A 136,925-nucleotide genomic window follows, 5' to 3' on the forward strand; every position below is an offset into this window, starting at 1 on the left:
CTCTGCCTCCCACGGCCTCAATGATGGGGAGGATGTTACCCCAGCAGCGTGAGCTGGGAGCAGAACTGAGAGGATGGGGGGTTTTCTCTGTGGGTAGCTCTGGGTTCCAGGGTGGAGCCCTCTTAACCTGACCCCTCCCCTGTGACTCTCCTTGGCCCCAGGCAAAGAAAGCAGCTTGCCCGAGGTCACCTGTCAGGTAGGGAAAGAGTGGGACCTGGGTTCTTTCTCACCCAGCTGCAGCTCCCCCTCCCCCCTGCCCCTTCCCCCAGGTGATAGAGAACCTGGCAGGCTGTGCCCCATAGAAGAGTTCACTTTCCTTCTGGCGAGGGATGGGAACCATCTCGGGGCGGGAAGGATGAGGGGTCCGGGGGCTCTTCCAGCCCGGCCTCACATTTGAAAGATAGCACCTGGGCAGCAGCATGGTTTAGGCTAGACAGGGTGGCCCCTAGGTTTATAGCCTGGCCTCGGGCAGCCGCCATACCACCTTCTCTTCTGCACGTGCTGACCTGGCACCCTACCTAAAGGTCCTCAGGTCTCCTGCCCCCTGGGCATTGCCCCCACTCCCTGCCCAGACACAGCTCTGCTTGTCCTGGACTAATCTTCAGAGATTCTTGTCCAGCCCACAGCTTTGCTGGACATCGCAGGCTGGGCCAGTCCCCCTGCCCAGCACTAACATCTCTTTGTGAGTCTCAACCAGACCAAGCTGCAGCTTCAGGGTCAGGGTAGGCACTGACTTAATTGATGTGACCCAGGACAAGGGGGTTTATTGATGGTGTCACATATGCTTAAGCTTTTGGCCTCTATGGTTTCTTTGGGGCATGATACCCCTCTGCCCCATGCTTAGGTGCCCACATGTGACCACAAGTGCCTTTCCTACCACCATCCCTACTTGAGGCCGGTGTCCAGGCACTTGTGGCTCCAGAAGGCTGAGTGCAGAGCCAGGCCTGGGCGGATGTTCTGCAGTGGCTGCAGGAGCTGACAGTCCTGGCCACCCAGCCCGTGGCCATCCATTCCCCTTCACTGTGGCTGGCCCTTCATCCACCATCCTTCCAGGGGCCAGGCCTGAACCCAGACTGACTTTTACCTGCCCCTGGTCCCCCTCGTGCCTGTCAGGTTCTTGGCTGAGTGTGATGGTCTTGCCCATTTCCTTGATTATCCTCAAGAGGTTTATAGAGCCACTTGGGGACATCACATCTCCTGTCTACAAGGTCCTCACCAGAGACATGACTGCCTTGGGCTGGGCCTGGGATAGTCAGGGGTCACACTCGCCTGTTGGGACCTGGCTTCAGCGGCTTCAATGTGGGCAATGGCCTGATGGGCGGCTGCCCCTTCCCCTCTGCTTGGGGGAGGCAGGAGAGGAAGGTCAGGCAGGAGATCTGCTTACTGCCCACCTGACGCTGGTTGGAAGCAGGGCACCCACATGTGCCTCTCACCTTGCTGCAGGTGCATCGGAGGCCAAACCCCGCTCCTGATCTCCTGCAGGTGAGGATTCCAGGTTTCCAATGGGTGTTGGGATGGGCTCCAGTGCTCTCCTGGCCCTAGGGAACCCTGGGCTCCATGAGGCCTTGGCCTAGCCGGATTGTTTCCCACACTGTCACCTCCCCAGACATGGGGCTGCATGCTCTGTGCCCTGGGTGGGACATTGGAAGGAGTTCCACCTTCGAGGCTTGGATCACAGTAAAGCCTCTGCCATGGGGATGTGCTGGCCAAGACAGATGGGGTTGAACCAGCCATGATATGTTGGCCTTGGGCAAGTCATTTGTGCCTTGCTTCCCTTTCCCCAGCAGCCGGACGGGGATAATAGCACCTATTTCACCCATACTCAGGTGCTCACTTATTAGCAGGAACTGAGTCCCGGAGGAGGTGCAGGTGGAGCCATCGAGGCAGCACTGCAGCTGGACCTGGGTCTGAGTCCCAGCTCCTGGCTGTGATATGCATCACTCTGTCCATTTATTTATCTGAAGGACAGGGCTGTGCTGTTCTGGGGTCACTGTGACAATGCAACTGGCCTGTGTGAGTTGGTGGTGGCCTCCTGAGATGGTTTGAGGTGGGCTGGAGGTGTCTTGAATGCCCCCTCGCCCCCACGGGGAAGACCCACTTGGGGAAGACTCATGTGTCTGTATGGAGGAACCCACGTTCCCTGCCCCTCAGCTATCCTCTGTCCCTTCCCAGCCCCCTGTGCTGTCCTGCAGGCTCTGGCAGTGGCCATCCAGCTTGGTGGCCATCTGGCTGGTCCACTCTTCCAGGTGGACCCTCTGTCCTCATGTGGTGCAGGTCGCATTGCGCCACCTCCAGACAGGCCATGCTAGCCCCAGGGCCTCCGTCCCGTGTTACCCAGCCCCCACCCCCAGGTATGTGCCCCTCCCTAAAGCCCACCGTGTCCACCAGCTGTGTTTGAACTCTGTCTCTGTGCAAGGCCTAACGCAAAGCCTGAAACAGCCTGGCTTGTAGAGGGCCAGGAGACCAAAGCTTGAAGATAGAGTGATGGTCTCCCAGAGCCCACTTAGCCTCAGCCCCAGGGCTGTGTCCATGCTGGTCCTGGCTCCAGTGAGCCAATTCTCTCCCCTGACACCTGTAAGGGCTCCAGTGGTGATGGAGGTAGCTGGAGAGAACAAGGCTGTCTGAACCCTCCCTCCCTCCCTGAGAAGGCCCAACGGGGAACGTTTTAGGCATCAGGGCATTCTAGGGGGCATCTTCCAGGGACCCCTCCTATACCCTGTCCTGCCCTGGCTCTCGAGTGAGAAATTGCAGTTGCTTGGACAGTGGGGCTGACCCAGGACAAATGCATATATTAGGCTGGTCTTCGGGGTGCTGGGGTGGGGGCACAGGCGCTTCAGGGATAGGAAGGACAGGCCTGTGTGTTCCAGAAGTACAGAGGAACCTGGTGCCGGCCGCAGTCAACCCCGACGTGATGATCTTCCTACCCACCCTCTTTGGCGTCTTGTTGCTGGCTGCTGTCTTTGGCCAGGTAAGCTCATGGTCTGGGCTCCTGGGGTCTGCTCACTGGGCCTCCCCACTGCCTGCAGATAGGGGAGCCTTTGGGCCAGGACTATCCTTGGCTCCCCTTCCAGATGGTGGGTTCAAAGACCATTCCTGGGTTCCACCACCGCCAAGCCTCAATGGTGTCTTGATGGGCCCAGGAATTGCTGGGGCTTTCTAGGTTAAGACCCTTGCCTATCTGGTGTGCCCCCCTGCAGTAGGGGGATGCAGGGGTCAGCCTCAGTCTCTGCCTTGGGAGCCTGCCTTACCTTGCCTGAACTCAGGCGATCTGCCTGCCTTGGACTCCCAAAGTGCTGCGATTATAGGTGTGAGCCACTGCACCCAGCCCAGCCTTGACTTTGAAATATATGTTGTACATCCAGACAGCAGCGAACTCTGGGGGAACACTAAAGATGAGGAGAATGAGAGAAGAGATACCTCCAATTAAAGGTGTTAAGAAGAGATGCTTGAACTTATATTTTAAAAAGTCACTGCAGGTTGGGCACAGTGGCTCACACCTGTAGACACCGCACTTTGGGAGGCTGAAGTGGGTGAACAGCTTGAGCCTAGAAGTTTGAGACCACCCTGGGCAACATGGCAAAACTCCATCTGTACACAAAATACAATAATTAGCCAGGCACGGTGGTGCCTGTGGTCCCAGCTACTTGGGAGACTGAGGTGGGAGGTCGAGGCTACAGTGAGCTGAGATCCACCACTCCACTGCAGCCTGGGCGACAGAGTGACACCTGTCTTAAAAAAAAAAAAGTCACTGTTTTGGGGTTTTCTGGGTGAAACCTCTGTTTCCATAAGAAAAAAAAGGGTCGAGACAGTATGTATTACTGATTCAAAATCATAACCAGATGCTTAGAGTAACTCATTGTATCTATTGTTTCAAAAACCAACCTCAGGATTATTAAAAGTTAATTTTATTGGGTTTTTCTTTAAGCTTGGCTGATTCACTCAGGTCTGTCACTTCCAAGCCCATGTTTTGCTACTTTGTAACCCTATTTGGAAGGAAAACTGCAGCTCACATTATGATCCATCCTGAGATGAAAAGTTTCACACATATACACCACATATACCCCCCACCACAGTATGATGACACGGCAACCCAACCTTGGGCAAATGGTACCACTGCCAGCAAATGCATTTTTTTCTTTAAATTTTTTTTCTGTATTTCTTCTAACAGCAGCAAATGCATTTAACATTTTATTGAGATTCTCAACAGCTGCCTTTGGTTTGTATAGCAAATTGTTTACAAAGTAACTTGTTTCCGTTTTTGATATTTTAATGAAAATTATGTTCTTCAGCTTTAAAGCTCTGTCTCCCTCCCAAAGAAAGATTAATAACTAACTACCAAGTAATGATTATTTAGGAAAATAACAAAAGCAAAAACAGCTTGTAAACACTTCTGGAACATGGGTAAGCGTCCAAAGTCAAGACCTTCTGGGCCCAATGGAGGTGCTAGGCTTGCCTCGGGACACCATCAGCACTTCCCCATCCACAACATCCTCAACAGCTGGGAGCCATGTGCAGACCCCGGGGGGCTTCCTGTTCCACAAGCTCCCCTCTCTTTTTCCTCTCCACCCTTGCTCTTGGGCCTCCCTTCCAAATCTGCCTAACAAAGGCAGCAGGATCTTTAATACTGTTCAGCTTTGTCAATGGAGAGAGGATACTCTAGAAAGTTGAGAGATTCCCTGGTCCAGTCTGGGGGAGGAAAAAATATGCAGTGTAGCATAGATGGTTTTACTTGTCCACTCAGACACATGCTCGTACTTATTAGATGGATGTATCAGATGCTTCAGAAGTCCTGATGTGTATGTAGTAGCACAAAAGTTGCTTGTAAAAAGGAAGTTGCAAAATGGTAAAAATTTCTGCAGCAGTTCAGGCTCCTGATGACAAAGCTGGTTCTGTTAAGTAGTTATTTTGACATGCACAGCAGCTTTCGCTGTAAGTCCTGTGTTCCAAGCATTTCATTTAGACCATAGGAAGTTGAAATCAAAGTTTAAATGTTCTCTGCTGACAAAATGTGGTATATATCCATCAATGGACTTCTATTTAGTAATGAAAGGAGCAAACTACCAAAACCTGTTATATGTCACAGACCAACCTCAAAAACATTAGCTAAGACACGAGACCACATATTGTATAATTCCATTGATTTGAAATGTCCAAAAAAGGCAAGTTGATAGAGACAGAAATGGTCTGATTTACCTCAAGAGGTAGGGATTCAAGCTCTCTAGGGTACATGTGATACATACGTGAGAAAAAATAAGGAAAAGAAAAGAAATTTATATGTAAATAAATGAAAATAATACTTCTCCCTGATTATAGCATTCTTTTTGTAATAATTTGGAAGATAAAATATGAAGAAAAGTCTTTAATTTTGCCACTGAAAACATTCTGGTTTGTTGCTTTTTATACTTTTTTATGCATATGAACATTTTAAAAAATAGAATCGTAATATATAGTCTTTTGTCACTATGCTTTGGGCATATTTCTATGGCAGTAAATATATCCTTGGCATCATCTTTTTAAAAGCTCGATGTATATTAAGTTAATCATTGCCACCCCAGAAGTAAATTTTCTTATATATATATTTTAATGGACGCAAGCAAGCATTTTGGGGCTGAATTCATAGAAGTAGAATTTCTGGAGAAAAATAACATAAAATAGTTTTAAGATTTTTAATAGAAATTTTCAATTTATCCTGCAGAAAAATTGGTTCAGTTTATACTCCCAACAGGGGCAGAGCTCCAGTGTCCCCCTTCTATTTGTCCTTTGCTGATATTTAAGGAGAAAATCTCATTGTTTTCATTACATTTCTTTGGTTTCTAGTGCTTTTGAAACTTTTTTTTTTTTTTTTTTTTTGAGATGGAGTCTTGCTCTATGGCCCAGGCTGGTGTGCAACAGTGCAATATCGGATAACTGCAACCTCTACCTCCTGGGTTCAAGTGATTCTCCTGCCTCAGCTTCCCGAGTAGCTGGGATTACGGGTGCCCACCACCATGCCTGGCTAATTTTTGTATTTTTTAGTAGAGATGGGATTTCACCATGTTGGTCAGGCCCATCTCAAACTCCTGACCTCAGGTGATCCACCCGCCTCGGCCTCCTAAAGTGCTGGGATTACAGGCGTGAGCCATGGCCCTGGCCTTGAATCTTTTTTATATGCTTGTTGGCCATTTTTATTCTTGTGGGAAGTGCCTGTTTCTCCATTGCCTATTTTCTGGCCAAGCTCCCAAGTCACGTTTCACTTAATTTTTATCCTGCTGATTGAAAGCATTTTAACATAAACAGGAGCAGGACAGACTGTAATTATCTAGATCTTGCTCTGTCACCCAGGCTGGAGTGCAGTGGCTTGATCATAGGTACCACAGCGTCATACTCCTGAGCTGAAGCAATTTTCGTACCTCAGCCTCCCAAGTAGCTAGGACTACAGGTGTGTGCCACCACGCCCAGCTAATTTTTAAAATTTTTTGTAGAGATGCGAATTCACTATGTTGCCCAGGCTGGTCTTGAACTCCTGACTTAAAGTGATCCTCCCACCTTGGCTTGCCAAAGTGTTGGGCTTACAGGCATGAACTACTGCTCCTGGCTGAGAGCTCATTTTGTTTGCTAGTGGTGATCTTGGTATCTTTTTATATTTGAGGCTTTGCTGCTAGTGCTGAAGTATTACACTCACCATCTGAGGTTTGCAGGACTTTTGTTTTAATATTGAATAGATGGAACTGTTTAGTTCTGCATCTTTGCAGGCATACAAAATGTGCCTACCAGGACTGTGCTTTATATCCATTGAAAGCAAGAAGTAATACAGTAAAACTTTGCCTGGCTAGAGGCTTTGGAAGAATGGTGTATTCTGATTTAATGCTATTAACTCGGAAGTGTGAAGGTGAAAAGAATTCAAAACTTACATTTCCTGTTGAATGCAATTTGAAAATACAGCCAGTGATTCCACTTTTCTTCTCTAGTAAGTTTGGACATTCTGATCTACTTGGTGTTTTATTATAGAACTGCTAGTGTGCCTGAGACTTACATTGTGAAGACACTTTTTAAAAAACTTGAGAGGTAAGAGGGTGTAAATGGTATTGTATGAGATCAGACTGGATGAGAACTGATACTTGTAAATATACTTTTTAGGCTGAATCTCTGATTGCCATTTGTTTTCTTATTTAACTCCTAAAAATAAAACACATTGGGTGGAGGGTGGGAGTAGGAAGGAGATTTATGTCTTTTAATTGCATGCCATTGTTTCATATCAAGACAGAACATATGGCATCCCTGGCTTTGGACCTACAGAAGGAAACACGTTTTTCTACCTGCTGTATGCCAGAGGTTCTTGAACACTTGGAGGGATCATTGCAGCACAGATTGCTGAGCCCTACTCCAGAGTTTCTGAGTCATCAGGTCCAGGGTGGGGCCTGAGAATTTGCACTTATAAAAAGTTCTCAGGTTCTGCTGGTGCTGCTAGTCCAGAGACTACATTTTTGAGAACCACTCTTGTCTACTAACTGTAAATTGTAGAACTCTAGAACAAAGCTTAGTCTGGTGTAGGAAAAGAAGCTCACAGGTTATGGAGCAAATCATGAAAGATTGAACCCTTGATCCCAGCCTAGTGTGGAATTCAGGTAACAGGCAATACACAGTGACATAACACAATTCTTGGTTTTCATGATTGCAAGTCATAGCCAAGTATCAAGTGAGAAATTCAGTTTCATTTGCAAGGCTTAGAGAGACCAGGTGATTCTAGAAAAATAGGCCTTGCATATGCTTTAAACCAGTAAAAAGCTTTGAGTGCTTATTAAATGGAAAGCTTTGTGTTTTTATTTATTATTGACTATTTTTTTTTGAGATGGAGTCTCAGTCTGTCACCCAGGCTGGAGTGCAGTGGCGTGACCTTGGCTCACTGCAACTTCCGCCTCCCGGGTTCAAGTGATTCTCCTGCCTCAGCCTCCCGAGTAGCTGGGATTACAGGTACCCACCACCACACCTGGCTAGTTTTTGTATTTCGAGTAGAGACGGAGTTTCACCATGTTGGCCAGGCTGGTCTTGAACTTCTGACCTAAGGTGATCCACCCACCTAGGCCTCCCAAAGTGCTGGGATTACAGGTGTGAGCCACGACACCCGGCCCAAAAGCTTTGTGTTTTTAAAGATATTAGACATGTTTCTTGTTTTTTTAAAAATCTTAATAATGTAGGAGAATCAGGGAAATGTTTTTTTCCAAAATAGAGAAATCATTGTGATTATTTTACCTTATTGGAATGTTGGATAATGTAGTCCACTTCATTCATTAATCATCAAACATGCTATGGATTTTCCATTTTTATAGGATTTGTGTCTTAACTGGGGTAATACTGGTAATTCTTATACTCCATCTGAAGATGAAAAACGTAGGCCAAAATCATAGACCATGCATAGAAGCTGGATAATGAAGACAGCTCTGGAGGAACATGTGGACACACACATACTGACACATATATATATAAGGTATAAACACATATATATTTTAAAGTTTATTTTTAACATTTTAAAGCAAAAGCCGGCCCTCCCCTCTCCCGGAGTAGGCAGGCCCCACCCCTCTCCCCAAGTGGGCGGGGACAGCAGTTGCATGGGCAGCATTCCTTGTGATGTCACAGGTTCCTCTGGACACACTGCTGCCTGGCCACGCCTCCTTTCCCTTTCATCTTTCTCATTGACCAATGGGATTGGAGCATTAAGGCCACACCCCTATTCTGCGTTCTAGTGTGGCCCTGGTTACGCCTCCTCTGGCTCAGTCACACAGCTGCCTGGTAGGTGACTGGAGGTGTTTGCTGATGTGGCCCCAACCCTACCTCCCTTCCCACCCCATGACGTTAGAAGAAACTCGACAGAAAAAATTGGCAGCAGCCAAGAAAAAGGTAAAAAGCCAAGAAAAAGGTCATGGCCCCCGCAACCTAGCCAGAGATTCCCTCCGATGACAAGACCACTCCCAGAGTCCATACCACTCCTGAGGCACACCGGGCTCGCACCCCCACCCCGGTGCCTCTGGGCTCCCCCAACCAAAGTCTTGTCAGTCAGCCCCGCCCCTTCAGCAAGCAGCCCAGCCTCTGCCCTCGCCAGTCACCCTGCGGTGACTTTGGGTGGGTGACTGCTGGGGCTCCCTGCTCCTTATTCAGCCCTCACGTCCTGCCACCCCAAGCCCAACCTCCCTGGGTTCTTTGGGCTCACCTCTGCAAGGACCTGGGCCCCCCAGCCCCAACTCCCCAGCATCGCCAGTCATCCCTGGGTGACTTTGGGCTGGTGACTCCTGGGGTTCCCTGAGCAGACTCTGTTCTCCCCTCCTGCTGACCCAAGCCCGACCTCCCTGGGCTCTCTCGACTGGCATCTCCAAGGACCTGGGTCCCCGCCCTAAGCCCCCCTCCCCCATCGTGGATTGGCAACTCAGCCATTGCACTGGTGTGGTTCCCCCCACCCCCAGGAAGAGTGGAATGTAGTGATGTCACAATCCCCCTAGGAACTGTCATTACTGCTGCAAGACCGGCCTTTGATTTTACAACCCAGTCCCCTAAGCATTCTCACCCCATTTCTGGTTCCTCTGGTCACAGCACAAATTTCCAGCTAGAAGGGAAATGGGGACTACGGGACCTAGAGCAAGAGGTTTCAGGCTGCCTTACTCCCTTCACATAGACATGGACAGTGTGAAAAGCCTCCACTTCCCCTGTGAGCTCAAAACGTTGACAGTATCTCTGGGTGGTGATGGGAGAATGGGTTTGGTTTGTTTTTCTCCCAGGCTTCTACTCTCCAGAGAGACTTTAACATTTTTTTCTGAGTTCTCCACCTCATATTCTAATTCTCTACAGTTCTGGGACCAGACTGCCCTTCAGTCAGTGGTCTCTGAAATGAGATTTGCTCATCTTCTGTGGAATAGATCTTGGGAAACTGAACTTGACAGCTTGAATCTTCCTCATATCATCTCAACTTGGGGTACATTGAGTGCCACAGGATAAATGTGGGAGATCTTTGTGAAGCATCAGTTTCCCTTGATTCTCTTGAGAGAGAAAAAACATTAATGTACTTAGGGATGACCCTCACATAGGTTTCTAAGAGTATACCAGACTTCTCTCTGAAAAGAGACTTGGGTTGTCCTCTTTCTGATAAATTCCCAGATTTAACAAAAAAGCTGCCTTCTGCCATGAGGACACATTGATATAAAAGTTTGGGAGATACTGGTGCACTTCTTCCCACTAACAGACATGTGAGGATGTGTGACTCTAAACCACACAGCGTGTAGTTCCTGCCTATGTAATGTTTACTTTTCTACCTCTGCCTCTGGTTTTGGTCCCTGGCAGCGGCTGATTCGTGGCAAAACCCCAGAGCTTGGAGTCAGAAGACTGAGTTTAAGTTCCATTATTCCCCCCCCACTTTTTTTTTAGCCATAATATCCATCCCGCTCAATCACTAAGTGATTGTGACAACACCTTGTACAGTTGTTGGTGGCATTAAATCAGACGGTGTATAAGAGTATTTTGCAAAAACTGTAAGGAGGGTGTGGCTGTAGAGGCCGGTAGTTCTCATGAGTATTACTGCTCTTCTTTCCCACAGCTAAAAGAATATCAGCAGAGGAACAGCCCTGCTGTTCCAGCAGGAGCGAAGACAAAAAAGAAAAAAACTGGCAGTAGCCCTGAGACAACCACTTCTAGTGGTTGCCACTCACCTGGGGATGTGAGTCTTGGCTGGCCTGGCTCCTGGTGACGGGGGGCCCAAGGGGCAGTAGAGGGTGATTGTTGAGATTGCTGGGTACTGGTTAAGAATTCTGGGTTTGAATCCTGCTTCTCCATCTTCTAGGGATCTGATTTATGGCAAGTTGCTTGAGCTCTTTGGGCCTCTTTTTTCACATCTGTAAAATAAGGGTAGTATTGTTTGACTCCCATTTGTGAAGTTTAAATGAGATTCCAGATACCCAGGAAATGGTCATTGCTGTTTGATTTTCCTGATCCCCACTCTCAAGGGGAAGCTAGGCTAATGAGTACAGCCGCTTGCCATAAGGCTGTCCTTTTAGGAGTCACTGAAGGAGGCCCAGGGTGTGGTGAGGAGAGCCCCAGGCTCTCGGAGCAAGAGAAGGTCTAACTTGCCACCAGCTTGCTCAGTGACCACAGAAAAATCACTTCTTCCGCTGGGCCTCAGTTTCCTCCTCTATAAGATGATACTGGATAAGATCAGTGTCTTTCAAACTTGTTTTTTAGCTGGAGCCCCCTTAGTTCAAGTGAACTCTTACCCAGGAGTCTGTTTTTTTAATGGAGGTGGAGGTCTGGCGCTCTACCAGATTCATCACCCATGTCCTGGGCCTGAGGAGAGGGGTCCAGTGAGCGTATTAAGAGCTGCATTGGTCAGCTGACTGCACTCTGTGACTGCATCACTCAGGGGACTTTTCTATCTATTTGTTCCTGTCCCTGGAAAGGCAGCAGGTGGCCATTTGGAAGAATGGCACAGGCCATGGTTTTAATCTCCTCTGCTCTTCTTCAGCGTTCCCTTTTCCTGAACCCACATCTTCCTCCTACCCTGACTTTCTTGCTTCTCTCTAAGCCACTTCTGTCTTTCACTCCCTGTCCTTGTTTTTCCCTTGTCACCTCCTGTAGATTCAGGACATTCTGAAGGTGCTGGTGTCCAACCTTAACCACTCCAATGGGGTAGCGCTCCCCCATTGGACAAGTGGAAGGTGAGGCAGTGCCAAGACCCCTCTCTGGCTTGCTGTCTGCAGCTGTGCATGGCCCTGAGGCTTCTCTGGTTTGGGGGATACTTGGCCTCTGCCTTGTTTTATGTTGCTGCCATTAACCTTCAGCCTGTTTCTGTCTGCTTCTTCACCCGCTTGATTGATTGGGTTTTTTCCTTCCCTGCATCTTTTATCATCTTGGAAATGGTGAGACCTTAAAGTTTAAAAGTAATTTGGGAATAATGTACAGAGCAGGCATGTGGGATTTGGGCCTTTTTTTTTTTTTTTTTTTGAGACAGAGTCTCACTCTGTTTCCCAGACTGGAGTTGAGTGATGCGATCTCGGCTCACTACAACTTCTGCCTCCCGGGTTCAAGCGATTCTCTTGCCTTAGCCTCCTGAGTAGCTGGGATTACAGGCACCTGCCACCACGCCTGGCTAATCTTTGTATTTTTAGTAGAGATTAGGTTTCACCATGTCGGCCAGGCTGGTCTTGAACTCCTGACCTCAAGTGATCCACTAGCCTCAGCCTCCCGAAGTGCTGGGATTACATGTGTGAACCACTGTGCCCAGCTCCTTGCTGTTTTTATACTTTCTCTATATACATAACTGTTTCCCATGTAAGTTTTTTTTTTAAATTTCTCATTTTTATTACTCCTGCATCATCTGTTACCCTGAAAGATCTGGAAGTAAGAGGCCCTAGGCTGAGGTGCAGTGACTCTGCAGGCCAGCCTTCCAACCTCCTCTCACAGTGGGGGCTGGGTGACCCTCTGCCAGCTGAGACAGCCCACACACACCCCAGCCCTAATGATTGTTCTCTCTACCTCTCCCCACAATCCTCTTCCAACTCCTCCTCTCTGCATGTGCCTCAGAGCCAGTACCAAGAACTAGCAACAGCCCTGCAGTCAAGCTCCGTGACAATCAACTCAATGAAAACATAGAATCATTGATAAGAGTCCAGTGGGGTCCCCTGATTCCACGCTGCCAATCCTGGCCTTTAGTTTCCCCTTGGGGCCCTGAAGAAAGGGGCTGGGGGCCCCTGGTGCCAACGGCAAATGGGGAGCTGGAGCATCCAGGCCTCATCTGGAGGGACCCCAGAGCACGGAGCATGCAGCATGGCTCTTCTGTTGCTGCCGTCTTTGCCGACTCTCTCTTCTCCAGACACCCCTGCTCCAGTCCTTGCCACACACGCCCTGGGGTTGTCACCTCTCAGGGAAGTGCTAGCCTGACTGGTTGTCAGGGGCCCTGTATTTCTGCCCTGACTCAGTCCCTAATTTGCTTTGAGTCTGGACAAGCCACCTGTCCTCCTTGGGCTCGTGTTTCTGGAGGAGGTAGAGCATCAAAGGTCTCTGTTAGCTCTGAGAGTCTGAGATTTAAAGGCCCCTAGAATGGAAAGCTCAGGGTCAAGGGCTCCTGTCTGTCCTTTTCCATCCTATATCTGCTGTGAAGAACCATACCTGGCCCGTATGTGCTCAGTAAATGTTTGTTGAATGAAGGAACCTTTCTACACTTGATCTTAGCCAAAAGGCCGAGAAGCGATGAATGAAGGAACCTTTCTAAATCACAAGCTGGCAGAAGGGTGGGTCTTCCTGAGACTCCCTCTCTAGAGGTTTATGTTACTGTCCTTTCAAGAGAATCCAGATTCAGACTTTGAGTTCTGTGGCTGTGGGCAAAAACCAACAAAGACCCAATTGCTCTGTCCTTGGGAGCTTGAGGAGAGTTGACCAGTTCGTGTTGCCATTGGGTCTGAGAATGTTGCCTTTAAAATCCATTGCTGGCCCCTGCCTACCGCTTCCTGGTCTGGGGAATAGAGTTGAGGGGGCCACTCTCAGTCACCTGAATTTGACTCTCCCCACAGAAACAGCAGAAGGAACAACTGGAACATCAGCTGGAAGAAGTAATGTGATTTCTTTGTTTGCTCACAACATGACTGCTGGGTTTGAGGGGCACTCAGATGTAGAGGCGCCAGTCTCATCTTGCCCACTCCCAGCCTGGGGAAGAAGGCTCACCCCTCAGATTTCACCCCATCCCCACAGGGTCCCTGATAACCTGGTCCCATGGGTGGGCCTGTCCTGGGGCATTGGTGGCATTCTGGAGGCATGTCTCTTGCTGTGCCATCTCTGCCTCCCTGTGGTAAGAGCTCTGTCTTCCTCTTCCTATAGGCAAAGAAAGCAAACAATGAAATACACAAAGCACAAATGGAGCAGTTAGAGGTGAGTGGCGGGTGGGGATCTTTCTCCTGTCCTCTGGAGAATGTTTCTTTCCTTTCAGCACTTGCTTGGCTTTTCTCCCAAACATTCAATTCCAGGCAATCAACATCCTCACGTTGGAAAAGGAAGACTTGAAGACCGCCCTTTACCATACTAAACGTGCTGCCCAACACTTCGAAGGTGGGAATCTGGGCATCCCATCATCCTTCAACCTGGCACTTTGACAGGTCTTTAGGGGGAGTCTTTTGGGCCCCATATCAACCTCTCTCATTACAGAAGAGTCCAAGGATCTGGCTGGCCGCCTGCAATGCTCCTTACAGCGTATTCAAGAATTGGAGCGGGCTCTCTGTGCTGTGTCTACACAGCAGCAGGAAGAGGACAGGATGAGTCCAACCGGCTGCCCCATCCCCTGGCAGCCTGGCTTCCCAGATGGAGGAGTGAGCCTAAAATTCCCTTCTGCAGGATGGAGTGTCCTGCCCAGAAGGCAGCATGCTCGTTTCTCACTACTTTTATGTATGGTTGTTAGAGGCAGCCTGGGGCTGAGTCAGCTGCTGTGGGTGAGTTGGGGGGCACTGTGGGGAGTGAGCACTGGATGCAGAGCTCAGAGGCCAAGTGCCTGCCCTGCCCTTTCCTGGCTGTGGCCTTGGCCAAGTCCTAGGTGGGTATTGGGTAGTTGTTCTGTGAAGGTACAGAAGAGTACTTTTAGTATGTTACCGTTTCTGTAGAGAGAGGAAAGGTGTGTGTGTACTATGATAATATACAAAAACATGTCTGCAAGCATTCATAAAAAACTCAGGAGAGAGTAACAGGGTGCCTGGGAGACACCTCCCTTCTATACCTTCTGAGTTTGGGACTATATGAATGTATCATCCTTTCAAAAAGCAAACAAAAGATTAATTTCCCCCTTCCTATCTGTGCCCCCACCCCCAGCAAGAAAAATGGGCTTAGAGAATAGGATAGACCTGGGTGTTCAAATCCCAGCTCTGTCTAAGTGATCTTAGGCAAGCACTTAACCTCAAACACTCGAAGTTTTTCATCTACAGAATAGAGGTAATCCTAGTAACTCTCATATGGTGGTTGTGAGGATTAAATGGGATTGCTAGCATGGAACCTGGTGAAGCACTCCATAACGGTGCAAACAGTGGTAGTAATAACAGCAATAACAATAGCAATATTATCTGATCTCTCTGGGCCTCTGTTAGCCAGCTGTAAATTCGATCTCTTTCCCTGTCCCTTCCAACTTTACTGAGTTCTTTTAATAACCAGGCCATGGGCTTGGAAATGCCTTGATCTTTCCTAACCGAGTTGTATATTGAGCCTAGCCCTAGCCCTTTTAAGGGGCACTGCCTGGGCTCCCCAGATCGAAACTTCTCACTCTTCACCATCCAGTCCTTGAGCTGCAGTGAAGCGATCCTCCAGCGGCAGTTACAGCAGACCATAAAGGAGCGGGCGCTGCTGAATGCCCATGTAACACAGGTGAGGCTTTGCAGAGGGAGGGATGTGGAAGGAAGATGACCCCAGGTGGCCAGGAGCAGGTGAGGACCAGTGACAGCCCTTCCTAACTTCTGTGCCCATTTCTTGCAGGTGACAGAGTCACTTAAACAAGTCCATCTACAAAGAGAGGAGTATGCTCATTGTATAAAAGCAGAGAGGGCCCGGTGGCAGGAGAGGATGAGAAAAGTGTCGGTGGAGGTGAGACCTGACCCTTCAGCCCCCCACCTTAGATAGGTCACTGGATCTTTCTGGGCATCTGTAAAATGGGAATAGTACAGCCAGAGGTGGTCATGGGTCTGGGCTTTGTGGAGATGGGAGCAGAGAGGGAGATGGTAGCCTGTCCAGCCACCAGCCCCTCTCTCCAGGGCCCTTTCCCCTGTGCTTTGGGCAGACTCTCCTATTGAAGGAGGAGAAGAAGCGTGACATACATGGGATACAGGAGCTGGAGAGGAGCTTGTCCGGCCTCCAAAATCAGATGGGTAAGATGGTGCTGGTGTGACCTGGGAGCAGGACTGGCATCAGAGGTCTGTGGGGGTGGCTTAGAATGCCCCAGGGAGGTGAATGGATGGAAGGGCTTTGAGGCAGAGGGAAAGAGGTCTGTGCCAGGAGATGGCAAGTTTTGTCATCTCCATAAGCCTCAGGGTCCCCATCAGCAAAGAGGAAGGAGTGCCCGTTGTCAGCCACCCACAGTGCTCTCTATGTGAAAGTGGCTTGGAAATTGGCTACCATCGGGTGCGAGGAATCATTAGCAGTGAGGCCAAGTTTGGGAACCCTGAGAGGAGCTGTGCATCAAGAGGAGGGCTTTTTTTTTGAGGGGTGGGTGGGTAGGGGGGGTGGGGAATCCAGAGGCCCTTATTGTCTGCTTCGTTTCTCAGCTGAGCCCCCATCCCTGGCGCCCCCAGCAGTGACCTCTGTGGTGGAGCAGCTACAAGATGAGGCCAAACAGCTGAGGAAGGAGGTGGAGGGTCTGGAGGGAAAGCTGCAATCCCAGGTGCAAAACAATCAGGCCTTGAGTCTCCTGAGCAAGGAACAAAAGCAGAGGCTCCAGGAGCAGGAGCAGAGGCTCCGAGAGCAGGAGGAGCAGAGGGCGCGGGAGCAGGAGAGACTGTGTCAACAAAAGGAAATGCTACGGGAGCAGGGCGAGAGGCTGCGAAAGCAGGAGCAGAGGCTGCGAAAGGAGGAGGAGAGGCTGCGAAAGGAGGAGGAGAGGCTGCGAAAGCAGGAGGAGAGGCTGCGAAAGGAGGAGAGGCTGCGAAAGGAGGAGGAGAGGCTGCGAAAGGAGGAGGAGAGGCTGCGAAAGCAGGAGGAAAGGCTGTGGGTCCAGGAAGAGAGGCTGTGGGAGAAGGACGAGAGGCTACAGAAGCAGGAGGAGAGGCTGCGAAAGCGGGAGGAGAGACTCGCGCTCTCCCAGAACTGCAAGCTCGACAATCAGCTGGCCGAGCCACAGCGCGGCTTCGAGGATCTGGTGGGTTGCCCCACCTGGGGAGCCTGCCCTCATCCCTGTCCCTCGAGGCCTTTGTTTCCCCACCTGTAAAATGGGGCAGTGTAGCCCTCACATGAAATGGTACTTCTAAAGGCACCTGTGAGCTACAGCTCATCAGGCCCTGCTCTGATGGCTGTGGGGGAGAAGGGATGATTTTTCGAACCTGTCTCCACCCTTCCCGGTGACATGGGAGGCAGACACCAAGTTCTGGTGTCTCCAGCTGCAGTGGGTCGCCACTGATTACTTCTCTCTGCAGAACAACGAGAACAAGAGCGCACTGCATTCGGAGCAGGGAGTAAAGGAGCTGCAGGAGAAGCTAGACAAGGTGAAGGAGATGGTAACCTCCACCCCATCCAAGAAGGGCTGGGAGGCGGGCACCAGCCTCTGGGGAGGGGAGGTGCCAGGCCAAAGGCAGCTCTAGCTGGGGGGCAGGTGACCCCAGCACCCTCCAGGGCAGCCCTATGACTGTTTCTTGCTTCCTGCCCTCTGACTTTTAGAGGTGGGTAGCCCTGGGCTCCTCCCAGATCTGGACATCATCATCCCAGTTAGAGGCATGGAGCCCCCCAATCATAGGGGAAGAGACAGTGGTACAAGAGGCTCCTTATCTGGGCATGGTGGCTCGCACCTGTAATCCCAGCACTTTGGGAGGCTGAGGCAGGAGAATCACTTGAGGTCAGGAGTTTGAGACCAGCCTGGCCAACATAGCGAAACCTCACCTCTACTAAAATTACAACAACAACAAAAAATTAGCCAGGCATGGTGGCGCATGCCTGTAATCCCAGCTACTCAGGAGGCTGAGGTATAAGAATCGCTTGAGCCCAGGTGGTGGAGGTTGCAGTGAGCTGAGATTGCACCACTGCACTCCAGCCTGGGACACAGAGTGACACTGTCTCAAAACAAAACAAAAAAGCCTCCTTAGATTCAAACTGGATTCTGGCCTGGGTTCCGCTGGTCACCGTTCAACTACTGTTCATCTCTTAGTCTCTGTTTCTGTAACTTCAAAAGGAAGTTAGCATTTTCCTTGCAGAGGTGCTGAGGATTGAATGAGAGAATACATGGAAAGCATTAGGCATGTAGCACACTTAGCAGATGGTGGTTGGCTCCCTCTGCTTTTCCACCAGTCTGTGGCCTACAGTTTAAACGGTGGGAAGAAGGACATGAGATTTGAGGCTGGGGAAGGAGGTATGGGGTTCTAGGCAAGGGAGGAAGCCTCTTAGGCCTGGAGCAAGGGACCAGGGTCCTGGGCAGGTGACAGAGCCCCACAGTGCCCTTGCTACCCTATTAATGGTCCCAGAATCTGGAAGCCAGCCACCACGTGCCCTCATGCCCAGGGTCTTCCTGCAGGTGGAGCTGAAGAGCCAAGAGTCTCAGAGTCTGCAGCAGCAGCAGCGAGACTAGTACCTGGGTCACCTGCAGCAGTACGTGGCCACCTATCAGCAGCTGACCTCTGAGAAGGAGGCGCTGCACAGGCAGTTACTGCTGCAGACCCAGCTTGTGGACCAGCTGCAGCAGCAGGAAGCTTGGGGCAAAGCAGTGGCTGAGATGGCCCGCCAAAAGTTATAGGAGACCCAGGGGAGGGAGTTGCTGAGGACGGGGCCCCGAGGGGGATGACCTGGCAACCTCTGTGCCTTCTCACTCTGCTTCCTGTCCCCTTAGGAGCACCTAGAAGCTGCCAGCCAGCGGAACCAACTGCTGGAGACCCAGTTGAGCCTCATGGCTCTCCCTGGAGAAGGTACAGGAGACCACTCAGAGGAAGAGGAGAGAGCCCAGGAGGAATGGGGGACTGTTAGCAGCATAGGATTGAAGGGTTGGAAGAGACCTTTAGAACAGCTGGTATTTATGCCAACCGGGTGTCTGCACTAAGTTCGGCATCAATATGGTGACCTCCTGGGAGCAGGGGGCCACCAGGTTGCCTAAGGATGAATGAACTGGCCCAGATCAGAAAGGGAGCAGGTCAGGACTCCCGCACCGACTGGTAGTGGGACTGTGCCTGGGCAATATAGCAAGATCTTGGTTCTTAAAAGGAAAAATAACAGCAGCTCATTCCCCTTTGGGGAGGGTCTGGCTCAGGGTTACACAGTGAGGGTGGGGACAGAGGTGGGCCCACAGTACCACCTTTGTTGGGTTGTCTGAGGACCCCTCTGGCCACCTCCCTACAGGAGATGGAGAACATCTGGACAGTGAGGAGGAGGAGGCGCCTCGGCCCACGCCAAACATCCCGGAGGACCTGGAGAGCCGGGAGGCCACGGTGAGCCTGACTTTCCCTGCCCCACTTTGCCACCTTCCTCTGTGGTCCCTCCCAGACCCCCTTATGCTCTTGGTTTTCCCGCCTTCGGATTTCTCTGGCCCCTCACCCCTTCTGGGAGCCAGTGGTCAGACACCTTGTCACCTGTGACCAACAGGTGCACTCTCTGAGGCCCCAAGGGAAGGGGCTGTGCTTCACCTCCCTGCCTCATTTGTTCTGTCTATGCCCCTACAAGAATACTCACCTCTTGCCTTCAAGTGGCATTTTTCAACTCCGCTGGAGCCAGTTCCCAGGAGGAGCAGGCACGGCTATATGGGCAGTGGAAGGTGCGAAGGCTGTGCTGCCTGCACCTGGCTCATCTGGTGGCCTTGGCCTGGAAGGAGCCAGAGGCAGAGGCCCCGGCCCCAGGGAGGACTGGGGGTGAGTTTGTGTGTGGGGAGAGCTACCGGGCCCTGAAGGAGGCCATGGAGAAGGTGAAGGTGAGTGAGTCCTGGCATGGGCCTAGAAAAGTGGGGGCAGGGCACAACAGGTCACTCCCAAGATGTGACCCCATTATTTTGGCTCCAGAGCAGCTTTATGGACCTCCTGAAGGAGAAGGCGGACGGGAAGGAGCAGGTGGAGAAACTAGAGCTTGAAGTCATCCAGCCCTCTGGAGCGACAGATGGCATGAGTGAGTGGGAGGCCAGGGCACGGGCACGGGGAGCTGCAGGGCCATCGGAGGGACCCTAGTGTCTGAGCCGTGTCCTCTCGCAGGAGAGTCCTTCACCATATATGAAAGCCAGGGGGCAGTGCCAAACACGCGGCACCAGCAGATGGAGGATGTCATCAGGCTGGCCCGGAACAAGGAGATCAAGGTAGGGCGTGCAACATCTCTGCGGGGGTGGGGGTCGGCATGGGTGCTGGCGCAGGCTCCAGGGTGGGAGCTGAGCACCCCTCCCTTCAGGTGAAGCTGCTGGAGCTGCTGGAGCTGCAAGATCTGGTGTTGCCCCTTGTGGGCAACCACGAGAGTCATGGCAAATTCCTCACCGCTGCCCAGAACCCTGCTGATGAGCCCGCTCCAGGGGCCCCAGCCCCCCAGGAACTTGGGGCTGCCGGTGAGCAGGATGGTAAGTGGAGCCCACGGGCGGGGTGGGAAAGCAGGAGCAGGGGAGGTTTGCATTGTGCTCAGACACCCGCCTCCTTCTCTCCAAAGATTTTTATGAGGTGAGCCTGGACGACAGCGTGGAGCCTGCACCAGGAGCGGCCAGGGAGGGTTCTCCCCATGACAACCCCACTGCACAGCAGATCGTGAAGCTGCTTCCTGTAATGCAGGACACCCAGGAGCACCCAGGCTTGCCTAGCAAACCCTGCGTGCCATTCTTTTACCGGGCAGCCAAGAACAGGGAGATAAACATCATCAACATCTAAGAGCTGGTCAAGAAATTTAAAACAACAACAAAAAGTGATGGGGTTAATCTCCCACACAATTCATTTACTCCATTTGAATGTTAGAGCCACTCACATTTATTTGTGTTTCTAATTTACCGTTTAAATTTATTTGTAAAAAGTTAAGGGAGAGTTGGTCTTTCCCTGATGTTCACTCTGGCATCCTTTAGCATTTTTGTTTTTAATTTGATAATTGTAGGTCATTAGCACGCAGATCGAGTTTGCCCTTAGGTGGTGAGAATTCAAACACACAAAGACCCACTATTTGCACAAAACTATTCTTACTGGTTTGGAACAGGCTGCCATGCTTTTTTAATGTTATTGCAGCATGTATGTTCATTACAGAATTCAGATAAAATTTGCTTATATTCTGCTATTATGTTTGATTGGATCCTAACCACAGTGAGCTCTTCATTAGCTCAATATGTGGCTTGCCCTCAAGTGCGCGTCGTTTATTACTTTGTAATATGCCACTGTGAGTACTGACCTTTAGAGTTGTTTAAAGGCTGAGAACTGGAAACAGCCTTTCTCCTATTTTCTGTGTATTGGGGATGGGAATAATAACATTTTGGGGAGCTTTTTAAATCTCACGGAAGAGGAAAGTGGCCTGCTCTGGCAGGTGTGTGCAGGATAGAGTGTTTCATTTGTTCTGGTGCCAAGAATGAGTGCTGTACTATGGTAGTTCCCTTAGGATTTGTATGTGCTCTGGGCTCATGAGGATATTGCATCATGAGCTGCAGCAGTTGTACCCTTTCTTGATGACCTGAAAAGGGATTATTTCTGAGGAATGAAAGGCTCCCATCATTGACTGTGGATGTGGAAAACCTTTTCTAGCTTAGAGCATTTATATCTACAATACATTTTAAAGTCAGAGTTCATGTTACCTGTTTTAGTCACATGAGTAGATGTCCCAGTCCACAAAAGGGCACTGGTTGGCATTCTTCTTAATGTATTTAGTAAAGATCCTAAGAAATCCTTTAAGAGCTTAAATGTCCCTGGAAGAGGCATACAGGCTCTAGTCAAGAATGAATTCGAGTGAAGGAAAGCTGTGTGACACTTGGCTTTCCTCTATGTTCATGGAGCTTCTTTGAGGCTAGAAGATTGGTTTTTACCATCTAGACCTCTCTGGCTCATACCTATTCGTCAGCCACATTGGTTACTCTGACATAGGAATTTACTTCTTTTCTTTGAATGGAAAACACTTTAAAAATAATAACAACCATTATTATAAACCAATATATGTGAGAGTACTTAGTTGAAACAAAAAGGAGTTTTAGTAGACAGTACTATACTACATATGAAAATCAAGGCGAAGTTTATGCAACTTAAAATGTTTACAAGCCGCAATGCAATCTAATGTTTGTGAATGTCAAAGTATTATGAGGAAAAGTGTCTATACAATCACAGAGTTATGTTTCCTCACAAAGTTCTTCACAAAGAGTGAAATATGTTTTTATACCTCTTGGTTTCAGTTAGAGGCATATTTTGTGCCATATTTATGTTAGTGTGCCTATACATGATGAATGAATTATTTCAGTCATACATTGCCTAAATCATGACTTTAAGATGCTTGGGAAAGAATCAACAGCTAAAACCTCATGAAGTTCTAATGTCTGTGTTCCAAAATACATCACATTATTAGGATGCAGGGAGAGATGTATGTGCGCTCCCTGGGGTGGGCATTTCTAGTTACTAGACCATCTCCATTTTTAGCATTTGGCATCCTCATGATGCTTTTATAAATATGACATTAATAGGAGAGCAATAGTACAGTTTTACAGATGGAATAACAGATGTGCCTGCATTCACTGAAAGAGTACAAATATTAAGTCCTTGTGACTTCAACTGACTCTTCCAAATTGTATGAATTTATCAATATATTAGATAAACTCAGTTTCAGAATGATAAAGAAAAACTGTTAGACCAAATAATGTGGCTACTTAACAGTGGCAGGATTTCCAGCCCGAGGGTTTAAAATGGACTTAAGGTCCTGCTCTTGCCTTTTATTTTCTGAACTTGCCGCTTTTGCATTCTTTGAGTTCAGTTTAAAGACAGTTACTTTAAGTCCATTTTAAACCCTTGGGCTAGAAATCCTACCACTGTTAATTAGCCACATTATTTGGTCTAACAGTTTTTCTTTATCATTCTGAAACTGGGTTTACCTAATACATTGATAAATTATTTCAAAGGTATTGTTATAGTTCCAATCACTTCACTTTTACCTGGACACATATAAATGACTAGGAATGACCGTCAGATAGAGTTCAGCATCTGTAACCAATCTGACAATAATGTGTTCATCAGGTACCTATGGATTAAATCACATACAGGCATATTTAAGCTGAATGTCAGTCTGGAAAATAAATGTACTATATTAACTGAAATACCACTCTTTGTGTAGGTATTTTGTCATATATTTAACAAAAAACTAAAAAGAATGGAAATCATGTGACAATAACTTAAGTCTTTCTTCAAAGTGCATGCAGTTTTTTGCAATACCTCATTCAGCCAAGTATTTGTTCTCTTCCTCATTCAGTATAAGGCAGCTTTCAATTTGCTTGGAAGGCAACATTAGAAGGTTAGAGATCATCAGAAACAGAATTTTAAAATGTGAGTTTAACTGAATAAATGTGAATTTCTGTAGGAAGTAAAGAATCAAAATACCTATCTAAAGACTGCAATATATGATAATTATTTTTAAAGTATTTGATTAAACCTGATAGGTTTTCTCGAAATGAAAAAAATCAGTTCTAAAACCAAAGCTAATTTTTTGAAAATGTGAAAATGTAAATCAGCCCTATCCATAATATAATTTCTCTAAAACTTTATCTTAGTCATTTTAAAATAATATAACTATTCAAAAATGTAACTGCTATCTTAATGTTTTGAAATAAGTTAAAACATTTAAAATATGAATACTGTAGTTTAAAAGAAAGAAACCAGGGGAAGGAAAAGTAAAGAAAGAAATGCCAATTCCAGTCCAAAGCTTTATTTGCCAAGTTTTCTTAGAATGACTTTTACCTATTTATGAATTCTTACAAACAGAATGTATAATGGAAATACTGACTTTTGCCTAAAGTGGCATTGTTGACTGCTGTGATGTTACTGTAATGTAATTATTAAATTGTTGCAAAGTGCTGTTTTTGCCTTAAAATTTTGTGTGTCTTGAAAACTAAAGTATTAAATACTATAGCGTGCAAATAATGGGCACGCTTGGCATGAGATAATGTTTTTATTTTTACAAAATTGTAACTATATAAGTGTGTTTATTAAAAGAATAAACAGTTATGGGATGAAAGAGTTATGGGATAAAAAATGTGGAAAAGTGTGTCAAAAAAAGTAGAAAAAAGTTGTATGAAAAGTTATTTTAAAAGTTATGAAAAAGAAGTTACGGGATTAAAAAAAAAGTCACGGGATATAAATAAAAATAAATAAAAGCAGGCCCCTGTCAGCATAAGCCTGGAGAAGTGGGTCTGGAGTCTCCTCCCCCACCATGTCCCTACTACCCCTTCCCAGTCACCCCTTTACCATTAGGGTAGCAAGACAAGACCCCTGTCTAATGGGGGAGAAAAACAGACCCTTTGCCACCTTGACCGGGGCTGAGTCCTTCAATTTCTGGATGATGCTGATTGTTACTGAAGAGCCAGAGGCTGGTGGAACTGGTTTGTTTGGAGGAGGCCTGATGGCCTCCCTACTCTCACCAAAGCAACTTTTCCCTCAGGGGGCTCCCATCTTCTTATTCAGAGAGGCAGCTGAGGCGGGACAGTGGGGCTAACTGTAGAGCAGGCGAGGGCACGGGCTGCTGGGGTGGACCCCCTTCCCCAGTGTACATATAGTATCTGTGTAACATTTTGTATATTCCGGGAGGTAGGGCCGCCCCCTGTATCGTACCTAGTGGAGGTTGGAGCTGGCATATGGGGAGGAGGTTCTAATCATTATTTGTGGCTGGGAAGCTTATTTATTGATAGCATAGGACAGAGGAAGGAGGCGGGGATGGGGTTGTGGCTCCCTGGTGATGTGACTCCCCTTTATTTTGCTTTTCATTTTGGAGTAAATGGATTTAGCCATACTGCTCAGCCTGGTGGGTTCCCGTTTCCCTCACTGGGTTCTGGAGTTTGTGCCACTGAACGAGGAGCCCCAGAGTGTCTGAGCATGTCCAGCTGGGCTGTTGGGGATCTTCCAGGCCTGTTACCTGTATGCTGCCTGGTGACACCTGGTGGATTTCACAGGGACTGCCGTGGCGCCTGTAGGGCACAGTCCGGCCCTGACAGCCAACAGGCTCAGAAGCCTGATGTAGCGGTGGCTGGGAAGACAGATACCGGCACCCAAGGGCACCGACTTCCATCCACCCCAGCCATTTTCTGTTCCATCCCCCTGCCTCCCTCGCCTGTCTGCACCCGGTGGCCTGTTCTGTCTGTCCCTCCAGTGCACCTGGTGGCCTGTTAGCGCTGGCTGCCCTGCAGGCTCCTCCAGGCTGAGTTCATGGCCCTGCCCCCTAGTGGCCAGAGCCAGCTTCACAGGATAAGAGCCAGCTAAGCTCCAGGGACTTTCCAGGAAAAGTGTCCCTTGGAAAGGATGTGGCCTTTTCACTCCTCCCAACAGCACCCTAGAAATGGCTTGGCCTTTCCCCTCCCCTGAGCTCCACAGAGAACACAGCCAGCAGAGGACACATTCCCCGTCATCCAGAAATGGGTTTGATTTTCAGCCGAGGGACAGCAGGACTGGTAGAGACTGTCAGGCCACACGGCTGCCTGCACAGCACCCCCATGCTTGGTGGGGGGTGGGAGGGATGGCGGGGGCTGGCTGTCCACAGGCCGGGCATGACAGGGAGGCTCACTGGAGGTGGCACACTTTGGAGGGGGAGTGTCAGGGGAGACCTTCCTCTTGTTGGGCCACAAGACTCCACAAGGACAGCACGGTGACTGATTCCCAGTGCTAGAGGCGAGGCGGTCGGCCATGTGTAGGTGTGCATATATCTATATATATATGAGTATTTATAGATATTTGTAGAACAGGGCAGGGGCATACCACAGGGGGCACAAGTTTTCAGCAACGGTCACACCTGGTTGTGTCAGCTCACCACTATGACAGGCTAAGTCACAGATGAAGGAGGCTGGCTTTGGGCTGGGGAGCCACTGTCAAGTCCAGGACACCCGCCCAGGCAGGCTTGGAAAGAGAGGCCTCCGAGAAGAGGAGGATCTGTTTAGAGGTCAAAGTGGGGCCTGGTGCTCTCAGGATGGGATGGATTTGCCTGACTGGATCAGCTGGCAGTTGGAGAGAAAGCAGAGAGAAAACAGGAGAGAGAAAAGTGAGCAGAGAGCTGGTGAGGCAAGCACAGAGTGTGGGCATGCTGCAGCAGCTGTCGGAGGGCCGCAGAGGGGCGGGCACATGTTCAGGTGTGGCAAGGTTCCTGGCAAAGAGGGGCTGGAAGGAAAAGGGGATGAAGATGGAGGGAGGAGCCAGAGCTTCACAGGTAGTGCCTGGGGGCTGCGGCGGCCCTCCCCAGCCCACACACACTGGCCTCTCCCACGGCACCCAGGCAGTGCACCCACAGTTCAAACCAATGCTCAGCCCCCTTGGACTTCCCTCTTCTCTGGTCACCCTCCCTTCCAACCCACTGGCCCAGGGCCACCTCTCACCTTGGGAAGCCCCACCCAACAGCCACCAGGCCTGATAGAGAAGGAACACTGTTTTACCCAGGATGGTGAAGCTAAAAGGGATGGATGGCTGGAGTGAGTGCCAGAGGCTCCTCTGGGTGGTCAGAAAGCCCAGGACCCTCTGAAAGGACCCTGGGGAAGGCAGGGAGGGCATATGCCACTGGCCATAGGCTTAGGTCTAAGAGGGGATCCTCAGCTGGTTGCGAGGGGCTGCAGGTCACATAGGTGAGGCTGGGCCCTTCCTGCTGAGAAAAGCAGAAGAGGGAGAGTCTGTGGCAGAGGAGGTGGGAGGGCTCGCTAGGTAGAGCTTGGCTGGGCCAGCAGGCACTGTGGTCCCCTTGGCTGAATAGCACAGGTGACTCCTAGGAGCAACAGGCCAAGGTGCGTGAGCCCGCTGGCCAACGGTAGTGCTTCAGCAGGATCCAGAGACCCTGCCTTCAGTCACATGCTAGCAGCTCTGATGGTGTTTGGGAGGGAGGGAAGGGGGCTGTGTGTTCCTGCCTGGCCTGTGAGGTGTGTTGTGAGATGACCATGTGTATGGGACTCTAAATATTTTACGCTAGATCACCACTGGATTGCCAACAGATAGAGGAGGTGGGATCCTGACTATCACCCCTGCTCTGCAGTGGATTTGGCTCTCGGCACTCCCAGGCTGGGAGCCGGATACCCTGCCCTGGCAGCATGACTCAGCCTGCACGACAGTTATGTTGTGCCCAGGATGACGTTCCTAGGCCTCTGGCCGCCTCAGAGTCCAGCCCCACACACAACGCCCTCCAAGTTCCCAGCCCCTACACCATAAACCACGAGCTCTCTGCCCTCTGTGACGACTTCAGAGCACACCATGTCTGCCTGCTTGGGCATGGAGCCTGTTCCAAGAGCCCACAGGCTCAGCCATGGTGGCTGGGCAGCTTTGGGGCCATGGGGGCCAGCCCTGGTACCTGCGTCCGGCTGGGACCCTCTGCACTTGCAGCCAGGAGTAGTCCATGGGCCCCCATGAGCGTGCTGATGGTGGTCGTGTTGATGTCGCCGATGATGCTGGGGTGCCTTCCCTCAGCACGTGGTGCATGCGCCGCATCTCGTTGCACCTGCTGTGCCTGCTCTGCTGACTCCTCCCTCAGCATCTTCTTGTCCCCACGCAAGGACATGTTGGCCAGCAGCTCCGAGAAGATGAACTCCTTGGTCTGAGAGTGGGCAAAGAGAGAAGGAGGTTGGGACCTGATGCCTGTGCCAACCTGGCCACCCTGCCAGGCCCTGCTGGGACTGTGAGCTGGACTTGGAGCCCCAAGTATGGCTTTTCATACATGGTTTCTACACTTAGACTCGAAGACCCGCCTCCCCATCACCTTTTCTCACTCAGATAGGGACACTGAGATCCAGAGGAAAAGTCACCTGTCCAAGGTCACAGATCTGGGAGGGGACCCAGGACCTATCATGCCACCAGGGCACCTGTCTACTCAGTTTTTAATTTTTGGAGATAGGATCTCGCTGTGTCACTAGGCTGGAGTACAGTTGGCAAGATCACTGCTCACTGCAGCCTCAACCTCCTGGACTCAAAGTGATCCTCCAAGGTTAGCCTGTCGAGTAGCTAGGACTACAAGCACATATCACCACCAGGCCCAGCTATTTTTAAAATTTTTTTGTAGAGACCAGGTCTCGCTATGTTGCCCAGGCTGGTCTCAAACTCCTGGGCTCAAGCGATCCTTCCACCTTGGCCTCCCAAAGTGCTGGGATTACAGGCATGGGCCACTGTGCCCAGTCCCACCTTATAGTTCTATGGGACAGCTCTGGTCTGGACCGTGCCTCTCTCTCTAGACCTGGTCTCATAGGGCTGGTTGGCATCTCCCCCAGGCCAACATGGCCATCGGTGTACCCTGTGCCACAGGAGCCGCCTGCACTCATGAGGCAGTGCATGCACATTGTTGATCATGAGGTGCATGGTGGTCTTGGGCATGAGACCAACCATGAGGTCCCCCACGGTCTTGTTGACAATGGCAACATAGGAGTCCACCAGGTCTCCATTTGCTGCTCCATCTGTGGGTCCATGGAGTGCGTGAAACTGTTCGAGCCATTCTCTTCGGCCTTGCTGGCCTGCCATGGAGAACACAAGGGCATCAGGGTGGCCAGACCATGTGGCCAGGCCATGCAGCCAGGCTCCCGGCACCCCCAGGATCTCAGCCCCTCCAAGCTTACCTGGAACATCGAGGCACAGGGAGAAGCAAATGGCCAGAACACACACCCAGCTCCCCACACAATCTAGAGGGTTTCAGGTCTCTGCCTCTCAGGACCCCAGACTCCCCCGATTCAGCCTTGTCTTAGTTCTGACTCTAGTACCCAGAATTTGCCTCTATTTCCCAATCCAGAAATTGGAAAAGAACATCTCCAGGTCCCTTGCTTGAAGACCTGGCCAGAGCTGGTGCCAGGCTACAGACACCTGGCAGGAGGCAAGAGAAGGGCACACTCACTTTCCCCTTGTCCTGGGAGGCCCACACACCAAAATTGCCACCACTGCTGCCACCAGGGAGCACAAAGTAGACACACACAGGAAAAGGGGAAGGGTTGAGTGAACCTGGGACACTGCACCCCAACTTTAATGTGTTGATGAATTCAATTTGCTAATATTTTGTGGAGGATTTTTGCATCAATATTCATCAGTGATATTGGCCTGTAGTTCTCTGTTTTGGATGTATCTTTGGTTTTGGTATCAGGGTAATACTAGCCTTGTAGAATGAGTTTGGAATAGTTGGGTAAGCCTCTAGTTTTGGAATAGTTTGGGTAAGTATGGTATTAGTTCTTCTTTAAATGTTTGGTAGAATTCAGCAGTGAAGCATCAGGTCCCAGGCTTGTCTTTGCTGGGAGACTTTTTATTACCACTTCGATCTCATTATTTCTTATTGGTCTGTTCAGGTTTTGGATTTCATCATGGTTCATTCTTGGGAGGCTGGACGTGTCTACAAATTTATCCATTTTTAGTAGGATAAATTTATCCATTTTTAGTAGGTTTTTATATTTCTTTGCATATAGTTGCTTATAATAGACCATAGTGATCCTGTGAATTTTTGCGGTATCAGTTGTAATGTTTCCTTTTTCATCTTTGATTTTATTCACTTGGGTCTTCTTTTTGTCTTAGTCTTAGTTAGGCTAAAAGTTTGTTAATGTTGTTTCTCTTTTCCAAAAACCAACTTTTCTTTTCATTGATGCTTTGTTTTCTTCATTTCAATTCCATTTATTTCTGCTCTGATCTTTATTATTTCTTTTCTTCTTCTAATTTTGGGTTTGCTTTGCTCTTGCTTTTCTATTTCTTTAAGGTGCATTGTTAGGTTGTTTATTTGATGCTTTTCTACTTTTTAAAAATAGGTGTTTACAGCCATAAAGTTCCCTCTTAGTACTGCTTTTGTCGTATCCCATAGGTTCTGGCATGTTGTGTTTCCATTATCATTTAAGAAATGTTTCAATTTCCTTCTTAATTTCTTCATTGACCCACTGGTCATTCCAGAGCATATTATTTGATCTCCATGTGTTTGTATAGTTTCCAACATTTCTCTTGTTACTAACTTCTAGTTTTATTCCATTGTGATCACAGAAGATGTTTGATATTATTTCATTTTTTTCTAATGTTTTAAGACATGTCGTGTGACCTAAGACATGGTCTGTCCTTGAGAATGATCCATGTGCTGAGAAAAAAAAATGTGTATTCTGTAGCCCAAGGGAGAAGACACCCACCCCCACTCTGCTGCAACACACAGTGCTCTGCTCAGGGATGGGGCAGTGGTGTGCTGTTGTTACACAAGGGGCTGTCTGTCGGGGAGGGAACAGAAGTCTGTTCTGTAGTGTTTGCCATTTTCCATGGTGCAAATCTTCCATGGCTGATTTCAAGCTGCCAACATCTTCTCAGCCTGGGCTTGTTTATACCCACCCTTGGGAAGGCTTTCCAGGTATTTGAAAGGATATGGGTGTTGTGATCTAAACTTTACCTTTATTAGGGGACACCCCAAGCCCAGTTATGCTAAGGTTCTTGCAGACTCAGAGGAACTGCCCTGATGGTCTCGGATAAGAACTGGAAGAATTCTCATTGTTCAATTCCCACCTATGAGTGAGAACATGCGGTGTTTGGTTTTTTGTCCTTGCGATAGTTTACTGAGAATGATGTTTTCCAGTTTCATCCATGTCCCTACAAAGGACACGAACTCATCATTTTTTATGGCTGCATAGTATTCCATGGTGTGTATGTGCCACATTTTCTTAATCCAGTCTATCATTGTTGGACATTTGGGTTGGTTCCAACTCTTTGCTATTGTGAATAGTGCCGCAATAAACATACGTGTGCATGTGTCTTTATAGCAGCCTGATTTATAGTCCTTTGGGTATATACCCAGTAATGGGATGGCTGGGTCAAATGGTATTTCTAGTTCTAGATCCCTGAGGAATCGCCACTCATGGACACAGGAAGGGGAACATCACGCTCCGGGGACTGTTGTGGGGTGGGGGGAGGGGGGAGGGACAGCATTAGGAGATACACCTAATGCTAAATGACGAGTTAATGGGTGCAGGAAATCAACATGGCACATGGATACATATGTAACAAACCTGCACATTGTGCACATGTACCCTAAAACCCTAAAGTATAATAAAAAAAAAAAAAAAAAAAAAAAGAACTGGAAGAATTCTCTGGGCTACCAGGCAGTAGAGACTCTTATTCTCTACCTGTAATTTCTCTCCAAAAAACAGTCTCTCTCTCTCTATCTCTGTCTGTCTTCCTTCCTCCCTCCTTCCCTTTCTCTCTCTCTGCTGAGCCACTTGAAGCTGGGGGTGAGCTGACACAACATCCCTATGGCCACCACCACTGGGACTGCACTGGGTCAGACCTAAAGCCAGCAAAGCACTGGGTCTCACTCAGGGCCCACTGTCAACACTACCTGGCTATCGTCTATGTTCACTCAAGGCCCTGGGGCTCCACCATCAGCAGGTGGCAAAGCCAGCCAGGCTTGTCTTTCCCTTCAGGGCAATGAGTTTCCTCAGGCCCTGGCGGGTCCAGAGATGCTGTCTGGGGTCAAAAACCTTAGAAATTTACCGGTGCTTTATTCTAAAGTGGCTGAGCTGACATTGAAACCACGAGACAAAGTCCTTCCCACTCTGCCTTTCCCTTTCCACAGGCAGAGGAGCCCCACCCTGTGGCCACCACCACAGGCCCACAGGGAGTGCTGCCAGGCTACTGTGGATGTTCACTTAGGGCCCAAGGGCTCTTAAGTCACTTGTGGTGAATGCTTCCAGGCCTGGGACTCACCCTTCAGGGCAGTGGGCTCCCGTCTGGCTTAGGACAGGCCCAGAAATGCTGTCAAGGCATTTTAGCCAAGGCCTAAAATCAGTGACCACAAGAGCCCATTTGGTGCTCTACCCCATTGTGGCCAGGCAGGTACCTAAGCTGCAAAACAAAGTCCCTTTTACTTTTCCTTCTGCTTTTCTCAAGCAGAAGAAATCTCTCACCACAGCCACCACAGCTGGGAATGTGCTGGGTCTCACCTGAAGCCAGCCACCTCGCAGGGGGAACGATTGGTAGAGACTACTATTCAGTCATCTTGCTCTGCCCCTCCTCCCTCACTTAACTTTACCTCCTAAAAGCCTGTTTCCAAATACAATCACATACAGGGTTAGGGCTCCAAGTATGAATTTTCAGGAGACACAATTCAGTCTATAGCATTTGGACTTGAGAAGAGGGAGGAAAAGAACATGCACAGGAAGGTCACAGTGTAAGCAACAGTATGGAGGTGGGAAAGTTCAGCTCATGGATAGGAAAAATTGATCCAAGTTGGCAGGGCCCACAGGGAGATGTGGTGGGGTGGTGAGAGGTGGCCACATCAAAAGAACCTTGAATCCCAGGCTGAGGTGGGAGGCATTTCCTGTTGTATACAAGGTGCCATGAGGTGGTGGGGAGGGTAACATGATGAACGGACATTTGGGAGGATGGATCTGGCATCAGCGATGGGTGGGGGTAAGGAGTGAACAAAGCCGGAGGCCAGGAAACTGGACACATGGCCCAGAGTTCAGGCTTAGGCTGTTCAAATGTAGTTTCCACACTGAGTTCCCATGTGGATTTAAGCATGCAGGGGGTAGATGATTTGGAAAAGCAAAACCATTCTCTTCCCATTACCACACAGTTTCCCAGCTGAGTTCATCACCAGAGTCCTACACATCAAACAGTCGACCTTCCCCAAACTCTGTCCCTAGAAGCTGTGACCCAGAGGGAGCCCTTGTCCAGCTGTAGCCCAGGGACACTGCAGCCTGAGCAGGACTGTACCTGTTCCCTCCCAGGAGCCTCATCTCTGTCTGGCCTGGCTTTGGCTTCAAATGCCCTCAGCTTTGGCTTCAAAACCTGCTGGGTCAGATTCATGAGAGCTCTGGCCTTCTTTGGTTTAGGGATTTTTAAATAGCTTTTTCAAGCAGGCAGTAGATCAACTCTGCTTGGTTACCTCTAAGAACTGGCTACAACTCACAGAAATCTATTATACTCATAGCTGTGGTTTGATTACATGGAAAGGAAACAGATTAAAATCAGCCAGGGGAAGAAAGGCGTAGGGCTGAGTCCAGGAGGGCACCAGGCATGGAGTGTCCATTATCCCTTCCCCATGCAGTCAGAACGCATTCCCCTCCCAGCTTTGCTATGTGCCAATACACATGGAGTATTCCCAGCCAGTGAGGCTCCCTCAAGCCTCAGTGTTCAGGGTTTTTACTGGAACTTCATCACAGAGGCATGCATGATTGTCCACGTGGATCCTCTCAGTTTCCAGTCTCCAGTCCTTCCAGGAGTGACCTAAAGCCTGGACTCTAAATCACACAGCCGCTTTTCCTGGCCTGGCTAGTCCCCACCCTAAATATTATTATTAGACCAGCCATCATGAGTCAAGATCCCCAGGCAAAGATATTCCTATCAGGTATTACATGTTAACGGTTACCTCCCAGGAGTCTAGGACAAAGGCCAGACCTCTTTTTGGTCAAGGATAACTTTTATTTGAAACTATACAACATGCCATCACTCTGTTATCCTATTCTTCAAAATAACCCTAATTGGTGGGTAAGGATGTTTATTATTATAAACAAGATCTCAAGAGTTAAGACGCTTGGGCAAGGTTGCACAGTCGATCCTGGACTCATGGTACAAGACTCCTTCCACTCCCTGAGAGCCCTGAGTCCTGAGAAGATGGAAACAAGGTGTGTATATGTGTGTGTGTGTGCACGTGTGTGTGCACGTGTGTTTGTGTGTAAATGTACATCTAATGAGTATGTGTGGATATGTGTATGTCTCTGTGTATACATTTGGATGTCTGTGTGTCTATATGCATGTTTGTGTGTGTGTGTGTGTGTTTGTGTGTGTGTGTACAGTGGTGCACTCCTGTAATGCCAGCTACTCAGGAGGCAGACAGGGGAAGATCACTTGAACCCAGGAGTTTGAGACAGAGAGAATATTTCAATGATCTTTTTCTTGCAGTTAGAAGGAAAAACCTGGGGCTGAGCATAAAGAGACAAAGCACAGCGTACAGAGGCAGAGAAATATCTAATAAAAACAAGTGACCAAGAATTCATTAGTTCATCTATAAAGAAATATAGCACTTTAGCAGCAGATTAAAACTGGAAGATAATTTCCTCTAGAACCCTGATAATCTTTGTGAGAAAACTGTTGGCCACATATGTTAATTGCCAAAACTCACAAGGCCCTGTGCAACAGAATTGGAGAGTAAAACCATCTTTTTAAACTCACTATGCTACAAGTGGCATTCAACTCTTTCTCAATTAAGATTTCACAAACCTACCTCCAGCTTCCAGATGGTGAGGGAAAGTGTGATGAGATTTTACGATAAATTGTGCCTGTCTCTGAGTCCATCCCCTCCCATTGAAGAGAAGGAAAATGAGGTGAGCACATTACAGCCCTGCCTGACAAAAGTCACAAGGGAAGCAAATGATTATTATTTAAAACCAGAGAGTCCTATAATTTATTCACGAATGCCACACATTCTATAACAGATCTTCCATTTCAATTTACTTGTATTCTTTGAAGCAAATTTATAAGATTCAAATTATTCAGAAAATGCTCCCAAGTAAATAGAAGAAAATACTTTAACCACATGAAGTATCATGCTACACAATATGGTGTGGTGATGAATGGTGCAGGCTCTAAAACCAGAAAACATGGGTTCAAGTCCTGGCCCTACCACCTTGGGAAAGTTACATGGTCTCTCTGTGCCTCCATTTCCCCATCTAAAATGTGGGGATGACAATAATAGTGTCTATTTCACAGAGTTGTTTTGATGAAAATAATATATATAAAGCACTGTGAACACCAGTTAGTGTTATATAAGTGTTTGCTATAGTTATTTTAACATTTCAGATTATAAATATCTACCCTGTTATTCAGATGACAAGCGTCCCTAAGCTGATGACATGATGAAGAGCTTTTGGGTTTCTTAATTTCCATCAGTTTTCTGAGGGAAAAAATACCACATGAAGAGGAGCAACTGAAGCAGGCGTGAGAAGGAAACTTGGCTTAAGATTGGGGGGCTAGGGTTTATTAGGCTTTTGTCTTCTAAAAATGTCCTAAGCTCCATTGATAAGAAGATGCTTAATATCAATCTAGCTAAAAAGGACCAATAGACCCCACAAGACACTGAGTTACAGACAAAAATAGAAGGGTAATAAATGAAATCTGGAAAACTACACAACCAGAAAAGTAAACAACTACCAGTACCCAAAACATGGCTAAATCTCACAGGATTATGTTGAATGAAAGAAGCCAGCCACAAACGTGCACACACTGAATGATCCCACTTATATGAAGCTCAAGAACAGGAGAAACTAATCCATGGTGACAGAGGTCAGGATCCTGGTTAACTTTGAGGGGACAGCAACTGAGAAGGGGCAAGAGGGAGCCCTCTGTGCTGATGGGAACATTCTATATCTTGAGCTGAGTGGTGGTTACATGAGTGTGCACATATGTAAAGACTATGGAGTTGACCGGGCGCGGTGACTCACAACTGTAATCCCAGCACTTTGGGAGGCCTGGGCAGGTGGAACACTTGAGGTCAGGAGTTCAAGACCAGCCTGGTCAACATGGTGAAACCCCATCTCTACTACCATACAAAAATTAGCCAGGCGTGGTGGCAGACGCCTATATGCCCAGCTACTCAGGAGGCTGAGGCTGGAGAATCGCTTGAACCCGGGAGGCAGAGGTTGCAGTGAGCCAAGATCTTTCCACTGCACTCCAGTCTGGGTAACAGAGCAAGACTCCATCTCAAAAACAAAAAAACAAACCAAAAAACGATAGTACAAAGTTGTAACTTAAGGTATATGAACCTCACTGTATGTAAGATACTGTCTTAGTCCATTTGTGGTGTTATAACAAAATATCTGAGACTGGGTAATGGGTAAAGAATAAAAATGTGTTTCTCACAGTTCTGATGTCTGGGAAGTCCAATATCAACGGGTCAGTGGGTTTGTAGTCTAGAAAGGGCTGCTCCTGCTTCCAAGATGGCACCTTGGTGGAAAGGATAGAAAAGCAAAAGAAGAAAACTGAGCTAGGTAGCTCCCTCAAGCCATTTCGTAAGGTCACTAATCCCATTCATGAGGGGGCTCCTCCCTTACAGCTTAGTCATCTCCTAAAGACTCCACCTCTTAATACTATCACATTGGGGTTTAAGTTCCAATATGAATTTTAAAGGAGACACGATCATTCCAACCATAGCAAATATGCTTTACTAAAAAGAAAAAGGAAAATCTTGTCTCTAAACATAGTATTTTAAGAGTTTATACCTACAACCCAATTTTCCACTTGCTTGATGACCATGAGTGTCATTCTTAGCTGAGAAAAGTTTCAGTAAATTATTTTTCTCACATCATCTATTAATATCTTATTAGGATAAAACCAAATTTCTAACCTGGATTTTAGGTTAAGATAGAAACCCATAGTCATTTGTTGCAATGTGAGAATGACAGAGATATTAACTAACAGAATCCAACTATAAAACTAAATTTAAGGGCACAATTCTCTACTAATGACTCCCCTAGACAAATCATTACTTGGATGTCAATTAATCAACTAAAAATGGGAGTGAGAACAGTTCGAGTCCTTTTTGCAATGGATGGATGTTTACAAGACTATTAAGTGAAGAGGGTTTCAGAAACAAAGGGATAAACGGCATGCTAATTTGGGGTTGGAGTAATGAGATGATCTTGGAAATATAAATGGGACTTGTCTACTTGCAATTCAATAAACCAATATACGTAAATTCAAAGAGACAAACGAAATGAGCACTCAGAACAAAATTACAGGAATAGTTCCGGACGCAGTGGCTCACTCCTGTAATCCCAGCACTTTGGGAAGCTGAGGCGGGCAAATCACCTGAGGTCAGGAGTTTCTGACCAGCCTGGCCAACGTGGTGAAACCCTGTCTCTACTAAAAATGCAAAAATTAACCAGGCATGGTGGCACGCGCCTATAGTACCGGCTACTTGGGAGACTGACGCAGGAGAATGGCGTGAACCCTGCAGGCGGAACTTGCAGTGAGCCGAGATTGCACCACTGCACTCCAGCCTGGGCCACAGAGCGAGACTCTGTCTCAAAAAAAAAAAAAAAAAAAAAAAAAAAAAAAAAAATTACAGGAATATATTTAGCAAAGAGGCACCAAAGTTAAGGGCCACTGTCCCACCTCTGACATCTTCTGACATCTTTAATTCTGGAGTAATGGGGATTGAAAGCCAGGGAACACAGTCTTCTGACTGGAAGCTAAAACCAGGTTTTGGGGTAGGTTGAGAGAGACTGTTCAGACTCAAGATGCATGTTGCCAGGTCGAAAATATCCCGATTGCAAGAGCATTTGCAAAGACAATGGTGCTCAGGGAAAGAGAATGCTGTGTGTTTAACAGGAAAAAAAATTAAAAGAATGGAAACAAGGAAGAAAAAGTGACCGGCAGGTACGGTGACCATACGTTATGGTTTGCAAGGTACAGCTAAGGTTATGTCTGCTGTGCCGGTGCAATTATTATAGTGCCCCTTTCACTCTCTGAAGCGTCTGGGTTTGGATGATAAAGCATAGATCACCCTACCAAAGACAGGAAATTAGCCAGAAGACCCATGTGCCCATTTTAAATGGTGTTGACTAATCTGCAGTCGCGCTCGTGCTACTGCCCAGCTGAGCGCTGGGCACCACCTCTCTCGCCCTACCCCGCCCTGCCTGGGTCTCCTGGAAGGCTGGAGCGGAACCCTCGGCTCCCGCGCTGCTCTGGTGCCACCTGCAGGTTATAGGGGGGAACTGCTTCTCCACCCCCACCCCGCTCTCCTCCACCCGGCCTCCCCACCCCAATCCTGTACAGCCTTGCCCAACCCTGGACAGCCTTGGACTTGGCCAAGACATTCAGAGCAAGTGAAGCCCTGGCTGGGGAGTGGGTTGGACCCGACAGTGAAGCCCGCATTACAATCAGACCGGCCCAGTTTAAACTAACGAAGCCAAGCTCCTCTTCTTCCTAACCACCCCTGTCGTCTCACTTTGTAGACGGGAAACTGAAGTCTAATTCAGAATTTTCGTTGGTAGTGTATCTGGAATTGGTGGGTTCTTGGTCTGACTTCAAGAATGAAGCCACAGACCCTCGCGGTGAGTGTTAGAGTTCTTAAACTCCGCGTGTCCGGAGTTTCTTCTTTCTGGTGGGTTCATGGTCTTGCTGGCTCAGGAGTGAAGCTGCAGACCTTTGCCATTGAGTGCTACGGCCCTTAAGGTCGCGCTTCTGGAGTTGTTCGCTCCTCCCAGTGGGTTCGTGGTCTCCCTGGCTTCAGATGTGAAGCTGCAGCACTTCGCGGTGAGTTTTATAGCTCATAAATCAGTGTGTACTTAGAGTGAGTAGTATCAAGATTTATCATAAAGAGCCACAAAACAAGAAAACGCTCCCCAACCCAGAACAGGACCGCAGCACTCTTACCACTGCTGGCTCGGGCAGCCTGCTTTTATTCTCTTATCCGGCCCCACCCACATCCCGCTGATTGGTCCATTTTACAGAGAGCCGATTGGTCTGTTTTACAGAGAGCTGATTGGTCCATTTTGACAGGGGGCTGATTGGTGCGTTTGCAATCCCTGAGCTGGACACAAAAGTTCTCCACCTCCCCACTAGATTAGCTAGATAGAGAGTGTGGATTGGTGTATTTACAAACCCTAAGCTAGACACAGAGTGCTGATTGGTGCATTTACAAACCTTGAGCTAGATACAGAGTGCCGATTGGTGCATTTACAATCCCTTAGCTAGACATAAAGGTTCTCCAAGTCCCCACCAGAGTAACTAGATACAGAGTGCTGACTGGTGCATTCACAAACCCTGAGCTAGACACAGGGTGCTGATTGGTGTGTTTACAAACCTTGAGCTAGAGACAGAGTGCTGACTGGTGTATTTACAATCCCTTAGCTAGACATAAAGATTCTCCAAGTCCTCACCAGACTCAGGAGCCCAGCTGGCTTCACCCAGTGGATCCCGCACCGGGGTGGCAGGTGGAGCTGCCCGTCAGTCCCGTGCGCTGGCACTCCTCAGCCCTTGGGTGGTCGATGGGACTGGGCGCCATGGAGCAGGGGACAGCGCTGGTCCTGGAGGCTCGGGCCGCACAGAAGCCCACGGCAGGGAGGAGGCTCAGGCATGGAGGGCTGCAGGTCCCGATCCCTGCCCCGCGGGGAGGCAGCTAAGGCCTGGCGAGAAGTCGAGCACAGCAGCTGCTGGCCCAGGTGCTAAGCCCCTCACTACCTGGGGCTTGCGGGCCGGCGGGCCGGCCGCTGCGGGTGCAGGGCCCGCTGAGCCTACGCCCACCCGGAACTCGCACTGGCCCGCAAGCGCCGCGCGCAGCCCAGGTTCCCGCCCCCCGGCTCTCCCTCCACACCTCCCCGCAAGCTGAGGGAGCCGGCTCCGGCCTCCGCCAGCCCAGGAAGGGACTCCCACCGTGCAGCGGCGGGCTGAAGGGCTCCTCAAGTGCCGCCAAAGTGGGGGCCTAGGCAGAGGAGGCCCGAAAGCTATTGAGGGCTGCCAGCACGCTGTCACCTCTCAGTGGGATTGTGAAGCATACAGCTGGAGCCTCCCAGGTGGCATTCCCCACATCCGTCTTTCCGCTAACACTTTAAGGGTAGTGGGGAAGTAAGAAAGCTTAAGCTTACTGAGCTCGTACTGTGTACTAGCCAGAGTGGGCACTTTTCTCTTCAGCCTCGCAATTGATGGGAAATAGTGATTGTACAACTAGCATACAGGATCAGAGTGGGCTAGCGATGTGCTCACAGTCTCTCAGCTGAAACTGGAATCCAGGGGTCTTTGACTCTAAAGCTAGTGCTCATTTTAGGTCTCCAGCTTGAGCAATAGTTGCAAAATGCAAAGAGCACCATGAAAATCTAATATTGATCCATTTAAGACTGTATTGCAAACAGAAACATAGAGTGTCTTCGTGGGGAGTGACGGTGAGGTGGGGAGATTATCTCAGTTCTATGTAACCTGGGAACTCTCCAAGGAAAATGAATGCAGCATGACTGAGTGCAATTTGTCTGATAAAATCTGTCAGAACGTGGGGCCTTGTGGGTCCTGAGTGAAGGTAAGAACCCATAGTGCTGGATATTTGCTAAGGTGTTCTTTATAAAATTACTCAGGGCCTCAGGGCCTCCACCTTCTTCATGACCCTAGGTCCACTTGCCTCACCCTCCCAAAGTGCTGGGATTACAGGCATGAGCCACTGCGCCCAGCTGGTTGGTCTGACTTACTGTGCAATCTATCCACCCTGGGGTCAGCCAGGGCTTTAAGGCTCTAGAACTGTAGGAGATAGTGCTCCTAAATTCCACCCCCAGGCCCTCTGCACTCAGTCTGAGATGAATGATTTCAGGAAATCAGACAAGCAACACAGGATTTCACAATATCTCATACTTGTCTGACTGGCTAGCGTTTTGGAAAATTTCTGTGGTTAGCTAGCTAGCTTTTGTAATCTGCTTGGCAATCAAGTTTGGGATATTTATAATATTTATAAACTGAATTTAGCACAGTCCAGGCAGCTGGTCTTAGTTTAAGGAAGTTCCTTGAGCCAAGAATGAAGGAATTTTCCTCTCACTTGACAGCAAATGCATTTTGTAAGGGTGAATAGAGACTTCCAAACTTCCTGTTTTTTGTTTTTGTTTGTTTGGTTGTTTCATTTTGTTTTTGTTTGTTTGCTTTTAGTATGGGGAGAATCTGTTGAAATTCTAGACTCTTCTCTCAACAGAGTCTCCACAGGTATTTGCTTTATTCAGGTCCAGTGGGTCTGGAGCTGACATCTGGATTCAGAGACAAAAATAAATGATGGTACTGGCCCCATTCCTCCCCCAGCCCCAGGCTCAGCCTGTGCCCGTGCCTGGGACCAGGACCAAGGCCACTACAGGCGAGCGTGTCCTCAGAAACCTGGATCTCCATTCCCTTCCGTCTCCCTCCACCTGGCCCACCTAGTCTCCACCCACATAGAGATGCAGCCCACATCCCACCCACTCCTTCCCGTGACCACTTCTTACCTACATTATAACGGGGTGGGGCCTTACCCTAAATCATGCATTCTCAACAGAGGCATTATTACCCCACAGAGGATGAAAAGGCAGGGGAGGAAGGGCAGTTGACCATTTTAGCTATTACTATGGTTTCTGACCCTCCAAAGGCTCACCGTCCATACATATGTCCATGTAAGGAAGAAGTAAAACCATCTCTATTTGCAGATGATGCGATCTTGTATCTAGAAAATCCTATGGAATGTACAGTGTATCTATGGTATTAAAATTTCATAGAGTGAGGCACAATTGGGAAAAAATGCTAAAAATGCTCCTTAAGAGGACAATAATAATAATTATAAAAAGGTCCAGAAACACTGCCCTAAACGAAAAAATTAAAAGCACAGGGACAAGAAGGTGGGGGTAGCTTCCAGGGACCTGCTTTCTGCATCACCTGAGACTGACAGCTCAGGAGAGCATGGAAAGGAGAGAAGGACAGACCAGGCAGCCTGCCCCCAACACATGGCCATGCGCTCCATGATGTGGGCCACAGATGGTGCCAGTCTAGACACAGGCTCCCTGCAGGCAAATCCCAGCTCTGCCACATGCAAGTTTAATGACCCTGACAAGGTACTCAGCCTTGCTGCCCTGCTGTGCTCCTCTGTAGGAGGAAGATGGGCTGTAACCACATAGGACAGTTGGGAAGATTAAAGAAGGTTACTTGTGCTAAATGGTGAAATGGTGTCTGGTACCCAGTTATCTTACCTGGTTGTCCCATGCTCTCTCTCCTGGGCAGGATTGCCCACTCCTCGGTCCCTCCAATCCGATTGGTGTACATTGACCTTGTTGGAGTTGTGAGCTCAGGCAGATCCCCTGCCAGGTGCTTCTAGAAGAGGATTTGGGGGAAAAGGCAGATTGAACTTGGGGTGCCTATTAGGGGGTTGAGAAGCTCCTGCCCATCTGTTCACAGTTCCATGGACTTTTCAGTTGCTAAAGTCACAAAGACTTGTGGCCTGAAGAGTGACTTTAACTCCATTTCTAACTAAATTCCTAACTCACCCCAATTCTAACTCAATTCCTAATTCCTAAGGTTTATTCTCAACCTTAAGCACCAAATGTGCCCCTCCATCTGATCTAATCCCAAATCCTAACCTGGGGCCTCCCCTGAACTTTAGCTGTAACCCTCACCCCGATTCTAAGCCCACCCCATCCTTACCCCGGTTCTAACTTGGGGCCTATCCTTAGCTGTAGAGCTCACCCTAAGTCCACTGGTAACCCAGTATTTCCCCAAATTAACAGGTCATTCACTTCCACAGTCATAAGTGTTGCTCTACTTGCATCCCTTCCGAGTGTGGGGTTACTTACTATTTGTCCTAAGTGGATCTTTAAAGAATTCCACTTCAGCATCATTTTGAGCAACTAGATCGCAGAAATCACATTTTTTTTTTTTTTTTTTTGAGATGGAGTCTCGCTCTATTGCCCAGGCTGGAGTGCAGTGGTGCGATCTCAGCTCACTGCAGCCTCTGCCTCCCAGGTTCAAACGATTCTCCTGCCTCAGCCTCCGGAGTAGCTGGAACTACAGGTACGCGCAACCACGCCCAGCTAATTTTTTGTATTTTTAGTAGAGACAGTGTTTCACCGTGTTAGCCAGGATTATCTTGATTCCCCAACCTCATGATCCACCTGCCTCGGCCTCCCAAAGTGCTGGGATTACAGGCTTGAGCCATCACACCCAGCCAGAAATCACACTTTTGATGAGCTGGTTGTATTGTTTCTTTTTTTTCTTTTTTCTTTTTCTTTTTTTTTTTTTCTTTTTGAGATGGAATTTCACTCTTGTCACCTAGGCTGGAGTGCAGTGGCACAATCTCGGCTCACTGCAACCTCCTCTTCCCAGGTTCAAGCAATTCTCCTGCTTCAGAGCCTCCCAAATAGCTGGGATTGCAGGCACGGGCCACCACACCCAGCAAATTTTTGTATTTTTTGTACAGACAGGTTTCACCATGTTGGCCAGGCTGGTCTCGAACTCCTGACCTCAAGTGACCCACCCTCCTCGGCCTCCACAAAATGAGCGTTGTGATTACAGGTGTGAACCACCGCGCATGGCCTGGTTGTATTGTTTCTAACAGATGTTAAAATAAATATAAAAGGTTTAGCATTTAAAAAAAAAAAAGTTTCTTCACGTGCCTCATATCTACAGTTATCTACCAGACCACGGGAAGCGCGCATAGCACTTTAGAAAGGACTGAGCTGCCTGAGCCTAAGCCGCCAGCACCGCCAGCAACGCCAGCATCACCAGCACCACCGTGGCCCACGCCCGTTGCCAGGCACCTTGCGGGGGCTGCAGCGCCCTCTGCTGGCGGAGTCCGGGAGCAGCCCTAGCTCAGCTCCCCTTCTCCCCAGGCAGGGTCCCCAGTGTCCTACCCCCTTTGGCTTGACATTTGGTGCATCCCAGCCCGAGTGGGATGCACACTAGCCATGGAGTTTCCTTAATTGTGAGGAGTGAAGAAAGATGAGATGGGAGCCCCTTACTCTAGGCTTAGGTGCTGGAAGCACCTGGGGTGTGAGGCAGAGACAAGGCTGAGGTCAGAGAAGGAGAGGGGGCCTGCTGGCAGGGCTGGGCTGAGGGTGAGACTCTGAGGCATGGAGAGTGGTCAGGGTTGGGGCCAGCAGTCAGAGTGAGGCTGGGATAGGGAGAAGGGTGGACATGGGCAGGGAGAAGGGTGGACATGGGCCAGGACAAGGGGAGGTGGAGGGTGGGAGAACAGCCTGGCCAGGCTCTGTGACAGCAGCTGGTGCTAAGAGCCAGGTTGGGGTTGGGGGCAAAGCAGATTTTTAAATGACTTCAGGCCTCAGAAGGAGACCCTGGAGCAGGGCTTCGCTGAGCTCCCACACAGAAAGCTTGTTCTCTACTCCAGGCCCCAGTGACTGAAATGTCCCATCTGGGTGTGCTGGGAGCACAGTGCCACCTCCTGCCCAGCCCCTCCATGGTTGGCCCCTTGATCTTGGCTCCCTCAGACCCTAGGACCCCCACAATTGTTTGTTCATCCCAGATCTTGTTCTTTACTACCCTGAAGACAAGCCCATGTTTGTTTCTTTCTAAGATCTAAAATGTGTTTATTTTCCTATAATTCATAAAGCACTTTATAAAGCAGTAAGGTCTTAAATTTGTGTACTTTTAAAATATACCAAAAAGCTATCTTCACACACATTTTCTCATTGTTTCCCACAAAGATCCCTTGAAGTCAAAAGGAGCCACATTCTCCCGTTTGACAGAGGCGCAGCCTGAGGATCAAAGAGGGAGGTAAATGTGCCAAAGAGGGCCACAGACTACCAAGTGAGTATTGAAACTCAGTGTCCTGACTTCTAACCCAGTAAGCTCCCATTAGTTGACGTGTAAACACCTGAGATATGGTCCAAAGATGAAGCACAGGTGACATATTGGGACTGGATCTTCTTGGTCAAAGGATCAAGCCGAGAGAATAAAACTCCAGGACTGGAATCTGGGCATCTGGGATGGTAGTTGGGGTCAAGGGTGGTGGCACTGATCAATTCCCATTACCTGGCTGCTCACCCACACCAGTGGTGGACTAATTCCTATAATGCTTGTGCCATGGGAATCCCTTGGGTACTAACTGAAGTTCCATCTGTGATGGTCAAGACAACACATTCATCACCTGTTACCAAAGTCCTGGGCCTCCCACACCTCCCTTTTTAAGGGTTTTACCACCTGTCACTCAAGGAACACAGAGAGAAGTACAGGATTAGCCAGTGAGGGGCAGTGGCAAAGTTCCTGCAGACTCTGGTCTCTAGTTCCCGACTTTCTCTAGGAAGTAATTCTTGAAATCTGTGCTTCTTTCCCTCCATGTGGCACTCCCATTTGGAGATGATCCAAAGGCAAGCCTACCCTGGGTCTCCCCACTTGTCATGGGGGGGTTCACATGCTTAAGGCTCACAGCACTGAGCAACAAAGGGCTGTTAACTCTGCTAAGTCCTAAAAGACGCCCCACAAAACACAGTTGTGCTGGGCAAGTGGCCATAAGCCTGTGCCTGGGAGAGCCCCCTCCTATCCAGGCAAAAGGCTTCTCAGTGATTCTTCTGGGGGTGCTGAGCAGAGTCTGTGATTGGAGCATCAGGCTTTCAAGATTCACATCTTTATTAAAGGCTGTGACAGTGGAGGCAGGGCAGAACACCCCCCAATCACATCTGAAAACAGCACACATGGTGGGGCTGGAAATCAGTGGGCCCAGTCTCCCTTCCTCCTTCCATCTGCATCAATCTGTTTCCATCGGTGCTTCAGAACCAGCGCCTGCTTTAACAGTTTGGCATCAGAATCTTATTTTAAATGCATCAAAGTTCACTGTGAGAGCCAGCACTCCGGTCGTGGGAACAAGACCCTACGGAATTCCTCAGTGGGTCTTCAGGGCCCCCATGGGATGGGGCTGCAGTATGGGTACACAGATTTCACCGACGTGAAAGCTGAGGTCATCAGCCATGGAGGCTAGAGGCCGGGGCTGCTTGGGAAGCATCCCAGGAGCAGGGAGCCAATGAGAAGGGATGGGAAGGAGGGAGGAGGAGGAAGGGTCCGTTGTTCTGCTAATCAGAGCGGACAACCCTGACCTGCCTCTGTTCTGCTGTTGACCTCTGATGTGACCACAAGGTTGGGGACTAACAGTTTGGAATAGGAGCTAGAATTCAAGGATGAGAAATCTTCCTGTCCACTGCCTCAGAGGCCTGCTTTCCATTCCTAAAAATGCAGGATGGCACAGCCAGATGGCAGCTCTGACCATGGAGGCCAATCAGCCCATTTTGCAGATGGGGACACTAGAGCTTAGGAAGGGGCCTATTCCTAGGCCACACTCACTGCACAGTCAGAGATAGGGACAGGACTTTCTCTGCTGTTCCACACTGCTTCCCCTTGGAGGAGCAGTCTATGAGAGCAGCGGTTCTCAAACTTGAGCATGCACCAGCATCACCGGGAGAACCTGTTAAAACACAGACTGCTGGGCCCCACCCTGAAGATTCTGATTCCAGAGGCCTGCGGTAGAGCCCACGGGTCTGCATTTCTAAGAAGCTCCCAGGGGATGCTGATGCCACAGGTCCTGGACTACACGCTGAGTAGTGCTGGGCACTCCTTGGGATGGCTGAGGGTGAGGGCAGTGCAGGAAGAGCCAAGGGCCATGCTGTGAGGGGTCTGGTGGCCTGAGGACCGAAGAGCAAAGCTGTGGCCAAGCAGAGGTGTCTGTGCAGCCAGGAGGAAGGAAGCAAGCTTTGCAAGGTCAGGCTTTGGAAGCAGGGACATGCGTGGAACATCAGTTTCTGTCTTTGCTGATGAGGCCCCTCTGGGATGAAAGGAGAAGGGAACAGAGTTGACCTCTGGGCAGGTGGAGGGTGGAGGACCCTAACCTCATGAGGGGCAGTTTGGTTTGGAAGGCACTTTGAGTCGCCATGGGCTGCCAGCGCTGTAGCCAGCATCCCCTCAGACTGTTCTCTGTGGGAGCTGTCAGCAGGTGTCCTGGGGCAGGGGCTGGGGTCAGTGCAGAGCTGTAAGGGCACCCAAGGTAGTGGCAGGTGGGATGGATGGGGAAAGACCAGGGCCACCTAGAGAGCCCAGAGGTCATGCCTTCCTCACTCAGGACCTCCCTGGTTCTAGCTCCTGGAAGGAGAGGCTAATAGGAGTCTGGTGCACACCTGGGGTGGTGGGTGCTCAGCTTTGGACCCTTCTCTGTAGGATGTTTAGAGAAGGGAAATTTGGTCCCAGAGAAAGGGAACTGATTCTGAACCAAATGACAACTGAGGGCTGGGTACCAGGACCTGGGAATGCTGTGATGGGTGGGGCCTGGCTCAGGGACCCCATCCCTCTCTGCCCACCAGAGACTCCAAGCCAGTCACCCCCTCCTCTCAGCTCTGCTGGGAGGCCCTCTCTGCCAAGCCATGGCCAACAGGAGGGGTGGAGACTCCTTCTGCCCGTGCCAGCGCCGGACCCTCCAACAGGCCTTCGAAGTAGTTGCCCAGAGCCTGCAGGTTGAGAGCAGGCTGGGCAGGGGGCAACGCAGTGGTCTGCAGGCTCAGATAGCGGCTGTACTTCTTCAGGCCCCCCTGCCGGTCACGGCGGTGTGCACTCAGCAGCTCCATGAAGCTCACGTTATGTAGTGCCAGGAGGCGGGCCTCGGCCCGGGGCAGCACAGCCGCCTGCACCAGGGGCTGCAGGGAGGCAAAGCACTGCAGGCTACTGAAGGGGTAGACATGCTGGGCCAGCTGGGGGCCCGGGGAGACCTCGAGGAGGCGGCACAGGTCACGCATGGCCAGCACGGCAGCCATGGCGCTGCGCTCGCTCATGTTTCTCGCCAGGTAGGTCTGGGCCAGGTTCTTGAGTTTGAAGCTGCTGGCCCCGGGCACACGCTCCCGGATGAGGGGCAGGGCAGCCAGGAAGCCCGAGATGGCCTCCTGGAATTCCCACAGCCTGTTAATGTCCTCCAGGGCCCGGAAGAAGTTCGGGAGGCCAGGCCCCCACAGCTTGTAGCAGGCCAAGATAGGGCGGCGCATGGAGCTCAGAAAGCTGAGGAAGTGCTGCAGCCCCACCTCCAGGGACACGGCCTTGGAGTAGATGCTGAAGAAGGCTTCAGGCTGGATGACCACTCGGAACTTGCTTTCCCGGTTCACCGCAGCCAGCTGGCTAATCTTCTGGGCTGGGCAGGAGAGAAGATCAGGGTGAGGACCCAGGGGCACAGAGAGCTCTGGGGTGGGAGCAGGGGGTCCTCTAGGGCTGCTGACCCACCATCTAGAGAACCTCACCTTGGGGCCTGCTGGCAGTAGCCACACATCAGCCCCCAGATGCAGCTCTGACCCTGGTTCTGACGGGATAGCAGTCAGAAGGGGAGGCTCGGCTGCCCTCCAAACACTTTGCTCACCAGCTGGGGATCCAGCTCTCCCCTCCTCCACTACCAGCCCCAGAGTTGGCCAAACCCCATGGATACAGGTCCCTCCTGTCTTCTGTCAGCCTCAGCCACCTGCACTAGAGATCCCAGGCTGTTTGAACTTAGCTCTCCATCCCACGCTCCTTCCTCCAATCCCCTCAAGGACCCCAGCGCAGTCAGAGCCCTGGGACATAGACAGCACTCCACTCAGAGCAAGGCCAAGAGCCTCCCACTGAGGTCTGCAAATGACTTTCCTGTACCATGAAAACACTTGCTGGTTCTGTCTGGCTGGGCTAGCCCCAATGTTGAGTCCATGCCACAGGGTACAGCCTGGGGCTCTGGCTCAAGGAGGGGCATTTGCAGAGCCAGGGCAAGCAGTGGAGGAAGTCGAGGGGCTTCCAGGATAAGGGGTCTGATCCCTCTGTGACCTTGGATCTGTGGGCAGCCCTGTGCAGCCACCTGTGGGATTGGCCCTCTACTCAGAAACGTGTAGCACAGCCAGAGGCCTTACTTGGATGACAGGGCTCACGGCAATGAGCATACGCACTGTGTTTCTGTCTAGGAGTGTGTTCCCCAGGCTCTCTGTCTAAGAGAAGAACTGGTCAGAGGTGCACTTGTGGAGGCATCTGCCTCCCTCGCACACTCAGGCACTGGATAAGGCGGACGTCTTTATTCAAGCCAGCAAATGACATGCCAGGAGCCCAGGTGAGCCTGAGTGCTCTGCCCAGCCTGGCTGTAGCTGTTGGCCAGGGCTCAGAGCTCTCCCGGGCCTGGCAGATGGCTCTGCCTGCACTTCTTTTTGGGACTCAGAGACTAAGTTAGAAAGGGGTGGGGGTAGCCCCAGGAGAACCCACTTTCATTGTCAATCTTGAGGTCAAAGAAAACCAGAGGTCTGTCTTCTGCTCGGGGGTCAGCAAGGTTCTCGTCCAGGACCCTGAGGGTGCTGGGGCCTTCCAGCTGGAGGTCGCTGGACTCACTGCTGCTGTCATCCAGCTCTCGGGAGGACTGCAACACAGAAAAACCAAGCGTCAGGGATTCAGAGGGCCAAGGCAAGCACCTGTGCAGAACACTAGCAAGCTGGTATAGCTGGGGGCATCTGTGTGCACATGAAGGAGGGTGTACCACTGGGAATGGGGACATGTGTGCACAAGAGAAGGTACGTGTGCATGAATGGGTGTGAACTGGGTGTGTCACATGTGAGGGTTACATGTGTGAACCAGGGCATACACCCTCATGAGTAGGGGAGGGAGGGTGACACACACAGGTTGTGAACGTGCATGTGTGGGAATGAATCCAAGTGCTAAGTCTGTGTGTACATGCACAGTTAAGTGTGAGCTGTGAACCTGCGTTGACACAAGCATATGGAAGTGTGAGAGAAAATGCCAGTGGGTGTGTGCATGAGTGTGTTGTGTTGCTTATGGAGGCTCAGGGAAGGAGCCATCTGCTGTGGCAGGCAGGACCTGAGATGTCTGCTCCTAATTTCATCTTTCTGAGCAGACTCAGAAGGAACACCAAAAACTTGGGACGGGAGAAAGAAGCCTCATCTTGAACCCCAGATGATTCTTTGGAAGGGGTTGGGAGCCTGCCTTTTCTTGTCCCCGAAGTCAGCCGAGGTGCCAGTGTCCTACACAAAGGCGAGGGGAAGGACTGCTTGGTCTCCTGAAGGCCATATCTAGGTGGACACCCAGGTCCTTGCCAGTGAGAGAGCAGTGGAGGCTCTTGGCATCTGCCCCAGTGGCTTAGACAAACCTGAGTTTTGGGAGTCCTTCAGGTGAGGCGTTCTCTCCTGCCCCAAGGTCCTGGTGGGAACACAGTTCGAGGAGCCATGGGGTGGGGAGCCAGAGGATGAGGGAAGGGCTCCAGCTCTGAGATTTTCCCAAGGGACTGGGACTACAGAGGGAGGTGGAGCCTCTGATGGTAATACAAAGTTAATTGCTTATCATCTGCTCAGCTGCCAAGTCCAGATGTTTAGTCTTTGGTGACCAACTTGGAACCTCCCATGAATGCCACCTGTGGACATTAGCCAGAGACCAGCAAGAAAGAGACACGGCCAGGATCACAGGGCCAGTTGGGAGCATGGCTGGGACAGAGTCCAGGGCAGGCCTTGGGTTTTTCCTCTTTATGGACTGCCTCTGGCTTCTCAATGAAGTTGGTGTCACCTGGTGCTAAAGCCTCAGTTAATTCTGGCCTCTGGCTAATGTCCCTGGCCTAGGAGACAGCACATTTCCCCAGACCTTTCCAACGCCTAAGTGAAACATCTGTTTCCAACCAAGCTTCAACTGAGAGAAAAAGCATTACCACCCACAAGTAACCTAAGATGTGGTGGGTTTTCCTAGGAGTGGCTGGATTTCACTTGATTTGCATTTCACAGCCCTGCTCCAGGCTTGTCAGCTTTCTGCCAGTTATTGTCAGAAGCACACACACACTATGAATCCATCTAGAGCTGGCTTTGCCTCTTCATATCCAAGGATCTAGTCAGAGAGTCTGCCCAGCGCCTCGCATCTCCAGATCCCCATTCAGCCATGCTGTCAAAGGCTGATTTCACACGTCTTGCTCCGGGTGAGCCCACACTGCTGTCTCGCCTTTCCGACTCGGTTTCCTCCCTGTAAGGAGCCTTCTGCAAGGCATCTTCCTAGCTTGTAGCTGGGTGGCTGAAGACTCCACCTTCTCCCGCTTTGGGAGAATCCAGTTGTTTCCTCTCTCCAGGCTTCACCGGGCAGCAGCGCTCTCCCACAAGCTGGCGGAGGGGCTGGGCTCCCCTTCTGGGTCCTCCCTGGTTCAGATCCCTGGTGCCAATAGCTGAGGCTGCGTCCATGCTGCCACCCACTGACACGGCACACAGGACTTTCTCCTTTTCGTTCTTCTTCCTGCTCCAAAGGCAACTGCAAATGCCCCTTTGTGTTCCTGAGTGCCTCCACAAAGCTCGGGGCAATGTCCTTGGCCTTAGAACCAGTCTTCTCACCTTCAGATCTGCTCTTCCAAGAGGAGAGCTCCCTGGAGAGCCACAGTGCTGTCTCTTTAGGCGACCTCTCCCATTGTTACAGCAGGGTCATTTATGGCAGCCACTAGAACCTCATTTTTAGAGCCTTCCATTGTCCCGGGGCCAGGGAAATGTCCTTTGTCCTAAACTTACTCGAGCTGCCTTCTCTAAGAAACCTCTACTGGCTCCCTTAATAAAAGGACACCCCCTTTCCACCCAGCTTGTTAATGGAGGAGAGGCTGGATCTTTCAGCCCTGACTCATTTCCTCCAAAATTCCTCTTGCCCTTGGGGAGTTCCATAAATTACGGCCACCCATGGAGCTGGTCTCACTGGAACTCCAGCCAGCTGTAAACTCAGAATTCTCTCCTGCCCCGCCTTAAACTCCAGCATCACGGCTGGGGAGTGCTGACGTATTTAAACAAGACTTTCCGAAAGACTCAGGTTTGCCAGCAGGGCCATCAGACATAGTGGCCTGGTGCAGGACATACTCCCCTCCCTGCTCACTAGGGGAGACTCTCCCATTCCGCCCCCAGGCCCCACACCTTGGCCTTATTCCGCAAATTAGGATAACTGGGTGTCAGGGGAGCATAGAGAGGGACAGTCACTGGAAAAGGCTTAGATTTGCTTGGGAGAGAAAAGGGGGACAGAAGAAAGAAGATGGGAAACAGAGCCTTGAGCCTGCGTGTGAGGACTGGGAATGAAGGGGGAAAGCTTTGCTACGCAGTGAGAGATGCCAGGCGCCAAAGAAAAGGGGAAGAAGGACTGAAGAAGAGCTGCTGGGGTTATGCGCTGGATTCCCTATTTAATGTTCTTTCAAAAGATGCAAGTAAATACTTTATTTCTTTATTATACTTGGTTAATAGACATTGTTTCTTTGAATGCAAAACTGTGTTCAGGCTGAGCCTCGTGAGAGCCAGGATTTTTTCAGGATATACGTGCAACTTGGATACACCTGCAATCTGGCTCATGAGCTACATCCATCTCACTCCCCTTCCTCATAGATCTCACGGCCTGAGCAGGTCAACTGCATTCTAATTCAACACAGCAGGTCGAACAGTCGTCCCAAGCATGCTCAGAGGAAGTGGCTGGATTGGCATTGTAATCACATTCCAAAAGTCCAGGAGGTGCATCAGGGAAGATCCAGCCTCTCCCCTCCTCTGCTGTATTACACCCCGCTATGAAAATGTCACCTGCATTCAAGACTGCCACATCTATAAACAAATGAGCAGCATTCCTCTACCGCAGACATGCAATGAATCCCCTGATTCAGTGGTTCTTGACTTTGGCTAGGCATTCATAGCTTTAAGAAAAAACTCTTGAGGCCCAGGCTGCACCCAAGACTGATTCAATTAGAATCTCTGGGCATGGGACCTAGGAATCTGTAGTTGGGAAAACTCCCCAATGTACAGCCAGCTTGAGAACAATTGTCCTTATCACTGATTCATTCCAGGTTTGCTCATCAGCCAAACACAAGCCAAACTCAGCATCCAGCCTCTGGAAGATACAGAGCATCTGACATTCATACTTATCAAGTGCCCTCAAGCTCCTGAAGAACTTTCTGAGCACTTAAGCATCAGCTACAGCTGGGATCAGTTTGGCAAGACACATGCATTCCTATCTTTCTGCAGACACAAAACCCCAGCTCTTGCAAAGCCTCAAAGACCCCAGGAATACTGCACATGTTGTCAGTGAACTGGACCATAAACTCGGCCAGCCTGTGGCCTCTGCTGCCCTTCTGCCCAGCTCCAGCCTCTTGGCCAGCACCTCTGTTTCATTTTCTCAGACACACACTCATCAGTGCCACAGCCCCTCCCCTGGATCAGCCATTCCCCACAGGCCTCCCTTCCTCCGCCGTCACCACTGCCACTTCTGCCACAGGCTGCCCCCTCGCCTTGGCCCCCTCCTGTTGCTGCTGCCACCGAGGCACCGGAGCCAGTAATCTGTCATAAGAGTGGGTGAGAACACCTATCTTTTCCACTTTGGATCCTAAAGCAGGGGCCCCAAGGCCGGCACATTGCTGACCCACTCTGGCAGTTTTTAAGCAAAGTCCTCACCCCAGGTACTCCACAACTAGGCCTGGGGGACTCACTGCTCCACTCCATGACTATGCCCTGCTGCCTCTCGCTCCTCCTTGCACAAGCAGTCTCTCACTGAATCCCTAGGACACAGCTGAAGCTCAAGGGAGGGGTCCCTAAATGCCCTGATACGCTTGGAAAGTATAATATTGTAGCAGACCAGTATTCTGCAACTTTCCTCACTGCAAGGCTGGATACAAGCTGCAGAGCTGGGGAGGATGGGTTAGGTGGGAGCCGGGATCACCTTGGGAATATCACCCCACCCCCTCCAAGCTGGGGAGTAGGAATTTGCAGTGGGGGTGCTGGACATACTCTAGGGGCACCAGGAGCTGGAAAGGGCCCAGAAGTTGGGTGAGAAATGCATAGGGGGGACCTAATTTGTTGGGGTTTTAAAATATATATTTTCTAAAGTTTGGAACTCCTGTAACAATTTTTAAAACCTGTGTCTTAAAGCTATATACACAAAAGCAGTGGTCCTCTGGCTCTCTCCCCACATCTCCAGGCCTGCTCTCTAATGTGAGCTCCTAGGTATTTAATTCATCATCACCCGAAATGTGCTTTTACCCTCTCCCTTAATTCACTGGATAGCCCCTAATGACTCCTTGCTGATAGCTGAGCATTACATACTCCCCGCCCCACCCCCAATATTGCTGGGGTCTCTACTTGATTCTCCATGACATCTGGGGAGACTGTTGGCATTCCAAACCCATTCTCCACCTTTCCTTCCCAGGCTTCTGCCTCTACCCAGGGTCAGTGGTATCTTTAATTTTACCAAGATTATGGGATGGAAAGAAGTGCCCAGATTTCAGAGGAATTTACACCCTAGAAAGACAAGACTCAATAACTGGTTGCATGTGATGAATAATCAAAAGGGGGGTGCCCTGGGGTCTTGGCTTGTGCAACCAGGCAGAGAGTGGGGCGAGCCAGTGAGACAGGAGGAGGAGGTGCTGAGTTTGAGGTACCTATGGGCATCCATGCGGAGCTGTTGGAAGGTCACTGGCCATGCTGGTCTGGCAGGCAGGTGCAAGTGTTGGGTATCAGCTACCCCTGGGCAGTAACTGAAGTCAGGGGCGTGGCTGAGAGCACCTGAGAGAATACACAGACTGAAAAGAGGAAAGGGCCCAGCAGCAAAGCTGCAGGAGCACCACACCCAAGACAAAACAGAGCCTGCAGAGGAGAGGGAGGAGTGCCCAGAGCTGCATCCGAGCAGGCGATCTTTCCAGGAAAGACCGGGCCCGGCGCCGGCCAAGAATAAGGACTAAACGCGACACTGCACCTAGAGGCACGGAGGCCACCCTGGTACCGGCGGGGAAGCGCCGGAGGTGGGGTGAAGAAGGAGCAAGGAGGGAGCTGAAGTGTAGACAAGGAGAGCAGAGGAAGGGGAGCTGACAGCTGGAGAGAGAAGTGGGTGGAGTTTTCTGAGATGAGAAAGACCTCATTCAGGGTGTTTAGTTCAGAAGGCAGTGGACACATTAGAAGATGCAAGAGAGAGGAGGAGGAGGAGTGAGGCTCCCAGGGGGTCAAGGTCTGGGGCCAGGGCACAGGGTGAGTCCTGGAGGCAGGCGGACATCCCTTCCACCCTAACGAGGACAGGGAAGGGGCACGATGCGGATCTGTAAATAGAGAGCAAGATGTCAACTGTCCCTATGCCACTGGAGAGCTCCTTTCTTCTCCCTGGAGCAGAAGGTGCCGCCATCAGCTGAGGGTGAGGATGGGACAAGGGCCCAGTGAGGAAAGGCAGGCGGGGGCTGCCCTGCAGAGCGAAAGGACATGCTGGGCGGAGCACCAAGGAGCCCTTAGCAGTCACAGGCAACTACTCATTGTTTTCCCAGGCCTTTCTCCTGCAGATCTCGGTCTCCAGGTGGCAGCACAGAGGCGACAAGCTCCTGAGTCCTTCCAGGATTTTCTGCTGGGCAGGGAGCTGCAATTCTGATGAAAGATGGGATGAAATGGGGAGTGCGAGGGGCTGGAGGGAGGCGAAGGTAGGACTGAGAGCTCAAGGAACAGGAGGCTGCGGTCAGAGTCTGAGAGGACTGGCTGAGGGACCGACAGTGCTTGGTGATGGTGAGGTGCAGGGCACGGCCACGGGGCAGGCAGCTGTCTGGGGGAATGGGGTGACGACCCGAGAGGTTAAGGAGTGGCGGGCAGGAGGAAGGCAGGACCTGAGCAGGGAGAAGAAATCTGAGAGGTGAATGCTCACGTCTGCCCTCAGTGAGGGTGGGCAGGTGGGTGTCTGAGATGAGGTGGGGAGCATGGGGCCCACCCTGAGAGGGACAGAGGATCTTACCAGACGGCCAGGAGGGGGCTGGAACAGTCCAGGAAGCAGGGGGCCTTGACCCTACCTCCCACCTCTGATGCCCATGAGTGTGGGAGGAAGAGGGGACATGGTATCCCCAGAGGAGAACCGAGTTCCAGCGTAGGGAAGAGAGAACAGCCTGCAGGGAGGAGCTGGATCCATCGGAGAACGTGATGGTCGTGGAATAAGGGTTCGCAAGGGTGATGGTTCAACAAGTGTTTATTGAGCAGCCACATCTGCCAGGTCTTGGGATAGCCAGTCCCTGTGCTCATGGGCTTAGATCCTGGCAGAGGCCTGGTGGAGAGGCTTGGGGTGGGGGTTGGGGCATGGAAGGCTGTGCTATTGGCCAGGGACTCAGAACACAGGAGGGTGCAAGGGTGACACAAGTTTCTTTCTTGGGCAAAGAGGCCTGGAATGGTGGCTTGAATCTCAGCCATGCCTTAGCCTTCCCCTCTCAGCCAGAGAAGACCCAGGTCTCCCTGCCCAGAGGTCATGCATAGCCATTCATTCATTGATTCATTCCTTAACCAAGAATTAATGAGTGCCTACTCTGTGCAGGGCCTGTAAGAGCATGGGCTGGAGGAGGCAGCTCAGGGGCTGGGCAGGGGTGTTGGCTGCAAGATTACAAGAGAAGGGTAGCACTCTCAGAGTCCTGCTTGATGGGGGCCTGGGACTGGGCTGATGGGGGGCCTTTCTGCGGGACAGGGTGGTGGGAATGTAATTGGAGAGGCTTCCAGAGGCACTTGAGAGGCCTCCATGGAGCCTCTGAGAGAATCCCCAGGGGGAACACCTGCTCCAAGAGTCTGGGCTCTGCCTTCCCCTGCCCCCACCATGGAAGAGATGTCAAGCTGGGAAGCCATGGAGGAGAGGGGGAGGGCAAAAAAGTGGTGGAGCCACTGGGATAAATGGGAGGAGCCCCGGAGGGAGCGGCTGCGGGATCGCACAGCCCCTCGTATCCGGCGGGGTGGGCTGATGCCCCTTTGCAGCTGGGCAGGATGTTCCTGGGCATTGGCAGGATGGTTGAGGGGCCCTGTGGTGGCAGGAGTGCTGGCTTGGACCACGTGGGGAGACCAAGTCCGAATAGGGGCCCGATGCAATTGAGGGTACAAGCGGAGGGCATGGCGAAGGCGGATGGCTCTCTGTGCTCTGTACAACAGGTAGCGGATCCCACGGTGGACGGCAGGGCGCTCCTGGTGATCAGGAGGCTGGCTGTGAGGCTCAGCATCGGGGATGGCAGCCTGCTCAGCGGGCTGGTGGGGAGGCCAAGCTGGGGAGTGGTATGTGCCACGGGGCAGGCTGGAGGCTCCTTGTGCTCTCAGCAGAGACTGGGCTGGCGAGGAGTGGGCTGGCGAGGAGTGGGCTGGCGAGGACGGTGGCTCGGCGGTCTCCATGGGCTCCATGCACTTTCCAATACAGAACCTCAGACTGAGGGCTGGAAGAGACCTCAGGGGCCACCCAGTCCAACCTTTCACTCTATTCAGATCCCCTTTTCCCCTGGACAGGTGATAGCCCAGCCTCTAGTAATAAACCTCTAGGGACAGAAGGGTCACTACCCATGAGGCCACCTGTTTCACTGTGGAATGGATTTATAGTTCTTTCTACATGGATGGAGTCAAACCTCACTTGTTTGGCCCCTATATAGCTGCCCCGTGGCCTCACACCCCTTCACTGGCCCCCACTGGCTGCGATAAACCAAGGAATAGATTCTTGTCCAGCCCTCCTCACTGAGGACTTAGAGTACAGAAAATGCATAAGGAAGCTCCAGACAAAGGCCTTGGACATTCCAGAAAAGAGACAGGGCTCTGGACACATGCTATCAGCATTTCAGAAGAGTACAGATGGCTACTGAAGGCTCCTGCCCTGGTGTAGTGGGAGAGCTGGGGTGGTCCAGGCATGCAGCTGGCATTTAGAGACTGTCCTCAGCACAGCTTGGGACTCAATGCCTCACTGGAAAATTCCCCAGGCGCAAGGCAAGTCGGAGAGTCACCTGCTGTGGCTGTGCCCACTGGGACCTGAAATGGGGGGAGGCAGGAGTCCTGGGCTGAACTTCTGGGCCACTCACCGAGTTTTCAGCATCTGAGTCTTCCGAGCTGCTGATCACCACAATGCGTTCCTCTGAAACGGGGAAGGGGAGATGCATTATGAACTGCCTAGGACGCATGCTGGGAGGGGTGTGGGTGTGCACCTATGGGAATCCTTGCAGGCCGGTGGGCTGCGGGCAACGGATGCCCTGCAGGGGGACAGGAACAGCGACTGTGTGTGCCAATGTGACTCTGCTTTGCATTTGGATTTGAGTAATTCACAAATGGGTTTCCATAATTTCTTGCTGTGCCTTATCTATGAATATTCAATTAAGTTATTTGCCCAGAATTCAGAATTTGCCCCCTGTACAGGAGGCCTGACAACCACTACCTGGTCTGGAACCTTCTGCAATCCTAAAGAAGCACACTGTTTGTCCCCATTCTCAGCTCCATGAGCTGGGATGTCTAGAGTTAAAAGATGCTTCATTTAGTTAATTAAAACCCATCGATTACCAAGAGCATTTGTGGGTAAGGAATATCAGTCAGTGCTCAGTGTGTGACCAGGGCTAGGGCTCAGTCAGAATGAAGAACAAAGCTGTACTCTGGGTGAAGCAGATCCAAGAAGAACTCTCTTGTTCCAGATTTCTCTGGGTTGACCTCAACTCCTGCCCAACTGACTACCTGCCTAGCAGTGTTAATAGAAGATAACTTTGACAACTGAGATACTTAGGTAGGTGGCCTTTGCAGAAACACTTGGGGAAATGATGGGTGTAGACTGAGAGAGCAGAGTTAAGGTCATGAGGAGTCCAGTTTCCTGTGATGGTATGCCCAAGCCCTCTCTGGGAGTATGCTAGGCATCAGCCAACAAACTTCCTGTGGAGACCTGCCCTGTGCAAAGGCACAGTAGTGTTTGGGAGAAAGGACTCATAGAACTGTGCATTTTAGCCTGTCAGGCTCCCCACACCTTAATCATGGCAAAACACATGGTAAACTGTGCCCATTCTCACCCCCAGGCACACTGTGAACTTTCCCTATCTTATTCAGTGGGAATAAGGGACTCCTGTTGGCTTTGGGCTTTCTGGATGGGGCCAAAATACAGAAGAGGGGCCCCGCCCAGACCCTGGCGGGCAGCACCCAGGCCACTGCCCTACCCACCTCCCTACCTGCCTCCCCGGCGCCACTGGCCACATGGTTGCTGTTGGGCAGGAAGACCTCACTTCCTTTGACGGGGCTCCTGGGGCTAGGCGGCCCATCCAGGTGGGGTGGTGAGACTGCCTTGGAGGTGCTGGGCCTGGGCTGCTCCGGGGAGCTCCGAGCCAACCTTGCCTCCTTCCCCTCCTCAGATTCCATCTTGATGACCTTCCTGGGGCACTGGGTCTGGCTGCACTTCCTCTTCTGGGCTGTGGTTGTATTGGAGACATCCTGCATAGAGGGATTCACAGAGCCAGGTCAGGTGCCTCCAGGGGTGGGTGGGCAGAGCCTGCCCTGAGTGCCAGGGACTTGGGGCCACCCTTTTGCTCCTGCTGTCCCCTCTCCTCTGCTCTCAACCACACAGATCACGTCTCTCTTCAGACAGGAAGCCTTCCCAAGCTGGTACTGTCTGCTGTCCACCAGTCTCCGCTGGCCTCTGACAGCCCTGGGTGTCTCAGCACCCCCGCTGGGCTGGGAGCGCGCCATGCTTATGGGGAGCTCCCTGACCATGCAGCCAAGAACAGGAGAGAGCACAGAGAAGGCGTCGAGCAAACACTTTCCCACAAGGAGCTGAACTGATGAAGGCCTGGATTCCCACCCTAGTGCCAGCTCACTTTCCTGGTGGAACCCAGGCCTTCAGGAGGGGAGGCTGGGGCTGGGGAGAACCTTACCTCTCCATAGGAAGGGCCTTTGATGGAGAAGGCGTACACTGGCACAGGGTGTGCCCCGGGCACTGACTGTACCACAGCCATAGGCTGGGCTTCAGCCAGTCCCAGGGCCTGAGCCTGGGCCTTCACTCTCTCTGCCTCCTCGGGCTGCAAAGTTGGGAAAATCGAGTCAGAAATGACTAGGCAGCAGCCCCAGGGCCAGGTACCCCAGACCTGTGGTTGGCCCAATCCCTGGGGCCTCACCAAGTCACAGGTCCAGGCTCCCTGACTCAAAGATCTGAGCTCACTGGGGACAAGAAGTCCTCTTAACTCTCCATCACATCTCCTTTTCTTAAAAAAAAAAAACTTTTGTAGAGACAGGGTCTCACTATGTTGCCCAGGCTGGTCTTGAACTCCTGGGCTTGAGCAATTCTCCTGTTTTGGTCTCCCAGAGTGCTGGGATTACAGGCATGAGCCACCGAACCTGGCATCACCTCCTTCTGACTCTGAGTTACTGGGCCCAGGGACCACTTTGGTTCTTGTGTGTCCTAACAGGGCTCGAAGATACCCCAGGAATCACGCTGCCCGACTCAGGACATGCTCAATAATTAGCCCAACTTATACACACACCTCCAGGGACAAAGTGCTCACTACTGGCAAAAGCAGCGCCTTTAACAGTGAGAAAATCCTCTCACTGAGCTGAAACTGGCCTCCCTGGGGCCTTGCCTCTGCCCTCTCAGCCTTAACTCTACCTGGGTCAGCTACTACACAAATTGGATGAATTGCTTAAAACTCCTCAGGCCTCAGTCCCCCTCCATAAAATGGGAATAATAACATCTACCTCATATGGTAATGTGGATGAAATGTGTTAATACAAGTAAAATATAAAATAGTTGGCACTTAGAAAATGTCATTGATGATGATAAATATTGTTCTCATTACTACTCTGTGCCAGGCACAGTGCTAAGTGCTTCATGTACCTATCTCAAAATGAAATAGAGGCAGTTTCTTAAAAAATTAAATGTAGAATTACCATATGACCTAGCAATTCTACCCCAGGTGTGCACCCAAAAGAAGGGAAAACAGATGGTTAAACAAAAGCTTGCATGTGAATGTTCAGAGCAGCACTATTCACAATAGCCAAAAGGTAAAACAAACTAAATGTGCATTAACTGATGAGTGAATAAACAAAATGTGGTATAGCCACATGATGGAATATTATTCAGCCATAAAAAGGAATGAGGACTGAGATGTACAACATGGATGAGCCTTGAATGTATTACATTAAATGAAAGAAGCCAGCCGGACGTGGTGGTGCACACCTGTAGTCCCAGCTACTTGGGAGGCTGAGGCACAAGAATCGCTTGAGCCCCAAGGCAGACATTGCAGTGAGCCGAGACTGTGTCACTGCACTCCAGCCTGGGGCACAGAGTGAGACTCTGTCTCAAACACTAATAATAATAATTAATTTTTTTAAAAAAAGAAACCAGACACAAAATACACATTGTATGAACCTATTTACATGCAATGCCCAGAATGGCTAAACCCATAGACACAGAAAGCAGATTGGTGGTTGCCAGGAGATGGGGGAGGGGGAAATGGGACTGACTGCTTCATAGGTAAGAGGTTTCTTTTGGGGGGATAAAAATATTCTGGGGCTAGATAAGTGGCAATGGCTGTACAAGATTATGAAAGTACAGGAGGCTGAGGTGGGAGAATCGCCTGAGCCTCCCACCTAGGCAACATAGCGAGACCTCATCTCTGAAAATTAAAAAGAAAAAAATTTAATCATTTGAGCTGGAGCTGCAAAGAAAAAAAAATAAAAAAATTTAAAAAATATTATGAATGTAATAAATACCACTAAATTGTACACTTCAAGAGTTAAAATGGTGAATTTTATATGAATTTTATTGGCATAAAAATTACAGTTAAAAAAAAAAAGTAGGTACCATACTATGATTATTGCCAATCTTCAAAGAAGGAAATGGAGGCAGAGAGAGGTGAAGTGATTTCCCAAGATCACATATCTCGGGACCCCTGGCCTGACTTGAATCTAGTGTTTTTTGTTCGTTTGTTTGTTTGTTTTGAGACAGAGTCTTGCTCTGTTGCCCAGGATGGAGTGCAGTGGCACTATCTCAGCTCACTGCAACCTCCGCTTTCTGGGTTCAAGCGATTCTCCTGCCTCAGCCTCCCAAGTAGCTAGGATTACAGGCGCACACCCCCACGCCCAGCTAATGTTTGTATTTTTAGTAGAGATGTGGTTTCACTATGTTGGCCAGGCTGGTCTCAAACTCCTGACCTCAGGTGATCCACCCGCCTCGGCCTCCCAAAGTGCTGGGATTACAGGCATGAGGCACCACACCTGGCCAAATCCAGTGTCTTGAAATGGAGGCCTCTTCCTGCCCCGGTGTGCTCTTCATTTTCTTTACTTGATGAGTCTTTCACGTCCCTCCCCACCATCTTTCTCTCTTATGTGAACTTGAAGCGTCCACTGGACCGATTGTTGAAAATGAGTGAGTGGCAGGGATACACTTTCCTCACAGGGACAAGCTCTGTCCCTCCTCTGTGGGCCTTCTGAGAACCACCCGGCAAGCTGGGGCTGGGCAAGGAGGCTCCCCACAGAGGTTGCTGGGCATGTGAGTTAAGGCAGGGATGGCCCCAGCACAGTGCTGGCTCCTGGGTGTGCCAGGTACCAGAACCCCGCAGTGGGTCCTTCTCATGGGCTCCACACCATTGGCCATGATGGATTGACCTCCTTCCCTCCTCCCTTCCTTCCTTTTCTTTTTCTCCACATCTTTAAAAAGAAGGAGGATGACCTCTCTGGATTAGAGAGTGTAAGCCCGTCTAGGGAAGGAGAGAGAACAGATGATCTCCCAGGATCTGTCTCTGCCAGGCCTCTAGGAAGGTCTAGTCACTCTTAAGGCCAGTGGTTTTCAAACTGCAGCTTGTGACCCATTAGTGGATCCAACCATGAACGCAATTTAGTGGGGTCATGACCAGCATTTTTATATCAAAAATAAAAGTATAGAATAGAAATTATCAGAGTACATCCCATGTAACAATCATAATTTATTTTGTAAAACATTTTCTTTCCTTTTTTTTTTTTTGAGGCAGAGTCTCGCTCTTGTTGCCCAGGCTGGAGCGTAGTGTCATAATCTTGGCTCACTGCAACCTCTGCCTCCCAGGTTCAAGTGATTCTCCTGCCTCAGCCTCCTGAGTAGCTGGGATTACAGGTGCCCACCACCATGCCCAGCTAATGTTTGTATTTTTAGAAGAGATGAGGTTTCACCATGTTGGCCAGCCTGGTCTTGAACTCCTGACCTCAGGTGATCCACTAGCCTCCGCCTCCCAAAGTGCTGGGATTACAGGCGTGAGCCACTGTGCCCAGCCTATTTTATAAAACTCCTTTAGCTACAGTATGTGTGTGCATATGTATATACTATAAGTTAAGATATATATATATTTTTAATAGAGGATAGTGGTCAAAAAAGAGTTTAACCCACCTCACACACATTAGAATGACTATTATTTAAGAAAAAAAGAGAGAGAGAGACAATATAACAAATGTTGGTGAGGCTGTAGAGAAGTCGAAACTTTTACACAGTGCTGGTGGAAATGTCAAATGGTGCAATAAAAAATGGAAAACAGCATGGTGATTCCTCAAAAAAAAATTAAAAATGGAGGCCGGGCGCAGTGGCTCACGCTTGTAATCCCAGCACTTTGGGAGGCCGAGGCGGGCGGATCACGAGGTCAGGAGATTGAGACCACGGTGAAACCCCGTCTCTACTAAAAATACAAAAAATTAGCCGGGCGTGGTGGCGGGCGCCTGTAGTCCCAGCTACTCGGAGAGGCTGAGGCAGGAGAATGGCGTGAACCCAGGAGGCGGAGCTTGCAGTGAGCCAAGATCACGCCACTGCACTCCAGCCTGGGTGACAGAGCGAGACTCCGTCTCAAAAAAAAAAAAAAAAAAATTAAAATGGAATTACCATATGATCCAGCGATTCTACTTCCGAGTAAACATGCAAAATAATTGAAAGCAAGGTCTCAGGGAGATATCTGTACACCCGTGTTCATAGTAGCATATTCGCAATAGCCAAAAAATGGAAACAAGCCAGTGTCCATCAACAGATGAATGGATCAACAAAATGTGGCATATACACATAATGGGATATTATTATTCAGCTTTAAAAAGAAAGGAAATTCTGACACATGCTACATGGATGAACCTTGAGAACATTGTGCTAAGTGAAATTGGCCAGTCACAAAAGGACAAATACTGTGTGATTCCACTTATAGGAGGTACCTAGAGTAGTGAAAATCATAGAGACAGAAAGTAGACAAGGGTCATCAGGGCTGAGGGGAGGCAGCATGGGGTGTCACTGTTTTACAGGGACAGAGTTCCAGCTTGAGAAGATGAAAATCCTTCTGGAACGGGTGGTGGTGATGGCTGCACAGCAGTGTGAATGTACTCAATGCTACAGAACTATACACTCAGTGTACACTGAACTGAACATTTTGAAATGGTTAAGATGATGTATTTTATGTTATGTGTATTTTACCAAAATTAAACATTTTTTTTTTTTTTTGAAAAAGGAGTTTAAAAGGTCCTGCTCTATCGTTCTGTGTCTGGCTCTGCAAACTACTGGTATGTAAGAGACCCTCTTTCCAGACAGGCCACAAACTCCCCGAAGGCCAGGCTGGCCTCCTCTCTGCCTCTGTCCCAACCTCCCTGACACACCCTCCATCCATGTTAATAAAACAGGGAACACACCAGAGGGCTCAGTAGAGAAAAACACATCATACTGACTGATTTATAATTTTTATAGCTTTAAAATAATAAATTTATTTTTTTCCATTAAAGTATTATAACACGATTACAAAAAGCCTATGAGAAACAGAGAAGGGAAAATATCTGAGCTGCTGCCACCCCACCCAAACAATCCTAGTGAAGCCTGTTGAGCTTTCTCTTCATCTCTTCCAGGCATACAGTTGCAATGAAAGTAAACAAACCAGCAGTTTCAAGAGGGATGAACGCTGGAGCTAGATGCCCAACTCCTGCCTTCTAAGGCAGAAACACGGACCCAAGAGCTGCTTCTCTCCTGGCACAGCTGATGGAGCACTTTCCCTTGGGACAGCCATCTGTGCCTGCCTCACCTGTCCTTGCACTCACACTGTGTTCCCCACTTCCTTCCCTCAGCTCCACTGCCATCCCCAGGCAAGGACTGAAGCCAGAGGCTTTGCAAAAAGAGCAACCCTCTGATACTCCAAGTTCAAACTGCTTCCTAGCTGCTAGTGAGAGGCCACGTCTATTCTGATTTTAACAAGACAAAGACCCAAAATACCTAGACCTTCACACAAGACAGTGCAGGCTCTCTTGTTGTTCATTCACCAATGACTAGCACCTGGAAGACAGCTGAGTCTGTGGACCAAGGGCATTTCCCTATTATTATTTTGATTTTATTTGTTTGTTTGTTTTTTGAGACAGGGTCTCACTCTGTCACTCAGGCTAAAATCCAGTGGTGTGATCACAGCTCACTGCAACCTCAAACTCCCTGGGCTCAGGTGATCCTCCCACCTCAGCCTCCTGAGTACCTGGGATTATAGGCACGTGCCACCACACTTGGCTGATTTTTACATTTTTTGTAGAAACAGGGTCTCACCATGTTGGCAAGGCTGGTCTCAAATTCCTGGGCTCAAGCCCGCCTCAGTGTCCCAAGGTCCTGGGTTTACAGGTGTGAGCCACCACACCTGGCCTTATTATTTTACATTATTTATTTGCAAACATTATCCATTGTAGCATTGTTTGTAATAGCAAAACAACCTAAATATGCAGCAACAAGGAACTGGCTAAATAAAGCCTTCCATATCCATTTAACGGTCCATGATGCAGCTGCAAAAAGGTATCAGGAAGCTCTCTACCTATTGATAGGATAAGAATTCTGATATGATACCATCTGTATCTAGTATTATGCTACCTTTGTGAAACACAGAATGCAAAAGGCAAATATCTATAATAATATTTCCTTGTAATTACATAAATAAATTCTGGAAGGATATATAAGAAATTTAAAAAGAGGAGGGGCACGGTGGCTTATGCCTGTAATCCCAGCACTTTTGGGAGGCTGAGGTGGATGGATGACTTGAGGCCAGGAGTTTGAGACTATCCTGGCTAACACAGCAAAACCCCATCTCTCCTAAAAATGCAAAAAATTAGCTGGCTGTGGTAGTGCGTACCTATAATCCCAGCTACTCAGGAGGCTGAGGTATGAGAATCGCTTGAACCCAGGAGGCAGAAGTTGCAGTGAGCCGAGATTGTGTCACTGTACTCCAGCCTGGGTGACAGAGCAAGTCTCAAAATAAATTTTTAAAAGATAGTTATATGGGCATAAGAACTGGGGGCTGAAGTGGGAGTAAGACACTATTGATCACTTTCTATGTTTTTATTTCTGACTATGTGATTGTATTATGTACACATATATTAAAAAATTCCTCTTTTTACTTGAGGTTGTGTATATAGGAATGCAGTACCCAAGGCAGTTAAGAGTCAGCTTTTAGGCTGGGCACAGTGGCTCACGCCTGTAATCCCAGCACTTTGGGAGGCCGAGGCAGGCAGATCATGAGGTCAGGAGTTCAAGACCAGCCTGGCCAATATGATGAAACCCTGTCTCTACTAAAAAATACAAAAATTAGCCAGGCGTAGTGGTGCGCGCCTGTAGTCCCAGCTACTCGGGAGGCTGAGGCAGGAGAATGGATTGAACCCCAGAAGCGGAGGGTGCACTGAGCCGAGATCGCTCCACTACACTCCAGCCTGAACAACAGAGTGAGACTTCGTCTAAAAAACAAACAAACAAACAAAAAACAGAGTCAGCTTTTAATCTTGCCCCTAATTTGCTGTGTGTAGCCTTGGGTAAGTCACATCCTTTAATGGGTCTTAGCTTTATCCTCTGTAAAAAAAAAGGGGGTTAGACTCCATGCTCTTGCCTGGCTCTAAAACTCTGAGACTCTTAAATCCTATCTCTTCCAGGAAGCCTCTCCTGATTGCCTCAAGCTACAGCACTCTCTCTCTCCTATGAGTCATGCCATGGCAAAAGCTAGGCCCCTACCCACCACCAGAAGACCTGCTGTCCATGAAGGACTGGCCAGTCCTGGGCCAGATCCTTGATAGGCTAGGCGCATGCGAACCTGAGTGACTAGGCTGGGGAAGAGGCCAGATGCCAGGTCCAGGAAGAAACCGAGGATGCTTATTCTGGTGGAAAGGAGCCATACTTGTGAGTGCCAAAGGGGGCAAGTCAAAGGGACACCACTGCATTTCCACTCAGAAAAGCACTTTCTAAGTCAGAGCAGTCCAGAGTTGGGAGCAGCTGCCTCTAGAATGAGCAAGCTTCCTGTCCCTGGAGATGTGTACATGAAAGCTGGACAGCCACAGGTCAGGGGTGCTGCAGAAGGAATGCCAGCATTAGATGGGACATGGATACCTTCCAACTCTGTGACACTCCGGTTTGTTACATGTATGGTGGCCCTGGAATCACACCAGCAGAACCTGGGCAACTGGGATCGAAATCTGACTCCTGGCACCAATCCCCATTCCTTTCCAAGAACCATCAACGGGGAAAGAGCAGGGGAAGGCCCACCTATGCTGACTCCAAGAGAAGGCTCAGACATTGGGGGTAGGGTGTAGGAGGGGACAGGACATCTGCCACATCCCTCAGGGCTGCTGACCCTGTATCTAACCATACATCTGACAACCATAGTTTCTCATGGCTGGAAGGCACTCATATGCCATCTAATGCTGGAATTCCCTCTGCAGCAGCCCTGATCTGTGGCCGACTGTCTACCCCGCATCTAACCCCCACTGAACCTGGCTCGTGCCCATCAAGAGCAACTTTGGCATTTAGGAGCCTAGCGTCAGCCAGCTAGCCAGCCAACCCTTCCTAAATGTTTTCCTTTACTTCTTCTCACTGAAATTTCCAGTCCAGCCACTTGCTGTCCCTCACTCAGACACTCTCCCTACACACACAGGGACAGCAAGACTCACAACCTGCCTGACCTGCCGGGCCCCACCACCTCCCCTTCAGACCTCAAACCCATCTCACCAGGTCAACGTCAGTAGGGTCCCTGGGAGTGCTGGCAGCCTCTGGGCTGGCTTTCTTGGATACAGCTGCATCTGCAGAACACAAAGAAGGTCACAGGCAGGTCAAGGACATGCTGGTAAGGGACATCCTGACCTGGGACAGTGATAGAGAGGAGGTCCCTGTTGCTTTTCCGGGATACCTATTTTCCAGGGCATCCCACAGCACTGGACAACTCCCTGGAGGGCAGCTGGAAGGAGAGCTCTCTCGAATGCAGTGGGCAGGAACCCAGCCAGAAGGGAAAGAGAGGTGGCATTAGAGTGCTTGCTTTTGGCTCGAAACCCCAAGTGCACCTCTCTCCATCTCTGAGCCACCAGCAAGGCTAAGTGTGCACAATCATAAAGCCATCACTACCAGCTCACTGACTCTCTGCGTATAGTGAGAGCTCCATGATCTTCCTTATCTGCAGGCTGGTTTTTATTAAATCTAAATCTCTTACGCTTCAGAATAAAATAACCCTTCTCTCTGCTATTGCCCAGTTATAACACCCAAGGCAAGCTGTGTAAACTCTGTGGGGTCATTTCCTTAATATGGGTGACATTCACTGCCTAGATGGGGAAGGCACAGGTCCAGGCCCTCTAAGATTATCCCTCATGACCCATGTCCAGCTCCAGGAGAAGTAAATAAGCTCTTTGGCACTGGCACCCTACCCAGGTGCCTTCAGATTCCGTAGCCTCCCTCCCCTTTCCCAGTAAGGGCATCCTATACTAGCTGCTCAGAGCTCACATTCCAGCTTGGAGATTTAGTCAAAGAGTCCTGGAGACTCTCTGGCGCACTCCCCCTACCCCTTATTTTGAAAGCCCCCCGTTCCAGCTAATACACAGCTGCTACATCTCCCGCATTTGGATTGCAGAGCTGAGCACTGTCTCATTCTCCAGCTCTGTGAAGTGGCTCTGGCTCCTTGAGATCAGAAACTACCTTACCACTCAAGTGTATCAGAAACTTCCTCACCACTCAAGTGTCCAACACTAGGCAGGGCACACAAAGGTTAGCAGACAGCAGGTCATCCTGCAGACAAGGGATCTCCTCCACTGAGCCACTGTATGGTTTTGGGTAAGCATCAACCATCCCCAGGAGGTTTTCTTAGCCCCCTTCTACCATAACCCCAGGTCCCAATTGACTTCTCTGTTCCGAGACACTGGTGGCTTAAGAGAACCTCCTGAAGTGGTTGGTCCCTCTGGCGCCAGAATGATACTGGGTCTGATTCTCATCTTTGCAGTTTTTCAACTTTCACATGTTCCCCATGAGTCATTGCTAGGTCAATCCATAGAGTCTTGTAAATTAGTAAAACGTGAGCCCTCTGGGTGGCCGCAGCCCTTTGTCAGGGCCTCATCTCCCCCTTATCCTGTGCCCTGGAACCTAAGACCTTACCAACCCCCAAAGACTGAATAAACACCCAGTTTTCTTTTCTGTCAAATGGAGATGATCTCTTCTGACTCGCCTTCCCTAGGGTGCAGCAGAGGCACCGGCCGCCCAGGAAGGTGGCGTGCGTGCTTACCTGTTCCCTGGGTGATGCAAGAGCTGAGGTCGTGCAGGCGCACTTTGAACTCGTCGAAGCCGTCCGTGCGCACGGCGGCTTGCAGGCTCTGGGGCTCCTCCTGGCGCAGGCGGCAGAGCGCCTGGCGCAGGAAACCGTGCATGTCCAGCACCTCCTGGTCCGAGGCGTAGCACTTCATCCTCTGCACCAGCGCGCTGCCCGTGCGGATGCGCTGCAGCACAGCATCCAGGCGGCCCAGCCGACTGGCCATCTCCTCGTAGTCGCGCTGGTACCGCGCGTCCACCGCCTCCAGCAGCTCGCGCTCCTGAGCCCGCACATGAGCTACCACCTGGCGCACGCGCTCCCGGATCAGCTCCTCGGTCTCGGCACGCGCGCGGCCCAGCTGGCCGACGGCCGCGTGCATCTGCTCGTGGACCGCGCCAAAGGCATTATCCTGCTCCTGCAGCGCCTGCGTCATGGCGTCCAGCTCCTCCTGTCGCTGCTGGATCTCTGCGCTGATGTCGCACTTGAGCTCACTGTGGCTGCTGCTGTCAAGGAGCGCGCACGAGCAGCACAGCGGCTTGGAACAGCCTCGGCAGTAGATGCTGTGGACACACAAGGTTGGCCTGGGTTAGGACTCTCCTGACTTTTCCTCTTAAAACGTTCGTTATTAAATTCCTCTTCCAAAAATACCAGACTTTGAATCATGGCATGTTTCTAAGTTTCTGCTTTTCCTAATTCAGTGTTTGTGGTTATGTTGATAGTATCCAAACTACCAATAACATATGAGTGTAAAAAGTTACTACAGTAACAATTTCAACATCCGGGAAATAATACAAAGATATATGAAACGACAATCATCTCTTTCCACCACTTCTGAATTTCCCTTCCCCACCGAGGAAGCACCAGGTGAGCATCGTGGGGTGCACGCTTCCACACCTCTCTCCACTGAAACTGCCTTATACAAATGCCAGACTGGGCTGCTGCTTGCAGGATGGTACAGACTTGACACATGTCAGCCATGCCACTTAACCTTTGCAAGAGCCCCTTGGGTGAGAATTATCGTTATACATATTTCCCAGAGGAAGAAACAGAGCATGTTAAATGATTGACCTAGATATCTACAACAATTTTGGGGGCTGATGTTTGTTCAAAAAAAAAAAAGAAAGAAAGAAATTGGCCGGGCGTGGTGGCTCATGCCTGTAATCCCAGCACTTTGGGAGGCCGAGGCGGCTGGATCACCAGAGGTCGGGAGTTCAAGACCTGTCTGACCAATATGGAGAAACCCTGTCTCTACTAAAAATACAAAATTAGCCGGGTGTGGTGCCGCATGCCTGTAATCCCAGCTACTCAGGAGGCTGAGGCAGGAGAATTGCTTGAACCCAGGAGGCGGAGGTTGCGGTGAGCCCAGATGGTGCCATTGCACTCCAGCCTGGGCAACAAGAGCGAAACTCCGTCTCAAAAAAAAGAAAGAAATAAATCAAGTCATATAATTACTTTGTAACTTCCTCCTCTCAACGAACTTTCACTCAGAGCATTCCTCTAGGTGCATAGGCACAGATCAGATGTATTCTGTTTAATAGCTCTGGTATATCCCAGATGGGCCACAATTGATTGAATCACTCTCGTTTTGCTGGCATTCAAGTAATTTCCTGTTTGTGCATTTTCTTTCTTTCCTTTTCCTTTCCTTTTTTTTTCTCTTGGTGCCAATATGGACAACACTTTAGTAATATCCAAGTTATATAGCCTAATTATGGAAGCTTTTGTTCCTATGAAATAGATTATAAATATAGGCTTGCTAGATCAAAGTGTTTGTATTTTAATATTTTTATTTTTTATTTATTTATTTTTTTTGAGATGGAGTTTCGCTCTTGTTGCCCAGGCTGGAGTGCAATGGCACCATCTCAGCTCACCGCAACCTCTGCCTCCCAGGTTCAAGCAATTCTCCTGCCTCGGCCTCCCGAGTAGCTGGGATTACAAGCATGCACCACCACCCCGGCTAATTTTGTATTTTTAGTAGAGATGAGGTTTCTACATGTTGGTCAGACTGGTCTTGAACTCCCGACCTCAGGTGATCCACCCGCCTCAGCCTCCCAAAGTGCTGGGATTACAGGCGTGAGCCACCGTGCCTGGACTGGTTAATATATTTTAGCTAGTAGATACTTCCATAGCATTTATTGTGTGTCAGACACTATTATAAGCATTGGCAAATATTAACTTATTCAATCCTCCTGACAATCCAATGGAATAGATACCATTATTATCCCCATTTTAAGGATGAGAAAACTGGTGCAAGAGGCAAAATAATTTGTTCAAGGTCACATGATTAGTAAGTGGTAGAGTCTAGATGCAAACTGTAGTAGGCAGAATAGTGGCCTCTAAAGGTGTCCACGTACAAATTCCTGAGACCTGTGAATATGTCACCTTACTATGGCAAAAGGGTCTTTGCAGGTGTTATTCAATAAAGGACCTCTAGATAAAGAGGTTATTCTGGATTATCTGGGTGGGTTCAATGTAATCACGTGAATCCTTACAAAGGAAAGGGCAGGGAGGCAGGAGAATGAGAGGAGATGTGATGAATGCAGAGGTGGGAGTGTTGTGATGTTGCTGGCTTTGAAGACAGAAAGGCGCCATGCACCAAGGAATGTGGGCAGCCTCTAGAAGCTGGGAAAGGCAAGAAAACTTTCTCCCTGAGAGCCTCCCAAAGGAGCAAAGCCTGCTGACACCTTTATACACCTCAGTGAGACCTGTTTCAGACTTCTTACCTCCAGAACCATAAGAGAACACATTTACATTGTTTTAAGCCCCTAAATTTGTGGTAATTTGTTACAGCAGCAAAAGAAAATATAAAAACCCAGGCAGTCCAGCTCAGAGTCCATGTTCTTAACCATTACAAGGCTGCTTCTTCAAATATTACCAGGGAAAATACTGTTACTTCCCCAGAAATATTGCTGTAATTTACCCTCACCGGCAGTGATAAGTCTTGGTGGTATGCGCCTGTAATCCCAGCTACTGGGGAGGCTGAGGTGGGAGAACTGCTTGAGCCCAGGAGGCGGAGGTTACAGTAAGCCAAAATTGCACCACTGTACTCCAGCCTGGCCAACAGAGCAAGACTCCATCTCAAAAAAAAAAAAAAAAAAAAAAACAGGAATAAGTCAGCCCACCTGAGGCCAGAAGAAAGGGTCTCATCTGGGACCATGTTGAGATCAACTTGTTCTGGAACCACCAACAGAGAGCCTACTAGCCAGCCAGACTGATACATAGTGCTCATCAATGCTGCGATTAATTAGAAATACTAACCAATTATGAAAAGAACTAATAACTCTGCAGAAGGCAATTTGGCAATACCCATCAGAATTACAAATGCATTTAACCCAGCAATCCTCTTTCTATGGATCGGCTCTGCAGCTCTATCTCCACATATAACAAGATGATATCCGTACAATATATTCACTGCAGCACAGTCCACAATAGCAAAGAGTTAGAAGCCACCCACGTGTCCCTCACAAGGCAATTAGTTACATAAATTATGATCCACCCATACAACGGAATACTATGTAGGTGTAAGCCATTGAGGAAGCTCTTTATATACTGATAAGGAAAATTCTCCATGGAGAAATGAGGTTAATAATAGGAGTACTAGAAGGATTAAATGAGTTAATATATGGATAAAAGTTTGAAAAATGACTGGCATAAAATGAGTGTTCAATAAATGCTAACTATTTGTATTATTATGATATATATTTTAAGTTAGAAATCAAGGTGCAGAAATGTGTGTATCAGATGCTACCTTTTGTGTAAGAATGGGGAAAAATAAGAATATCTTCATATTTGATTGTATTTGAATAAATAAATCTTAAAAGGACATGCAAATTAATAAAAGTGGCTGTGGGATGGGTGGAATGAGGGTAGAGTAAGACATTCACTGTATACCTTTTTAGATTATGTTTGAGCCTGGTGAATGTATGAATGTATTCCTTTTTTTGAAATTAAAAAACAGAATACTAATAAATGTGGGCAATTCTATAGGGTATAGGAATAAAGGGAGGAGAATAAGAAACAGTTGTGATTTTCCCACTTTGGATCTTGGACCCTTGGGGAGAGGGGCTGCGTCTGATGCTGGATCCCCTTCCTTGGAGACAGGGCTCCAAGCCTGGAAGGGAACGCCTCAGGCAGCCTGGCTGGATAGAGAGCAAGACCTTCTGGATGGCCATAGCCTCTGCTGGGTCCTTTTTCTAAGCTTCTTTTGTTCTGAATGGGGTCTCCCTAGGGTGAGTGGCCCCTGCTCCCCCTCCAGATGGAAATGGGCAGCAAGTGTCTGTGAGGTGGCTAGCCCGAATCAGACACCTGGGTCTAAAAGCCCCCAGCCCTCTGGTAAGACTGAGGTGCAGACCCTGAATCAAAGGGCTGCCAGCCAGGGCCAGGAATGACCTTCTTAGCCAAGCGGTTCCTTTACCTTCATTGAAAGGACACTCACTGAGTACCTGCTGCGTGCTTGGCGCTTCGGAGGAGGCAGAGGTGAAGTGGGAAACTGCCCAGAAGGGCTCCATGACAAGAACCCAGACTTAATTGTATCTTCAGAAAGGCAAAATAACATCTATTTGCTTCTGGAATACTCAAAACAATGAGCAAAAACACCACTAACTTAATAAGAAATTGCTCACCAAAGTGGCTAGATTACATAATAATTAAGAAAGAAAAATAGCATAATTCTGTCTTAGCAAAGCAAACGAAAAGAAATATGGGGAAAAATCCATCTTCCTATTCACAGCAGCTATTTAAAAAATTCTACAAAGCCATGATTGTGTGCCTATAGTCCCAGCTACTAGGGAGGCTGTGGTGAGAGGATTGCTTACACCCAGGAGTTCCAGGCCAGCCTGGGCAACTTAGCAAGAACTCCATCTCTAAAAAAATTTTTTTTAATTAAGAAAAATGGTACAAAATACCTAGAAAATGACAAAAACCTACTAAGAGATAAAGTCTAAAAAACAGAAGACTGTATTAAGGTCCCAAAAACAGAGACTAACTATTATAAGATTATTAATTCTCCTCGAGTTAATAAACAGGTTTAAGGCAATTTAAATTATTTTTGAAACTTAACCAAAGTATTCTAAATTTCTTTTTTCTTTTTTTTTTTGAGACTGAGTCTCACTCTGTTGCCCAGGCTGGAGTGCAGTGGCACAATCTTGGCTCACTGCAATCTCTGCCTCCCGGGTTCAAGTGATTCTTGTGCCTCAGCGTCCCAAGTAGCTGGGACTACAGGTGTGAGCCACCATGCCTGGCTAATGTTTTTTTGTATTTTTAGTAGAGATGGGGTTTCACCATGTTGGCAAGGCTGGTCTCGAACTCCTGAGCTCAGGTGATCCACCCACCTCAGCCTCCCAAAGTGCTGGGATTACAGGCGTGAGCCACCACGCCTGGCTAGCTTTCTAAATTTCATATGAAGGAACAAACAGATAAAATAGCTAAGAAAAAAAAATTTTTAATTTTATAGAGACAGAGTCTCAACATTTTGCCCAGGCTGGTCTCAAACTCCTGGGCTCAAGTGATCCTTCCACTTTAACCCCCAAAGTGCTGGTATTTCAGGCCTAAGCCACTATGACCAGCTGCTAAGAAATGTTTGAGGAATCAGTGTAAGGAAAGGATAACACATTATAGAAATGCCATTATTAAGAGAATATGGTACTAGTTCAAGAGTCAACAGAAGGATCAGTAGAACAGGCCAGATAGGCCTGATGTAGTCCCTGGCATCTATAGAAATGTATTATTTTATATAACAAAGAAAGCAACCCTTCTTTTTCTCTTTTTTTCTTTTTGAGAAAGTCTCACTGTGTCACCCAGGCTGGAGTGCAGTGGCGCGATCTCAACTCATTGCAACTTCCACCTCCTGGGTTCAAGCGATTCTCCTGCCTCAGCCTCCCAAGCAGCCAGGACTACAGGTGTACGCCACCACACCTGGTTAATTCTTTTGTATTTTCAGTAGAGACAGGGTTTCACCATGCTTACCAGGCTGGTCTCGATCTCCTGACCCCAGGTGATCTGCCAGCCCCTGCCTCCCAAAGTGCTGGGATCACAGGTGTGAGCCACTGCGCCCAGCCAGAAGCCCAAACTAATGGACATTAAAGGGGTTTTCAACAATTGGAATCAGAGAAATTGGCTAGGGAGGAGGGTAGGGGGCAGGAATGAAGTTAGAGCCTTGCTTCTTATTTCATACCCAGATACGCTTCCAATGAATCACAAAGTTAAATGTGTAAAATTACATCTCGAAGGAGAAAACATAGTGGACTATTTACTCTCACCATAGTAAAGACATTATAATTACTGAAGAAATGAAAGAAACCATACAATCAATAGATGCCACTGCCCGGCCAGGCGCGGTGGCTCACGCCTGTAATCCCAGCACTTTGGGAGGCCGAGGCAGGTGGATCACCAGAGGTCGGGAGTTCAAGACCATCCTGGCTAACATGGTGAAACCCTGTCTCTACTAAAAAATACAAAAAATTAGCCGGGCGTGGTGGCGGGCGCCTGTAGTCCCAGCTACTCAGGAGGCTGAGGCAGGAGAATGGCATGAACCCGGGAGGCGGAGCTTGCAGTGAGCCGAGATCACACCACTGCACTCCAGCCTGGGCGACAAAGTGAGACTCCATCTCAAAAAAAAAAAAAAAAAAATAGATGCCACTGCCTAAACAATTCAAAACTATTTATTTTTTGAAAGATATTCATGACTATTCATAAGAAAAGCAAGTTATACAACACTAAATGTTGTTTATTTTGTTTTCGATGATCACAGAGGATCATCTGTGACCCTCTAAAGGAAAAGGAAAAAGGAAAGGAAAAGGTCTAGAGTGATAGTAGTTTCCTCTTTCTCTCGTCCCTCCTTTTCACCTATTTAGATTTTCCAAAAGTTTCTATAATCAATTCTAAGTAAAGGAGTTTGGACTTTAAATAGGAAGCAATGGGGAACAGTCAAAGAACATCCCATCTAGGTATTACAACAAAGCTCTTTCTCTTCTCTGAGATATATTGTTTCATTTATCCCTTTATGACTCTTCAGTGAAATAACCACACTGTTAATTTTTTTTTCAGAGACAGGGTCTTGCTATGTTGCCCAGGCTGGACTTGAATTCCTGGGCTTATGTGATTTTCTCACCTCGGCCTCCTGAGTAGTGTGTTTTATTTTATTTATTTATTTTTATTATTTATTTATTTATTTATTTATTTTGAGATGGAGTCTTGCTCTGTTGCCAGGCTGGAGTGCAGTGGGGCAATCTCGACTCACTGCAACCTCTGCCTCCCGGGCTCAAGAGATTCTCCTGCCTCAGCCTCCCGAGTAGCTGGGACTATAGGCGTGCACCACCACACCCGGCTAATTTTTTGTATTTTTAGTAGAGACAGGGTTTCACCATGTTGGCCAGGATGGTCTCAATCTCTTGACCTCATGATCTGCCCACCTCGGCCTCCCAAAGTGCTGGGATTACAGGCGTAAGCCAGCTCGCCTGGCCGAGTAGTGTATTTTAATAGAAGCCTCAACATGTTTCCTGGGTTCTCAGTCTCCCCATTCTAAAGCTGTCCATGTCTAAACTGCCATGCCAAGAGCGGTATGGGTTAGCCCTTCCAATTTCTAGCTACAAGGCCTTGAGCAGATTACCTTTTCTCTCTGAGTCTTAATTTTCCCACCTGTAGAATGGGAGTAATAATGCTTCCCTCATAGACTGTTACAAGTGCAAAGACAGGCTGGTGTATGTGAAGGGCTCAGCACAGTGCTATGCAGTCATTGGACATTCTGGAGCCATGAAAGAAGAGGGGATATTACACATAGCATGGGACATCCCTGCTGTTGGATGAACCTGTCAATATCAGATCTGGGGTGTCCCCTCCCCAGTACAGATAGGCCACTATAGCCACACCTCTTGGTTGGGCCAGGGGAGCATGCTACTTCTGCTGTTCTAGGGAACTGGTAGCTCTAAAATGCAAGAAGCAAAAATGTTATGAAATAGGACCAGTGAAGGAGAGCTGGCACCACCTGGCTTGGCTGAATGGTGACCAAAAACTCTCCTCTACCTTTCCCATTTCCATGCAGCAACTTGGCACTTTCACTTTGGTAGAGTGGTAAAAGAGCAGCTCTTTTGGAAATTCAAGTAACTACAGTTAAAAGGATCCATCAATCATTTATACAGTAGTATGAATGCATTTCACCAGATCAGTTTCCTGCTATCTCACCGTTGAAAAAACAAGATTTCTGTAACGAGGAGAGGAGATGGGTAATTCTAGAGCCTGGGATATTTGAAGAGAGTGAATGCATTATTCCTATTGACCTCCCCTCCCGTGATTTATTGGTTGAGAAGGTGGTGTTGGAGAGGGGAAAGCCTGAGGTCTTGGAGAAGAAGATACCAGAATAGAAAAGCAGCAAGGAAAGTGGTGAAAGGAAGCACTGTTTCACACTCCTGTCTGATGGTGGTGCCACACCCAGGAATGGGGAGGGGAAAGTTTGTGCTTTTTCTTCTCCACTCTTTTCTACACAGGTACCTGCTCCCAAGGCATATGGCTGGTGTATCTATGGTGGGCAGTGTTCCCCTGGATCATGTCACTCATTCAACAGGCAGCGGGTACACTGCCACATGGGTTCCCTGTTTCTCCTGCCATCTTTATGGTGGGGAATGGCACCACCATTCAATGGCCACTCCTGGATGCCTCCCTGTCCTCTATGGCTTCAATGATTTTTATTATTATTATTTTTTTTTTTTGAGAAAGAGTCTTGCTCTGCCACCCAGGCTAGAGTGCAGTGGCATGATCTCAGCTCAGTGCAACCTCTGCCTTCCAGGTTCAAGCGATTCTCCTGCCTCAGCCTACTGAGTAGCTGGGCCTATAGGTACCCGCCACCACGCCCAGCTAATTTTTGTATTTTTAGTAGAGACGGGTTTTCACCATATTGGTCAGGCTGGTCTCGAACTCCTGACCTTGTGATCCACCCGCCTGGGTCTCCCATCTCTAATAAAGATACAAAAATTAGCTGAGTCCACTTGGTGGCAGGCACCTGTAATCCCAGCTACTCGGGAGGCTGAGGGTAAGAGAATCACTTGAACCCAGGAGGCAGAGGTTGCAGTGAGCTGAGATCACACCACTGCGCTCCCGCCTGGGAGACAGAGCGAGCCTCCATCTCAAAAAAACCCAAAAAAACTTACTAAGTACCAACTAGGTCTAGGCATGTGGCAAGAGTGTAAAGATGATTAAGGCAGAATGCTGGCTCCTAAACCTGTCCCAGCAGTTCCCACTACTACTGCCTCTGTTCTTGCCTCAATTATTGCTTATCTCCTTGAGCACGATGTCCTAAGAGGCCTCCCTGCCTCTGGTCCCTTCAGCTCCAATCAGCTCTCCCCAGTGCCACCAGCACAGTATTTCTAAAATATGGTTATCCTCATATGCTGAGGTGATGGCCAGTATGCCTGTCATATGTACAATCCAAATAGTGTCAGCGGTGAGAAATTTTTTAAGCATCATGTGTGTTATATGTTATTAAAGGAGATTCAAATTTTGGAACAAAGTACATCATGGGGGGAAATTCACTGACTTTCATAACAATCCACTATAATTATATAGTATTGAATATTGCTGAACATTAACCAATATTCAATTTGGATTTACATGCCAGTAAATGTTGCAAGAAATAAGACAAAGTTATCACATAAATACCGATTATCAAGCTATTTTATTTAAATCTGATCTATTTTCAGTACATGAAATGTCAAGAGATGGAAATACCTAAAATAATCAATTAATTAAAGCCATGTACAAGAAAAAAGATTTGATGAGTAAGGTAAAAATAACATAGCAATATATGAGTTGAGTAACATTACAGTGAGAATGGGCAGCTCTTCTATTCAGTCATGCCAAATTTGAAACAACTCACCTACTCTTACAGCTTTGGCAGAACATAACCAAATTGCAAAATATGCCACAACAGGAATTTGTTACAAAATTCAAAGAGTAAAGTTAATCATTAAATGTTAATAGAATCTGGTGACACAGAAAACAGGCAGTAACTCCTTATGTGACATAAATAATTCTGATATTCTCAAGCACTTTTATAAAAATATGTATCAGGTGAATGTATATGGTGGTTCTAATCTTTGTTACTCATTCATTAAGTCATTAAGTAAATAAGTTCTCCCACCCTAAATAGTAGTAGTACTATTATATTACTAAACTGAACACACCAAAAGTTAATAAATTACAAATTGCGATACTATTGGTAATAGGGCAAGAAAAAGAAGAAAATGAGAAGGAAGAAAAAGGAAGATGGAGGAGAAGTAATTTAAGCAATTGAAATAAAGATAATTTTTAGACTGAAGGAGCATGCTAGGTTCCAGAATAATTTGATACAAAATGTTCAACACCAAGACAGCTTGGTTAAATTAATAAATTTCAAGAATAAAAAATATCTTTGGGCATAAAAACAGAAAAATCAAGTCAGTTTGGCCCCAGAGCTGTCCTAATGCACATTTGATGCTGGAAGATAATGCAGCAGCGTCTACAAAATTTTGAAAGTGATTGTGACCTAAGAATATTATACCCACTCGAGATATTATTCAAGTATCAGAGTAACCCAAAGACATTCTCAACACCAAGAGACTCAAGGAATTCAGAACAAAAAAGTCCTTCTTGAAAAAAAAATTGCTTATTGATAACATCTATCCAATTAAGAGCTCAATCAAAATACAAAACTTGGGAAAAGTGACGCTAAAGTAAAAAGACCAATGGTGAACCTTATAGTCCTATTGACACAGAACCAAAAGTAGAAGAATGGAAGCCAACCATCTTGATCTTTCATTGCAGAGACTCAGTTACTACCATGTAAAATAGAAGCATTTCATTAAAAACAAACGATATGAGGCTGGGCATGGTGGCTCCTGCCTGTAATCCCAGCACTTTGGGAGGCCGAGGTGGGTGGATTACCTGAAATCAGGAGTTCGAGACCAGCCTGGCCAACATGGCGAAACCCCCATCTCTACTAAAAATACAAAAAAATGGCCAGGCACGGTGGCTCACGCCTGTAATCCCAGCACTTTGGGAGTCTAAGGTGGGTGGATCACGAGGTCAGCAGTTCAAGACCAGCCTGGCCAAGATGGTGAAACACTGTCTCTACTAAAAATAAAAAAATTAGCCTGGAGTGGTGGCAGGCGCCTGTAATCCCAGCTACTCGGGATGCTGAGGCAGGAGAATTGCTTGAACCCGGGAGGCGGAGGTTGCAGTGAGCCAAGATTGCACTATTGCACTCCAGCCTGGGCAACACAGCGAGACTCTGTTTCAAAAACCAAAATGACTCCAACCTCTTAATATCTTGGGTTTTTTTTTCTTAATCTTAGAGGGATCTTTTAGGAAAATATTTTAAGATGAAGAATTATTTCTTTGAAGTTCAGCAAGTCTAATTTCACTTTAATTTCTTTATCTTCTGTAAAAGTCAGGGAAAATTAAGTTCAACATTGCTTAAATCGCATGCTTACTTAAGATACACTCTAAATTCTTAAGAAACAACTTTTAGAATTCTTTTTACAACTCATTGCAGTCGTTACCTGTGGGCTGCCTGAATGTAGAGTCCAGCAGGAGTAGGAAAGGCGCACCCATTCTGCAATCAGGAAACCCTGCATCCTGTTCTGGCCCTGGCTCTGGCAAGCTCTCCCTTTTGGGAAGCTCCTGTTAACTCTCTGGCCTCTCGCCTTGTTTGTACAAAGGGAACAGTTCTCTCTTCCTAATAATCTTACAGGAGAGTGTGGCAATTATGAGAATAGCACAGGAAAAACATCTCAGATGGCAGGATAGTGCTCTACTTTGTTAACAGGAAAGGTTGAATGCAGCCCGAACAGCCCATTCCCTAACCTGGTTGGAAAAGGATGGCTTTCTATTGAAAAGAGTTTACCCAGGCACCAAGGGGTCAGGGTGTTTCACTTGAGTCTGGCTTCAAACCTGTCCCCTGCACTTCAGTTTCTGTTCCACTGCCTTCCATACACCTGGAGTGTTTTTTTCTTCTTTGCTTTCATTTACAGTGGCTATTAGACATTTTTTCTAAGATGTATTAAAGGCACTTTCTTCTTTCTTCTTGTACCAATATGAAACTGGACTTTGCCTTTAGGTAGCCACACATTCCTGTTCTCAGTCCATGAGCTTTGGGGGAGCATATGACTCAGGCTTAAGCTAATCTGAGAACCCCCCTAGCCTGAGCCACCCTTGCAGGGAAAGGAACCTGACCCAATCAAAGACACACTGAGATTTAGCTTGGAATGCTGGGAGAGATTCACACTCTCTTCCCCTTGAATTTGGGGCTGAGGGTGTAACCTCTGGAGCTGTTGCAATCATCTGGCACCCATGAGGAGTAAACCCTTCTGTGAATGGACCAGTCTTGGAAGAAAGCCAGGTCACAAGAAATACCGAGAAAGTACCTCCTGGTGACACAATCTAAATATCTAATTGATCAGGTCAGAGGCCAGCTTGACCCCTATTCACTTACTTCAGCCATCAATCCAGCTTTTACTTAAGCTACTAACTAAAAAAAGTCACTAATTTATACAGGTTGTTTTAGATGCAACTTATAGAGACAAATAAACCCTTCAAGGTGTAGCCCAAATGCTAAAATATCAGGGTTTCCCTGACCCTCCCACATAAATACAAGTTTTCCCTTCTTAAAACTGCCACAGCACTTGATCTGAATGGGTCTTCTGGGACCTCTGGGTTCTTGCCATAGAGTACAAGGCTGCACACACATGCAACTTATCCATAGGCTGAAACTCTCCACAAATTCAAGCTTCAAAGGCAGGCATTCTTTTTCATCTGCCAATAGCTATCATAACACCAGTCATGAAATAAATGCTCAATAAGTGATTGCTCAATGGCTGTCTGGATGGCTGGCCGTGGTTCTATTAATAGTTTTTAATTTTATCAGTTAGCAATCAATGAGAAAAGCTTGTTAATTTCTTTTCTTTTTTTTAGAGACAAAGCCTCGCTCTGTTGCCCAGGCTGGAGTGCAATGGCATGATTATGGCTTACTGCAGCCTCAACCTCTGAGGCTCAAGTGATCTTCCCATCTCAGTCTCCCTAGTAGCTGGGACTACAGGCGTGCACCACTATGCCAAAAGCTTGTTAATTTCAAGTCTTGTTAAAAATTGTTCTAAAGGCTGGGCACAGTGGTTCACGCCTGTAATCCCAGCAATTTGGGAGGCCCAGGCAGGTGGATTGCCTGAGCTCAGTAGTTTGAGACCAGCCTAGGGAACATAGTGAAAGCCCATCTCTACAAAAAAAAAAAAAAAAAAAATTAGCCGGGCATGGTGGTGCATGTCTGTAGTCCCAGCTATTATACTTGGGGGTCTGAGGTGGGAGGATAACTGGGCCTGGGAGGTCAAGGCTTCAGTAAGCTGTAATCGCACCACTGCACTCCAGCCTGGGTGACAGAGCAAGCCCCTGTCTCAAAAAAACAAAACTAAAAAACCCCAAATTGTTCTAAAATGTCCCGGGCCTCCACCGTGAATAGCAAAGCCCACTCCCACAGCTGCAGAAAGTGGAGGAGACTGGCCTTCAGGAGAAGTGAGACCGGAGCACCAGCCCTAATCCTGATCTTGGCTTGCGCTGCTTTAAATTCCCTGCTTCTGGCTGGGTGTGGTTCAAGCCTGTAATCCCAGCACTTTGAGTAGATGAGGTGGGTGGAGCCCAGGAGTTCCAGACCAACCTGGGCAACATGGTGAAAACTCGTCTCTACAAACTAGGAAGGCCAAGGTGGGAGGATCACTTGAACCTGGGAGGTTGAGGCTGCCGCAAGCCATGACTGTGCCACTGCACTCCAGCCTGGGTGTCAGATCAAGACGCTGTCTCAAAAATAAACAAATAAATAAATAAACTCCTTGCTTCTTTCTCCAAAACATCAAAGGAGACCAGGAGGAAAACCCCTTTTATCCACATATTATTCTACAAATCTACCTTCAAGGTAAGTTCATAGAAAAACTAGGAAATGGGTCATTTATTGTCCACATCTTTCATCATGTTGCCCAACTCCTGGCAGCAGCCTTTCTTCTGCCCATGTAATGCTCCTTGCAGGCCAGGAAGCAATCTCAATAATATCAATCCCCAGTAAAATGCAATTTACCACTAACTTCACAGAGGGCACCAAGAGAGCACCAAGCAGGGATAGGTGCCAATCCTTCAATCACACCTCTTAAACTTGATTAATAGGCCTTTTGTTTCCTGCATTCAATGATAATTCAAGCTCTTTCGGCTGCAGGCCTTGATGGCCCTGGATGAATTCCCCCACTCCATCCAGCAAATTTTAGGATCTGACATCCAGACACAGACAGGACTTAGCTCCACCTGCAGCCCTAGACCCACACCATGCTTGGGTGGAAGCACACCTGAGAATGTCTGGTCAGGCAAGTGCTGGCAGTGTGGGACCACAGCCGTCTCCACACCCCTCCATCTCTGCATTCTTGCAGGCCTCACCCCCACCTGGACCTAAAACCTAGTGTACTCATGAGGCTCCCTTTCCCTTGTCCAGATTCTTTGCTTCAGTTTCTATTGGATAAGTATCCCACATCTGGTGACAAATCCCCTCAAATTCTCCATGGAATGGGGTGAAATATAAATAAGTATGCAGCCAAAGAAATACTGATCTCCCTGTTCCCAAACCTGCCCACTTTTGTCAAAGTACCAGAGTGCAGAGAGAGGCTCTGATCATCCCACCACTCCTCAATGCCCATCAATGGGTTTTCTTTTCTTTTTTTTTTTTTTTTTTTTGAGACAGAGTCTCGCTCTGTCACCCAGGCTGGAGTGCAGAGGCGCAATCTTGGCTCACTGCAAGCTCCGCCTCCTGGGTTCACACAATTCTCCCGCCTCAGCCTCCTGAGTAGCTGGGACTACAGGCACCTGCTACCACGCCCGGCTAATTTTTTTGTATTTTTAGTAGAGGTGGGGTTTCACCATGTTAGCCAGGATGATCTCGATCTCCTGACCTTGTGATCTGCCTGCCTCAGCCTCCCAAAGTGCTGGGATTACAGGCGTGAGCCACCATGCCTGGCCCCATCAATGGGTTTTCAACAGAGCCCTCCACAGGGTCCCATTCCCATTGTCTTCCAGAGGATAGTCACTGGTGAGAAGATTAGGTGGTATGAAGGCATGACAAAGCTGAGAACACTGAGTGTTCTAGAAATTGTAGCATAGAGTCCTGACTCCTTCTAAGCCTGCCACATCTGACCCCAACTCACCCTTCCAGTGCCTGCCCTCACATCAACCTTCTATTGCAGTTCCTGAGATGCTGCAGACTCACTAGTGCCCCTTCCTTGCATGTGCAGTCCCTCCTGTCTGTGGCCTTTCTCTTTCCTTATGCATCACACTAAGTGTGATGGCCTCTTGGAAGCCACCTTCCCCAGCCGATCCCAGCAGGGTAAGTGGCCTTTTCTGAGCTCAGCCACCTTTGTGTCTGCCTGACTTCTTCCTTCCACAACTGACTGAGCACAAACAGGATGTCAGCCCTGTGCCAGATAGGAAATGTTGCTGAGGGCAAACATAATACAGAAGACAGTGTGACAAAGGCAACTATCGAAACACAGTCACAATAGACAGCAAAGTCATGCAGGCTTCTGCACGGAACCCTGCTGCCTCAATTGTTGATGGCTGATCTGTTTACCAGGCTGTGATCTCAAGGAGGGGCTGTGTCCATTAATATTTCTACCCCACCCCCTAGTAAAGAACATGCAACACAGGAGGTGTGACATGAACATGAAAAAATGGACTCCACAGGCATGTGGAGCAAATGCCAATGGCCCCAGGGCAGACACCCCAGGGCAGACACCCCGAGTCCAAGGTTTAAAGCCACCTCTGGGGCTGCTCCCCAGTGTGAGCTCTAAATCAGCTCAGTGTCAAAGAGCGAGGTGGCTGCTAACTGACTTGTGACCAGAGCAAAGTTGTGAGCTCTTATTTATGGCATTGAGGTTTTGTGCAGAAAAAATAAGTTGAGTTTGTCCAGTAACCACTGGTAAATTGCGAAACAATGTGAAATGGGAGTGGCAGCACATGATTTTTCAGGTTTGTTAAGGCCATGCACTATGCTCAAGGAACAGGAATCCTGCCCTCTTGCTGGCTGAACCTTCCCTGCCCATTGTACCTGACATAAGGGATAAAAATATGCCACTCCAAAATATGCCACTTTGGCATATGATTGTTTTGAGCTGCAGGCAAATGAAAACCAACAGATGCAGAAAGGAGCCTTCTAAGAGCTTCTCTCATGACTAAACACAGAAACTCTTTTGACTCTTAACGCTCTTTGCTCTTATGACTAAAAACAGAAACTTCTGAGAAACAAGAACTACCACAAATCTCTCTCAGGGAAGTTTTACAGCCGCGAAGATGGAAAGCTGGCACCAAGCAGGCCCGCACAAACAAACCTTACTCCATTAGAGTTCCCATATATTTACCAAATCTCACGTTGAAATGTGACCTCCAATGTTGCAGGTGGGGTCTAGTGGGAGGTGTTTGGGTCATGAGGGTGGATCCCTTACGAATGGCTTGGGGCCATCCCATGGTAAAGAGTAAATTCTCTCTCTGGTAGTTCAAGGGAGAGCTGGTTATTTAAAGGCACCTCGCACCTCTTTCTCTCTCGCTTTCTCCTTCTCTCTCTCTCTTGCTCCCTCTCTTGCCATGCGACATGCCTATTCCCCCTTCACCTTCCGCCATGAATAAAACCTACCTGCAGCCTCCCCTGAGGCCAAGCAGGTTTCTGGTGCCATGATTGTACAGCATGCAGAACATGAGCCAAATAAACCTCTTTTCTTTATAAATTACCCAGCCTCAGGTATTCCTTCTAGCAATGCAAAACAGAAACACAACTTCCAACAGTTTGCCACCTTTGCAAGCCTAAAACCCCTTTCTTTTACTCTGCCACTTCTCTAAACATTTCTTTTTCTTTCATGAAGATGCTATGTAAGCTGAAGTTCTAACCAATGCTTTGAGTTACTCATCTCTGCATACTCCCAGGTATATGCACGATTCCCATGCTAGATGTGATACCCATGCTAGATGCACATGCTAAAAAGCTCCTGTTTTTCTCTTTTTTCTTTTTTTTTTTTGAGACAGAGGCTCGCTCTGTCACCCAGGCTGGAGTGCAGTGGTGTGATCTCGGCTCACTGCAGCCTCCACCTCCAGGTTTCATGCAATTCTCCTGCCTCAGCCTCCTGAGTAGCTGGGATTACAGGTGTGTGACACCATGCCTGGCTAATTTTTGTATTTTTGGTAGAGATGGGGTTTCACCATGTTGGCCAGGCTGGTCTCGAACTCCTGACCTCAGGTGATCCACCCCCCCCTCGGCCTCCCAAAGCGCTGGGACTACAGGCGTGAGCCGCCGTGCCCAGCCTGCTTTTCTCGTGTTAATCTATATCTTGTTAGTCTAATTTATAGGGACCTAGCTGGACATCTAAAATGGGTACAGACAAAAGGTTTTTTCCATCCCTAATGGAGAGAAATACACCTCTGACCCCTACAGTAGAGGTGGGACTACTTACAAGCTGACACCATCTGGGGCTCGTGGGGAGCGGCCCTGTTCCACTGCAGGGATTGAATGTGGGGTATAAATTGTGCTTTACACAATTGCTGCTAGCCCACGCTAGCTACAAACACTGAACAATCTGGATGTCAACCTTTACATGGGAGCAGATAGCGCAGACCGCAGGACCTGTGAAGAGAATCAGCAGCCAAACTGAGCAAGTCCCCACTGAAAAGGGGATCATGTAGGAAACATACACCTCTGTAAATGCCAAGTGTGTTTTTCAGGGAGACTTAAGAACATACTACAATGAGAAAACAAGAACAGGCTGCCAAGAAAAAGCATCCTGAGAGCATTAAGCTCTTTTGGCAATTAAAAAAAAAAAAAGATTGCTGGGGGGAAAACAACCCACAACAACTCAACAGTGGTAGCAGATAGAAGAATGGAGTCAGCAGCGAAATGACGAGCTGGCGAGTTAGAAAAACAATTCGAGGAGCTCTCTGAGAATCTCGGGGAAAAAAGCAAAGCAACAGAATTAATGGGGAAAAAATTTAAAAGATGTAAAATATGTTCTTGGAGTTCCAATATCCATATAACAACAGTAGTAAAAATTTTAAAAATAAACAAATGGGCCGGGTGCAGTGGCTCACACCTGTAATCCCAGCACTTTGGGAGGCTGAGGCAGGTGGATCACGAGGTCAGGAGTTCAAGACCAGCCTGGCCAATATGGTGAAACCCCGTCTCTACTAATAATACAAAAATTAGCTGGGCATGGTGGTGCGCACCTGTAGTCCCAGCTACTTGGAAGGCTAAGGCAGGAGAATCACTTGAACCCGGGAGGCGGAGGTTGCAGTGAGCCGAGATCGTGCCATTGCACTCCAGCCTGGGTGAGAGTGAGACCCTGTCTCAAAAATAAAATAAAATAAACAAATGAAGGGCTATCAGTACATTAAAAAGTATGGCCAGGCACAGTGGCTCACACCTGTAATCCCAGCACTTTGGGAGGCCAAGGTGGGCAGATCACTTGAGGCCAGGAATTCAAGACCAGCCTGGCCAATATGGCAAAACCTTGTCTCTACTAAAAAGAAAATGCAAAAATTAGCCAGGTGTAGTGGCGCATTCCTGTAGTCCCAGCTACTTGGAAGGCTGAGGCATGAGAACTGCTTGAGCCTGGGAGGCAAAGGTTGCAATGAGCCAAGATCATGCCACTATATTCCAAGAGCAAGACTCTATCTCAAAAAATAAAAAAATAAAAAAAAAATAAAAAGCAGAATACAATTTCCCTGAGATGAAAAGCTGAAGAAAGACTTGAGTTTTTCAGATCAATAATAGTGATAGAAGATTATTGAAAAAAGAAAAAATTATATAAAGATCTTTAGCAGGCTGAGCATGGGCTCAAGCCTGTAATCCCAGTGCTTTGGGCAGCTAAGGCAGGAGGATCACTTGAAGCCAGGAGTTTAGACCAGCCTGGGCAATATAGTGAGACCCTATCTCTACACAAAATTTTAAAAATTAGCCAGGCATGGTGGCAGGCACCTATAGTCCTAGCTACTCAGAGACTAAGGCTAGCAGACCTCTTGAGTCTAGGAGTTCGAGGTTACAGTGAGCTATGATCACACCACTGCACACCAGCCTGGGCAACAGAGCAAGACCCTATCTCTAAACAAACAAATAAACAAATGAAAACCATCCAACTATACTTATTAGCCAGGTGCAATGGCAGGTGCCTGTAGTCCTGGCTACTTGGGAGGCCAAGGTGGGAGGATTGCTTGAGCCCAGGAGTTTGAGGCTGCAGTGAACTCTGATTGCACCACTGCATTCCAGCCTGGGTGACAGAGTGAGACCCCATCTCTAAAAAGTAAAATAAATAAAAATAAATAAAGATCCTTAGCAAACAAAAACAGATTACTCACAGAGAAAAAATAGACCATTAGTGGACTTCTCATCTACAACACCAGAGACTAGAAATTTATGAAGCAAGGTTTATATATTCTGAGGTGAAAGCACTGTGATTGTGACCTCAGAATTTTACACCTAGCTAAATTTTCCCTCATATGTGACAGCAAAAGAAGGACATACAAGTAAAGACACTTAAGGTCTCAGAAAGTAAACTCTGGAATAATTTTTTTAATTACTTGATGGAGTATTCCTGCCAAATGGAAAATTAATCACCTTAAATAATTCAAGAAAGGAGAAGAAAAGCTATAGGAAAAATTATCATGAGCAATGGAACCAATTAAAGTATAAGGTATGGCTAACAAGTGTGTTGTAATATGACCATGAAGCTTAATACCTGTTCAGAAAGGATGTTTACAATAGAAAAAAAAAAATTAACAATTTGGTAGTAATCTGGAACTAAAAGTTCACATTATTTCAACTAAATCTGAAAGTGAGAGGGAAGAGGGAAGAAGAAAAACTATAAAAGTGTGCTAAATGTTTTATTTTCTCTGGAAGAATAGTTATATTCTACTCTTTGTGGTGACAGATGTGATAGGTTCTAGAGTGTGCATGTGTGTGTGTGTGTGGGTGTGTGTATACACTTTTTTTTTTGATACGGTTTCGCTCTTGTTGCCTAGGCTGGAGTGCAGTGGCACAATCTCGGCTCACTGCAACCTCTGCCTTCCAGTTTCAAGCAATTCTCCTGCCTCGGCCTCCCGAGTAGCTGGGATTACAGGCGCCCGCCACCACGCCCGGCTAATTTTTGTATTTTTAATAGAGACGGGGTTTCACCACATTGGTCAGGCTGGTTTTGATCTCCTGACCTCATGATCCGCCCACCTCAGCCTCCCAAAGTGCTGGGATTACAGGCGTGAGCCACTGTGCCTGGCCCATTTTTTTTTTCTTTTTTTAAGACAGAGTCTCATTCTGTCACCCAGGCTGGAGTGCGGTGATCATGGCTCACTGCATCCTTAACTGTCAGGCTCAGGTGATCCTCTCTGAGGAATACTTCCACCTCCCGAATAGCTGGGACAAGAGGCATGTGCCACCGTGTCCAGCTAATTTTTGTATTTTTTTGTAGAGACGGGGTTTCGCCATATTGCCCAGGCTGGCCTCAAACTCCTGGGCTCAAAAGATCCACCGGCCTTGGCCTCCCAAAGTGTTGGGATTACAGGTGGAAGCCACCACGTCTGGCCTATATATATGTTTTAATGGGGAAGTTACCACTCTGTAATTATCATTTAGAGAACTGGTGAAACAGAATGGAAGGAAAGGTAGAAAGTTTCGGCCAGACATGTTGGCTCATGCCTGTAATCCCAGCACTTTGGGAGGCTGAGGTGGGTGGATCACAAGGTCAGGAGATCGAGACCATCCTGGCCAACATAGTGAAATCCCATCTCTACTAAAAATACAAAAAAAAAAAAAAAACTTAGCCAGGCATGGTGGCACGCACCTGTAATCCCAGCTACTCAGGAGGCTGAGGCAGGAGAATCACTTGAACCCGGGAGGAGGAGGTTGCAGTGAGCCAAGATCACGCCACTGCACTCCAACCTGGGCGATAGAGCAAGACTCCGTCAAAAAAAAAAAAAAAAAAAGAAAAGAAAGAAAGGTAGAAAGTTTCAATAGCGTGGAGATACACACACACACACAAGCACTAGAACTTACATATATATGGATATATACATATAGATATATGCATATATACATTATATATACATATATATCATATACATATATTTGTGTATGTATATATATGTGTGTACTGTACAACAAATACAACTTTTCAACTGTAAGGATTATTGCTAGGAATATGTGAGTCCAAGGAATATCCTAGGCCACTAAGAAAATCTCAATATAGTCTTAGATGTAGAACTCATACAAACTGTATGAACTGGCCATAGTGCAGAAATTAACAAGTATGAAATCGCACCATCACATTCCATCCTGGGCGACAGAGCAAGAAACCAAACATCACAAACCACTTGAAAATTTTAGAAAACACTCTTCTCTAAGGCTTTCCAAGAGAAAATTTTTTCTTTTTTTTTTTTTTCGAGTCAGGGTCTGGTTCTGATGCCCCAGTTGGAATGAAGTGGCACCATCACAGCTCACTGCAGGCTCAAATTCTTAGGTTCAAGCAACCCTCCTGCCTCAACCTCTCAAATAACTGGGACTACAAGCATGTACCACTGACCATGCCTGGCTAATTTTTTTTTATTTTTTGTAAAGATGAGGTCTTGCTATGTTGCCCAGGCTGATCTCGAACTCTTGACCTTAAGCAAGAGAACCTTTTTAAGAAAAGACTGAAACGATATTTGAGAAATGATTGACTATGAGAACACTAATAAAGTTATCAAAGTTATGGCATACAGCCAAAGCCATATACAGAGAACTTATGCCTTAAAAGAGTTATTATTAGGCAGGGCATTGTAGCTCACGCCTGTAATCCCAGAACTTTGGGAGACTGAGGCGGGTGGATCACTTGAGGCCAGGAGTTCGAGACCAGCCTGGTCAACATGGGGAAACCCCGTCTCTACTAAAAATAAAAAAATTAGCCAGGCGTGGTGGTGGGCACCTGTAGTCTCAGCTACTGGCGAGGCTGAGGCAGGAGAATCACTTGAATCCAGGAGGCATAGGTTGCAGTGAGCCAAGATCTACCACTGCACTTCAGCCTGGGTGACAGAAGGAGACTCTGTCTCAAAAAAAAGTTATTATTATTAAACAATAAAGATTGCAAATAAATGAATTATAAGTTCAAGAAGCTAGAAAATGAATAATGACAAAAGTTAGAAGGAAGAAAATGACAAAAATAAAATGATCAAACAGAAAGAAGGAAAATACTAAAATCAGTAAGCAATCTAAGGAAAGACTAAAAGTACAGTACTTTGAAAAGACCACTAAACCACAAATATACAACATCAGAAATAGCAAAAAGGGGTATAGTTACAGGAATAGAGGAGATTTTTAAATAATGAAAGATAACTCCGGACGAACTGGAAAATCTTCCAAAAATCTGACACAAGAGCCAAAACAGATTAATGCCATGGCAAAAATGGGAAAAGTTCTCAAAAATCTACTATAAAAAAAGCACCAGTTCCAAGATGGGTTTTCAAAAAACTTTTATAAGCCTAAATTTCTTATATTCTTCAAACTGTTCTAGAGCAGAGAAATTATAATAGAATTTTAACATTCACTGAGTATTTAATATGTGCCAGGCACTATGCTAAACAATTTATATGTACAGTTGGCCCTCAGTATCTGCAGGTTACGTACCCATGGATTCAACAAATCTTGGATCAAACATATTCAGGGGAAAAAAATCAATTAAAAAAGTACCACAATAAAAAAATACAAATTCAAAAATATAGTAAAACAACTCTTTACATAGCATTTACATTGTATTAGGCATTATAAGTAATCTAGAGATGATTTAAAGTATACAGGAGAAGATGAGTACAGTGGCTCACACCTGTAATCCCAGCACTTTGAGAGGCCTAGGGAGGGTTGTTGCTTGAGCCCAAGAGTTCTCAAGAGCAGTCTGGGCAATGTGGCGAAACCCTGTCTCAACAAAAAATTTACAAATTAGCTGAGCGTGGTGGTGCACACCTGCAGTCCCGTATAATCTGGAGGCTGAGGTGGGAGGATTGTTTGAACCCAAGAGATTGAGGCTGCAGTGAGCCACGAGTGCAGCACTGCACTCCAGCCTGGGCGACAGAGCAAGACCCTGTCTCAAAAAATAAAAATAAAATAAAAAGTAAAGTATACAGGAGGATGTGTAGAGGTTATATACAAATACTATGCCATTTTATATCAGAGACTTGAGCATCTATGAATTTGAACCAATCTCCCATGGATCCCGTGGGATGGCTGCATTGTCATGTTCAAAACATGAAAGCTTACAAATTCATTAAGAAATTAGTATAAGGCTGGGCACGGTGGCTCACACCTGTAATCCCAGAATTTTGGGAGGCTGAGGCAGGTGGATCACCTGAGGTCAGGAGACCAGCCTGACCATTATAGTGAAACCCTGTCTCTACTAAAAATGCCAAAAAATTAGCCAGGCATGATGGCGTGCACCTGTAATCACAGCTACTTGGGAGACTGAGGCAGGAAAATGGCGTGAACCTGGGAGGTGGAGGTTGCAGTGAGCCGAGATCGCGCCACTGCAATCTAGCCTGGGTGACACAGCGAGACTCCATCTCAAAAAAAAAAAAAAAAAAAAAGAAATTAAAAAAAATTTTTTAAATCCAAAAGATATAACCAGAGATATAGCCAATTTTTCCTAATTTATTGCAGTTTCAATCAAAATCCAATAAATATGTAAATTTTAAAACTGCATAAATTGTAAGAGCAAAAGAAACGCATAAATTTTTCTCCTTCGAGGAATCTGTTCCTGAATTCTTTAATTAGTCCCTTAATTCCTAAAAGGAAACAACAACAACAACAGGCAAAGGACCTAAACAGGCCATTCACAAACGAAGAAACACAATGGCCAATAAACAAGTGGAAAGCCACTCAACCTTTACAACAAGCTAAGAAACGTGGTGATACCAGCTGTTGAGGAGTCGGAGGGGGAAGCTTATTCTGATAGTGTGGGAAGTTTATCCTAAAGCAGGAAACAAATCACACTCAGTTTAGCAGATATGTAGTTTAGCAGGTATGTGGTTTAGCCATATATAGTTCTGAGTTGTCAAAAACCAGCGAAAAATGCTTTCATTTTGCAAGTGGATCCCTAAGAACCAAGAAGCACCTTCTATAAACAATCTATTTCTGATGGTCAAAAGTTCACATAGTTATACTACCTTTTTGGCTAAAAGAGGGAAAATAGGACCTGATAAGACTGCTCCTACCTGCATATATATTCATAAAGAAACTCTCAGAAGAAACATTCAAAACTAGTAACAATGGCTACCTGTGGATGGGAAGAGGGAGAAGTGGTGGGAATTAGTTGGGGATGGACAGAAGATTGCACTCTTTCTCTCCACTTTACAAATTTTGTTCGTGAACTGTACGAATGTATTACCTATTAAAAAACTGAATTAAAATCTGTTTAATAAAAATAATTACAACTGGATGTGATTTTTTTTCCCCATACAGACATTCTCAGATAGCGCTGCCTGGTGTTAATGGTTTCAACTTTTCAGACAGAAACTAACTACCTGTCTCTGATCCTAGCATCCAGCCTTACTGAGATTCCGTGTCAGTGCTCTCGGAAAATTCCACTAAATTCTAAAGGGCAGTTTGGTAACATGTATCAAATGTAGAATTTCCGTCCCCCTACACCCAGCAGTGGCACTTCTAAAAATTTATCCTAAAGAAGTTACTGGATAAAGATGCAAAGATGATTCTGCAGCATTATTTATTACAGGAGGAAATTGGAAACTTACTATCCACCTGCGTGGGGACTGGCAGCATAAATTGTGGTCATCACCACGGACGCTGCGTATCTGCAGACCACATTTAGAGTTGCAAGGCCCCAGAAGCTCCTCGTCCTCAGCTGTGTGACTCTGGATCTTTGCTCCTCTCGCCCTCTACCTGGTTCTTGGATGCACCACCCCACCCTGTGCCGGCCTACTCACCTGGTCAGCGTAGGGGTGCGGTGGTTGGGGTTGGAGCAGAAGATGTTGTTGGTCTTGCGGGTGCCGTCCAGGAACTCACGCACCGACTGGTTGCGCAGCTCTGCTAGGGGCCGGGCCTCGTGCTTGAGGAACCACTGGTGTGCCTCGAAGCACTTGGCGCAGAGGAGCTGCTCGCACTCAAAGCACCAGAAGTCCGCAGACTCTTTGCAGCGGGTGCACACAGCCTGCGCGTCCACAATCTGCCGATACACCGACAGGCGCCGCTGCAGACTCTCGAAAAAGACGTTATCCAGGGCAGGTGTGTCTGCACCTAGGGGCCAGGGTGCCTGGCAGATGGGGCACTGCATGCCCGACGCCTCCAGGCATCCTGAGCACAGCGTGTGCAGACAAGGCAGCAGCTTCGGGCACTTGGCTTCGGCCTGGCATTGCTGGCAGCGCAGAAACTGGAACTCCTCCTCCGAAGGGGGGGCTTGCTGGGGGACCAGAGAGGCAGGTGAGGCCTGGAGAAGTCCCAAGAGCCCCCACCTACCGGCCAACCACCCTTACAGCTGGAGCCTGGAGTAGGACCTCATATTCCATTCCAGCCAGTCATTGGATGATGCAAAACCCTGGCTTATCAGCACCCCAATACTCCCATTTATTCAGGCCCTCCAGCTCTCACTGCACCATTTATTGAGCATCTACTTCTCATCACACACAGTACTAGGCCCTGAGATATAAGAGGTGTAGGATACATTCTGCCTTCAAGGAACTCAGTTTGGAAGGTAGATACACTAAGTACCAACCTCATATAAAGTGCTTAATGCAGTTTGGGGGTTCATCAATGAGGTAAGCATGGAACAACAGTATGACCCAGCAATTCCACTCTTAGATATATAACCAAAAGATCTAAAAACAAGGCCCAAACAGATACTTGTACAACAATGTCCACAGCAACAGTATTCACAATAGACAAAATGTAGAAACAATCCAAGTATCCATCAACAGATGAATAGATGAACAAAATGTGGTCTACACATATAATGGAATATTACTCAGCATTAGAAAGAAATGAAATTCTGATACATGCTACAACATAGATGGACCTCAATGACATTATGCTAAGTGAAATATGCCAGACACAAAAGGTCAAATACTGTGATTCTGAGGCAGGAGAATAGGGTCTGGAGGCAGAGAACCTAAGGCCGATTCCCTCTGACTTCCTAGAACTAAATCGAAAGGAAAACTGCAACTCTCCATGCCTAAGTAACAAAAGGACGAGAGGCTACTCTCTTTGCAAACCACCCCATTTCCTGCGGGGCAAATGGAAAATTGAAAGTACCTCTGATTGGTTGCTTTCTGCCACCAATGGGGTGAACACCAAGTGGCCAATGGGAAACCTCTAGGGGGTATTTGGAACCCAGAAGATTCTGTAACTGGGGTCCTTGAGCCCTGCTCCAGCCACTCCCACCCTGTGGGGTGTACTTTCATTTTCAATAAATCTCTGCTTTCATTGCTTCATTCTTTCCTTGCTTTGCTGTGCATTTTGTCCAATTCTTTGTTCAAAATGCCAAGAACCTGAACAATTTGGAGTCAAGACCCTCTACTGGTAACAATTCCACTTATATGAAATATCTAGAATAAGTAAGTTCATAGGGACAGAAGGTAGATTAGAAGTTACCAAGGGCTAGGGGAAGGAGAAAATGAGGAGCTATTGCATTACTGGGGCTCAGGACACACCACTTCAAAGTATGACTGCAGGAGGCTCTTGAAATATACTTCGTTGGCATATTTTAAGCTGGTTATTCTGAGAAACTGCTGATACAGGAATAGCTCTGAAAAGCTCTCCTTTTGTAAAAAAGAAAGGCATTTATATCTTAAAAGAAAATCTACATTAGTAAAATGATCTATATTAAAAGAGGGCTGCTGTAGACAACTTTTATTATCTAAGAACTTTTTATCTACATAGCAAGACAACCTCTATTCACCAAACAGCTCCTCTCCTCACCCTCCCATAACTTGTGTTATCACCATCACCCAGAAACTCCAAGCTCTTTTCTGTAGCTCAGGATGTTATACAGGCTTCAATCATCTGACCTTTCTTTGAGTCTCATACTTTGTGGGACTCTTGAGTATAAATATGTAATTAAATATGGGTTTTCCACTGTTAAGCTATTTTATGACTATTTAATTCATAGGCTATTTAATTCATAGCCCAGCCAAGGAAACTAGAAGGGTGGAGGGAAGCCATCTTTCCCTCCCCTATGGTTTAAAGAGTACAGAGTTTCTGGAGTAATGAAAAAGTTCTGGAAATAGATGGTGGTGATGGTTACACAATATTGTGAATCTACTTAATGCTACTGAATGGTACACTTAGAAATGGTTAACATAGGAGCTTATCCGTTAGGTATATTTTACCACAATTCTTAAAATACAAAAACAGGCCGGGCATGGTGGCTCATGCCTGTAATCCCAGCACTTTGGGAGGCCGAGGTGGGCGGATCACGAGGTCAGGAGTTAGAGACCAATCTGGTCAACATAGTGAAACCTCATCTCTACTAAAAATATAAAAATTAGCCAGGTATGGTGGCGTGGCCTGTAATCTCAGCTACTCAGGAGGCTGAGGCAGGAGAATGGCGTGAACCCGGAAGGAGGAGGTTGCAGTGAGCCGAGATCGCACCATTGCACTCCAGCCTGGGCAACAGTGTGAGACTCCATCTCAAAAACAAACAGATAAACAAACTAACAAAAAAGCAAAACAAACAAACAAACAACAAAAAAAAACACAAAGTGCTTAATACAGTACCTGGCACATTTGAAGTGCTCATAAATGTTACCTAGTATTGTTAAGTAATGTTATTCTTAGTTGTAATAATGCTTATAAAAGTAACTGTAATACGGTGTCCTCTGTACTTTCATGAAGGGGAGCAAAAGGACCTGAAAGGCAGCAGAGCAAGAAACCCAAGTAGTTCCTTTAGGGGTGGAGGTGGGAGGTGGGCAGGAAAGGTGTGGCAAGAGAAGGGTTCGTTGGGGAGGCTTCCTTAAGCAGAAACCACATGAGCTGGGAGGCCTTGGCAAAGATACCACTTCAGTCTGAGCCACAGTTTCTCACCTCGGATCTGGGAAGTTGGTTTTAGTTTTGCCGTGCCTGGGACATGCCCCTGGCTCCAGGCCAACGCAACAGGGGTACTACCTCCATCCTCCCTAATCTGAAGTCCTGCATCTGAGGCAGGGTTAAGGCAGGGCTCGAGGGTGGGCAGAAGGGCCCAGGCCCGGAGGCCACTGACCCTTCTCACCTTGCCCAACTACTCAGTGGAGAAACCGCAGCCCAGCGAGGCCGCCCCAACTCCTCCGTGTCCTCTTTTCTACTCTATCCTACCCTCCCTTCCCTGCCCCAGCTGAGAGGGTCAGGACCCTGGGGTCTGGTCTTCCCGCTTAGTGTCACTCTCTAGGGTACTTGACCAAATCCTCCGTTAGACCCTCTCTTCCCCCCTCTCCCCACCACAGCAAACCAACAAAGCCTAACCCCATCATCCCCTAACCCAATAGTACCTCTGTAGGGCTGGGGCTGGGGCTGGGCTGGCGGCCTTCAGAGGGGGTCTCGGGGGGAGGCATGGTGGGCGCGTGGGGCCGGGCGGGGTCCTGCTGGGGCCTCGGAGATCGGGCGGGTGCAGGCTCCATGGACCCCAGCTTAGTTTCGATTCTCGGTTTAGATCTTGGAGGGCGTGAAGATAAGCTGAAGGGGAGGCGTGAGCCAGTTGGCTGAGCCCCTTGAGCTGTCCGAAAGGGGAGGTGCCGGCTCAGGGCCCGCCTCTGGAGAGGAAGTGAGACAGAAGCTGGGGGCGGTTCTAGGGGCAGAGAGGCCGACTGTGGGTTTTAAAGACACGCCCAGAGCGGGGAGGAGGTAGAGGCGGGGAGCTGCAGACCTACCGCTGACTTACGGTAAAGCCGGAAAGGCAGGGCAGAGCTGCAGGGGGGCAGCCCTGCTCCCGGCTTTGATCCATTCATCAGTTCACACTGGCACTGCTTCGTGCCACCTCCTGCCGGGAGCTGGGCGTACAAAAATGAGCCACACGCAGCCCCTGCTTTCTAAGAGCCCTAGATGTAATGGAAGAGCAAGCCTGCAAACGGAGACATTCTGGAAAGGAGAGCCCTCAGCTGGGACCTGAAAAAGCAGTGGAAATTCACCAGGGATTTAGGGTTGTAGGTGGTGGGGTACAGGGGACACTTGAAACAGAAAAGATAGCTCTTGCAAAAGGCATGGAAGTTTGAAACACAAAAGCCTGTTTGGGAACTAATTTTGGCCATTTTCAGATTTAAGAGGGAATTAATGAGAAATGATGCCCAAGGAGTGTGCTGGGACAAGATCCTAGCTAAGGAGACTGGACCAGTTCTGTGAGTGATGGGAAGTTCGTGAAGGATTTGGAACCAGGGAACAACACGATCAGCTGTGCATGATGGGACAGTCACTCTGACAACCCAGGGGCAGGTGCCCTGGCCTAGGACAGTGGCTGTGGGATGCAGAGAAGGGACTTGAGTCAGAGATCCTGGGAAGCCAGTGACTGGAGGTGAGGGAGCAGGATGATGCCTTGAGTGACAGCTGGAAAGGCTGGTGGATCTGAGGTGGTGGGGGCAGGAGGGAGGGGGAGAGCTGGAGAGCGGGTATGAAGAGGGTGAGGGGAGAGCCAGCTAGGTCTTCACCAATGGAAAAGTATGCCAGACTCCCAGCTGGTAAGGGGAAAGGGGCACAGCTCCAGGTGACCTCACTGGGTCAGTGCCCTGGCTTCAAACTTAAACCATCGCAACCACTGTGTTGGCTCCTGTGTACCCATTCTGTACTCTGTTCCAACTTAGAAACAGACTAGAAAGGATGATGATAGGGCCTGGCTCTTGTAAACCTTACAGTCTGCGGGGTGGAGGGCAGGGGTTGGGCAGATACCCAACTTCCTAGGGACTGTAAGAGGCCTCAGGAGCCTGCCCTTCCCTCCAGCCTGGTCAGTACTCCCAGGCCTTTAGAGAATCAGTCCATGAAAGCCAAATATGGTGGGCAGCCATCTGCACAAGGGACCTGGAAGTGGGCTATGGCAGGATGGGGCTTCGGAGGCCAGAGGCGATTGGCTGAGGAGGCAGAACTGGGGAAACTATTCATTTCTTTGCTTGCTTTGGAAGATAGCCTGCTCCCAGACTACCCCAAAGTTCTGTTGGAAGTTAACACTTCTCAAAGTAAGTTCACAAGTTGCATTCAGGTTTTCTCAAGCCCTGGAGAGGCAAGTTCATTCCAGGTACCTGGATCAAGGGGCATGCTGTTTCTGGACCTGCAGGACTGAGGGCCTCACCTCCATGGTGCCCTGGGTCCCCTGCCCTCATATAGCTCTGTGCTATCCCCTTCTTCCTTACACTGTCATTATCCCCGAGGTCTGCATGTGAAACTTCTTTCTTTTTGTGCCAAAGTTCAGGCCTTCCTACTCCACCTTGATCACGGTGACCTGGCTAGGCCATTACTTAACAAATAAGTACTGAGACCTGCCCTATGCCAGTCCCTGCTTGCTGGGCTGTGGGTTCACAAAGAGGAATAATTTGCAGACTATGCCCCAGAGAAACTCAAAGTCCAGATATGGCATGTCCTGCCTCCAGTGTGAGAGAAGGAGTGCTGAGAAGGCCAGATCCCATGTCCTTGATCCTGGAGAAGATTCACTTCCTGTAAACCCTGATGAGATCTTGCTCTCTTGCTCCGGCTGCAGTGCAGTGGCACGATCATAGCTCACTGCAGCCTCAAACTCCTGTACTCAAGAGATCCTCCCGCCTCAGCCTCCCAAGTGGCTGGGACCACAGGCAGGCATCCCACGCCAGGCTAATTTTTAAAAATTGTTTGTAGAGATGGGCTCTCACTATGTTGCTCAGGCTGGTCCTGAATTCCTGGCCTCAAGCGATCCTCCTGCCTGAGTCTCCCAAACTGATGGATTATAGGCGTAAGTCACCATGCCCAGCTTCCCCTCCGGCTTTTCTAAGGCTGAGTAGGAGAAGAGGGGAGGCGGCGATGACCCCAGCAGGCTCCCAGGAACACCGATCACACCCACTAGCCCACGGCTGCAGTTCGGTCCTCCCAGCGCAGAGGGAGCCATGCGACGGCGGAAGCGGGCCCCGGCCGGCCTCCTCTTCCTGCGCCCGCGCCGCCGCGGGTGGCCGCGCGGGTGAAGCCGGAAGCAGCAGCCAGGAGGGCGGGCCGCGTAGGGCCCACTGGCCAGCGAGGGCGCCGCGCGGAGGCGCGGGGCGTGTCTCATGTCAAAAGCCATGCTTGGCAGGTCTGGGTACCGGGCGCTGCCCCTGGGGGATTTTGACCGCTTCCAGCAGTCGAGCTTCGGCTTTCTGGGCTCGCAGAAGGGCTGCTTGTCCCCGGAGCGGGGCGGCGTGGGGACGGGGGCCGGTGAGTGGCTGCCTGGCACGGCGGACCCGGGGGGGGACCAGCCGGCAACCCCCAGGCCCGAATCTCTGCCTCCGAGGAGTCCGCCGGCCCAGTGTCGTCGCACCCTACGAGGGGGGACTGAGAAAAGGATACGATATGGAGAGGGGGCTGGACCCGGCGCCTGGTGCTAGCGCCGATCCGCCCTCCCTAGGGTCACGGGGCTTTGGCCCCAGAGCCAGCCAGCGTTGCTCCTATCTTCCAAAACCTCACCTCACCACATTTGTCCTCGGCTCTTATTAGCCCTTTAGGCCTGGGAAGACGTTTCAGGTTTCTATTTCGCATAGAAGAAACCGAGGTCTAGGCAGAGGAGGCCACCAGCACCCTAAAGGCTCCTGCTGCAGGGAAATGGAAGAATTTTCACCCTAGGGGGCACCTCTAGAAGCCCGGCAACTAGGCATCTCCTGGATGTGCAGGCCAAAATGACAGGTCCTCAGCTGCCTGTTGGATCTGCCCTGCTTCTGTCTTGCCCTCAAAGTCTTCTGTGGCTCCTTTGGCCTACAGGCCAGATCCCACGCTGTTCACCCTGACCGCCTAACCTGGGATTTGATCCCTCCCTGGCCTTCCTGTCCTGAAAGCTCTCCCTATCCAGAACTCTCTTGAGAGGCCTGGTGGATCAGAGCCACAAAGTGGAGCCTCAGTGTTCTGGGGCTTAGCCCAGAGGGCAGGGCTTCCTGGAAGAATGGAGCAGGGCTCCTGACTGCTTCCTGTCCAGGGTTGGGAGAAGGAAAGCGGCAAATAACCTCATCCCAGATTCTGGAGCTGTCTCGGCTTCGCTCCCATCCTGGGATCCTGATTCTCCAGGGGCCAGGACATTTGGCTTGGATAAGCCTCATCTTTCTAGCCCTGCCCCTGACCCCGACCCCTAACAATTTTCTTGAATTGAAATAGGCAGGATTTTTTTGTTTTTGTTTTTTGTTATTTTTTTGAGACGGAGTTTCGCTCTTTCCCCCAGGCTGGAGTGCAGTGGCGCGATCTCGTGAAATAGGCATTTTTTAATGGTCATTAAGGCATTAAAGTAGGGTGAAGAATAGAAAATAATAATCTTATTCCTCATCTATGGCTCCTGTTGATAAGCTATTTATGCTTTATCCCTGTAGGCTAAGGCATCATCTTCATAAGGACTCCTGGAAAGCACACTTCTGGGGCTGATGGTATAGGAGGAATGTGTTCTGCCAGCAGTATTCAGTGCATGTTTACAGATGCTCAGGTGCTCCTGGCTCCATGCCAGGTATGGGTAGGCAATATAAATTAAACGAGAGGATTGACCCCTACTCAGTCCAGTGAGGAGAGCATCATCACCTGGACTGGATTCTGAGATTGAATGGCTGTTGCCTAGCAGAGAATAAGGCCTTGTGAGGGTTGTTGGACTTGGGACAAATGAGTGTTGATGTACGGGAGGAGGGAACAGACCCTAACTCGCAACTGCCCAAAGATACGGGGATATTAGGCAAGGAGCCAGATTGAGAGCCCTGAGAAGGAAGGAGCCTCTCGAGGGGAAGGTGGGCGTAAGGTACACTTGCCCAAGTTCACGCCACTTGCAGCTGTCATGGCAGGTCCAGTTGACCACCTCTGCTCTCACCTGCAGATGCACCCCAGAGCTGGCCCTCCTGCCTCTGTCATGGCCTCATCAGTTTCCTGGGGTTCTTGCTGCTGTTGGTCACCTTCCCCATTTCCGGCTGGTTTGCCCTGAAGGTAAGGCTGGCTGGGTCAGCCCCCAGGGTGGTTGGGCCACACTGAGAGCTTTGGCATTGATGAATAAATTTGCCTATCCTCTGTCCCCTTTCCCTAAATATTATTACCCCTTTGCGTAATGGGCTAGGCAAGAACCATTCATTCACATTGTTCAGGGGAGGAAACTAAGGCTTGGGCTTGTCTAAAGTCATACTGGGAGCCAGTAGGGGGTAGAAACAAGTCCAAAACTCCTAAGTCCTGGGATCTGGATACTGGCTTTAAGGTGCACACAGATGTCTTTGCCAAATTATCTTCTCTTTGGGTTAGAATAAATTAGAAATGAAAAGACCCAACTTAGCCCAGCAGGTAATGCATAATAAGAATTCAGGCCTCATTTTCCATAAGGGGTGGTACAGTGGGAAAAGGATGAACCATGGAGCTATAGTTCAGCATCGCATGTGAAAGCTGTGGGGAAGGTGGAAGCCCAAGGAGGCCTTGCCCTTTGTGTAGCCCTAGGCAACAGTCCCTCTCTAGAAAACCTCTGGGTTTGGTGTGGTCTGCAAGGGAGTCCTTAAATGGCCTTAGATCCTAGTTCTAAAACTGCCACAGAAACAAATGCTGTGTGACCTTGAGCAGGTTTCTTTGCCTCTCTGGGCCTTCATTTCTCAATTTGGACATCACTACTTCTCTAGGAGGTCCAGGGACCTAAAGTTGACGAAGCCCTTTCCCCGGGGGTGCTGTTAGGGCAGCCCAGCCTTTTTTCCTAACTAATCCAAGGACAGACAGTTTCCTGGTATGAGTCATGTCTAGCTTCAGACCACAGAGATGAAAAGTTTCTCTAAGGATCAAGTCAATACAGTGCAGTGGTTAAGACACATGGCCTTTGGAGTTATTCAGAACTGCATTCAAATCTTCCCTATTTCACTTAGGGCTGTGCAGTTTTTGAGCAAGTCACTTAGCCTCCCTCAGCCTTGGTTTTCTCATCTGGAAACAGAGCTAGGGATACCTAACTGTGACCCAGGTGAGGAGGAGAGAAATGAGGAAGGGACCTAGGCAGACGGCATTGGCCAGCCTAGGCTGACCACTTTCAACTCTTTCCCTTGCCATTGTGGACAGATTGTGCCCACCTACGAGCGGATGATCGTGTTCCGCCTGGGCCGGATCCGCACCCCCCAGGGACCTGGCATGGTTCTGCTCTTGCCCTTCATTGACTCCTTTCAGAGGGTGGATCTGAGGACACGAGCCTTCAACGTCCCTCCCTGCAAGGTGAGGGGCTTCTCAGCTGCCTTGACAGAGGAATTGGGGGCCTGTCCAGAATGTACTGTGGTGCCAGGACCTTGGCCTGTGAGTCACCATCTGAGGGGGGAAGGGGGAAGAAGAGACCAGAAAATCGATGGAGGCTAGGAGGACATCCTTGTTTCATACACCTAACCCTACATACTTGGTGACACCATTTGCCCTTGAGGAGCTAGCTGCCAAGCAGGTGGGTCAAGCTGGGTGGCCCCAGTGGGCATGACCTCCCTGCACCCCCAGGCCCTCGAGTGTCTCTCTCTCATGGCCTCCCCCAACAGCTGGCCTCTAAGGATGGGGCTGTGCTGTCCGTGGGAGCCGATGTCCAGTTTCACATCTGGGACCCGGTGCTCTCGGTGATGACTGTGAAAGACCTGAACACAGCCACACGCATGACAGCCCAGAACGCCATGACCAAGGCCCTGCTCAAGAGGCCGTTGCGGGAGATCCAGATGGAGAAGCTCAAGATCAGCGACCAGCTTCTGGTAAGCAGCCCCTCACAAGACGGAGCTTGGGGGGTGGCACCGGCCTGGCTCCACCTGCCAGGTCGCTTTGAGCAGAGTCAGACCACTCTGGGCCTCAGTTTACCATATGTCCCAATAGTGTAACCACTTTTGAAGAGCCAGTGGCTGGGTGGGGCCATGAGTTGAGGAATGGCAGGTGGGCGTAGAACATAATGATCCTGTGGCTCAGTAGAGTTGATAGAGGCATGCCTCCCTCAGTGGATCGTGGCTTCACAGCTCCCCTCCACCCTCACCAGAGCTGCATCATTCCTTGGCTGTATTTTGAAACAATGTCTTCCTTGGTCTCCATCCCTCCCCTCAGCCCCCTACAATCCAGCATCCACAGCAGCCAGGAGGATCTTGCCTTAAAGCAAGGCTGCTCTGTCACCTCCCTGCTCAAACTCCTCCCTGGGGCTCTTTGTTGCCTCAGAATAAATCAAAGTAAGCAGAAACACTCTACCTCTGACCCCTCAGCTGTTTCCAGTCCTCAGCCGACATGTGAGGGTCCAGCTAAATGGAACTCTGGTTCCTCACAGCTCCACGAAGATGCCAGGTTTTCTTGTCTGGGGTTTTGCACATGCTGTTCCTGTTGCCTGGAAGGGTCCTCCTCCACCTGAGGACTCCCTCCTGCTGGCACCACCCTCCTCTGCTGGGGGCTCACCACAGGCCTTGCTTCTGTCTTGGCACTTACCACAGCTGAGAGGTCATTGCCCTGTGCCTGTGTTCCCAGGCTAGGAGCGTCTCAAGGGCGGTGTGATGCCTCCATGTCCATGCACGGCCACACAGTCTGCCCAAAGAAGGTGCTCAGGAAAGGTTTGTTGAATTAATTATGTTTCTCCCCACACTGTCCTCCAGCTGGATATCAACGAAGTGACCAGGGCCTGGGGGCTGGAGGTAGACCGCGTGGAGCTGGCGGTGGAGGCTGTGCTCCAGCTGCCCCAGGACAGCCCAGCTGGGCCCAACCTGGACAGCACCCTCCAGCAGCTGGCCCTGCACTTCCTGGGAGGAAGCATGAACTCAGTGGCAGGAGGTGCCCCGTCCCCAGGGCCAGGTGAGGAGCCCTGGGGAGGAGGGTGGGGGTGTTTACCAGCTTCGTGCCAGCACAGACTTTGCTCGCTATCCCAGCAGCTCTGTGCAGTACACACCCTGCACAGATGTTCAGCCCACACTGACCACAGCCAAGGCAGTGAGAGGAGGCCAGGTGTCTGAGTGTGTAGAGGCCATTGGCAGCCTCCGTGGGAGGAGGCGACATCACCAGAAGGGCAGCTAGAAAGAGTTTTATATCTGAGGCTAGAGTAGTTTAGAAACTGAGTTTGCAGTTTAGGCTGAAAGCTCAGGGGCACCTTTCTGGTAGTGGAGGAAGTTGAACAGAGGCCTGAAGGGGATGTAAGAGGAAACTGCCACAAAAGGTGCAGAGGCCACAGTGAGTGGTCCTGACCTTGGCAACACGATGACCTCCTCTCTGCCTCCTTCCCCAACCCTGTTGGCCACCCCCAGCAGACACCGTGGAGATGGTGAGTGAAGTTGAGCCACCTGCCCCTCAAGTTGGTGCCAGGTCCAGTCCGAAGCAGCCTCTGGTGGAGGGGCTACTGACTGCTCTACAGCCCTTCCTGTCTGAGGCCCTGGTCAGCCAAGTCGGGGCCTGCTACCAGTTCAATGTCGTCCTGCCCAGCGGCACCCAGAGCGCCTACTTCCTGGACCTCACTACAGGTGCCGTTGCCCTCCTTGCCTCTCCTTCCCATCCAGCTTGCTAGATTGCTTGTTACCTGCCCCAGTGGTGCTCTTGTAGACTGCCCCCTGCTCCTGCCAATAATTTGGGGTGAACCCATGGCAGGCAGGGGCTCAGACACCATTTCCAGGCATTAACTATGCCCTGGTCTCCCCGCCATCTGCAGGACAATGCAGCCAGGCTTCCAATACCAAGAGGCCTGACTGTGTTACAGACCTGCTGCCTGTCAGGCTCTGTGCCAAGTACTTTTTGTGCATTATCTCACCCACTTCTCACCATGAGCCTATGCTTTAGGACTTGTCATTTCTAAAGGAATTATCATCACAGATTTGGAAACTGAGTCTCCAAGAGTTCACACAGCCAATAAGACTCAAACCCAGGGTATTAGAACCCAAACTCTTAACCAGTACTCTCCTCCCAATGGGAAATGCCAGCCCCTCCCACCCCCATAGCTGTCCTTCACATTCCTCCATTCCCCTACTGACACTCGGTTTTCTTTTGCCCCACAGGACGAGGAAGAGTGGGACACGGGGTGCCTGATGGCATCCCTGATGTGGTGGTGGAGATGGCCGAGGCAGACCTGCGGGCCCTGCTGTGCAGAGAGCTGCGGCCCCTGGGGGCCTACATGAGCGGACGGCTGAAGGTGAAGGGCGACCTGGCTATGGCCATGAAGCTGGAGGCTGTCCTCAGGGCCCTGAAGTAGCAGCCTTAGCTGACTTCCCAGGGCCCAGTCCCGAGCCTGGCACCAAGCCCGAGGGGCCTCTTGGAAGAGGAGGTGTTCATCTGCACCATGGAGAGTTGAGGCCCTAACAAGTTTCAGGCCCAGCCAAGAGCCCATGGATGGAGGCTGGGGGAGGCTGTCTGGCTGCCATGCACATCTCCCCTACAGTGGTTCTCTGGACAAGCCTTTGTCCATCCCGGTCCCCAGCTGAGTGCCCAGCGCTGAGCTGGGTGCACAGTGTGATTCCAGGAGGAGAGCCAGGCCTGCCCTGCCCTGCCCTGCTGGCTTCCTGACTGGAGAGACAGGACCCACAGAAACAGCCTGACAGCAGCTGGTTTGGTCCTTGTGTGAGGGACCAAGCATGTGGCCCAGGCTCTAAGCTCTGCGGGGATTGGAGAGGGATGGGGAGGGAAGGGAAGGCAGCCTCCAAGAAGAGGTCCCTGTGGCGAAGTTACGTGGGGATCCTGGCTGGCCCGCCTTCCTGGCTGCAATCCAGGCCCGTGCTAGCAGGATTGGGCATGGGAAGGAGCAGGGCCTGCTGCTTCCCTGGCGCTGCTCCCAAAGATGTCTGACTCATCTGCCAGCTCCGTCCTGCATGCCTGGCGAGCTGGGGCCCAGGGCAGCATGAAGGAGAGCCCTGCGTTCTGTGCTTCTTACCAGAGGTTTGCAAGCCTCAGACAAATAAATGTGGTGTTTACAATGTATAAAAGAGAAGAAGCCAAGCGGGGCTCCTGGGGGCATGGGGTGGGCTAGGAGGGTCCACAAGGTCCCTGCTGCCAGCCCAGGCAGGGATTGACATCCTGGTGGCTGACACAGACAGACCCTGACAATATTTGAAGCTCCTTCTCCTGAGTGTCTCAAAGCCCTTGGAAGCAGCGGTGGGGCTGGGTGGGGAGTTCTGTTCCTCTTTGTAGTGGGATACAGGTTCACCAGGAAAGGAAGGCATGAGTGTGCCAGAGTGTCCTGCAAACACTGAGGGGCAGGCAGGGTGGTCATATCCCAATCAAGAGAGGAGGTGGGGCCACCATCAGCTTCCCCTCCTGGTACACTCTGCCACTGCTTCTCTGCTGGCTGACGGGAAGGAAACAGTCATCGAGGCCTGGCCCCAGGCCCAGCCCAGCCCTGCTTTCTGCTCCAGTACTCTCGCCCAAACCCCAGGGGCCCCAGAGAAGGGGGCCTCTGACTTCTTGAGTCCTAAGAAAGGAATCTTACTCCCTGGAGAGACTTCTGGGAAAAACAAAACCACAAAAATCAGAGCCTCCCCTTAAGAACAGCCCCCAGCCTGTCCTGTGGCACCACAACTTCCCTCTCCCCCCAGGGGTCTCTGCCCTTCCTGGGTGCCTGGCTCTGTCTTGTTTGCTGTTTGTCCCTGCCTTTGCCAGACACTGCCTTGTCCCTCCTCCTGGAGGTCCTCCACATTGCCTGAGGCACCTCCCTAAAGCCCAGCACAGACCCCTCTGTCACTGCCATGGCCATTGAGGTTCAGGTTTCCAGGGCCCCTTCCTAGAGTTCCAGGCTGCTGCACCTGCTGTTGCCCCTTTGCCTACTTGGAGGCCTCTCATGGGCCCTCCCAGGGCTTTCTAGCTGAGGCTGTCTGTTCCAAAGCCTGCCCTCCAATCCCCGCAGCCACACTGCAGCCACTCTTTGAGGCCCAGTGAGACCTGTCCTCTATGCCCTTGCCTGGCTCTCTGCATCCATTCCACATTGTGTTTCTGCTCCTTGCATATATGGCTGCCCTCCCTGCTGGACTGGGAGCTTCCCGCATCAGCGTTCACCTGTGGATTCCTTCCATTGCTATTACACAGTATATGAAGGGCTGCCCAGGAAACCCCAGGCATCTTCACCATGAAAGCTGTCACTGCCCCTTGGCTGGGGTAGGGCTGGGGGGTAGGGAAGACAGGAAAAATGAGATCACAACTTAGGGGAAACCCAAACCCTTTGTGAGCATGGGAAGATCAACATAACGTTTAGGGGAAACCGAAACTTTTCTGGATGTCTATGTGGGTGGAGTGTAAGGCCTGCCCCTGCCATGAATCCCCACCCTGTGGAGGGGAGCTCGATCCTTGGCCAGCACTCCAGGACTACAGAGGACTGAGCAGACCCTGCAGTCCACAAGGGAGGGAGGACAAGGGCCACCTAAAGGGTCCGTGTGAAGAGGGAGGAAGAGGGTGTGTGTCAATCAGAGAAGGCTTCCCTGAGGAGGTGATGTCCTCCGCATCCCAGCTACCAAATAGGTGGACAATAAGAAGAGACGTGGAAAATCATTCAGCAGAGGAGAAGTCCCTGCAAGGGCACAGCTGGAAGAGGTAGCCAGGCAACTGGACTTTGGGGAACTAGAACCTGAAGTACGAGACAGGTTGTGTGCGGGTATTTGAAGGGCAGGGTATAGAAATAGTAACCATTACTGTGTGCCAAATATGTCCTTATACTGGACTAGACACTTCTTATGTATTATATTTTTCTTCAAGATAACCTGGTGAATAATGATAATAGTTATAGTATCCTAGTTAATATATTAATATATGTGTTATTTTGATGTTATTGAAATGTATTTATTTTTTGAAACAAGAGTCTTACTCTGTCGCCCATGTTGGAGTAGAGTACAATTTCAGCTCACTGCAACCTCTACCTCCCGGATTCAAGTGATTCTCCTGCCTCAGACACCCAAGTAGCCAGGATTACAGGTGCACACCACCACATCTTGTTAATTTTTGTATTTTTAGTGGAGATGGGATTTCACCATGTTGGCCAGGCTGGTTTCGAACTCCTGACCTCAAGTGATCTGCCTGCCTAGGCCTCCCAAAGTGCTGGGATTATAGGTGTGAGCCACCACACCTGCCTTATTTTTAAGCATTTAAAAAAATTTTTTTTTAGACAGTCTTGCTCTATCACCCAGGCTGGAGTGCAGTGGCATGATCATAGCTCACTGTAGCCTTGAACTCTGGGGCTCAAGAGATCCTCTTGCGTCAGCTTCCTGAGTAGCTGGGACCACAGGTTGTGCCACCACAACTGGCTAATTTTTTAAATCTCTTTTGTAGAGATGAGGATGTCTCCCCATGTTGCTCAGGCTGGTCTTGAACTCCTGGGCTCGCAGGATCCTCCCACCACAGCCTCCCAAAGTGCCGGGATTACAGGTGTGAGCCACTGTACCCAGCCAGTATTTAAATTTTGGTTGGCTAAACATTTAAAAAGATAGGAAAGCATATTATGAAAATTCTCCCGCCACACATATTTCCCATGCCTTCCCCCATCCCCTGTGATTAGTTTCTTGGTAATTCTTCCAGAAGGTTTTGTTTTCTTAAAAAAAATATATGCAAGAAAATCCAAATATGTATCTTCTGGGTTTTTGTTGTTCCTGTTTTTATACAAATGGCAACATAGAAACACAATGTTGCCTTTTTCACTTAACATCACCCCACGGAGGATCTTTCCATGTTACCACAGACAGCCTTTCCCTGTGCTTTCTTGTAGTTACACAGGATTCCACAGGATGGATGTATCATAAATTATTCAACCTGTCCTGGACTGATAGAGATTTCGATTATTTTTTGTGTTTTGCTATTTTAAATACTTTTGCAATGAATAACCTTTAACATGTGCTATTTGTGGTAGAGTTTATCTATAAGATAAAATCCTAGAAGTGGAATTGCTAAATCAAAGCATTTATAATTTAGTAAATATTGCCAGAATACCCTCTCTGGGGATTATACCAATTTACACTCCCATTGTCAGTGGTGTTTTTTTCTCATAGTCATGTCAATACACTGTGTTATTAAACTTTTGGATCTTTTGACATTCTGGAAGGTGAAAATTTGTATCTCAGTGTAATTTTTTTGTTTATTGTTCAAGTTTTTTTTGTTTTGTTTTTTGTTTGTTTGTTTGTTTTAGGACAGGGTCTCACTCTGTCACCCAGGCTGGAGTGCAGTGCAGTGATCATGGCTCACTGCAGCCTCAACCTCCCAGGCTTAAAGGATCACCATGCCTGGCATTTTTTTTTTTTTTGTAGAGACAGGGCCTTCTCAAGCTGGTCTCTATCTCCTGGCCTCAAGTGATCCTCCCACCTGGCCCTGGCCCCGCTAACTGCTAGGATTACAGGCATGAGCCACCTAGCCCAGCCTGTTTATTGTCCAATTGTTTATTGCTTTGTAATCTTGGATTTCTAGCTCCAGCAAAGAACAGGGTTTGGTTTGGTTTCTCTCTTCCCCTAGCATTTACATATTTTTTAAAGGTGTAATTTACATACAACAAACACCCTTTTAAAATGTATTATTTGGCTGGCTCGCACCTATAATCCCAGCACTTTGGGAGGCCGAGGCAGGTGGATCACCGGAGGTCAGGAGTTTGAGTCCAGCCTGACCGATACGGTGAAACCCCATCTCTACTAAAAATACAAAATTTAGCCAGGCATGGTGGTACATGGCTGTAGTTCCAGCTACTCGGGAGGCTGAGACAGGAGAATTGCTTGAACCCAGGAGGCAGAAGTTGCAGTGAGTTGAGATCATGCCACTGCACTTTAGCCTGGGCAACAGAGCGAGACTCCATCTCAAAATTAAATAAAGATAAAATAAAAATAAAATGTATCATTTGAGGTGCTTTGACAAATGTGAACACCTGAGTAACCACCACCCCCTACAATCAAATACAGAACATTCCCATCCGCTCACAAAGTTCTCCACGTCACTTCCCGTCAGTGCTTGCCACCTCCAGCCTTGAGCAGCCACTGACCTTTCCATAACCGCTGATCACATTTCACTTTTCTAGCATTTCATATTAATGAAATGAGTACACAGTATGTACTCTTCTGTGTCTTTTTCCCCTCACTGTAATGGTTTTGAGAGTAATACATGTTATTCTGTGTATCTGTAGTTTGTTGCATTGCCAACACATTCCATTGTCTAGATAAGAGGCACAGTGTATTCATTCATTCATTGATGAACATTTGAGTACTTTTCAGGTTTGGTTATTAAATAAAGCTGCTCCAGACATCTGTGTATAAGTCTTTGTTTGGACATATATTTTCATCTGGGTAAATACCTAGAAGTGGAATTGCTGGATTGAAAAACTGTCAAACATTTCCAAAGTGGTCCTGTCAACATGCGGTATAGTCAGTCTTTTAAACTTTAGCCACTCTGACAGGTATGACTGACAATGTTGAGCCACTTTTAATTTGCTTATTGGGCACGTGTCTTCTTTTGTGAACTATCTGTTCAATATTTTGCTTATTTAAGAAATGGACCATTAATATTGTTGAGCTTTAAAAGTTCTTAGTGTAGCTGGATGCAGTGACACATGCCTGTATTCCCAGGTACTTGGGAGGCTGAGGGAGGATCACTTGAGCCCAGAAGTTCGAGGCCAGCCGGGACAACATAGCAAGACCTGATCTCTTAAAAGAAGAAGAAAGAAAGAAGAGAGAGTCTCGGTATGTTGCCTAGGCTGAGTGCAGTGGTGCAATCCTGGCTCACTGCAGCCTCAACCTCCTGGACTCAAGCAATCCTCCCCACTCAGCCTCTCAAGTAGTTGGCATTATAGGTATACATTACCAAACCTGGCTAATTTTTATATTTTTTGTAGAAACAGGGTTTTGCCACATTGCCCAGGCTGGTCTCAAACACCTGAGCTCAAGTTATATACCTGCCTTGGCCTCTCAAAGTGCTGGAATTATAAGCATGAGACACCTTGCCTGACCTGTGATCCATTTTTGAATTAATTTTTGTATATGGTATGAAGTTGAGGTTTTTTTTTTTCATGGTGATATCCAATTGTTCCAGCACTTTTTGTTTAAAGGTATCTTCCCCATTGAATTACGTAGAAACCTTTTCATTTGCTTTTGTGTTATTTTGAGTGAGGTTGAGCATCCTCTAATATGTTTAAGAGTCATGTGTCTCCTTTCCCACAAACTGTTATTTTATCTACTTTGTTCATTTTTCTAGTGCTGGTTGTTTCTATTTCTGTTTTTGACATTTGGGAGCTCTTTAAATATTAGGAAGATTAGCCATTTTTGATATGAGCTGTAAATTTCTTTTTCACCCAATTTGTTGGTTTGTATTTTGACTTTGCTTATAATATTTTCTCATGACATTTTAAAAATGTTTTTGAATTGATATTTTATGACTTCTGGATTTTGAGTCATAAGTAAAAAAACCTCCATTCTGAGATCATAACAGAATTTAATGTAATCTCATTATTTTTTACATGTAAAATTGTAAACTCATTTGGAATTTAAGTATAAAGTATAAAATATTGATCCCCCTTTTTTCAACACCATGAATTTTTTGTGTTGAGGTCTATAGTTGGGCTTTTTGCTCTGTTCCATTGGGCTAATGTTTATCCATTCTCTAGGACCACTTTAATTATTGAGGTGCCATAAAATGTTAAATATCTATAGGAGTAATTCTTTTTAATGCTTCTTAAGAAAGACCTTCTGCCTTTTTTTGTTTTAAGAGACACAGTCTTGCTATGTTGCTCAGGCTGGAGTGTAGTGGCTATTCACAGGTGTGATCATAGCTTACTGCAGCCTCAAATTCCTGGGTTCAAGTGATCCTCCTACCTTGGCCTCCCAAGTAGCTGGGACTACAGATGCAAGCCACTTACCATGGCTGACTAGTGTTTGTTTTTTCAATGAACTTTAGAATTACCTGGTGTAGTTTTTTAAAAAGAATATTGTCAGTATCTTTATCTGACTAGTGTTTGTTTTTTCAATGAACTTTAGAATTAGCTGGTGTCGTTTTTTAAAAAGAATATTGTCAGTATCTTTACTGGGATTATATTAAATGTGTCAAGTAACTCATAGAAAATTGCAATCTTTGGCCGAGCGTGGTGGCTCAGGCCTGTAATCCCAGCACTTTGGGAGGTTGAGGCAGGTGGATCACAAGGTCAAGAGATTGAGACCATCCTGGCCAACATGGGTGAAACTCCGTCTTTACTAAAAATATGAAAATTAGCTGGGCGTGGTGGCATGCACCTGTAGTCGCAGCTACTTGAGAGGCTGAGGCAGGAGAATCGCTTGCATCCGGGAGTTGGAGGTTGCAGTGAGCCGAGATTGAGTCACTGCACTCCATCCAGCCTGGCAACAGAGCGAGATTCCATCTCAAAAAAAAAAAAAAAAAAAAAAAAAAAGAAAAGAAAAAGACAGAAAATGACAATCTTTATGATATTGAGTCTTCCTGTCCTTTAACATGGTGTGTTTTCATGTCTTCTTTTGTGTCCTTTAGAAGTTTTAAAATGTCCTTTATATTGTCTGAACATTTATTCTTAGGTACTTTATCCTTTTTGGTACTACTATAAATGGAATATTTCTTCCACTATATTATCTGAACAGAATACAATTTGTTGCTCTTTAGTGATTTTCTTTCTCTGTGTATGAGTAGAAAACAAACTCAATTTCTCCTACTATACTCCAGAAACACACTTCTGATACCACATATGTGGGGCTTCCCCACCCACCCATATCAAGCAAGGAGCCAGTTCTGCAGTGGCCACCAGCTGGGTGTTCTTAATTCAATTCCAACACTATCTACCTGGAGATAGCATCAGATCCCAGTCCCACAAGACTGTCCCCCACTTCCAATCCCAATTACAAGCCCCAGGTTGTGTTACCTGTACTTCTGGCCAACTGGCTATAAATCAGGATTCCCATGACCTTCTTCTTGGGTTTGACTAATTTGCTAGAGCAGCTCACAGAATGCAGGGAAGCACTTGCTTACGTTTAGCAGTTTATTATAAAGCATATTTTAAAGGATACAAATGAAAAGCCAGATGAAGAGGTAAACGGGGCACACTCTGGAAGGGCCTCGAATACAAAAGCTTCCATCCCCGAATAAGAAATCTTCCATACAAGACCACCTTCCTGGAAAATCCCTGAACTTAGTCGTTACAGGTTTTTATGGAGATTTCATTATGTAGGCATGATCGATTAGATCATTGGCCACTGGTGATCAACCTTCGGTTCCTCTCCCCTCCCCAAAGGTGGAGGGTGGGGCTCTGAGCAGATGGTTGGTTCCCTTGGCAAGCAGCCACCCATCCTGTGGTTATGAACGTAAGCTCAGTTGTGGCTCTAAAGAACAAGCCCATCTTTCACTTTTTTTTTTTTTTTTTTTGAGATGGAGTTTCGCTCTGTTGTCCAGGCTGGAGTGCAGTGGCGATCTCAGCTCACTGCCACCTCCGCCTCCCGAGTTCATGCAATTCTCCTGCCTCAGCCTCCTGAGCAGCTGGGATTACAGGTATGCACCACCATGCCCAGCTAATTTTTGTATTTTTAGTAGAGACAGGGTTTCACTATGTTGGTCAGGCTGGTCTTGAACTCCTGACCTCGTGATCTGCCACCTTGGCCTCCCAAAGTGCTGGGATTACAAATGTGAGCCACTGCACCCGGCCCATCTTTTACCTTTACGCTTATTCTGGAGCTGCTCCAGAGCTGTTTCAGATGAAAGGCCAAATATTTTAAGGAAAGATACTCTTATCACACTCTAGTCTCTTAGGCAATTACAAGGGTTATATGGGCTGTCAGCCAGGAACTATAGACAAAAACAAAAAATAGATATATTATCACACTTACTTCTATAAAAAAGAATGAGCGTCTCATTGAGCTGAGCAGAGGATGCAGGTTTCACAGGTAGAATAGGCTGAAGAAGCCAGAAACAAAGAACAAAGAGTGGATTGGTCATTGCAAAGTTACTTTCTTAGTAAGGCAGAAACAGGGAAACAGAACAATTTAAAAATAACTGGTGGCCAGGCGCAGGGGCTCACGCCTGTAATCCCAGCACTTTGGGAGGCCAAGGAAGGTGGATCACGAGGTCAGATAGAGACCATCCTGGCTAACACGGTGAAACCCCATCTCTACTAAAAATACAAAAAAAATTAGCCAGGCACGGTGGTGGGCGCCTGTAGTCCCAGCTACTCGGGAGACTGAGGCAGGAGAATGGCATGAACCCTGGAGGCAGAGCTTGCAGTGAGCCGAGATCGAGCCACTGCACTCCAGCCTGGGCGACAGAGAGAGACTCCGTCTCAAAAATAAAAAAAGCATAAAAATAAAAAAATAACTGGTTGATGTCAGGTTACTTCAGGTAACTTTTGTTGTTGTTTGTTTTTGAGACTGAATCTCACTCTGTTGCCCAGGCTGGAGTGCAGTAGTGCAATCATGAATTTCAGATCTCAAATGATCTTGGGCTCACTGCAACCTCTGCCTCCACTCCCGAGTAGCTGGGATTTCAGGTGTGCACCACCATGTCCGGCTAATTTTTGTATTTTTTGTAGAGATGGAGTTTCACGATGCTGGCCAGGCTGGTCTCGAACTCTTGAGTTCAAGAGATCTACCTGCCTTGGCCTCCCAAAGTGGTGGGATTACAGGCATGACCCACCACATGCCCAGTCAGGTTACTTCAGGTAACTTTCTGTTGTAAGGATTAGAGACAGACTGAACTTCACTGTCATGCTGATTGAACCTGGCCTGTTTGGGAGTTTGGCTATTATCTCTCCTCCTGATTTCTTGGAAGGCCAGATAAATGTCTTAAGTTTCATTTGGTGATAGGGAAACTTTGGCATGAGTGACTTCATTTTGGTTTGGTCTATTGGGCCTAATGCAGGAGCTCAGTCCAAACCAATGGCCTCTTAGGACTTTTATTTAACATTTGAAATGATTTCTCTTGTCCTATTACATTGGCTAGCATGGAGGAGGATGTTTTAAAGATGGAAGTGGTGTAAAAAGTTACCATACTGAGAGGAAAGGGCCAGTTCCATGGAAGAGAAAGAGAAAGGCAGTTTCTATTTTTTTTTTTTTTTTTTAGACACAGCGTCCTGTTCTGTCGCTCAGGCTGCAGTGCAGTGGGGTGATCACAGCTCACTGCAGCCTCGGACTCCTGGGCTCAAGTGATACTCCTGCCTCAGCCTCCCAAGTAGCTAGGACTACAGGTATCCATCACCACACCTGACTAATTTTTAAATTTTTTGTAGATACAGGATTTTGCTTTGTTGCTCAGGCTGGTCTTAAACTCCTGGCCTCAAGCGATCCTCTTGCCTTGGTCTCCCAAAGTGCTGGGATTACAGATGTAAGCCACCACACCTGCCCAGGAGGGAGTTTCTAGATGAAGAGAAGGGACTAGGGTCTTGAGCCCCGGTGGAAGGACAAAGAAACTTTGCCCTGGAGAGAGATGGGAGAAAGTATGGTGGGCTGGGGGAAGCAGGTAAATGCCTGGGTAAAGGTTGAAAATCTTCATAGTCCATCTTACCCCACTGGCTCTGGGATGTTTACCGCCTGTAACAATTTCAAGGGAAAAAAGTGCCAACGCTGAAATCTTAGTCATTGGGTCATTTGCAGCAGCTACTCAGCTACTCTCGGTTGGCCCTTTAGTGGGGCCTCCCAGCCCAAAATCAGAGTGATGGGGAGGGGGCACCTGGGGAGACTTGTTTATATACTGGAGTGGTGGGGGCTGGTGGGTAGTTCTTCATTCCTGTCCTGGGCCAAGTGAAGTCCAACCAGGAGACCAAGCCTTTCAGTGATGACCCAAGGCCAACATCTTCAAGACTGAGGAGAGCAACTGGGAGTGCTAGGTGAGGCTAAAGGAGGAGTGAGGGATCAGTCAGGAGCACCTTGGGGTGCAGAGTGGGAGGACAGCAGGGGATTACTGATACACCTGGCTCATTGCCAGGGAAGACGGGTGTCCAGCAGGCCCAGAAAAAACCTTCCCAGAGGAATCTGGGGGCAAAGCTGGTTCCTGAACCCAGGTCTCATGGCTCCAAGCCCGTTAACTGTGGGGAGGTGGGATTAGGTTAGAATAAAGAGGGTCTCAAAACCTGGGGCTTTCAGTCGCTCTGCCAAGCCTGACTCCACTACTTAGGGGTTGGTAGGGGGAACTGTCCAGATGGGGCGGAGGGGGACACAGTTCTACCCCTACTGCCCCAGATCCCCCCCTACTTAAACACGATAGGTGAAGTGGTGAGGACAGACAGGGGGGAAGGTGAAAGTGAAAGATTCTTCTGGGCACTGAAGATTTGTCCACCGTAGCTCCGCTCTGGGCTGTGGACGCAGTTTGCTTTCACTGACTTTCCAGAGCCGGGCATGGTGTCTGCCATGTAACACACACCAGCAACTAGTTTTTAAAACTAGCTTGTTGGAACAAAATGAGGAAGTCTTAAGGTATGGAGGAGGCTGGAAAAAGGGAAGAATGGAAGGGAAGGAAAGAGAAGCAGAGAGAGAAGGTAAACTAGTAAGGACAAAACCACTGGGACACAGGGATAGAAAGAGGAACAGGAGTCAGACAGGGGAGAGATAAAGGCAGAGACAGAGCAAGAAACAGGGCCACAGAGGAAGAAAGGAGAAACAAGCCGCCCAATATTTTAGGCGGCCAACGGTGAGCCCAAGATTTGGAGACCAGTCTGGGTATTACCTGGACATGGTTGTGTGCACCTGTAGTCTCAACTACTCGAAAGGCTGACAAGGGAGGATCTCTTGAGCCCAGTGTCCGGAATTGCTGGGTTCTTGGTCTTACTGACTTCAATAATGAAGCCGCAGACCCTCGCGGTGAGTGTTACAGTTCTTAAAAGTCGGCGTGTCCGGAGTTTGTTCCTTTTGATGTTCGATGTGTTCAGAGATTTTTCCTTCTACTGGGTTTGTGGTCTCGCTGGCTCAGGAGTGAAGCTGCAGACCTTCACGGTGAGTGTTACAACTTTTAAGGCGGCGCGTCGGGAGTTGTTTGTTCCTCCAGATGGGTTTGTGGTCTCCCTGGCTTCAGGAGTGAAACTGCAGACTTTCGCGGTGTTACATTCACAGCTCATGAAAACAGTGTGGACCCAAACAGCGAGCAACAGCAAAGCCTATTGCAGAGAGTGAAAGCACAAAGCCCCAACACTGTGGAAAAGGACCCCGGCGGGTTGCCGCTGCTGGTTTGGGCAAGCCTGCTTTTATTCTCATCTGGCCCCACCCACATCCTGCTGATTGGTCCATTTTTACAGAGAGCCGATTGGTCCATTTTACAGAGAGCTGATTGGTCCGCTTTGACAGGGTGCTGATTGGTGTGTTTACAATCCTTGAGCTAGACACAACAGTTCGCCAGGTCCCCATTAGATTAGTTAGATACAGAGTGTAGACACAAAAGTTCTCCAACTCCCCACCAGAGTAGCTAGATACAGAGTGTCGATTGGTGCATTCACAAACCCTGAGCTAGATACAGGGTGCTGATTGGTGTGTTTACAAACCTTGAGCTAGATACAGAGTGCCAACTGGTGTATTTACAATCCCTTAGCTAGACATAAAGGTTCTCCAAGTCCCCACCAGACTCAGGAGCCTAGCTGGCTTCACGCAGTGGATCCCGCACCGGCGCCGCAGGTGGAGCTGCCTGCCACTCCTGCGCCGTGTGCCCGCATTCCTCAGCCCTTGGGTGGTCGATGGGACTGGGCGCCGTGGAGCAGGGGGCGGCGCTCGGCTGGGAGGCTTGCGCCGCACAGGAGCCCACGGAGCCGGGGGGGGGGGGGGGGGGGGGGTGCTGGCTCAGGCATGGCGGGCTGTAGGTCCTGAGCCCTGCCCCGCGGTAAGGCAGCTAAGGCCCGACGAGAAATCGAGCACAGCAGCTGCTGGCCCAGGTGCTAAGTCCCTCACTGCCCGGGGCTTGCGGTCCGGCCGGCCGCTCCGAGTACGGGGCCAGCTGAGCCCACGCCCACCCCGAACTCGCGCTGGCCTGCAAGCGCGGCGCGCAGCCTCAGTTCCCGCCCGCGCCTCTCCCTCCACACCTCCCCCCAAGCTAAGGGAGCCGGCTCCGGCCTTGGCCAGGCCAGAAAGGGACTCCCACAGTGCAGCGGTGGGCTGAAGGGCTCCTCAAGCACGGCCAGAGTGGGCACCAAGGCCGAGGAGGCGCCGAGAGCGAGGGCTGCAGGCACGCTGTCACGTCTCACCAGGAGGTCGAGGCTGCAGTGAGCTATAATTGCACCACTCCACTCCAGCCTGGGCGACAGAGCAAGAACCTGTCTTTTAAAAAAAAGAAAGAAAGAAGCAGGGACTGAACTGGGGAGGAAGGCTGGTGCCTGTGCCGTGGGAAGAAGGGTAAGGTGCTCTCAGAGTTGCTCTGGGGACAGGGACTCTGCCCCACGTTCAGAATTCATCCCAACCTTGGTCTGCATGCTGGGAACGAGGAGAAAAGTAACCCAAGAGAAGCCCTAAGTCTCCATGCTGGCTTCTGGGCCCTATAGGAGCCCGAACCACAAAGCCATGCAGGTCACTCCAGAGGGCCCGAGTCACCCCGAGGAGGAGAAGCAGCCCGGGGAGTGGCATCCAGAGGTCTCCCTGGGAGCCTCGGCTCCTAGGTCAGATCGCTCGTTTTTTTCTGATGGGAACGCAGAGAAAGCCAGTCCCGAGCTTGTGGTGCCATCTTGTGGCGACATGGGAGATAGCTGGTTTCCTCTTTCCGGAGGCTGCTTTCCAGGGCCGCGGAGGGGCGGGGCAGGGCAGTGAGCTGCTGTGGTAGAGTGACGGTGAAGAGCGGGGTCTAGGGAATATTCACCCTGCCTAGCCTTTCCCAGATGCATTTACACACACACTCACACTCACACATACACCCCTGTTGTACCTGGTCCAGGTGCGCTTGACAGGGTTGTGGGGGTAGAGAGGAAAGTGGGAGGCTTTGGCCAGGAGAAACTGGGGGGGCGGACTACTGCGTCGCCGGAAACTGCAGATTCTGGATTAAATCTACAAAATGAGGCATTCTGAAATCAAACGGCGTTTTAAGACCTTCCTAGGACCAAGTGCTATTACCTTTGGAAGTTCCTTCCCACACCTTATTAAGTATTAAAATACACAGAATTCCTACGTTAAATATAACATAGCACTGTAAGATAACACGAGGTGATGTTTGTGTGTTTGCCTTGGAAATTACTTGGCTAAGAGTAATTAATGTATAGTGTAATTACCTACGCGTTCTCAGCCCTCCCTGGGTATTCACTTGCATTCTTAAAGTACAGTCACACCCCAAATAACGACGTCTCAGGTCAGTGATGGGCTGCGTATACGATGGCGGTCCCATAAGATTATAATGGAGCTGACAAATTCCTATCACCTAGTTACCTCATAGCCGAGCTAACATTTTAGCTGACACAAAGCATTACTCATGCAAATCTATGATGGAAGAAAGAAAGAAACTTGGCAAACCAACATGGACATACTTCTGAAAAGACGGACACTTCTTCAAGAAGTGCCTCAGGCAGGTCCTTTAGGAGAGATTCCAGAAGAAAGCATTGTCCGCTGGGCGTGGTGGCTCATGCCTGTAATCCCAGCACTTTGGGAGGCTGAGGCAGGTGGATCACCTGAGGTCAGGAGTTCGAGACCAGCTTGGCCAATACGGCGAAACCCCGTCTGTGGGCATGGTAGCATGTGCCTGTACTCCGGGCTACTTGGGAGGCTGAGGCTTGAGGATCCCTTGAACCTTGGAGGTGGAGGCTGCAGTGAGCTGAGATCATGCCACTGCACTCCAGCCTGGGCGACAGAGTAAGACTCCATCTCAAAAAAAAAAAAAAAAAAAAAAAAGACAGAAAGAAAAGAAAAGAAAAAAGGCATTGTTGCAATAGCAGGTGACAGCTCCATGTGTGTTGTTGCCTATGAAGAACTTCCAGTGGGACAAGGTATAGAGGTGCAAGACAGTGATATTGATGGTCCTGACCCTATGTAGGTTTAGGCTAATGTGTGTATTTGTGTCTTAGTTTTTAACAATAAGGTTTTAAAAGTAAAAATAAAATAATTGAAAAATAAAAAGTTTATAGAATAAGGATACAAAGAAAGAAAATATTTTTGTATAGCTGTATAATGTGTTTGTGTTTTAAGCTAAGTGTTATTATAAAAAGTCAAAAAGTTTAAAAAAAATTTAAAGTTCATAAAGTTGTAGAAAGCTAAGGTTAATTTATTACTGAAGAAAAACTTTCTTTCTGAGGCAGAGTTTTGCTCTTGTTGCCCAGACTGGAGTGCAATGGCACGATCTCGGCTCACTACAACCTCCGCCTCTCAGGTTCAAGTGATTCTCCTGCCTCAGTCTCCCAGGTAGCTGGGATTACAGGTGCCCACCACCATGCCTGGTTAATTTTTTGTATTTTTAGTAGAGATGGGGTTTCACCATGTTGGCCAGGCAGGTCTCGAGCCCCTGACCTCAGGCAATTCACCCACCTTGGCCTCCCAAAGTGCAGGGATTACAGGCGTGAGCCACTGCGCCCTGCTGAAGAAAAATATTTTTAATAAACAGTGTAGTAGCCTAGGTTACAGTGTCTTTAAAGTCTACAGTAGTGTACAGTAGTGTCCTAGGCCTCCACATCTATTCACCACTCACTCACGGACTCACCCAGAGCAACTTCCAGTCCTGCGAGCTCTATTCATGGTAAGTACCCTAGACAGGTGTACATTTTAAATATTTTATATGATATTTTTACTGTGCCTTTTCTATGTTTAGCTATGTTTAGATACACAAATACTTATTACTGTATTATAATTGCCTACAGTATTCAGTACAGTCACGTGCTGTACAGGTTTGTAGCCTAGGAGCAATAGTCTATCTCATATAGTCTAAGTGTGTAGCAGGCTACACATCACAGAGTGTGTAAGGCCACTCTCTGATGTTTGCACAACATTGAAATCACCTAATGATGCATTTTTCTGATGGTATTCCTGTGGTTAACAGATACATGACTGTGCTCCAAGAGTTAACATCCAGTCTACAAATTCTTTTCAAAAGTAATGAAATTCTTATTAATACTACATTTAATAAAGAGGCCAATAGAGAATTAATGAAATAAATTAACAATTGACACTTTGTAGACATTTGATTAAACATTTATTAATTTGGATGATTCTGTAGTTTTTACATTTTGGAGCCAAGACTTTTCTCGGGTTTTAAACATTTATTTAGGTCCCTGAGAAGCTCATGGGCTCTCAGCATGTCCTTTGAGACCACTTGAACTGAAAGATAAGTGGCCTGATGACACCTACCCGTAGGAAAGCTATGAAGAATAAAAATTGGATACTAGATGAAAGCACTTAGCATAGTGTCTAGTAAACACTGAGCACCTAATTAAAAGTAGTAGATGTTAGTAAATGTATCTGCACACACATACAAACTCATTGATTCACTCAAACATTTTTTATTGGGCATTCACTATGTGCTGGGCAAGGTAATGTTCTAGGTGCCAAGGATATAGTAGGGAACAAACCCACCAAGAACCCTGTCCTTGTGGAATTTACATTCTAGTTGGGAGAGCTAGACATAAGCAATAAGCATAAAAAATCAGAAAGGAGGCCGGGTGCATTGACTCCTGCTTGTAATCCCAGCTCTTTGGGAGGCTGAGGTGGGAGGATCGCTTGAGCCTGGGAGTTTGAGGCTGCAGTGAGCTAGGACCACACCACTGCACTCCAGCCTGGGCAACAGAGTGAGTCTCTCTCTCTCTCTCTCTCTATATATATATATATATATATGTATGTGTGTGTGTATGTGTGTGTGTATATACATATAGGTATATATGTGTGTATATACATATAGGTATATATGTGTGTATATACATATAGGTATATATGTATGTTATACATACATATACCAACACCCAGTTGGTATCACAGAAGCAGAAAATAGATTGGTGCTGGAAATGATACCACTTATTTGGTATCAGCACAAAGACCACAAAAAAGCTTTTTTTTTTGAGACGGAGTCTCACTCTGTTGCCAGGCTGGAGTGCAGTGGCACAATCTTGGCTCACTGCAACCTCCTCCTCCCGGGTTAAAGCCATTCTCCTGCCTCAGCCTCCTGAGTAGCTGGGATTACAGGCACACACTGCCACACCCAGCTAATTTTTGTATTTTTAGTAGAGACAGGGTTTCACCGTGTTGGCCAGGATGGTCTCGATCTCCTGACCTCATGATCCCCCCACCTCGGCCTCCCAGAGTGCTGGAATTACAGACGTGAGCCATCGCACCCAGCCAACCACAAAGTAGCTCTATGCAAATTTGCCCCATGTGTAGCCTGGAGTAGCCACCGGAATGATCGAGGTGCTCAACTGTACCATCACCACAAAGCCTCTCGTGTAACCCCTTTACAGCCACACCCTCCCCTCCCATTCTGATACGGTACTGATCTGTGTCCCCACCAAACCCGGCGGAGTTCTCATGAATGGATTAGCACCATGAGATCTGGTTGTTCAAAAGTGTGTAGCACCTCCCGTCTCTCTTCCTCCTGCTGTGGCCATGTAAGTGTTGCCTGCCTCCTCCTTTGCCCTCCCCATGACTGTAAGTTCCCTGAGGCCTCCCCAGAAGCTGAAGCCACCATGCTTCCTGTACAGACTGCAGAACCATGAGCCAATTAAACCTTTTGTCTTTGTAAATTACCCAGTCTCAGGTATTTATTTATAGCAAGAGAATGGACTAATACACATTCCTAACTCCCGACAACCACTAGACTATTCCCTCTCTAATTATATTATTTGCTATGTAAATAGAATCATGCTGTGATGTATCCTTTTGAGGCTGGCTTTTTCACTCAGCAAAAGTTCATCCAAGTTGTTGCTTGTATCAATAGTTCATTCCTTCTACAGCAAAATAGTATCCTGTGGTATGAATATACCATAGTTTGTATTTTCTGGTTTAGGGCTATTATAAATTAAGCTTCTATGAACATTTGTGTACAAGTTCCACCACGAAAATAAGTTTTCATTTCTCTGGGAAAAATGCATGAGAGTGCAATTGCTGGGTTTTATGATAAGTCCACTTTTATTTTTGAAACGAACTGGTTATATTTTGAACATAGGTCCAACAGGATTATCTGACAAATTGAATGTGGGTTTGAGAGAAAAGAGGAGTCAGGGATGGTTCTAAATGAAACCGTGCTGGAACACAGTAAGGGCTTGGTAAATGTCAGCTGCACAAGTGGTAGCAAATACAGCTGCAATCATGAAAGAAATGAGAAAAATCACGAGGCACTGTAAGCCATGAGACATTGCCCTACAAGGCATTTAGAGCCACTCATTTGCATATGTTAAAAGTGAAAGAGAAGAGTGTTTTATTTCCCCTTAGGATGTAGAAAACCACAAGCGAACATCATACCCATTCTTTTTTGGGGGGGCTCCAGTGATCCTCCCACCTCAGCCTCCTAAGTAGCTGGGACTACAGGCTCCTGTAGCTGTGTCTGGCTAATTTTTTTTTTTTTTTTTTTTTTTGTAGAGACAGGGTTTTGCCATGTTGCTCAGGCTGGCTGGTCTTGAACTCCAGGGCTCAAAGGGTCCACCCACCTGACCCCCGAAAGTGCTGGGAGTACAGAAATGAACCACCCCACCCCCCAACTCTAACGATAACAAAACACCAGATAATTTGCAAAACCGTAATTTCTTAAACCAGTCAGAGAGCTGAGGTGGCAGGCAACCAAGAGAACTGAATTCCAAAGAGTGACAAGCCCCTCCAAGGAAAGGCAGGACCAACTGTCTTGGGCAGAGCATGTGGTGGGCAGGAGGGAGTCTGGCCTGCCTTCCGAGGTTTTTGCACAGGCCTTCACTGCAGGAAAAAGACTGGAGGCAGAGCGGGAGCCGGCAGAGACCGCTCCTTCCTTGCTTGTGGCACAAGCACGCAAGTGGTGATTGGCTGCTGTGCAGCGACCTCCACCTGCTTCCTCAGGATGATTCTCTCTGGGCAAAGCCACGTGGGAGGCTGCACTCTCTGGCCCTAGGGCTGCTGCGGGAGAGGGAGAAACGAAGATCCACTGCTTCTGGGACAGGATCAAAGTAAACACCACTTGCCCCTGTGGGAGGGGCAGGACGCACTCTCCTGTGTTAAACCCACAGGAGATAGAAGGCACGAGAGGAGGGACAGGAGCACTTTGAAGACTCCACCTCCTAAGATTCTAGTACACAGGCTCTGCGGAGACTGGGCCAGGAGAATGGAGCAACATCCCACCGCCCGGAAACCCTTCAACACACATCCACAAACTGCCTCCACTACTAGCCCAACCAAGAGTAGCAGCAACGGCATTTACCACCAGGGGGCGGGCAAGAGCACACAGAGGCATTTACCACCAGGAGGCGGGCAAGACCACACATCCCCTAGGTGGTGCAGGCGAGCAGGGGCTGCTGAGAGCTGAGGGTGGAGCTGCAACTTCGAGAAAATTTCCGGGACCCCCCAGGCTGTCTGTGAGAAACACACTTTAAATATAAAAACCTAGGGCTGGGGCGGTGGCTCACACCTGTCATCCCAGCACTTTGGGAGGCAGAGGCGGGCTGATCGCCTGAGGTCAGGAGTTCGAAACCAGCCTGGCCAACATGGTGAAACCCCATCTCTACTAGAAATACAAAAATTAGTCGGATGTGGTGGCACGTGCCTGTAATCCCAACTACTTGGGAGGCCGAGGCACGAGAATCACTTGAACTCAGGAGGCGGAGGTTGCAGTGAGCTGAGATCACGCCATTGCACTTCAGCCTGGGCAACAGAGCCAGACTCTGTCTCAAAAGAAATAAAAAATAATAATAAAGACCTAGATAGCCTAAAGCCAAAGGAATGGAAAAAAGACATGCCATGCAAACACTAATCCAAAGAAAGCTCAAGTGTCTATATTAAGGTCAGATGAAGTAGAAACAGAGAATATTTCCAGGAATAAAGAAGGACTGTATATAATGGGGTTGATTCATCAAGAGGACATCATAACTGTCCATGCGTGTGCACTGGAGAACACAGTCAGGATACATGCAATCAAGACTGTTAGAGCTGAAAGGAGAAATAGACAAATCCACTCTTCTCTCAATATTTGGTAGAGCGAGTACACAGAAAATCAGGCTGGGTATGGGTAACTTGAATAACACTAATAACCAACTTAATCTGATTGACATTTATAGGACATTCTGCACAACAACAGCAGAATACACATTCTTTTTGAGTGCCCGTGGAACTTTAGCAAAGTAGACCTTATTCTGGGCCATAAAGCAAATCTTAACAAATTAAAAATAATTGAAATCATACAAAGTATGTTCTCTCACCATAATGAAATTAAACTATAAATCAGTAACAGAAAGATATCTGGAAAGTCCCCAAATGTTTGGAAATCAAACAACACACTTTTAGACAACTTACGGTTCAAAGAAGAAACCATGAAATATTAGAAATATTCTAATGGAAATAAAAATACAACATATCAAAACTGTCGACGAAAAGAGTCGAACTCTGTAAAATATTTTAGGAGATTTATTCTGAGCCAAATATGAGTGACCATGGCCCATGACACAGTCCTCTGGAAGTCCTGAGAACATGTGCCCAAGATGGTCAGGGTGCAGCTTAGTTTTATATATTTTAGGAAGGCATGAGACATCAATCAAATACATTTAAGAAATACATTGGTTTGGTTCAGAAAGGAGGGACAACTCAAAGCGGGGACTTCCAAGCTAAAGGTAAATTTAAACATTTTCTGGTTGACAATTGGTTGAGTTTGTCTGAAGATCTGGGATCAATAGAAAGGAAATGCTCAGGTTAAAATAAAGGATTGTGGAAACCAAGTTTTATCATGCAGAGGAATCTCTCAGATAGCAGACTTCAGACAGAGAGAGAGAGAGAGAGAGAGAGAGCAGGTTGTAAAATGTTTCTTATTAGACCTAAAAGGGTGCCTGGCTCTTAGTTGATTATCTCCTAGATCTGGAAAGGAAGGAAGGAAAACAAAGGGGAAAGGGGATTCTCTATAGAATGTGGATTTTTCCCACAAGAGACTCGCAGGGCAATTTCAAGGTATGGCAAGGAAATTTATTTTGGGGTTAAATATTTTTTCCTTGTCTCGTAATGTTATACCAGAGTCAGAATGAAAAGTAAGTCACAATATATAAATAAAACCCATCTGATGAGAATTTATGATTTGTAGGGCATGACTCCCTAGACCCCTTAGATAGAAATTTGGGCAAAATAAAAAATTAGAACTTAGTCCTAAAAACTCATGGGATACCATTTATTGCAGTGCTTACAGAAAATCTTGGTGACGGCCAGGCGCGCTGGCTCACGCTTGTAATCCCAGCACTTTGGGAGGCCGAGGTGGGTGGATCACGAGGTCGGGAGATCGAGACCACGGTGAAACCCCGTCTCTACTAAAAATACAAAAAAAATTAGCCGGGCTTGGTGGCGGGCGCCTGTAGTCCCAGCTACTCGGAGAGGCTGAGGCAGGAGAATGGCATGAACCCGGGAGGCGGAGCTTGCAGTTAGCCGAGATTGCGCCACTGCACTCCAGCCTGGGTGACAGAGCAAGACTCCTTCTCAAAAAAAAAAAAAAGAAAAAAGAAAAAAGAAAATCTTGGTGACATTGTTTAAGTTAAGATTTAGATAGGACAAAAAACACAGTCCATAAAAGGAAAAAAACTGATAAATTGGCTCTTATCAAAATTAAAAACTTCTGCTCTTTAGAAGGTACTAGTAAAAAATGAAAAGACAAACTACAGATTGGGAAAAAATATTTGCAAAACATATAACTGATGAAGAACTTGTATCCAGAATAGATAAAGAAATCTTTCAACTCAATAATAAGACAAACAAGCCAATTAAAAATGGGCAAAGGATTTGAACAGAAACTTCATCAAAGAAGAGATATCCTGGCAAACAACCACATGAACACATGCTCAACATTATTAGTCACTAGGGAAATGAAAATTTAAACCAGAATGAAATACAGTCAGCCCTTGGTATCTATGGGTTCCACATCCATGGATTCAACCAACTGTACAGTGAACGCACAGATAAAAAATACTGAAAAAGATAACAATACAACAATAAAAACAATACAGCATAACAACGATTTACGTAGCACTTAAATTATATTAGGGATCATAAGTAATCTAGAGATAAATTAAAGTAGAGCGGGTTATGTGCATGGGTTATATGCAAATGCTACACTATTTTGTATCAGGGACCTGAGCATCCCCAGACTTTCCTATTTTCAGGAGTCCTGGAATCAGTCCCCAGGAATATGGAAAGATGACTGCCACTGGATACCTACTAGAATGGCTTTTAAAAAGAAGATACAGGCCAAGCACAGTTGGCTCACGCCTGTAATCCCAGCATTTCCGGAGGTTGAGGCAGGCAGATCATGAGGTCAAGAGATTGAGACCATCCTGGCCAACATGGTGAAACCCTGTCTCTACTAAAAATACAAAAACTAGCCAGGTGTGGTGGCGCATGTCTGTAGCCCCAGATACTTGGGAGGCTGAGGCAGGAGAATCGCTCGAACCTGGGGGGCGGAAGTTGCACTGAGCTGAGATCGCACCACTGTACTCAAGCCTGGTGACAGAGTGAGACTCCGTCTCAAAAAAAAAAAAAAAAAACAGGATATAATGTGTCTGGTGAGCATGTAGCCACTTTGTTTTTGTTTTTTGTTTTGAGACAAGATCTCCCTCTGTCACCCAAGTTGGAATGCCGTGGCTGGACCATAATTCACTGCAGCCTCAAACTCCTGGGCTCAGGTGATCCTCCCATCCCTGCCTTCTGAGCAGCTGGGACTACAGGTGCCCACCACCATCCCTGGCTAATTATTGTGTTTTTTGTAGAGACAGTGTTTCACCATGTTGCCCATGGTGAACTCCTGGGCTCAAGTGATTCACTTGCCTTGGCCTCCCAAACTGTTGGGATTACAGGCATGTACAACCACTCCCAGCCAAATATCTTAAATAATGTACATTTCAAAATTATCAACAGAGTAAATTCCAAATGTTCTTACTGCAAAAAATAAGAACAGTATTTGAGGTGATGGATATGTTAATTAGCTCAATTTGATTATTCAACATTGTATTAATACATCATAACATCACTTCATACTCCATAGATACAACTGTTATTTGTCAGTTTACAATTAAAAATAAGATTAGGCCAGGTGCAGAGGCCCATGCCTGTAATCCCAGTACTTTGGAGGCCAAGGCGGGCGGATCACTTGAGAGACCAGCCTGGCAAACATGGAGAAAACTCGTCTCTACTAAAAATATAGAAATTAGCCAGGCGTGGTGGTGGGCACCTGTAATCCCAGCTACTCAGGAGGCTGAGGCAGGAGAATCATTTGAACCTGGGAGACAGAGGTTGCAGTGAGCTAAGATTGTACCACTGCACTTCAGCCTGGGTGACAGGGTGAGACTGTCTCAAAAATGAAAAATAGGCCTGGCATGGTGGCTCCTGCCTGTAATCCCAGCACTTTGAGAGGCCAAGGCGGGCAGATCACGAGGTCAGGAGTCCAAGACCAGCCTGGCCAGCATGGTGAAACCCCATCTCTACTAAAAATACAAAAAATTAGCCGGGCATGGTGGTGTGTGCCTGTAATCCCAGCTACTTGGGAGGCCGAGGCAGGAGAATTGCTTGAACCTGGCAGACGGAGGTTGCAGTGAGCCAAGATCACGCCACTGCACTCCAGCCTGGGTGACAAAGCGAGACTCTGTCTCAAAAATAAATAAATAAAAATAAAATTTAAATTAAAAAAGCATTATGTTAAGTGAAGCAAGCCAGATACAGAAGGCCACATACTATATGATTCCATATATTTGAGATTCTGGAAAAGACAAAACTACAGGAACAGAAAACAGCTTAGTGGTTGCCAGGGGCTGGGGGTGGGAGGTAGAAAACGGACCACAAAGAGGCATGAGGGAAGTCCTGAGTGATGGAGGTATTACATCTTCATTGTGGGAGTATTTATATCACTGCATGTATTTGTCAAAACTCATCAAACTGTACACCTAAAAAGGGTAAATTTTGCTGTATGCAGATTATTTCTTAGCCAGACACTGTAGCTCATGCCTGTAATCCCAGCACTTTGGGAGGCGGAGGCAGGAGGATTACTTGAGCTCAGAAGTTTGAGACCAGACTGGGCAACATCTGTTCCCTGGCTGAGAAGCTCCCAGGCTGCTGCAACTCCAGCAGAGGGCAAGGTCTCTTTTTCTCACCTGGCACAGGGGCACTACCAGCTGGATCATGTCCCTTGGGCCCAGGATTCAGTTTCCCAGGGCACCACAGGCACTGTCTCCCAAGTTTTGGGGGGTATGCATGTTGATACAGCAAAGAGGGCATTTATTAGGACTTGCTTATTCAATCGTGTTATCAAACCCTGCAGGGAAAAGGCAGAGAAGGTAGCCACCTACCAAAAAAAGAAAAAAAAGCACAAAAAATACTTAAGAACTTCTCAGCAAGGAAAAGAAATAACAGCTGGGCATGATGGTTCACACCTGTAATCCCAGCACTTTGGGAGGCCGAGGCAGGTGGATCATTTGAGGTCAGGAGTGCGAGACCAGCCTGGCCAACATGGTGAAGCCTCGCCTCTACTAAAAATAAAAAAATTATCTGGGCATGGCAGCAGGCACCTGTAGTCCCAGCTACTCAGGAGGCTGAGACAGGAGAATTGCTTGAACCCGGGAGGTGGAGGTTGCAGTGAGTCGAGATAGCGCCACTGCACTCCAGCCTGGCGACAGAACGAGACTCCATCTCAAAAAAGAAAAAAAAGAAAAAAGAAATGATGAATGATCACTCTAACAGGATATTGTGGTTAACTATGTTGCCAGTCAACAGCAGTAACCCAAGCTGTAGCCTTTCTGTATATTTGCAAGCTTTGGACATCTGCTTCATTTTACTCTCTGCTTCCTGAGAGGGGGCACTTAGCACCACAGAAGTGAATGTTGTGTCCAAATTGCCTGGACCCAGATATCAGGTTCCAGTTTACCCTAGCACACATCTGGCGGAGGGGAAAGCATGCCAAACACGGGCTGCATCTGGTATTACAATGGTACAGGATTCCACTGGTGGCATTTTATCCAGGACTTCTGTATTCACAGCCAGGAGTAACATTGGTCTGTGGTTATCAGCGTGAGGGTGGGTGGTGCAGGATAGCAATCTTTATCAGAGTGTAGTGTTAGGATTAGCTTCATAAAATCAATTCAGAAGCATAAAATCAATTCAGCATTTTCCCCATATGCTCTGGAAGAGTTTAAATAACATAGAAATTCACTGTTCTTCCAGTTTGAAATAACTCATGCTAAAACTCTCTAGGGCTGGTGTCTTTCTTAGAGATGATAATTTTTAAATTTTCTCCTGTGGTAACTGGTCTTTTTGTGCTTTTCACTCAAGTCAATTTTGGCTCGAGTCAATTTTGGCTCAATTTAGAAATACTAGAAAATTATTATTTAATGTTGGGACACTCCAATTTATAAGCGTGCACTAGTTTCTTCAATTTGAAAAATCATCTCCATGGCTGTGTTCTTATCCCTTCTAATCCCGTATTTTTCTATTAATATTTTGTTGACTAGCTGATGATTTATTTATTTATTTTTGAGACAGAGCTTCGCTCTGTTGCCCAGGCTGGAGTACGGCAGCACAATCTCAACTCCTGCAACCTGCAACCTCCACCTCCTGAGCTCAAGCAATCCTCCCACCTCAGCCTCCTGGATAGCTGAGACTATAGGTGTGCACCACCACGCCCCGCTAATTTTTGTATATTTTGTAGAGACAGGGTTTCACCATGTTTCCCAGGCTGATCTCATGGGCTCAAATGATCCACCCACCTCAGGCTCCCAAAGTGCTGAGATTACAGGTATGAGCCACTGCACCCAGCCGGTTTATCTATTGTAATTTGCCCTCTCTCTCACCCATAAAGAACAATCTAAGTCTGAATTACACTAACACACTACTTCTAGGAGGAATTAGGCTTCTCACCAATCCTTTTTAAGCTCGGTTTCCAGGAGTCACGCATGATTCTAGAGGGCTCGTCGAGGAAGGAGATGACGGGATGGTTTGAACAGTGCTCTGGCCATGTTTCAGAGCACAGACCTATGGCTTCTTTGCTGGTCCCAGATGGCTTTGAGGATCTGGAGGAACCCATGCCCTGTTTCCAGAAATGTGCCTGTGTTGGAATTCTGCCTCTCCCGTTCACTAGCTGACGGAACTGGGGCAAGTCACATGACTTCTCTGTGCCTCAGGTTGTCCATCTGCAAAATGGGAATGACAGTGTCTCCCTCATAGAGTTCTTGTGAGGATTAAATGGCCTTAACCTTTGTAGAGCATTTAGAGCAGGGCCTGGCCCATGGCTAAGTGTTGAAGAAGTTAGTGTCACTAATATTATTGGCATTCCCCTGCTGGGTCTTTTCCTCTTTCTCATTCCTAGGAGGTACTTGTGATTCCTCATCTCAAGGGCCAGAACCCAAAGTTGATTCCGTGAACCAAGGCACATGGCAGGGATGACGGAAGGTTGCCCCAGAGAGGAAGAGGAAAAGAGTGAGTAGTCAGGAGGGAGTGAAGACAGGCCGAGGAAGGAGGTTGGGAGAGTTCCCTGGGCTGGGGAGGTGGTGGCTATGGTTGCGGTGGTGGCTCTGGCTCTGCTAGTAGTGAGGACAGTGCCTCCTGGCAGGACCCTGGGGAGGTGGTGAACCTCGAGGGACATGGCTGCCCATGTGCCCAAGCTTTGCAGGAAGTGGAGACACCACCCCTGGAGGAGAGTGAATCAGCCAGAGAGTGGTGACCGGGAGGACTAAAGACCACAGGACTCCTCTCTGAAGTTCTGAAGTTCAAGGCGTCTAGGGTGGGAGTAAATGATTCAGGACTTTGACTTTCCCACCTGGTAGCCAGGGGGCTCAACGCATATTAAATGTGATTTTGAAAAAGTTTTCTTTTAAAGCTATTTCACATAAAAGGAGACCAGAATCCATACCTGATTCCTCTGCCTTCCATATGTTGAGTTTTGTTGTTAAAGCTTTTCCAGGACTTTGCCATCCTTCTCAGAAAAGCTCAGATGCAAATTTCAGGGTGGTGTGTGTCACAGGCACCCTTGGGTCCCAGTATCTGGCTGCTCTCCTGACCATTATGCATGGGCTTTGGTGAGGTTCCTGGGTGTGGTCAGTGCCTCTCATTCTCTCTGGCCAGCTAGTGCCAACACTGGCCAGACCTGCCCACGGCCACTGCCTGCATGACTCAGTCTGGGGGATGCGAGGGGAAGTTGCGGGGAGGTGTGCAGTTGCTTTCCAACAATACTGTGGTTGTGGTGTGGACCCGGATGCAGCCGTGGCGAGAAGCAGCTGGTGGGGAGCCCATCTGTATGAGTAGCCGGCAGGGACTCAGTGCCTGGACATCCAAGGGGGCGTGGTCTCTCTTGCCTTGACCACAAATGGGTGGAGAGGCCTGGCAGGAGCTGGGAAGTGGGCCCCCTAACCAAGGCTGGAGTAAGTAGGGAAAGCGGGAACCACCACCCCCCCCGCCAGGAGGGGCTGAAGGAGCCCTGGCCAATGCCAGCAGCCTCAGGGGGCATCAGAAGGGAGCCATGGCTTGTGGACCAGCGTGGGGTGTGCGGAGTCAGGCTCAGAGGCCTCCAGTGCAGAGAGGAGGCTCGGGTGAGGTAAGGAGTTGGGGCCCGGGCTTCTGCTCTTTCCAGGGTTAAACATTGGAAGCTCTGTTTTCAAGGATCTGTAAATGTCCTTATGAGCCCTCCACCCCTGGCCGAGAAGTCTATTAAAGGGCTCTCTTCCGAGTCATTTTCTTTTGAGGATGAAGAAGCTCTTTATCTAAAAGCGAGACAGGACATGGGACCAGCGCCACCACTCTCACCTTGGTTATCAGGTGCTTCCCTAACACAGGCCCAGCTAACTTCTCAAAACAGGTGGGATTCTAGTGGAAGGAGAGGAAACAGAATGGGTGGGATGTTAGCCTGTGCCCTCCCTGCAGGGGGCTGCTGCCCTGGGTGGGAAGGCACAGCGTAGTGCACAGGGTGTGTGGGCATCTGAGGTGCAGGCGGAGGGAGAAGGTCAAGGCTGTGGCCAGGATGGTAGGTCGCAGAGGGGTCAGGTCTGGGCTGGCTTTCAGAGCCCACCCCACCCTGCCAAGGGCCCAGGGCACCTCTGTCTCTATCAGCAGGTCCTTCCAAGGGTTTCAGGCCAGTCCTGGTTTGAGGTCCAGTACCCCCACTTCAGGCCTCTGTCTGTGGCATCCTCCAAGCCAGATAATGCCCCAGCCCTCACCAGGCTGCAGCCCCAGCAGTGCCTTTGCTGGCTCCCTGCTCCCCTTTTGAGGCAGTCCCCCTGCTGCTTGCGCACCTTCCCCCAGGCTGAACTTTGCCTACCACTCCCTACCCAGCCTCCTTCTACCTCCCGTTTCCTCCCCTCCCTCTCTTCTCTTCCCCGCCCCCTCTTCTCTGCCAGGTAAGGACTAGCAAGACACTCAGCCCCCTCAGGACAGACAGGGAGACTGAGGCTCACTGAAGGACAGAGTCAGGGCCACAGCTGTGCCCCCTGCCAGGTGTCGCCTCTGCTGTCTCTGTCCTTCCTGCTGTCCAGTCACATCCACCAGAGTCATTTACTTAGCAGACCCTGAGGACCAGCCCAAGGGAAGGCTGCGCGGCAAGGGGTGGGGGTCTGTTTCACCTCAAGGTGTTTCTAACAGCAAATGTCTCGAGAAGCAGTGAGCTCCCCAGCACTGGGGGTGAGCAAGAAGAGGACAGGGAAGGATGCTGGGCAGGTGACTCGATGCCCTTACAGCCCAGGTGGATTCCTGCACACCAGTGCCCAGTGTACCAGCAGAGACCCTCTTGGTCTGTGCAGCCCAGAAGGAGGTGCTGGGTCAGGAGTGAAGATGGCACCTAGGGTTTTTTGTGGTTATTTTTGCTTTTTTTTTTTTTTTTTTGAGATAGAGTCTCACTCTATCGCCCAGGCTGGAGTGCCATGGCACAATCTTGGCTCACTGCAAACTTCACCTCCTGGGTTCAAGCGATTCTCCTGCCTCAGCCTCCCGAATAGCTGGGATTACAGGCGCGTGCCACCACGCCCGGCTAATTTTTGTATTTTTAGCAGAGGTGGGGTTTTGCCATGTTGGTCAGCTGGTCTCGAACTCCTGACCCCAAGTGATCTGCTCGCCTCGGCCTCCCACAGTGCTGGAATTACAGGCGTGAGCCACTGCACCTGGCTGAGATGGCACCTATGTAACCTTTGTCCAGCATGCAAGGCCTGGGTGCCTCCTCCCACGCCCATGTGTGTCCATGGCAGGGTGGGGGTGGGAGAGTCCTGAGTGAGGCCACACAGTGCACCCCAGTTGAAGGGGAGAGGGGATGGTTAAGAAAGGCTTCGAGAAATCGGGGTTTCAGCTGGCCTTGAAGAGGCAAACGGAAGGGTGAGGGGACCAGTGGGCCTGAGTCCCTGCGTCATGTGACCTGGCCTCCTGTGGGCCTCACACCCCACTCCCTGGGCCTGGCTTGGTGGGGTGAGCCCACCAGGTGAGCTCTATCTAGGGAGGGGCCCGAGCCAGGTGACAGGAAGAACAAGGAATAAGCAGGCTGTTCCTCCATGTAGTGACAGCCAGACAGACCTGAAGAGGCTGAGGCCAAGCTGGGAGAGCACTCCTCAGCTCAGCGCCTGCCAGGCCCCTGCCGTCTTGACGGTTTTTCTCTCCTCACTCTCAGGGAGACTCTGCCATTCTACATGGAGTCAAAATACCTGAGGAGATCCTGCCGCCTGAGGTGGGAGCAGCTGCATCTCCTTTCTGGAGGGGCCATCACTGCTGGGCAATGCCGTGAAGCTGCACTAATAGGGTCCTGACAAGTCAGCCAGGAAGCAGTGAGGGCTGCCCTGGTCCCTGCGCGTCATGGCTGTCTTCTCTCTTCTCTCTCTCTGTTCTCCTTTGGGTGAAAGCCTCCTCTGCTTTTTGGGGGGCAAAGGGATATCTGAAGCCCTTCCCCAGAGATCTAATCTCAGAGTCCTCCCAGCATGTGAGGACTGGCCCAGGTGTCCTTACTCTGAGGGCAGGCTTGGGGACATCCACCAGCCCCCCTAGAACCTGAGCTTCAGGCCAAAGGTTCATGTGCACGCGGGAGCACTGTGTCTGGGAGTCTCCTTGTGTGCTCCCCACCTTCCCACACTTTGTGATGTGTGGGCTTTTTGGAAAAGCCACCCTTACTCTCTCCTTCCATCCAATTCTATGTTCAGGGCCACAGCTCCCCCTTGAACATCTGCTGAAGGTACAGATCTCCCCAGAAAACTGCACACAACCGGCATTTGGCCCTGGCCTAGGGCTTAGAGATGTGAACTCCAGTACTGTGTCTGCCTTGAACTTGCCTGTGGTCTCAGACAGGCTTCAGTTTTCTGAGCTGAGAAATGGGGGCTTTGATCTCTACCTCATAGGGGCCTCCTGACAGTCTGGAATTGGTTGACCTTGTCTGACCCCCTCCCAAGCTCACTCCTGGGAGTATCTAGGAAAGAGAGGGGGTGGGGCTACAATAAGGACGGCATCTTCGGAGGCACACACCGGCAGGGTATGCAGCAGAATGGCGGCCCTAGATGACAGGTGTGTGCCTGTACTCCTCTCAGCCCTCCAGGTCCAGCTCCAGAGAGAGAGTGGCAGAGCTGCGGCACCTACCCTGTCAGCAGAGTTAAATCCCAGCCAGACCTGCAGAGGGAGGGCGAGAGAGGGCTGCAGCCACACCCACTCCACCCTGCTGCCTGGGCTGGTGAGTGGCCCAAGGGCTCCAGGGGACTGGGCCAGGACCCTCCTGGATGTGTAGCATGGCTCCAAGAAGCCCTCCCTCTCTACTGCATCAGAAAACCTCCTTGCTACCAGGGGTCCTGAGGCAAGGATCACATCAGAGCCAAAAGCAGGGGACACCTCCTTGGAGGACCTCTGCAAATGGGCTGGGGCCCACCAAGATCTGGAGGGTGGGTGCCAATACCCTGTAGCTCCCCCAGCGAATCCCATGCAGCAGTAGCTCATCAACTCTCCATGTCAGTGTGGGAGCCAGGCAGGAGGGCATTCCCATCTTACTCATGAGGAAACTGAGGCCCAGAGGTGAAGTCTGACTTGCCCACAGTCACACAGCAGTGAGCAGGATTGGCCCTGGAACCCAGAGCCTTGGTACTTGGACAAATTCTCTTTCCCTTTCTCACTGGTGTTGTCCCCACAGAGAAGCAGGTGGGTCTGGAGGCATCCCGAGGGCTCGTTGGTCAGGGGAGGAGGAGAGGTACCACCCTCTTGCTTCTTCCTGGTCCATCCCAGTGTCCAGGACCTCTGGGATGCCACAGCCAGGGCAGGGGACGGGGGCCGCAGGGCTGCGGGGCCTCCCTCCATCTCCCACTCACACCCTGTCGGCCTGCAGCCTCACCTCATGATCTCTGCTCAGGGCTGTCTCTCTGCCAAGAATCCTCTTCTCCCCTCCCTGCCTGGAAGGAGGCCCTCTC

General features: G+C 48.6%; 3 protein-coding genes and 1 pseudogene across 29 annotated transcripts; 2 read left to right on the plus strand and 2 right to left on the minus strand.

The window, feature by feature from the left end:
• The first annotated feature begins 8,493 nt into the window (after nt 1–8,493).
• Nucleotides 8,494–23,660, plus strand: LOC129482274 (golgin subfamily A member 6C-like). The gene is given in 20 exon segments (XM_055277823.2): nt 8,494–8,874; nt 10,559–10,678; nt 12,538–12,580; nt 12,583–12,620; nt 13,524–13,562; nt 13,828–13,878; nt 13,974–14,055; nt 14,152–14,264; nt 15,271–15,351; nt 15,460–15,567; nt 15,761–15,848; nt 16,245–16,557; nt 16,618–16,834; nt 17,109–17,177; nt 18,509–18,584; nt 19,012–19,100; nt 19,665–19,767; nt 19,851–19,951; nt 20,047–20,203; nt 20,290–23,660. Coding segments are annotated over 20 exon segments (2,187 nt in total). The 5' UTR covers nt 8,494–8,790; the 3' UTR covers nt 20,505–23,660.
• A 1,530-nt stretch (nt 23,661–25,190) lies between these two features.
• On the minus strand, nt 25,191–28,291 carry LOC129482276 (putative GED domain-containing protein DNM1P34; annotated as a pseudogene).
• A 16,522-nt stretch (nt 28,292–44,813) lies between these two features.
• PML (PML nuclear body scaffold) lies at nt 44,814–97,257 on the minus strand. 17 transcript variants are annotated; one of them, XM_055277810.2, is made up of 9 exons: nt 96,967–97,234; nt 93,436–93,908; nt 68,431–69,014; nt 66,897–66,967; nt 58,828–58,971; nt 58,129–58,387; nt 57,007–57,059; nt 48,447–48,597; nt 44,814–47,364 (listed from the first exon to the last, which is right to left on the minus strand). In XM_055277810.2, the coding sequence occupies exons 1-9, from the start codon at nt 97,093–97,095 to the stop codon at nt 46,577–46,579; spliced, it is 2,652 nt and encodes an 883-aa protein (XP_055133785.1). In that variant the 5' UTR covers nt 97,096–97,234; the 3' UTR covers nt 44,814–46,576. The 17 variants fall into 17 exon arrangements, with proteins under 17 accessions (XP_055133785.1, XP_055133788.1, XP_055133786.1 ...); XM_055277813.2 differs by having other exon boundaries at nt 44,814–47,359; nt 96,967–97,202; XM_055277811.2 differs by lacking the exon at nt 58,828–58,971 and having other exon boundaries at nt 96,967–97,239.
• A 2,320-nt stretch (nt 97,258–99,577) lies between these two features.
• STOML1 (stomatin like 1) lies at nt 99,578–106,500 on the plus strand. 11 transcript variants are annotated; one of them, XM_055277828.2, is made up of 8 exons: nt 99,578–99,716; nt 100,975–101,105; nt 101,463–101,569; nt 102,665–102,814; nt 103,120–103,323; nt 104,197–104,392; nt 104,839–105,051; nt 105,580–106,500. In XM_055277828.2, the coding sequence occupies exons 2-8, from the start codon at nt 101,099–101,101 to the stop codon at nt 105,771–105,773; spliced, it is 1,071 nt and encodes a 356-aa protein (XP_055133803.1). In that variant the 5' UTR covers nt 99,578–99,716; nt 100,975–101,098; the 3' UTR covers nt 105,774–106,500. The 11 variants fall into 11 exon arrangements, with proteins under 11 accessions (XP_055133803.1, XP_055133805.1, XP_063496244.1 ...); XM_063640174.1 differs by having other exon boundaries at nt 99,587–99,716; nt 100,975–101,111; nt 104,842–105,051; XM_063640173.1 differs by having other exon boundaries at nt 99,592–99,716; nt 104,842–105,051.
• Nucleotides 106,501–136,925: the final 30,425 nt, after the last annotated feature.

This window comes from Symphalangus syndactylus, chromosome 5 (assembly GCF_028878055.3).
Source record: "Symphalangus syndactylus isolate Jambi chromosome 5, NHGRI_mSymSyn1-v2.1_pri, whole genome shotgun sequence".
In the NCBI taxonomy this organism is placed as follows: Eukaryota; Metazoa; Chordata; class Mammalia; order Primates; family Hylobatidae; genus Symphalangus; species Symphalangus syndactylus.

Excerpts from the sequence above, each read along its gene's own strand:
- PML (XM_055277810.2), bottom strand. The coding sequence starts at position 97,095 with ATGGAGCCTGCACCCGCCCGATCTCCGAGGCCCCAGCAGGACCCCGCC. Across the intron at positions 66,968-68,430 it reads TTGCATCACCCAGGGAACAG|ATGCAGCTGTATCCAAGAAA; the intron begins GTAAGCACGCAC and ends TGTGTTCTGCAG. Across the intron at positions 57,060-58,128 it reads CAGTGGCGCCGGGGAGGCAG|AGGAACGCATTGTGGTGATC; the intron begins GTAGGGAGGTGG and ends TCCCCGTTTCAG.
- STOML1 (XM_055277825.2), top strand. The coding sequence starts at position 99,694 with ATGTCAAAAGCCATGCTTGGCAGGTCTGGGTACCGGGCGCTGCCCCTG. Across the intron at positions 102,815-103,119 it reads TCAACGTCCCTCCCTGCAAG|CTGGCCTCTAAGGATGGGGC; the intron begins GTGAGGGGCTTC and ends CTCCCCCAACAG. Across the intron at positions 104,393-104,838 it reads TGCCCCGTCCCCAGGGCCAG|CAGACACCGTGGAGATGGTG; the intron begins GTGAGGAGCCCT and ends GGCCACCCCCAG.